General features: G+C 45.3%; 1 protein-coding gene across 1 annotated transcript; it reads right to left on the bottom strand.

Annotated features, from left to right (window-relative positions):
• Positions 1–1,054: 1,054 nt before the first annotated feature.
• sema6bb (sema domain, transmembrane domain (TM), and cytoplasmic domain, (semaphorin) 6Bb) lies at positions 1,055–68,577 on the bottom strand. Its single transcript, XM_088907747.1, has 17 exons — positions 68,425–68,577; positions 32,717–32,840; positions 32,140–32,254; positions 29,575–29,635; positions 29,419–29,481; positions 25,033–25,131; positions 23,791–23,881; positions 23,588–23,707; positions 23,014–23,102; positions 21,834–22,051; positions 17,109–17,240; positions 16,864–17,013; positions 16,602–16,781; positions 16,031–16,171; positions 14,727–14,804; positions 12,954–13,012; positions 1,055–7,833 (listed from the first exon to the last, which is right to left on the bottom strand). Exons 2-17 carry the CDS (start codon positions 32,820–32,822, stop codon positions 6,830–6,832), a joined length of 2,706 nt encoding a protein of 901 aa, XP_088763873.1. The 5' UTR covers positions 32,823–32,840; positions 68,425–68,577; the 3' UTR covers positions 1,055–6,829.
• Positions 68,578–121,896: the final 53,319 nt, after the last annotated feature.

The raw sequence follows: 121,896 nt of genomic DNA, 5'->3' as shown, positions 1-121,896 counted from the left end.
GTGCTTTGCAAATAGTTACTTTATTGCCTGCTTGATTGAATGTGCTATTGTGATAGTGGCCGGGTTACTGGGCAGCTATTGCAGATACCCAGAGCCCCTGCAGGACAAGGGTTGACTGTCTGCCCACAGACAGAGCACAGAATCCCTTTGTCCCAAAACACTGTGGCCCCAGTCTTGTCCCTTCTCTCTTCTCCCTGTCCTCCCCAATTCGCCTTTCTCCTGATTAAAGCGAATATCGAACTTTAGCTGATTCATCTCAGAGCAGGTCTGTCTAAACCTCCTCCACTTTAATCAGGTGAGAATCAATACCTGGGTAATAAAAATGCTTTGAATTCCAAGATCAGAGAAAAAATCAAGCGTCTTTGAACATGTGCAGAGGCTGTGCCGCCTGCTGACAGACAGATGTCTCTGGGTTCTCTATGCCTTTTGTAGCACTGAGCTCTAAGTGCCACAGATGCAATTAAGATACAACAGCAAATGTAATTACTTTTCTATCAAGCAAAACAACTGTTGCGCTTGGTATCTATTTTAATTCTGCCCAATTCCCACCAAAGCTCTACCTGTCACAACAGCCTGCGCCAGTTTATCCGAGTTGAAGTTAAACGCCGTGAATCAATAGCATCTAGCATCTAATTTCATTGCAATATCTTCTTATTTAAATTCTGTAAAAAGAGATGGAATACAGGTAACTTTACAGGTGAATAAGGCAGAAGAAGTCAACTTTCAATGTCAGACTCTGATGTAAGGACTCACTAAAGCCTGTTCTGTTCTATATCCAATATGTCATGGTTCAGCAAGCATAGTTTAACATACAGCACCTGCACTCTCCAGCCAGCACTCTGATCCAGTTTGATTCTCAGCACACAGCACTACCTGCAGGTCAGCTAATGTTACTGTCCTTTTTCTGAAAAACAGAAAGCTGACAATTGGCCTTCTTGCTACCAGAGCTGTTCTGCTAGTACTACTAATCCACATGCATGGCTTCTGTTTGTGCACCAAACCAGTGTCCATATCCATATGTCAGTATGTAAAAAAGACACACAAACGCAAGGGAAAAAGGAATAGTTTGGTGACTTTATTAGAATAAGAAAAGTGACAGCAAGCAAGAGAGAGTGACGCCCAGGGGTCAGGATTGGGGGTGAGGGGTCAGCAGGAGCCCCCCCTCTGCCTGGTGCCATTACTGGGGTGTCTGTTTACAGTGGAGGGCCTGCTGGGTGTACCCCTGAAAACAATGAGTCTCTAATTCACAGACTGCATCCCACTGTAGTCAGAGTTAAAACCTTCATCAGGTTTAACTGTGCGGCTCAGTGCTGCAGCTCAGTAGCTTTTAACCTCATTACTGTCTATGAACACCTACAGTATGTCGCTGCTTCTGTTCTGCAGCTTCCACTAATTCTCAGAATCTGGGAGAGCAGTGAAGGTGAAGGGGACAAGTCGATCTCTCTGCTACCAGAAGACACCCAGCCTGGGTGTGGGGAGAGCAGATTGGAGACTCTCCCTACTCCAGTCCAGTGGAATTACAGTCCAGTCCAGTTTTAAAATCTCCACGCTGTGCTGAACATGCTCATGTGTTCTGGGACTGAAATTCTCTGTCCTGAACTTTCTATTTTGCACCAGTGATACAGCATCATTGCTTTTACCCCAGAAATGCCTTCCAGCTTGTGTACCTGAGCAGTTTGTCTCACTGTGCACACTGACAAGAGTGGATCTTAAGAAACTGCTCTTGTACTGATGACAAAGTTGTATGTCGTACAGGTGGCAGGTGCCTACCTTGAGCCCAGTCACGCTGGAGAATCCTGAAACAGCTCTGGGATGCTGGAGGTTCTGCTTTGCTGATGTTGGTGTGAGAGGAGGCCAGTGCAGTGTGCCCAGTTAACTTGTCCACAGTACTCCTCTGTCCCTGTTAAACTCTCCACTGTACTCCTCTGACCCAGTTAAACTGTCCACACTATGTCCAGTTAAACTGTCCACACTACACCCCTGTCAAGTTAAACTGTCCACTGTACTCCTCTGACCCAGTTAAAATTTCCACTGTGCACCTCTGTCCAGTTAAACTGTCCACACTATGCCCCCGTCTCAGTTAAACTGTCCACTGTGCACCCCTGTCCAGTTAACCTGTTCAGGAGGTTTGAACTTGCTTATATCATACAGACAGGATTCTTCCTTTAAAACAAGGGAAAGTGTTATTTTCCTGTAGTGTTCTGGATTAAAAAGTCATCTACCCAGAGACAGAGGGCACTACTGCAGCAGTGTGATTGTAGCACTGCAGATGGACAAAGGCCTCCTGCCACTCCAGCAGGAGCTACCTCTTCGTAAGGAAGAGGCTCTGATGCACAGATGCCAGCCTGCAATGTCACTGTCCCCCCCAACAGAATGACCAAACCAAAACCAAGGGAAAGGGCAACTCTTAGTAGTGACCAAGAGGAAAAATACAGAGTCTGTTCACAGTATCGTCAATAAATCTCACACATCAAGGAGCAAAAAATAAATGTATTCAAATAAAGTTAACTCCCAACACAAAAATAACATTCAAATCAAAAATAGTGACAAGAATAACCAGTGCTGTCTAATGTACTTCTCTAAAACATTACAAAAATGCAAAATTTTGTGCTTGTCTTTAAAATCTATACAGTGGGAACAAAGTAATCTACAATCCATCCAAAATGGACAGATCCCTTGTTCTTCTTTCCTGATTTTCTGTTTTCTCTGGAAACTGCCCCGTTGTCTCTGAGTCTGACTGGGGGCACTGTGAATCTGGGCACTGCCAGCCTGCAGGGCAGCATGTGGCTTTTCTGAACACAGGGTTTAAAAAGTGGAGACAAGGAAAGGGAATTTCTTGTTTCTATAGAAACCAGCAAAAGCCAAACTACAGCATCAGCGATTCAGACAGGACTGGCTGGCTCATGCCTCTGCAGGAGTTCTGTCCAGACCAGCACATGTGAACTCAAGATTTTTATCATTGATGTCTTTAATGTTATTAGCCACTTCAGCAGCCATATTACCCTGCAGCTCCCAGCTGGCCACCCACTGTAGTCCAGCAGGTGTGAGACTGGTCAGTAACTGGATGGGAGACCTCATGGGAAAAACTAAGGTTGCTGCTGGAAGAGGTGTTAGTGGGGCCCTGTGGTCCATGTGGGTCCTAATGCCCCAGTATAGAGACGGGAACACTACACTGTAAACAGGCACCGTCCTTCGGATGAGATGTAAAACCGAGGTCCTGACTCTCTGTGATCATTAAAAATCCCAGGGCGTTTCTCCTAAAGAGTAGGGGTGGAAATTTTCCATTGGCCCTTACCAATCATGACCTCCTAATAATCCCCATCTATGAATTGGCTTCATTACTCTGCTCTCCTCCCCACTGATAGCTGATGTGTGGTGAGTGTTCTGGCGCACTATGGCTGCCGTTGCATCATCCAGGTGGGGCTGCACATTGGTGGTGTTGGAGGGGATCCCCCTTACCTGTAAAGCGCTTTGAGTGGAGTGTCCAGAAAAGCGCTATACAAGAGTAAGCAATTATTATTATTACTTCCTCCTGGTCAGGGGCTGGCACTGCTGCTCTGCATGGCTGCACTATCCAGTGCTGTGGCCTGGAGAGAACACGAGACTTCACCACAAGAACAGTGCTGGCATTACTGTCTCACAAGACAGCCTCCACTGTGGCATCGTCACTGCCCCCGCACTTCCAAGAGCTGTTACTGATGGAGAGGTACAGGTCTGACAGGTAATATCTATTGCAATGCAATATACAGAATAGCAGTGTTTCGAGATGCAGGATGCTAGTCTGCTGTCTGCCTCTGTATTTCACTGACTGGCGGTTGAGAGTGGTTTCGGGTCACCTGGCCAGGCGTCCCGGGCACCCCTGCCAGCAGCGCTCAGCTTTCAGACTCATCAGCTCGCTGGGAGCAGGACTGACACTGACGCGCTCTAATCAAGCGTGTCAGGAACCCAGCCAAGGAGCAGGACGAGAGGACTGATGGAGCAGACAGGACATAACTGATTTACTCCGTACCTAAGGGGGTGAGCAGGGAGGGCCGGTGGGGTGTGAGAGTCAGCCGGGGGGAGGGCTGGGGTGACTGGGGTAAATGCCCTGCCTTCAGACCTCCTCCTTAGTGCAACGCAGGACTTGCTGTGTTTCTTGTTGCCAGAAAAATCAGGGGTCATATCTGATACCTGATCTTTATTTCCCTCTTCCTCTGCTGGTCTAGGCCCGCAACTCTTAAGTCTCTAGAATGAGGTCTTGGCAGGGAGCCCTCAGCCCTGGGAGGTGCAGACTGAGCCCACGCGGGCAGGACTCACCCATGCGTTGACATTAATATCCTGCACATAATAATCTCACACTCGATTAGGCTCTCTGTACATTCTACTTCAGCAGCGCATTAAGACAAAACTTTCCCCAGACTTCCACAGCGGAGCTGGGCTGATAAAGACATGGGCTGCTTTTTCATCTGCGCTGAGCTTTCATGTAGAAACTGACCCTGGGCAACAACACACACGACCACCCTGCTGTCCATGGTCATCTAATCAGACTGTCCTCTCCAGGCCGCACCCCCCCTCTCGGAAAACTAGCCTCTCTGCTTCCCAGATGAAAACTTTTCCTCAAGTATTAGCTGAGAGGAGAACCCTGCAGTAACACTTAATTCCATCTGACACAGGACCTTTGCCACTGTCTCATTCCCACTGCTGACTAACAGCCAGCCAGCAATCTCAGTGGAGCCAGAAAGACTTCACTTTGTGTTTAAACATAAATCTGCAAAGTTTATTATTTCTCCCAGAAATAAACATTCATCCAGACTACATTTATTTATTTTATCCCAGGGATGTCCAGTGCAGTACTGATTATATTTCTAGTTCTGGGGGGGGGGGAGGAGAATGGTTGTTTTATTTTGATATCTTGCAAGAGTTTCATAACAAGTGACTGTCTAACCCACCACCTCCTGGCCTCTGCACTGCTGCCCACAAATGAAGAGTCCAGGAATAAACGGCCGTGTTACAGGTCATCTGGCTGCAGGTTATCGATCAGAGCCCTCCTGCCTTTTGCTGCTTCTCCCCCATGTGTTGAGGTCAGCAGTCCCATCGCTGAGTCTCTTCTCAAGTACTCTGCCACCTACTGTATGTGTATCTGTGACAGCATGGAAGGAAAGAGGCATTAACCCTTTCATGTGCTGATCTGTAAAACTGCTGCAAAAACAGGACTTTCAAGTTCAACCTTTTCGCTGATTTGGATATGTTTTCCAATTTGTTTTCTAATCCGAAATAAGTATGGTCTCCACATATACATATGCCAGTTAGGACAGGCAGGACATTATCTGAACCATCAGATGCAACAATTCCCCAGGCAGCAGGAGATTCTACCCAGACGAGACCACTGTCAGGACACAGACACAGGACACAGGCAGGTCCTCTCCTGACTCACAGTGCCGTCTGTGACCCGTGCTCAGAACAGCACAAGGGACTGGACCGCTTGGCCAGAACCCAGGAATCAAAGAGTGAAACAAACAGGGCAGTTACAGGACAGGGAGAAATGAAGCGCAGCAGAACAAACAGTACAGGATAATCAAACCGAAACAAACAGCGAACCAGCAGGCTTAAAAAGCACACCTGGGAATTTCCAGTGTGCCTGGAGAGGTGCTGAGCGCAAGCTGGTCAGCTGTGTGCAGGATGTCAGCCTGCCTCCTGCAGCCTGCTGACAGCAAAGTGCTTCATCAATACTCTGCTGCACCCAGCAAGTCTTCCTCGGGAGTGCCCCCAGCTGGCAACATTCAGCAGTACTTCCAGGTCCATTCACACTCATCGCAGAGGGGCTCCAGCTGGGTGGCAGGGGAGAGGGGGTCATCAGGTCAGGGTTCACGTGCCCTCCCCCCATCACACATGCCCCCGGGCTGGAGGGGGTGTTTCTTCCTCTGTTCCGATCTTCAGTAGATAAAAAAACGTTCTCACTCTGTATTTTTTTCAAAAATAAAACCTTCCCCGTCCTACCCTGCTGTCCCTCCAGCTCCCCCCTCAGCTCAGGTGGGGCTCTCAGACAGAGCAGATTCCTCACAGCTCACTCCCCGGGCCAGCCTGCACGACTGCACAAACCCGTGTGCGCGAGAAGAGGGGTGTGGTACCAGGGGTCGTGTTTAAAGATTCCCTTGTACACTTTATCGGCAAAGCCATTTTAGGAAATCATACATATTTATAGAGACATTGGGATTGTGCTGCTGTCCCATCAGTTTCTCTGAAACGCATGTGTTTCTGAATTGCTTTTCTGCCTCCCCACATTAAGACAGGGCTTTGAGTCGTTCCAGTACTGCAGATCTGCACAAATGACCTTTCTTTGAGTCTCGCCTTGTCCATTAATCAGACTCAAACACAGTCTGATCTTGCTCAATGATTGTAAAAACAGGTTGTACGTGTTGCTGAGTGTCTTTAATCTGCAGTCCACTGATGGCACGTACAGGGCAAACAGAATCCATGTCGTTTAACTCAACGTGCAAAAGCAACAAGATCTTTCCAGGCTGGAGGGCCACCCTGGACTGTCAGCACTGCTCTCGGGTCCTGAACAGAACAGCCCATCCTGGCTCCTGCCAGCATGGCGCCCAGGATTTCCTCTCATCGCAATGCCAGCCTCCCTGTCTGTGCAGTTTTTCCACAGAGATCCGAGTGGAGTCTCCTGCTGGCTCCCAGAGCCTCTCTGTGTGGTGCTGTCTTGTCCCTGCTGGTGCGGAAACTCTGGGACGACAGGAAAGACAGAGGGGCCAGGCAGGCTAGGGGTGGGAGTCCAAGCGATGGTTCTGGCAGCGGGGGCTGGGGGGCAGGGGCTTCCTCACACTGTGCATCTGGGCCTCCCTCACTGGCCGGATGGAGTCCTGTCGTTGGTGCTCTTGTGGAGAAGCTTGCTGAAGTCTGCCAGGCTTCCCAGGCCTTGAGTGGAGTGCAGGGCTGCCCTGCTCAGGGCTGGGGGGGCACGGGATGGGTAGTGGTGGCGGCTGGAGGATGAGGCATTGTTGCTGTTGAAATTGAGGGTCTCAGGGTTCCATCGAAGGGAGTCCCCAAAATCCAGCTCAGTGTTAGGAGCTGAGACCACCCTCCTCCTTTCAGGGCTGTCCTGGGGTGTCACAGGATAGGGGTACTCCCCGGCTGAATTGCGCAGCGGAGCTCCGGGCCGCGTGCCATGCTCCCGGGACTGCGGCAGCTGGGGAGGGGGCTCGCGCACCGCCAGGGCCAGGTAGTGCCGCTCGGCCAGCTGGGGTGGGTCACCCTGCTCCTCGGGGTGGCGCATGCCTCTGGCGGTGGGCAGGTGCTTGGAGCTCAGGTAGATGACGGAGGAGGGGGGAGGGCAGGGAGTGCCGGCGGAGTTCAGGTAGGTCTGGCTCTGATCCCAGCTGGGGTCGCCCGCGCTGAGCCGTAGCCCCGGGGGGGGGCGCTTCTGCTGGAGGGGCGTCTGCTCAGGAGTGGGCAGCAGCCCCGGGTCCAGGTCCGGCTGGCTGAGCCGCATCACCCCTCCAACAGGTTTGGGCCAGCCGTTCTGCACCATGAGTGGTGCTAGTAGCGTCTCAGACTGCCCTCGTGGCGGTGGCCTGTCCCCGCCCCCGCATGGCCGCGTCACACTCACTACCGAGCCCCCACCGCCCTGCGGAAGCATGCTCTGCTCCTTGTCCCCCTTGCGCCGACCGCTGCTGGAACCAGCACCCCCGCTGCAGGCACGGCGACGGTGCTGGTGCCTCATGAACCAGCAGACAGCCAGGCCGGACAGTGCTGCCCCAGTGGCGAAGGCAGACACTGCAGAGAGCACAAGCAAGTTCACGGACACCAGCCCCTCTGGCTCCTCTACAAAACTCTCCTGCAGGAGCCCTGCGTACAAAGAAAGAAGGAGAGTTAGGGAGGCACAGTGATGCTTTACCTCAATCATCTTGCTGTTTGGTTATTTGAGAATTCAGTGGTCATGTAGTGAGTTGAGCAGGTGGATGGTGTTACATTGTGGGCTTTGCCATCTCTTAACAACTCTGTGGCTGGACCCAACTCCCCCCCCCACAGGCTCTGCAGGGCACCCCCTACACAAAATGGTGCCAGAGTACACCTGTGGGGCAGCCCGCACACAAACTGGGGCCAGAGTCCCCCCGTGGGGCAGCCCGCACACAGACTGGGGCCAGAGTCCCCCCGTGGGGCAGCCCACACACAGACTAGGTCCAGAGTCCCCCTGCTGGGCAGGAAATCTTCTTGCCTCTTTTTCCCATCTGTCTGGCTGTTCTGGAAGGAGTTTGCAGAAATTCATTTTCCTCGGGAAGGGAAGAACTTCGGCTGGTAAACGCTGTGCTCCACACATTAACAGTGTGCAGCAAACTTAATTAAACTCCTACGTGTTTCTGCCTCACAGCCACCCATAAATACGTAGTGAAAGAGACAGCAGCAGCCCCCTGGCTATGTGGAGACTCCTCTGCAGCTGGGAAGGGTGGCAGGACGGCCTCTGCAGACACACTTTGTCACTCAGGTCCCGGAGGGCTTTCAAGCTGCCTAATAACAGTACATCAATACCAAAACCTCTAACCATCTCCTAACAGTGTAAAAATCAGGGCTTCTCTCGTGTGTTTTCTGCTGTCTCTGTTACCCTGGCTGCTTTCTGGGGAACTGTTCCTTGCAGAGAACATGCTGGCCAGTGAGGAAGAGGTGATATGTGATAAATCTGTATATTCTTTAGCGCTTTCATGCCACATCAGCTCACAGCGCATAACAATAAAAATATAAAAATTAAAATGCACAGATTAATACAGTAAACCAACTCATTAAGGAGTTTCTCGAAAAGAGAAGGGGTGTAACCCCGGCGTCCTGGCCAAATTTCCCATTGGCCCTTATCAATCATGGCCTCCTAATAATCTCCATCTCTGAACTGGCTTCATTACTCTGCTCTCCTCCCCACTGATAGCTGATGTGTGGTGAGCGTTCTGGCGCACTATGGCTGCCGTCGCATCATCCAGGTGGAGCTGCACATTGGTGATGGTGGAGGGGATCCCCATCCCCATATAAGTGTAAGCAATTATTATTCATTATTATTATTAAAAGCTAGAGTGTAACAGTGAGTTTTGAAAGACAGGACTTCATAGTGCTGATGGACTTGCAACAGCTCATACTGGGCTGGCAGCTCATCCCAAAGCCTTGCAGCAGCAGAGCAGAGAGCTTAGGCTCAGAAAGTCATGCTTAGGTGACAGCAATGGTGTTCAATATCTGAACTTTCTTTAGTCACCAATGCAATCTAAAAGCAGCTGCTTCAGAACTGCATACTTTCACTCGTCTCCTGCCTCTCCCAGGGTGCAGTGTCCTCCCGAGAGGCAGCTTGGCTCTCTTTGTACACCTCACCCTTCCTCTCCTCCTCTTATTCTCCCTCTGCGTCTTAATGGAGGCCTGTTAACTGTGTGAGAATTACTTCTAGTAGAAATATAGGATCCACCACAGTATTTGCATAATGCATTCTGGACAAAGTGACATGCTTGTTGGTGTGTCAAAAAACCATTTAACAAATGTCTCTCCTTCTGCATACTACGCAGATAAATGGAAGGAGCATTAACATTACAAAAGATGCAATTTAGAGAAAATCTTGTTCTCCCTGTGAGCCGAGGCTGGGCTGCTACTTGGATGGGCTTTGATTTGATGGATCTGTAGCTATTAACTCACCTGCTCAGGCACAGGCACTCAACACAAAAGCCCAGGCAGAAGCTGGTCTGTCTGCAGAACAGAGTTCACACTGAATGCAGTCCTGCCAGATACAGATCCATGCCTCTACAGCGGCCTGAGGGTCTGTGTTCATAAAGCATTTAATCTGTGCAAAGTTTCACACAGTAGGCAGATACTCCACTGCAATCAGAAGCCGGTGTCATCCCTCAGCTCCTCTCCCTCAGAGCTGAGCATGCTGAGCAGCAGCAGTCCCGTGTGGTGACTGTTCAAACAAGCCCAATCTATCTGCAGTTTGTGGAGCAGAAAATGCATTTTCTGTGTGAGCGCAGCAATGCTTTAATTGAAATGAAATTAAAATAATGAATTAGCCTTTCTCCTCACTCAAATAAAAAGTGGATTTTCATACCAGCTGGCAGTTAAATGTGAGATGTACCTTTTCCCATAAAACGAATATTGACTTTTATAGTGGAGACATTTCCTTTACAGTCTTAAGCAGTAAGAGTGTTTCACCTTTTGGGGACAAAGAGCGAAGGAATAAATGGTTGGAAATGGTAAAAAAGGACATATCTTCTTTAAAAAAAAAATCTTACCAGCAAGAGCTATGTATCTGTAGCAGGAGCAATTATGTGAGACTCGTTGTGCCCGCGGTGCCTGCCCGTGCTGCGCCAGCCTGCTTGTTAAATTTTATTGTAAGCTGCGCCGCCTGTCAGGCTGACAACAGCTAATGGTTCCTCAGCTTTCGGCTCCAGTTACAAGTGCAGAGCACTGTAGGAGGGGGAAGGGGGGGGGGGGGGCTGCTGGAGGGGGGGTTCAGAGCATCTCCTACCTCCAGGGCTGTCGGCTGTTCCCTCTCTCACTGTCGCTTTGTTCTGGCTCGCTCTCCCTTCCTTTTCACTCCCTTCACACTCTCTTCCTCTGACGTCTCTCACTCTCCCTGTCTGTCCAGCCCTGTCCAGTTTCCCTGCTGCCTTGTGCGTGTCCAGATGTACTGTGCTCTAGTGGCACCACAGTTGGAATCTGCGAATGCGGATTCAAGGCTGCAGCAGTGTGTGTGGAGTTTTTCCCCTGTAACTGTGCATAAACAAGCTGGCTGCTCAGCTGTGACACTATCGATTTTCAGATGTGAGCCAGTGTCAATGGGAAGGAATCTGTGCTTTTGCAGGAGAGCATGATAATGAAACACAGTGCAGTCAGACAGGGTGACCTGCAGACATGGAAGAAAGAAGATCCTGCAGACTTCCTCCTGCCACTTTCCTTGAACTTCTCAGCTCGACCTTGGCTGTGCCGTGAGATAAGGGCAACATGTCTCAGAAGTAAGACCCTATTCACCCAACATGCAGCAAAGTCAGCAGCGATGTCTGGGCTTTACATTTGGCAAAATGGAAAGCACACGCGAGGCTCAGAGGTCTATTCTGTATGGGGACACTCCCTGTGACCCAGAGAGAAAACAAATACAGCACAGCTCTGGCCTCTGTTTGCATTCGGCTGAGACATTGACTCGGGCAATGCCACGCTCCGCATTTTGAGATTTTGGGAATGTTAAGCCGGAAACTTGCAAAACCTGTCGGCTCTTCTAGTCTGATTTAGTGGTGAGAGACAGAAGAGTTAATTTTTTTCTTTTCTCTACTGTGCAGCACAACATCTCCCCTGAAGGAGGTGTTTGAGATGTGCAAGGAAGACCCAGCTGCCCCTGGAGTAGAAGAAGTCAGTGCTTCTCACTGTGCTGTCTACCACGCTGTGTCTAAGAGATCTCCTTCTTTACACACAGCCTGCAGACGGCGCCTGTGTACACCTCTTCCAAACACTGAGCTGTCATAACAGTACATCCGGTTTTAAACAAAAACGGCAATAAACCCTGCATCAGATCAGAAACCAAAATAAAAAATCTGTATGCATTTTGTGCTATAGAGATGCTTTTCACTTCAGTATAACCTTAATGAGTTCAACCACAGCGAGCGAGCAAAGACTTCTAAATAATTAAAAAACATTTATTATTATTCATTCCAGAATGTCAGTGCACTTAGACTTTTTCTGAAAAGCTTCTCTTCATTGGTTCACCTCAAGGAATTTGCAAAGTCACAACTTTTCCCTCGTGTGTGGGTGAGCGGGCAGCTGCAGACAGAAGCTCCCAGCCTCGTCAGAAGGGAGAGGGTGAAGGGGAACGGACAGTTGCTCTCTATCATAGATGGCGCTCCTGCCAAACTGCGTCTGCCGGAGAGCTGCAGCTGTGACAGCAGGGACTGGAGTGACGCTCACTCCATCCATCAGCCCCATCCCACAACGCCCCACTCCTGCTTATTGATTGGCTCCTGGTATTTATCTGACTGCTCTGGAGCTGCGTGGTTTGAAAATCAATTCTCTCCACTTCCCCCAGTCCTGCCGATCTACCAAAGAGAGCCAAAATGCTTTCTGTTACCAGCTCATTTCTCTCCCAGTTAATTGAGCCTCAGCTCTGGAAAAAGTCAGCGCTGACAGCCTGCTCTGGATTGGCGATGCCTGTGAGGCCACAGCTGTTTATTCCCAGTCTGGGTGATCAAAGAGCTGCAGGGAATAATATGTGAATCTGAACCTGTGCTCTACAGGTCTCTAAAAAGTCTAAACAGAAACGACCCAGTGTCTTCTGACAGTGCATTTAAGACTGAGAACAGGAGGCACTTTTTACAGGGTTATGGGAGTCTGGAATGAGATAACCAGCAATCTTATCTGTGGATCAATAAGCTGCTATCTACAAAATAAATGAGGACTGAACAGGATCTTCTCTTTAGTAACCTTTCTTATATTCAGGGCTCTTTGCTCAAGAGAGAAATTTGCTTCCACTTTGTGAAGACTACTGGGAACATTTAGAGGTATAAATCTAGTAAGAGGATAATCCGGGTCTGGACTTGTTTGAACTAAGAAAATAATAGTTTTATTAATGTAAAAGGAAGTTTTGCAAAATTAAAGGTGGTGAAACCTAGAGTTAGAGTTAAAAGAAAAAGACCAACATTTGTAAATGGAACACAAGAGCCTGGAAACTTGTCCTGTGAGAGCTTTTCTATTGGGAAACAAGACCCATCTGGAAGGTGGACAGGATCAATCCCATCACTTCCTGCAAACTGCACATGGAGAGCATGATCAGAGCCTGGGGAGTCAGGGCAGCTCAGCGGAGGCCTCCTCTTCACACACAGGGACAGGGGCTGGGGGGAACACTCTGCTCCCTCAGGTCAGGTGGGGGCATCGAGGGGAGTCATGGTGTGGGTCTGGGCTCCCTGAGCTCCACACAAGCCAAGGGTCTGTGCAAGGACCCGAGCAGACATGTCTCTTACCGTCACAGTCGCCCAGGTGGGATGTGTTTCCATGCTCAACGTCCTGCTCAAACGGCAGCCTGCAGTGTGAGAGGAGAGGAGTTACAGCACGTCTTCCCAACACACTCATTCATGTGACTGTATCAGGCTCAAGGCCCACAGCGCACAAGGCCCAGCTATAGCAGGGGTTAAAGTCACTGTGGATGTTGCAGTTGTATACTGTGAGTCAGTACTTCTCTTTGTCATACTGACTAGCTCAGTGAAGATATACTGACTGCTGCTAACAATTGGAATATTAAATGTCACTTTGACTAATTTACAGCATTGGAAAAAAAAACAATAGTAATGAGCTGCAGCCCATTACAACACACAGGACTGGGTTAACTCCAGCTTCTGTTCAGGACATGTTTATCATGTTCTGTGACCATGCTGCCTGCATTCCTGAAACTATCACTCGTCCATGGCAGAGTCTGGCAGGCCTGAGGACTCCTGCAGAAGCGCAGATGAGCAAGTGGACGTACAGACACTGCTGCTCTGCAAGCAGAACCAACCCGACACAAACAGGCCTGGAGGCCTACAACCCACTCTGCCAAAGAACCATCAGCATCACTGCTTGTAGCAGAAACAGCAGTGAATTCCAAACTTAAGCTTAGAGGCTCATCTGGCACAAGCTCCAGCCTGTTTCTTCAGACAGAAATTCTGGAGAAAGACAAATCCAATTGCACACACTTTCACCTCCCACGTATGAATATCACATCGACTGCCCACCCCTCCCTGCTGGCAGCAGCTTCCTGACTCATCCCTCATTAAAGGGTGGTCTCCAACAGCCCTGTCCTCATGGTAGGATTGTTGTTCTGCCCTTGGGTCTTGGTTCGAATCAGACTCTTCTGGGCAGAAAGGGTTACCTGCGGCTGAACTCATTTACACAGCTGGGCAGACTGGAGGTACTGTGTTTACACACCTTGACCAGGGCACATAGAAGTGTCTACAGCAAGGTCTCGAACCCACGACCTTCCTGTTGCAGAACCATAACGTGACTCTCCACTGCACTGCTGGCTAGGAGGCTAATAACTTCTTTTCAAGTCATGACATTTTCACATCAAGCTTCCATGTGGGATATTGTCATCCTGTGAACGCTCCTCACCCTCAGCACCTGAACGCTCCTCAACCTCAGCATGTGAACGCTCCTCACCCTCAGCACATCAACGCTCCTCACCCTCAGCACCTGAATGCTCCTCAACCTCAGCATGTGAACACTCCTCACCCTCAGCACCTGAATGCTCCTCAACCTCAGCATGTGAACGCTCCTCAACCTCAGCATGTGAACGCTCCTCACCCTCAGCACATCAACGCTCCTCGCCCTCATCACGTGAACACTCCTCACCCTCAGCATGTGAACACTACTCACCCTCAGCACATCAATGCTCCTCACCCTCAGCACATCAATGCTCCTCACCCTCAGCACGTGAACGCTCCTCTCCCTCAGCACATGAACGCTCCTCACCCTCAGTACATCAATGCTCCTCACCCTCAGCAAGTGAACACTCCTCACCCTCAGCACGTGAACGGTCCTCACCCTCATCACGTAAACGGTCCTCACCCTCATCACGTAAACGTTCCTCACCGTTAGCACGTCATAGTCACACATTCATCTGAACCTGCCTCTGAGGTCTGACAGCGCTGATGCTCACAGTCTGTCTACAGTGAAATGCTGAAAAGTCCCAGTACCCCAGAAACTACTTTCCATTGCATGACCTACAGTCCACCAGTCCACTCTGTAATGTCTTTGCTCACCTGGTCCCTGGTTCCAGGAAGGAGCAGGTACTGCCCCGGGTCCAGCCACAGTAGGGGTCCCTCAAGGCTATGCAGTTCCTGCAACACAGGAGAGAGGCCCTGAGCACAGTCTCTCGCTGCACACTGACATTGACTGCACACTGCATAACAACACTGCACACTCCACATACTGACATACTGACACACTTCACACTGATGTATTGACTGCACAGTGCACACTGACACACTACACAGTGCACACTGCATGCTGACACTGACTGTGCACTGCATGCTAACACTGCACACTCCACACTGACATACTGACACACTGCACACTGACACAACATACATTGACTGCACACCAACACTGCGCACTGATGCACACTGCATGCTGACACTGACTGTGCACTGCATGCTAACACTGCACACTCCACACTGACATACTGACACACTGCACACTGACACAATGTACACTGACTGCATACCAACACTGCACAGTGCACACTGACACTGACTGCACACTGCATATCAACACTGCACATTGCACACTGACACACTCCATACTGACATACTGACACACTGCACACTGACACAATGTACACTGACTGCATACCAACACTGCACAGTGCACACTGACACTGACTGCACACTGTATATCAACACTGCACATTGCACACTGACACACTGCACACTGACACTGACTGCACACTGCATACCAACACTGCACAGTGCACACTGACACACTGCACACTGACTGCACACTGCATACCAACACTGCACACTGACACACTGCACACTGACACTGACTGCACACTGCATACCAACACTGCACACTGACACTGACTGCACACTGCATACCAACACTGCACACTGACACACTGACATACTGACACACTGCATACTGTACCCTGACACCGACTTCACACTATGCACTGACTGCACACTACAGTGTCCTGCATTCGGCTCTGACACATTTGAGCTATATTGCATGCAAGTTATGTAAGTTACTGTGTAACATAATAACAATGTTTTTATTTATAAAATGTGTTTCTTTGCATATGTGAGAACATACTGTAAGGACATTTATAAATGAGAGGAGGCCATTTATTATTTATGCTTATTAGTAGCTAATTGATCTGAGCAGCCATTTAATATATACAAGTCACAAATGCATATCATACGCAAACTGCATGAATATAACATCCCATTGTGTGTGTTTTCCACGTCGAGCCCTGGGTAGAGTCTTAAAGCCAGAACCACTAGGAATGAGAATGGAGAGACGTGAGTGGGCAGGCTTGGCAGGGCTGGGCACAAGGGGCACTCACTTCATGCAGCGGGCATGCTGCTGGCAGCGGGCCAGAGGGACGCGCACCACGCAGGCTGGGAAGGCCAGGAGCAGGGAGCGGCTGGGGCGGTCCAGGCTCATTGCCAGCATCCTCCGTGCAGAGGGGGAGTCTGCGCCGCACCTGGACAGGTACATCAGCTCATTGCAGTAATCAAAACAGACAGCAAATATGGCGACAGCAACAATAATACTAGCAATTATACTGTCATGTAAATGAAACAGTGTTGTGCTAGCAGGGAGAGCTGGTGTGCACAGTCACAGTGGGCACCCACACCTGAAAAAGGCAAGGAAGAGAAACGCAGCAGGCCCACCACAATGCAATATTAAAACCAGGAGTGTGAGACTTTCCCACGGAAAATGTGTTATGTTTTCCTCTGGCTTCCTCATATCCATGTTTTGCATTTATTGTGTTTTGCAATGGATTCATGTGGTTTGTGTGCCGTTACTGTTACTATGGGGTTCTTACACTGATTTAATAACAAAGCTTTACAAGGAGATCCAGCTCTCCAAGGCTCGGGAGCCAGTCAGATAGAGTGAAGAGCAGGACTCACTTGTCAGGGTTAAAGCCTTCAAACTCCTCCAGGAAGACGCTGCTGTAGGCAGCCCTGTTGTCCTCCCGGGGGTGGACGAGGAATTTGAGGACGGTGCCTGTGTCAGAACCCAGGAACAGCAGTGTGTGGTTCCTGTAGGGGCCGGCGGCAGTGTCCACCACGATCTTGCTGAGCTGATATCTGAGAGAGAGCAGAGACGGTCAGACTATCGGACCGCGTCACACACGTGCAGGCAGGCGGGGTGCTGGCGGCGTGCTGTTACCTGACCATGGTCCTGACGATCCAGGGCCGCTGACCAATAGAGGGGACCGCCTCGTCCATCAGAGGGTGTGTCTTCACAAAGTTCAGCACTTCGTCTGGGAAAGCTGTGGAGGAGTTGAACCTGGAGCCCTGGACAGCACAGCCGCCTGGCCTGAGAGGGAGAGAAAGGAGGGGGAGAATGGGGGTAAAGAGAGATTCACTCGGTGGGAGACTCCCTCTCAGTGCTAGGGTAGATGCCCTGTGTACCTGGGTTTCGGGACCAGCTCATCAGGCACTGCAGTCCAGATAGACTCGGGGAATTTCTGCTCCTTGAAGCGCCCCTCAAACACACTGGCCAGCTGCTGCATGTCGAAGGCGCAGACCGCGGAGCCGGGGATACTGTCGAGACACACAGGCAGGGTGAGGATCACACCCCTCTCTCCCTCCTGCCTGAAAACCTCTAACGTCCCCTACTGTACACCCTGTCCACCTCCACGCTTCATCTAAACACCTAAAGGCAAAACCGGGCTGAATTTTAATTACCATCATTAAATCTGATTATATTGTGTTTGAATGCTAAAATTAAATTCACTCTTTTTATTAAATTTTCTATAACAATGTTAATCAGATCCACCATCTGGTTAATGCACGTGCACTTCTTGTTAGTACCACTTAACTCATAACACTGTCCCCTGGCTTAGGATACAGAGAGCTTTGTTGCCATGACTGATCAATTACAGTGGCCAAAGCAATAACAATGAACAGAATATTAACAGCAAATCAGATTAGTATTATTATTCGAGACTCTCAGTCTGTGTTCCTCAGGTTGACAGTGGATCATGTACTGAGCTGCGAGCACCTTTGAGTTTCCTCCCCAGTCTGTAGGATTGGGAGCTGTTCTGATTCTGGCAGGTGTGGCAAATCTGGGATTAGATTTTTTAGTTTGGGGAAGAAATGTTTTTTTAGTCCTAGAGTATTTCTCACAGTGCAGAAGAAATGACATCTGTGTCTGTTTCTCCCTGCTGGCAGTGGGAGCACACAGCCTGTCCTCTATGGGCAGCCAGGTTGTGCCCATTTAGCCCTCTAAACTCTATCCTCCCCCCCAAATCTAGACCAAAATGGTTTTAAGCACATGCCCTAGTTATAGAGATACTGCTGCATTTTCAGTTGGCTTATTGAGGGTCAGCTTCAATTTCATGGCTCATGTTATTGCTCATGTCACTGTGACAGCACATTTATTCACTGAAGTAATGAAAAAGTGCAGTTTGTTATTTTCATAACTAAAGTGCTGATTAAAAAACTCTTCTGCAACAGACAGTGGAAAGCACAGTAAGAGCACTGTGACCCATTTCTACTCTGAGGAGGCCTGTGGGTTTTTAAGAGAGATAAACCAATATAATCGATTCAGTGGTAGGACAGACTTACTCTTACTTTGCAGTAGATTGTGCAACAAAAATTTGTTCTTTCTTGGTTTTAAGGTAGGATTGAAATGGTGAAATGTGAATACAGTCCCCAGTAGAATCTGGGGAAAACATTTCTAATTGACCATCCTAATGTGTGTGAATAAATATTATCAGGTGTTGTTATGTTTGTCTCACTAACGTCCAAACCTCAGGCACCGGCATCACCAGACTGAACCGCTCCAATGAGATAAATTAACAGTTCAATTAACTAATTAAGAGCTCAAGCTGATCTGCAAACTACATTGCTACAGGTGGGGAGGTAAGGAAGACTAAATGACGTGAAATGAAAACCTGTCCTGTCCAGCTCCCTCTGGAGAAATGGTGCCAATTCTGAGAACACCAGCACTGCTCCAGCCGGCTCTGCCACTGGGCACTTTCATGTCCACACAGTCACCCAGAGCAGATTCCCCAGCCACACCTCTCCCTCCATTCTCTCAGCAGCTTCTCACACATTCTGATTCAGACACTTCGAACTGATTCCCCAAAAAGCCTCAAAATATTGGATCGAGAACTATGGGGTTTGGTGACCTTCCAAACACCTTCCCCTCCCACACACACCCACCCCCCTCTCTCAAGCTTGAGTTCAAATTCTTTTCTCCATAGCAAACTGAACAAGTCCTGGCAAGCATGCACAGCAATACCGCGCTGACGCAGAGAAGGCCTCCACAGCATCAGTGTGGTCTGGCTGCATCTACAGTGTGCAGGGTATTTACAGTGTGTCTCTGGACTGTGGAGGGTCTGTATCTGCAGCAGGAGACTGGACACTCTGAGGCTGTTACTAGAAACACTACCCTCTTTTTGCTATCTCTTTCATATTAGTCTTTCCCTACGTTCTGAATCAATCAGCTTCCATCAAGTTTCAGTTTCTGTTGAATGATCTCAGCTTGAAAAGTTTAACTCATTTCAAGGATTTCAGAACAGAATCTGGTGACGTTCATAAACTCTATTTCTGGAGGCCATGCTTCCTCTAATGAAGTTGGGTAATATAAATAAACACAGAAAATAAATCATTCCACCTCGTTCCTCTGCACTGGCAGATGTTACCAATTACTGTCATCTCTCCCTTATTAAAATTAATCTTCCCTTTCTCTAATCTCACAAGAACATGTTTTATTATTAGAAGTAGCTAGCAACACAGATTAAAGCAAGGCAAGATGTTAGAACTGCCTTCCTGGCCATTAAAGATGAAACAAATACAATAAGAAACACTAATTGTATCTAGATCCAACCTGACATAAGACCACAGGCCATTGCCATCAAAGTAAGAATAAAATAGAGTCTCCTGGCAGAGTGCAGAACACATTAACAAGTACTTGCGCCACTGATTTCTTGCACAGGGGCAGGGTGGCCGCCAGCGAGCGAGACAGCAGTGTGGCACCGTGCCTCTCTCAGGCAGCTGAAGGGCTGAATGCCCTCCTCTGCCAGGATACCACTGTGAAGCCCAGGCTGTGTCTGAGCTCTGGCTGAGCTCTGTCACTCCTGGACCGGGACCAGCATGGCCAGTTGACCGAGTGCTGCTGGGACTGGGCATGTCTGCGGCACACAGGCTGCCCACTCCTCTGCCTGTGGGCCTGGCAGTGCTATGAGCAGGAGCTGATTACCACCTGACAAGTGCAGTTGGGGTTATTAAAAGAAAAATATTGGACATTTTTTTTAAATAAAAAGCTTCTCAACTCAATGTAGAACAAAATGCATTGTTTTTCCTCAAAGGGTTGGAGGCATCTGGCGGACGCCACCCTGTTTGTTGTTGAAGCCGTTGGCCTGGGCTCTTCAGTTCAGTTAAATACCAGAGACTGAAACAGCGAGATGTGCTGAATGGCCTTCTTGCTTGTTCCTTTCCTGCACTCACTTCATTCAAACATCTCTAAGACTTTCCCTACCAAGGTCCTGAAAACAGGCGCTGTGCTCTTTACATATGTTTCCCTGCATGAAGAAAGTATCCAGGAGAGAGCAGAGTTCAGACTGAGTGGGCCACGATCTGAGAACATATTTCTACCTTGGTTATATTATGCATTTGTTTTTTGCAGAAGGAAAACTGAAGCTCTGAATGATAAGAGAAATTTCCTCCATGATTCTGTCGTCTAGGAAAGTCCTCCTGGAGCCTGTGGGCCTGAATCCCTTTTCCTCTTGAGTGAGAAGGGTGCAGACCTGAGTGTGGCCGTTGGCGTGCGGGGGGCTGGCTGGTTCCAGGGGCAGCTCTGAGCCCCGGGGCTGCTGTGCAGAAGCAGCTGCTCAGAGGCATCTCTGGGAGCTCAGAGCCTCCTGACTTCAGATCATTTTCATCTGCATCTGTTCGCTTCGCCAGCTCCCCCAGGCGAGCGGGAGGTACGGAGTGTGTGTGGGCTGAGTGTGTGTGCGGGCGTCTGAGCCTCGGTGTGTGTGCGATTGTGAGAAGGGAGCCCTTGCTCCTGCTGTGGACAGACAAGGGGCACCTTCGACCTGTGGACAAGGGAAATGTTCCCAGCAGCTGAGCAGCTCTGCCAATGTCGACACTAATAGTTCTTTCTCATGCCTGTGATCCTATTGCCCAAATACTGGCGGCCCAGCTCTCTGTTTTCATGTGTTAATGACGACTCAGAAACACCCTGCATTCTCTCTGTTTAGTCAGCAGCTCTACCACTTTCCACTCTCTGTTCTGCAGGCAATATCACTCCAGGCTGCTGAGCCACAAAGACTGTTCCCAGTCAGGGCTCAGAAACACACACAGCTGATAAAATAATTTAACTCTTCCAGTGGTGATGTGGGAAACAGATGTTGTCCATTAGCATCTTGCAGTTTCCTCCTGAAATTAATCCCCCCTTCGCTCTTCTCCCCCTGACAGCAGGCCCCCGTTAATAACGGCGAAGGAGGTTATTAGAGATGGCATTTACAGCACCCTGCTCTCTCCTGCCATGAATACCAATAACCTCATCTGCATGAGCGCCCACCTGGCCCTGCAGTGCATCTGAGACCTGTCACCCCATCACTCACGGCAGCCCACTGACACCCCGGCACCCCCACCCGTACCTGTTAGCAGACATTTAAAAGAATGGGCAAACCGCAATATACATTTCTGCCTGTAAGAAAACCTCAAATAGACTGGAAGACATAAACCCTCCAATAGTGATAATTTAAAAAGCAAACTGTACTGTGTAGCCAATTGGATTCCTACATCAATCTACAATTCATTAAGCTAAACTGGGCACACCATATTTGAAGTAGCTATTGTGGTTTCCTACAAAACACAATGTGGAGCTCTATGGATAAAAATAGATACAAATAAGGCTTAATTAGGGGATAAAATTAAATAAAAAAGTTTAATTTCAATGTTTGTTATATGCAATGATAATTTTATCAGATATATATCTGATGTAAAAATACACATTGAATTTTCAATTTGTTTTCATGGTGACTAATTAAGTGCTTACAGCTTCAATACAAATAATGCCTTTTGAATTTGTTGTAGCCTGACGACAGCTAGTGTGGCTGAACTGCTCGATCTCGAGTTCCCCAGCTGGGAGTCGCGCAGTGTGTGCCTGGCCAGCCCTACCTGTTGGCTGGAGTGGAGAAGACGCCCAGCACAGTGTCGCGGCCATGCAGCCGGATCACTGGGCTGGTGGAGTGCAACACATTGAAGTAGAAGTGGGCGTCGCCGGGGACAGAACAGTTGAGCCGCGCCTTCAGGAAGGACGTCCACTGCTTCTCCAGGACGCGCTGAGAGCCGCCCAGGTCCCCCTTACAGACCCGTGCCACCCGAGACACCACCACCTGTGGGCACAAGGCACTAATACACACTGACGCACACACCCAGATGCAGTGATACAGTATCTGACACACATTGACACACACACGCCCAGACACTGTGATACAGTATCTGACACACACTGACACACACACCTAGACGCTGTGATACAGTATCTGATACACACTGACACACACACCTAGACGCTGTGATACAGTATCTGACACACACTGACACACACACCTAGACGCTGTGATACAGTATCTGACACACACTGACACACACACCCAGACGCTGTGATACAGTATCTGATACACACTGACACACACACCTAGACGCTGTGATACTGTATCTGACTAACACTGACTGTGATACAGTGATACAGTATCTGACACACACTGACACACACACCCAGATGCAGTGATACAGTATCTGACACACATTGACACACACACGCCCAGACACTGTGATACAGTATCTGACACACACTGACACACACACCTAGACGCTGTGATACAGTATCTGATACACACTGACACACACACCTAGACGCTGTGATACAGTATCTGACACACACTGACACACACACCCAGACGCTGTGATACAGTATCTGATACACACTGACACACACACCTAGACGCTGTGATACTGTATCTGACTAACACTGACTGTGATACAGTGATACAGTATCTGATACACACTGACTCTGATGCAGTATCTGATACACACTAATGCACATACTCACACTGGGTTCCAAATGAACCTATTGACTGTGCGACACCAATAGAGATTAAATTTGAGTAATTACCCAATATTTAAAATTAGCTCTCAAAGTCAAGGACATTTTAAGTTGCAGAACTGCGAGAATTGCAACTTCTGCAATTGCCTTTCTGCCGATTCCATGAAACTGTTGGAGACGAAGGACATGAAACCGTTGCCTCCTTGGCCAGGTTCTTCAGGCAGTGGATTAGAAAGTGCTGAGTCTTACCTTCTCCAGGTAACTGAACTCCATGGCCATCTCTCGGAAAAAGAAGTAGATGTGCTGACCCCACTCCACTGCACTGACGAAATATGGCTCTGTAACACAGCACACGAGGCAGCTCTGTCAGCTCATCGGGACATTGCACACCTGACATATTTAAACAGCTTCTTCTCCCTGCGCCATCGTGCTGACATCAGTGTGTCCAGTTGCCCCGTGCCCTCAGCCGATCTCCCTAGACTTCTCTGTTAGTGCTGAGAGATACAGTAACTGAGCCAGACAGGCACAGTGCTCTTCTGGAAAACAACTTGTCTCTCAGAAGTGCTTTTCACACAGAAGAGCAAGGCTTGCACTGAGGGGAGGGTTTAGTGCTTTTTGAGCTCAGCAGTGAATGCAGGATGCAGGATCACAGATGGAGATTAAGAGCAGGTACACTGAGGACTAGAGCAGCCAGAGAGTGGTGTGGCTGTGGGACCAACCCCCGTGTTGCTGGCCTGCATCTCTCTGGGGCCAGAGCTGAGTGCCCCTCTGTCTTGGGGGCCCTGTGGAGCCCCACTGGCTGCGCTGCAGGACAGCGGCTTACCTCGGAACCACTTGGAGTCGTGCTTGACGGTGCGCAGGGCTGGGCCGTCCCCCAGGCTGCGGTAGATCACGGCGTCGATGGCCAGGAAGTCTGTGACTGTCGCTGTGAACAGGCTCCCATCTGAAACGACAGGCAGACGTCACTGGCTGGGCAGAGCAGAGGGGGGCGGGTCCCAACAGGGGCGCCAACTCCCCAAGCCTCACCTGCGAACAGGGCGACGTTGGCGTGTCTGGGGTCGTAGGGGCAGCGCGCCATCCCACTGATCGTCTCCCCCACCATCTCGAGCGTGTCGCCCTGAAACCCAGAAACACACACTGTACTTGGAGTCGGACACACACCCTGACCCTCCTTTACACCCCCAGCTTTTAATGAGTCACTTTTTAACTCCTCTTCACGCGCAACTGGGCAAAGCCTGAAAATGTCAGCATGGGATACCACAAGAATCGTTGGTTTCAAAATGGAAAAAAAGTCAATGTTACTGAGTTCTTTTACACAATCACGGAAGGTACACCTCCATTGTTCTTCCTACATCCAGCTGTCCCTTGCAGTGTACTGAGGGTATGAACACATCTGGAGACAGCTATGTGCCAGCTGTCGGCGGCTTTCCCTGAGCAAGGCTGTTAGCTGACACTTTGCCCACGTTCGCCCCTCACACTGACAGAGAGCCCTGCCGGTGGACCTGAAGCCACAGCCCTGCCTTGCCTGCTGCTGGAGGAAAGACCATCTCTACCTGCTTTGAAATGAAACAATTAAAGAACAGTTGTCATGCCAGCAAAAATATCCTATAAATAAACCTGCTGAATCCGATCCTCCCTTTCGCTCTGTCTCCCTCTCCAGGGACACGTACAGAACATCAAAGCCTTCGCAGGCGCGCTCTGCTGTAGCAAGTGTCTAATAAACAGCACGCGTGGAAACACACAGATCAGGACCCATTTCTAACCCTACGCAAATCCTTAAAACTGTATCCTGTATTCCATAGTTTTACCTACAGTATTTATTTTGTATAATTTTTTCCATATCGTGAGAATGCATTTTGAACTCCATTTATAGATCACACACAACCCCTGCAACTCCCTCTCGCTGCCTGCCACAGCCTTAATTAAAGCAACCGGAGGCCTGCTTTATTAATCTAGACGGCTACGCAGGATGGTAATTTAATACAGTGGCCTTAAAACCTCACTGACAGAGTAAGATTGAGCGACGTGTAGCTGGTGTTATGAACTTAGTAAATTAGGTGTGAGTTCATAGCTTGTCTAAATGCTGTTTTTACTGGGCTCCACCAGTTCTGGGCCAGCCACCGCTCAGGAGGGAGACACAGGGAGGAAACAGACCCCTCCAGTTGGCTCCCCTGGGTCGATCTGCATGGCCTGGCTGCAGGCTCACTGCCCATTTCTCCCTGATCCGCGCCAGGCTGAGTGCTGGCCAGCAGGGGGAGCAGTACTCACAGTGTAGTTGGCACACAGTGGGTTGAAGGCGTTCGTCCCACAGATGAATAGGCCCTCCTGCCGGCTCAGCAGTACCTTCATGAAGTTCCGACACTCGTCCTGCGAACAGAGAAAGAGGAGAGAGTCTGAGACCAGGGGGAGCTAAGCATGGTTTGAAGGATTCTGTCAACGAGATACTGTTTAACACCTAGGACAAACTGATGCTTCAGCTAACCAATTAACAATCAGGGTAATTAAGAAATTTAAGGAGATATAAAATCCAGAGGTAGTTATGATCACTACAGGATTGGGCTGCCTGTCTGTTGTTTAGTTTAATGCTTTTGACATTGCTACAGCACATCATGAGAATAAAACATCCTGTGCAGAGCAAGCACAAAGAAGTGACTCAATACAACCTTTAGTGCTCAGGAAACATCCTCAGCCAGGCCTAACAGCCTGTTAATCACCCCCCCCCCACGGCCCTGACTCTCCGTACATGGCTGGGAAAGGGGATCTCCCGCAGATCAGGTGACCAGACTGATGTAATCTGGGCGTTAAGGACTTTACCAGATGCTGCTGCTCAAGTCCCTCCTCCAGGGTGTGGGGGGGTAACTGTTTTTTAGGACTTGATATCCATACAAGGCACTAGTTTAATTGAGAGGGACCCTGTGTGTGTATGAGATTTGTGTATCTGCGTGTACACTCACTTCCTTACTATTTCTTTGCTTGGTGGACACCAGAGTGCCTTGCAGTGTTTGTGAAGTTTTAAAGTAAAAATTCAAGGGAAGTGATAAGTTTATTGCAGAGCATTATAAAGCTTACAGATTTACAAAAAAAAGGAGGCCATTCTGCTCTCCTTGTCTATTTGATAGAAGCTAACTGATCTCATCCAGTCATCTGAGACCAGGGAATCTTCTTCAACAACATGGCTGGGTAGCTTGTTCCAGTCTCCCACATGTCTTAGCATTAAGAAGTGCCTCCTGTTCTTGGTTTTAAATGCAATTCCAAATGTTCTCCAGTTGTGCCGCCTCGTTCATGTGTCACAGATGATTCTGAAGAAGACCACTGAGTCAGCTTTGCTAGGGCCTTTGAGGATGGTGAACACTTGTGTCAGGTCCCCCCTGAAGAGTCAGAGTTAGAGACAGAGTCTTCTGTGTTCAAGATGAAAACGTTCAATTTCTTTAGCCTGTCAGTACAGGACTTCCTTCAAGGCTCAGAATGTATCAGGCTGCTCCTCTCTGGACTGAGAGAACAGTAATAACTGCTGATGTGATTAAAATTGTACACAAAATTCGAAATTAGGTCTTACTAAAGCATCATACAATTTCATCATAGCATCTACATTTTTTACAGTATAACCTAAAATTGCATGTGCCTTTTTACTGGTTTCCCATATTGTCTAGAAGAAGTAAATATTGTGTAAAAATAAATACCACGATCTTTTTCAGACATTGCCTCTTCTACCCATTTTGCATTTGTAGTTTATGTTTGTAATACCTGCGTGTAAGATATTGCACTTGTCTATATTAAATGTCATCTGCATCTGCCTAATCTTGAAATTTATCAAAATAATTTTGAATTTCACTTGCTGCTTCAGTAGTTTATTACTAGGCTATCATCCTATTTTGGTATCGTCTACAAACTTGACTAATTAACTTCCTACACCAGAATCTAAATCACTGATAACAATTAGTAAGAGTAGTGGTCCTGGTACAGATCCTCTTGGTACGTCATTAGTTTAAATAACTCAAGCTGAGCACTCACTCTTATCTGTACTGTTTTCTATTTACTAACCAATTCTCAGTCCAAACACTTACTTTTCCCAAATGCCTACTGCCTGTTATTTGAGAGATAATCTTTAATGGGGATCTTCATTAAAGTCCATGTGAAAATATAAACAGGCCAAATTGTGTGTTTATGATCTGTGTTCTGGGGCCATTGTGTCACACTGAAAATAGGAACAACACAATAAGAGGCACACCAAGAGAATACATTGCAAAAACACTAAAAAGGTACAAAGCTTCAGTTCTTGTACTAAAAGAATTGTCAGGCACACATGATAGAAAACCCACAAAATGAAACAACCTGCACTTTCACCTAACTAACCCTACCCAGAATCCCTAGATCTAATCCCTATCTCCCATCAAACCCCAAATCTAATCCATAATCTCTAACCCCTAGTACCCTCTGAGAATGGCCTGCACCTCTCAGAAGATAGAAACTGATAACGAAGATCGGCACCGTCAAGAGTATCCAGGCTTTAAAAATCACTCCTTGCAGGTTCAACTGCAATAAAACAGCCACATCAGAAGACTGCCCAACTAAAGAAAACAGTACACTAACAACAGACCTGCACAACCTACTGAGTCTGAAACTTTCACGTTGAAACCAATTCTCTCCAATATAAATATTGCAACGTAGCTCTGAAGTTCTATAATCCCTTTATCTGAACTGGAACAAGTGCAGGAAGGGTTAAATCTACTGGGATATGACTGTGATATATTCATCTCTCAGTCACAGTTTCAGGTTTTAAAAATAAACCTGAAGCTTCAACCTAAAAAATCGATAATTTTATAACATCAAATAAAAATTGTTTCAACCTTACTGGTATAATATCAGAAAATCATTGTGAATAAATGTAATTAAAAAAGTGCTGTTAAAACAAACTCTTGAAACAAGATGCTTTCCATCCTATCACTCTTCCAGTTTCATGCCAGTCTCTCCCTAGTCTCTGCCCATATTAGCCCAGTCTGTCTCCAGCTCCAATGTGGTCTCAGCACAGAAAGGTGTTTTACAGAAAGCTCGAGAGTAACTCCAGTTCAGTCCCTGCTCCACTGTTTCATTACTCCTCAAACTGTCTTCCTGCAAGTGGAATTGAGCTCTGACCCTTTAGAGCCCAGAGAAATCACATTACACTGCCGAGCACTGTAGAAATGGTGTTTATTTTTGCAAGTGACCTGATATCAGCAGAGGGAGATGGAGCTGAGCCTGCGGTTCTCGTCCCTGCCAGATGTTTCCGTGAATAAGCGATGAGCTTCTCAGTGTTGCTGTAACCAGACAGCCTGCCGGCATCTCTCTGACACAAAGACCCAAAACCCAGCCCCTGTCACTCAATCACTGGCAACACAAACTACTGAGTGAGACCATCTCTCTCAGCTGCCATTGCCTGCTTTTCCAGCTCCCTCACTGTCTCCCACAGGCTTGGTGCGCAATTCCTACATCCCTGCTTTTCTCCCGCTGCCACCATCAGCAGCCATGCCTGTCCTCTCCTCTCCTCTCTCTAGTTCATTGTTCCTGTTAATCTGTTCTTCCCTCTCGTACAGAACATCCCTCCCCTCCCTTTGTCCCCTCTTGTCTTCCTCTCTCTCCATTCCTCTGTCTGTCTCTGGCCCCTCCCCCACTGAGCGGCACCATGTGCCTGCTGGGCAGGGCGGTCAGGATGGTGGACGCTGTGGCCTGTTTCTGCTGCTGCACTTGTCATTCTGCTCCTATATTGTTTTCCTGGAAAATCTTTTTATAGCAACATGGGTTCTAGCCAGTCCCAACGTCAATGCCGTAAAATACAAAGGCTGTAAAATCATAGGAATGCTTAGAAATACAAAAAACAAAAAAATGTGTGTGACTGTAAGGGTGCGCTGTGGAAAAGCGTCGCTCTTGCGCTGGACGGCTCTCCCCCTCCCTGCATGTGGCCAGTGTCTGTCCAGCCAGGTGCAGCGGGGCAGCACATTGGCATTCAGGTGGGCAGCAGGCAGACTGGCGCCCCTGCCTGAGCAGGAGGGACGCGAGAGGAGAGGTGTAATAGAATTAGGAAATTGAATTTTCTACTCGATTATGAGAATACGTCCGTTCTGATCAACCAACCAGAAATAATTAATTGCAAAACCAATTATGCGGACAGCTAATAAATCACATCTGACAAAATCATTTCAGGAGAAGAATTGGTTCACAGGTGGGGTGGTGCTTCTGGGGGTTGCTGGAAGGGGGGGGGGGTCGTTTAGGGTGCAGATAGCAGGACTGTGTGCTCTGTGCTCCCCTCCTCACACTGCTTAACAAACATGTTTATCCCTGCACTCAAAAGGCTGTTTACACACTATAACCCAACTCATCCACTCCTTTCTCTTGCCCTGAGCAGGGTAGGGGCCAGACTGCCTGAGCCTTCACAGCCCTGCTGACCAGCTGACCCGCTGACCCAGCTCAGAGCAGAGCTGCCTGTGTGGCACACCACTTCCTCTGCCCAATCCCCAGCTCCATGGCACACTCACCAACCGGGCAGGAGGATGTCTCTCCTAGATTAACACATGCCAGGACTGCACCAGGCAGGCAGTTTTGAGTGACTCAGGACTGAGAGGTGACAGCATAGCCTTTGCCCCTTTGGCCCTGTCTGTTTTCCAGGTGTTCCACACTCACCTCATGCTTGCCCTTCATCCGGCAGACCCTGATATCATTCTTATTGGGCTCCCAGGTCCGTTTCTGGAGAAGCAGAAGTACAGTGTGGGAGTAAGTGCAGAAGACACCTCAATCCACCTCACCCTAGTCCCCCAAACAGCACAGAGCAAAGCTTACCTTACTGTAAAACATCTCCTCGCCAGCCACACCATCCAGCTCCACCCGGAACAGGTCATCCCTGACAGACAGACAGATCGGAGGCACAGGACTGAGACACTGTCCTTGTCTTTGTTTTTGCTATGTTACAGGTAATTTGATTTTGAGAGGAGGTTTGTATATCATTGACGCACTTTCTACCAAAGACAGTTCTAAAGCATGCAACATTTTAGCCAAATCTCCTAGTATTTTAGAATATTGCATGAAAACACTTTGACATTGAGACCTACTGTATGATGCACTGACCAGGAAGAGATCATATAGATACTGTAAGTATTTCACTGCAGAAGAAAACCCCCAAAAATGTTAGATTGAGGGTCTCAGTTTGAATCAGGCATGAATAACCCATTTCTGTTTGAGTGTTTAGGCTCAGAAGGAACTCTGATGATATTATTTCTAGGAGGTGATCTGAAACAACTCTCCTGGAATTATAGGACAGGAAATACAGAGCTGGGAGAAAGGCTCCAGAGACCAGGGAATAAGATTCTGAGATAAACAGCAGCTTTCTGTATGAGCTGCACAGCGAGAGTCTGCCAGAGCCTGAAGTGGAAGTGTAATTAGCCATATGAGCTTGACACCTCACTAACACATTAACGACTGGAGAGAATTTGAAGGTTGTTTGGACATAGGGGCCCCCACTGCTCCTCAGTGTTGATTCTGTAGTCCCTCAGGTTGCTGGGGTGGCTTCACGAATCATTGGGTGTGCTTGAGCTACATGTAGTAAGAAGGACATTCAGTGAACGAAATATCTGCACTCTGGAAAACCTTCTCAGGAGTTTCTGAGTTCAGCCCTCTGTGTCCATCTCATTCATTCCCTTTGATTATGAAAGGAACACCTGATGGAGAGGAAACTGATTTTCTGAGATGGGTCAAACAGTTTCTACATTAACTCTCCTGGAAGAGACAGGAAGAGAAAGCAGACTAAATCGGGAGAGAAAATTAGTTAGGAAAAATAGAATGAGGGCATCGAGCAACACAGAGAGGAACAGGCAGTTACAGAAGGGCAGTGGAAACGAGTATTAGTGTTGAAAAAAGAAATACAGGAGCAGCTGGAGATCATGTTACTTGAAATGACAGGATAGAATTACGCGAAGCCTGATTATTGATTATCAAGCTGATCTCCTGTGAGGCGCCAGTGTGGGGCAAACAGAGCTTGTGCAGCCATGTGCCGTCTCTCAATCTGTTGGGTTGAGCCACATGATGTCACAAAGCATCTTTCGGGACCCTATGTGGACAGCACAATCTGGAAGGTAGTGAACGGGGAGGAGACGAGGAACTGGGCTAGTAGACGAACAGGGGGGCATGACGAATATGCTCGGGGGTCGTGGTCCAGGCAAACAAGTCCGAAGGGTGTTCGTAGGGAAATCCGTGGGGCGGCAAACGTCCAGAGCCGGGTGATCAATCCAAGACGAACAAGACAAAGTTAAAAGCTGGAGAGGGATCTGGCAAAGGGTCGGGGAGAAAAAAGGGGGAACAGGGCCAGGCGCGCCAAGTCCCGGACTCCGCTGGTTCAGGATGCCGATAGGAGGCCAATGCCTTCGAGCCGTGGACGTAGGGCGACTAGTTGGTAGACGGGCCTCCAGGCAGAGCCCGGAACAGAGTGAGCGTCTGGCTTTTAAAGGTGGGCTGGAACAGGGAGCAGGTGCAGAAATCAACTAAAATGTGAAAGAGCTGGAGCACCCTAAAGAAGGAGGGATTACAATCATGACAACAGGAGACAGCTAGGAACAGCTTAGGAAACTCTAACAACCAAACTAACGCTATAGACTTCAAGATGCATGTGTGCCCAGTCGCCAGGGACTGCTGGAGCCCTGTGTTCTGGTGTTAGGAGTCAAATAGATGTATCAAGAGATGCATCTTTGAATTGGCTTCATTACTCTGTTCTCCTCCCCACTGAGAGCCGATGTGTGGTGAGCGTTCTGGCGCACTATGGCTGCCGTCGCATCATCCAGGTGGGGCTGAACATTGGTGGTGGTGGAGGTGATCCCCATTACCTGTACTGTAAACAGGTGCCTTCCTTCGGATGAGATGTAAAACCGCGGTCCTGACTCTCTGTGGTCATTAAAAATCCCAGGGTGTTTCTCGAAAAGAGTAGGGATGTATTCCTGGGGTCCTGGCCAAATTTCCCATTGGCCCTTACCAATAATGGCCTCCTAATAATTTCCCTCTATGAATTGGCTTCATTACTCTGCTCTCCTCCTCACTGATAGCTGATGTTTGGTGAGTGTTCTGGCGCACTATGGCTGCCGTCGCATCATTCAGGTGGGGCTGCACATTGGTGGTGGTGGAGGGGAGTCCCCATTACCTGTAAAGCGCTTTGAGTGGAGTGTCCAGAAAAGCGCTATATAAGTGCAAGCAATTATTAATTATTATTTTTAATTATTAAATAGCTAAGGGATTAGGGTTTGGGCTAGACTGCTGGCAGGGCGCTGGCTCTGTGTTGGCAAGGGCACTGAGGGTTGGCTCTTGCTTCGGTGAGGGGTAAAGGCTGACTCTGTGCTGGCAGAGTTCAGACTGTAGTAGTACCTGGCTCCGATGTACAGGGTGCGGTTAACCTGCAGGATCCTCTGGATGAGTAGTGGCTCCTGCCTCACAGCAGACCGATGGGGCCGTCCCAGGAACACAGGGTATCTCCTGGCCGCTGAGGGAGAGACACACAGAGCCATGGATGGAGCGATGCAAGAGTGAGAGGAGGAGGGGAGAGATGGGTATGGGGAGGAAAGGTGTAGGGAGGGAGAGTGTGGTTCGGAGGCAGAGAGGAAACGATGGACATCAGAGAGGTCAAGCAGGCTTGGGAGAGGGTGAAGACTACACACCAGGTCCTTCACTGCCTTGTCTGAGCTGACTGAGGGGGTCTGTCTCTGTCCCCTCCCCTCCCTCTCTCTCCTTCTCATGCTTGTTTTAATAATTATCCACACCAAAGGGTACACCAAAGGGTACTGATGACTACATCTGTGTAGGTCTTCTCCTCTTTATACACAAGGAGACATGTTGATCACTCATGTCTGCTGTGTTTCCTAAACTAACTGACCAGGGCAGCTGACCACAGAGAACAGAAATCACAGTTTGTGTGCAGGCTGGAGCAGTGAAAGGCAACACTTACCCTCCACAGGGGCAGTACTCAGGGGCCCCATCTCCTCAGGGAATACTGCGCCAGCCAGTTGGAGGAGCAGGGGTAGCAGGATGAGGGGCTGGGCCAGCGTCGTCATGGCGGTGTGAGGGTGGTTCTGGGAAGACAGAGGTCAGAGGTCATTGTGAGCCATATTAAGCACATATCAATGAACAAAAAACAATGTAACAAACAGTGACACACAACACAACACACTCTGGCCATCCTGTGAGAGGCCTTTCTCAGAAATAATACAGAATGATGCTTGGAATGTGTTGTTTACAACATCCTGCAGTCAGACATGATAAAACAAAGAAATCTTTAAGTGTGTGCTTCCAGAGTGCTGGGGTGCTGGCAGACAGATATGCAGTCTGTTCACAGCAGAAGATTCAAGTCACTCATTTTCCAGAATTGAAAATAGCCATTTAAACTGTCTCCACAGGATTTTTCCCAGCTTCCTTGAGTTATTCTTTTTATTAGTAAGAAGAACACACTACTGTAAACATGATGAGATGGTAAACGTGCCCCTGACCTGCCCCCTGCCCACAGGTTCCCCGCCTGCTCGCACAGTGATGCCAGGGTGATGCCAGGGTCGTATAGCGGCTCCTTGCAGCCCTGTCCCAGGAGGCCTGCCTGACTTCCTCACTGCAATCCCTCCTCTCATCTTAATAACGACCATCAATTTTGCCTGCTCTCATGCTCTCCAAGTGTTAGAAGAGCTCTTCTGAAATTTACTGCCACTTCTTTGAGTGTAATTATTCTCTGTGCCTCAAGGCAGCCTGGCCCTATCTCTGTGATTTGTGACTGGGGTAGAGAGCGGAGTTAACCCTTTATGGGACGAGCACAGAGGGGCCTGAGAGTGAGAGAACTGAGGGAGAGAGACAAGCGAGGAGTGAGAGATGGGCAAGGAGTGAGAGATGAGAGAGTGAGAGATGAGAGAGTGAGAGTGGGGTGACAGAGACTCTGCTTTCTGACAGTGGGTCACTCGGGGGCGTCATACGGTAATTAAACCACACTGGAGCCTGAACAGATCAAAGACCCTGGCAGCTTAATTAGCATCAGCACTTCATTAATCAGCAGTGCAGAAACACACAGAGACAAAACTGAAATGAAAGGAGGTTCAATGAAGGTGAAAATTAAAAAAAACTATTCTTCAGCCTAAGTCAGACCACAGGAATATCTCTCGGATCAGCCACAAAACTTCCACAGCCCACTTTCCACAGGATGTCTACTATAATTGAACCACTAATTCATTCACATAGCAAGAAACACAATTGTTTCAAAACCCAGTCAAAGTAAATCAAATATTTTCATGATGAATTTCCCATGTTCATGGCAACCCTGCAACTCACAACTGGCAGCCCACTGGAGCCCAGCAGGTGTGAGCCTGGCCAGTACCTGGATGAAAGACCTCCTGGGAAAGCTAAGGCTTCTGCTGGAAGAGGTGTTAGTGGGGCCAGCAGGGGGCGCTCACCCTGCGGTCTGTGTGGGTCCTAATGTCCCAGTATAGTGACAGGGACACTATACTGTAAAAAGGCCCCGTTCTTCAGATGAGATGTAAAACTGAGGTCCTGACTCTCTATGGTCATTAAAAATCCCAGGGTGTTTCTGGAAGAGTAGAGGTGTTACCCCAGTGTCCTGGCCAAATTTCCCCCCGGCCTTTACCAATCATGGCCTCCTAATAATCCCCATCACTGAACTGGCTTCATCACTCTGCTCTCCTCCCCACTGAGAGCTGGGGTGTGGGGAGCGGACTGGCGCATCATCCAGGTGGGGCTACACACTGCTGGTGGAGGGGAGTCACTTTGAGTGGAGTGTCCAGAAAACTGCTGTATAAGTGTAAGGAATTATTATTATTATTATTACTATTATTATTAAGATACATGTGTGTGTTCCTGTGCCAGTGTCTGTGCCCACGTGTGTATGCCCAGAGTGTGTGCCTGTGTTGCCCATGTGAGCATGTTGCCCACACCAGTGCCTTTTTTGCTCTGTCCTGTCTCCTTCTGTGTGTCATATTATAAGACTTATTGTAGAATGAGTTGATACAGATCAGTTGTCAAGAACTGTTATGAACCTGCTGTACTAGATATCTTTAACTAATACCCTCACCATCACAGTGCCACTCTAGTACCACAGATGCTTGTTGTTACAAAAAGGAATATAAATTTAAAAACAACAGAAAATGCAAACCAATGATGCTGGGTGTTTTTTAATGGCAGCAGTCATTGCTATAGTATTAAATGATCACTGCTGAAGTAAAATGTAAAATGGGTATTTCCAAGCGGGATTGTATCACTGTTCCTGCAGGAGGACGGAGATGTGATAGAACAGATGCAACATTTTGGCTCCACTGAACACAACCAAAGAACCAAAAATCTCCAATTTCATTCCCAACCTGGAACACGATACAGGCAAATATCCCCTCAGATTGCTGGAGCTTGACCTTTCTTATTTAAATCGGCCTTGGTTGACCTAAGACCATTGTGGTGGCAAAGTCTGAAAGCATTCAAATAACACCAGCTCTCCCCTGCCTGCACACACACTTACACACACATAAACACACACACACACAGACAGCTTGCAGCCTATAGCTTCTCGCCCAAGTGCAGGAGAACAGAGAGGAGAGATATGAAAAGAAGGACAGAGGTCAAGGGCAGGAGAGAGAGAGGGGGAGGGAGACAGAGCGAGAAAGACAGGATGAGACTGAGAGAAAGAGGAAGGCTGCCACCACTATGTTATTAGCAGGAATCTATTGTTGCTGCTGTTAATAATTTATGACTGAATGTCAGGCTTCACGCATTATATTTGCATAATTAGAAACTGTAGGATACAGGATATCAAAACACAGACAGACAGGGAAGGATAGGGTAGGGAGAACAAGTCACAATCTGCGCCAGACAGGGGAGTAGCAAACAAAGAGACAGGAATGGCTGTGGAGAGAGAGAGGGACCTGACCCATTGCAGGTGACGGGTGCAATTCTCCACAGCATTTTAACGACAGTTAGGATTCCCCCTTCTCCCCCAACCCATTCATTCATTTATAAACCAGCTGCTTGAGAGGCTCGGGGTCCCCACAGATCAGAACACCAGAACAACTGAGGAGCACTCTCACTCCCATTGTCTGTACAATCTGTGTGATGATGGTGTAGCGGAGCTAGTTCGGACACGGTGTCGTCATTGCCCTTCCTGCGCGTAGCAGGGACCTCAGCTGCCTGGGCGGAGGGAGGTCTCCTTTAGCTCATGCGGCTGGCTCCTTGTTGCGTTACACCGAAGACCCGGGTTCGTGCCCCAGATGTTGCGGGACGAAACAGGCGGGGTGGAGTGGCAGAGGGCCGCGACGGTCACAATATCAGGTTCATGGTCTATACAGCCTAATTAATCAATTCCACCTGTAATCAATACAACATGTAATCCACAAGATCTGTAATATATTCCTTTCCCAAGATGAGCAATGGCTCTGACAGGCCAGAAAGGACGTACAGGGGTAAGACAGAACTGGGACTGGCTGTGTTAATCCTTTCTCCAGTTCTCATCTGAAGAGCTACTGTCCATCTCTGTGACTGCTGCTTCCATCTGGAATTCTGATCTTGTCACTCCTCCTCCCCTGTGTCAGCTCTTATGAGCTGTTAAAAATGTTTCCTTCTGTGCTCAATTAACACCAGCAGGCTGGCGCAGACAGTCCAGACACATATTCCCTCACAAAAACACACAGCAGCCACACACACACTTGTACAGGCCTATGAATGTTTTATCAGCTTCTCGGTAAACAAGGATTCTCCATTAAAAGGACACGGTTTCTCTTCCTTCCTCTTTTCCTGCTGTCACTGTGATTCTCTTCTCTTTAGTGAACTGCACAATGCTGACTAGCAGCCACACGAACACAGAAACATGGAGTAAAACACACACCTGCACACAGACATACAGTAACACAGACACATAATAAATCAAACATTCATGTCCAGTCCAGCTGCCCCCTCTTTCCAGCACCCAGCTGGCCACTTGCTCAGACACAATCACCATCCACAGCACACACCTGCCCCCAGGTCATAGGCCCCCAGGAGACAGCGAGTCTCCTGCTGGGAGAAGAAGACTAGACCCTGATTATTGCCCTGTAAAATAGACCCTTCAACTGCCTCCCTGTTTGCTCCAATTACCACTCCTGTTGAGGTAGACTACAGCCCAGCCAATCCTCTGCTGGCATCTGAAAGAGTCCTAATACTGACCACCCTCCTCTCATACCTCATACCCCTTCCCTATGGAAGTACAATTAAACCCAGAACAAGAGAGGCCTACAGGGGTATATAACAGGCCATGGTGTCGACACTCTTCTGGTCTTCTTCATTTAAAAACCTGCTTGAGCTCACTGGACCAGTTCTCTGGTGTTTTCTGGAGTAAGCTGCCAGTGAGAGCTGCTCTCGATAGCTGGAGCCTGTATTAGCCTGCTCATGGTGGGGAGATGTGTCAGATGGGGCAGAAAGGGTGTATGGATCCTGTGCAGGACTCAGGAGAGAGAGAAATCACCAATCCGGATCGCTAAGCAAAAACGAAACCAGGAAGCAAGCGAGTAGGTCTGTACACGGGAGAGACAGCGAGAGAGGAACAGTCCAAAACAAAAGACAAAGTCGAAAACGAGGAGCAGGCTAGAAGATCAAATACCGAGGTTTAGGCCTAGAAGAGAATAATGCGCACTTGGGAACTCTAGGAGTATCCGCAATAGTGAGGGGGGAAGTGAGGAAAGAGTAGTACTAAAATAGTGACGGGAGTAAAGGGTGATAGGTGTATTACTTGCAGCGTGAGCGTTTGATAAACACTGCGCACGTGGGAATGCAAGATGGGACAGAACTGCGAGTGGAATGCGTAAGAAGATGAGCAGGGCTGCTCAGATTGAGTTGGGTTGGATATTTCCTGAAGCTCTTGCTAAGGAGATAGGAGCTGTGGGACAGTTACAACCGAGACGTAGGCAGACAGCACAGCAGCCAGGCACAGAGCAGGACCGATAACCATCCAGAGAGGGAAGCTGGCTACGCAGGCAGAAGCAAAGAAAGGAAAGCTTCCTGCTATCACTGAAAGACACGGAGAGAGAGCAGCTGCATACTGCTGTACACACACAGAGCCACGACGCACACAGGGCACCCGGTGACAGAAAGATGGGAAACTGATAGAGTCGAGCAGCCCAGGGCAGTGAGCAGCACTTGCAGGTGTAGTGCTCTAATAATGACAAGGCTCCAAACACAGCACTAACGATTCCCAGAGACCTTCCTAATTAGACACAAATCTATAGTGTCAGTCACAATCCTGCTGCTTTCCTCCAGACATTTCTGCAAAACCGTTTTGTTTTCCCCTAATTAGTGAGCAATTGACAGACAACTGATCCAGGTAGGCCTGAGGCTGGTCCAGGAAAGTTGTAGTTTTCAGAGAGAGACACACAGAGTCCTGCACAGCTCTGGACACCGGGAACAGCTTCTTATCAGAAGGACACAGATTTGCCTCAGAGCTAAACTAATGCTAGGAGCTCACACCTAGCATCTCACTCACTCTCTCAGCCTCTACGAGTCTCTGTCAAAGTCTTTTCTCTCTTCTCCATCCACTTCCTGAGCTCCTGTGCTGTTCTGTTCAGCAGCTCTGCAGCTCTGTTCTTCAGAGTCAATTCTCAAAGTTAGGAGCGAGAAGAGATCGACAGAGCACGCAGCCACACAGAAGCGATATGGACTGAGAGAGAGGGAGACAGATTCCCGACCGGCCTCTGTGAACACGTCTCTCGTCTCCCAGACTGGACTGCTGCCGAGACTCTCTGGGTGAATTTTTGAACCCATCTGTCTGCCTCACAGACTCACCATGCGTCTTTCTTCTTCTTTCTCAGAGTCGGTCCGAAGACAAGATCATGCCACAGCATTTCAATGGGATTGAGGTCTAAAATATGGAATTTTTTCTGTTTGAGCCACTCTGTTGTTGATTTACTCCTGTGTTTTGGATCATTGTCATGTTGCATGACCCAACTTCTTTTGAGTTTTAGATCACAGACAGAACCCCTGACATTCTGCTGTAGAATTTCCTGATACAACTTAGAATTCATTGGTCCCTCAATGATTGCAAGCCGTCCAGGCCCTGAGGCAGCAAAGCAGCCTCACACAATTATACTCCTTTCACCATGCTGGGATGAGGTTTTGGTGTTGGTATGCAGTGTTTTGTTTTCTCCAAACAACGCTGTGTACATTTACCAAAAAGTTAAACTTTTGTCTCATCTGTCCACAGAACATTGTTCCAGTAGTGCTGTAGAACATCCAGGTGGTCTTTAGCAAACTTGAGACGGGCAGCAATATCTTTTTGGAGAGCAGTGGTTTCCACCGTCGTAACCTCCCATGATCACCACTCTTGTTCAGTGTCTTTCTTATGGTAGACTCATGAACACATACATTATCAAGTGCAAGAGATGCCTGCAGATCCTTAGTTGTCACCCTAGGGTCATTTGTCACCTGTTTAAGGACTGTACGGTGTGCCCATGCACTGATCTCTGTAGGATGCGCACTCCTAGGCGGAATAGCAACGGTGCTGAATTTCTTCCATTTGTAAACTATCTGCCTGACTCTGGACTGATGGAGGCCCAAGTCTTTAGAAATCCTTTTGTAACCCTTTCCAGTCTTACGAGCTTCAACAGCTCTTCTGAAGTCCTCTGAAATCTCTTTTGATCGGGCCATATTGCACTACAACAGAATTCTGTGTGAAGAACAGGTAACCAAAATTGTGTGATATGTTATACGGCAGTGAAGGTCAAACCCACACCTGAATTGATTGGAACACCTGACTCATTGATTGGAATACCTGACTCCAATTACCATTTTTTCAAGATGTCACTGTCCTAGAGGTTCACCTACTTTTTCCATCAATGACCTTGATTGTTTAAACCATTTGTTCAATAAAGATATGGCAGTGTAAAATGTTGTGTGTGTTGTTTGTTAAATACGACTGTCTTCGTTTATTATTATGAATTAGATGAAGATCAGATCGCATTTTAGGAGCCATTCATGCAGAAATCCAGATAATTCCAAAGGGTTCACAAACTTTTTCTCACAACTGTATTTGGTGTGTTTAGTTACTCAGTTCATTTTGTAAATATGGCTCCATTCAGCACAGGACCTTCACTTTCTGTGCTGCCCCCTCTGTTTGCTCTCTGTTACTGCCTCTCCAGCAGCGGTCCCTGGTGCCAGAGTCCTCAAAGTCCTCAGAGTTTGAAAATAAATCATCCCCATTATTAACTCTGACCTTTTCTTATATTTAGACAATCTTGACATGTGTTTAAATGAAGGAACAAATGCTACAACTGTGGAAAAGAGAAGCAAGCAAGACAACAGATGCCCTGGCAGCATTTCTATTTCCCTTGTTTTAAGAAAATGTCTCCCCAGTCTCTCCGATGGGCTGGCATTCTTGCTCTTGTCAGTAATGTGCTTCTGTTTGAACAGTACAGTCTCGATGGACAGCAGTTAGAAATCAGCCAGCCCCCACAGTATCTGCTGCTACAGAGCAAGGACCTATTTCCACAAACCAATGTGTTGGCAAGATGGACAAGCATGGCAAAAAACACAGTAAATGACAGAGTCCTCGTACAGCCCCAGGTGCCTCTGGTATGGATCGCAGCCACAGTGTGTCTCTGGTAGAAGGCCCCCATTTCTTCCCCCTCTCTCCTCTTTCTGTTACTGCCCCCTCTCTCTGTTACTGCCCCCTCTCTCCTCCCTCACTGTTACTGCACCCCTCTCCTCTCTCTCTGTTACTGCCCCCCTCTCTCCACTCTCTGTTATTGCTTCCTCTCTCCTCTCTCTGTCGTTGCCCCCACTCTCCTCTCTCTTTTGTGTCTGTAACTACCTCCTCTGTAACAGGTGCTGTAACAGCCATTCTCTGGGCTAACAGGGCTTTCATGAGGAAACACACTGCGCTCTGTATCTCTCTACTTATTGATCACACACTCAGGGAAGCAGGAGCAGGGTGGGGGGTGACCTGAACCAGAGACAAAGAGCAGCAGAGATCTTCGCCCAGAGCAAAGTTTGGCCATCGGTCACACCTCCACCACCAGGTAATCTGGGCTTGTTATTACATTGACAATGACTGGGAGTCAGAGAAGTGCACAAACATAAAAAATAGGAGCTTTGAAGCTCAGCAAATCAGAAGGCTGTGGATATAAGAAAGGGAGTGCTCCAGTCTGTTCTCCCACATAAATTGGATGCTCATCCTGCTCCATTCAAACTTCCCATCCAGCAACGTTTTAATCAATTTTATTTGAGTGTTCTCAAGATGGAATCACCACCCCCAGCAATTAGGCAATTTAATTAATTTAAGCAAACTGTTCAAACTCCCTTTACATTTTAATTACAATTGGTTCACTTTGACTTCGACAGGCATTTGAAAAGCAGTCTGCCCTGTGTGTAGTGCTGCAGCGAGAGGGCAGGGGGTCTGCATTAGTCAGACAGATTTGTGCTGCAGAACAGATGTGAGCAGTATGACCCCAAAGCTGCCCAGCTGTTCCACTGCAGCGCAGTAACACACTGTAACTGGGCTTGTGGAAGGTGGCACATTATGGCAGCATCAAAATCATCCTGGGGCCTAAGGGGAGAGCCCTCTCTCCATCCCTCCCCATGTTTCTTACTTCCTCTGATTCTATGGTTTTCCCCAACCCCCCTCTGACCCCCAGCAGCCTAACTGCTTGCCTCATTTCACCTCCCTGCCCCCCGGGACCTGTCCACCAGAGCAGCTCGGTGCAGAGAAACTGCTCTGCCTGACTGAGCCACGGACACAGACAAGGCCATTACGTCACAACAGCTCCTGATACCCAGTGCTACAGCAAAACTCTGCTCTTAGTCCTTCTGCTTTCGACTCTAACAACAGCAATAGAATGTGAACAAAGAGGCCCCAGGCTGCCTTGACCAGCTGTAGCTGTATTCCAGCTTTTATATCTTTCCCTTTGCAATGGTATGTTTAAAGTGACCAGCTGCACAGAGTGATATGTACTTGAAAGAGTTGTGTGAGCTTAAAGAGTGAGTGAGCTGGAGTGCTCAGGGCTCAGGAGTGATGCGTGCTGGAAGAGTGAGCTGCAGTGCTCAGAAGGCTCAGGAGTGACACATGCTGGAGGAGTGAGCTGAAGTGCTCAGGGCTCAGGAGGGGCGTGTGCAGGAAGAGTGAGCTGGAGTGCTCAGAGGCTCAGGAGGGATGCGTGCTGGAAGAGAGAGCTGGAGTGCTCAGAGGGCTCAGGAGGGAGATGTGCAGGAAGAGTGACCTGGAGTGCTCAGAGGCTCAAGAGGGATGCGTACTGGGAGAGTGAGCTGGAGTGCTCAGAGGGTTCAGGAGGGATGTGTGCTGGAAGAGTGAGCTGGAGTGCTCAGAGGGCTCAGGAAGGATGTGTGCTAGAAGAGTGAGCTGGAGTGCTCAGAGGGCCCAGGAGGGACGTGAGCTGGATGAGCTTCTGCTGCAGTGGAATGTGGGCAGAGAGCACGATGCCACAAACACAGGGAAGCACCTCGCTGGCACTCATCTCTAATTTTAATGGATTTCTATTGATCATCCCATTTCCTCTTTATCTTTAATCAAAAGCTCTGGTGCGTCTGATGCTTATTTAATGAGGAGCTCAGAGGCCCATTCACTGGCTGAGGGATGGAGCTTTAATTAATAATTAATGTGCAGCTGCTAATCATCTGTCCTGGAAATGAGGAGGAGATGGAATGGGGATTTAAAAAGAAAGCTCTTTTGCTCTCTGCCTTCATCTACAGTGTGACACTGATCGTTTTTAAGAACTTTTCTTCAGCTGGTTTTAAAGAAAGTCTCTCTGTAGTGCAGACCAAAATGTCCATATTCTGAAAAGTTGGAAAGCAAACAAAAAGAACAAAGATGAGACACATCTGCTTGGGTTGCAGCCAGGGCAAGCCACTCAGCTGAAGTAGAGGGACCCCAGGGTGCCAAGACTTCCTGGAGACCAACGGGCTCCTCTCTTGTCACCAGGCCTCATCTGCAAACCGACCTGCCTGCTGCATAGTACCAGCTGCCTGATGGACATGGAGATCAGTGGAGGAAACTGGGCCACCGAGGCCATTGCAAACTCTCCAGCACCAGGCAACGATCAGGAGGACAGGCTGAGGAATTCCTGCAGCAAGGTCCACAGCATCTGTGTCACTGCAGAGAACACACAGCTGCCTCCACCACTGGGGTAGGCATAGCCAGCCAGTGAGCGCAACTAGTCTGCTGCCAGAGATCGAAGACCACATTGGTGCTTGGCAATGTAGGTCAAACACCTGCCACTCCTCCACAGCTCACTGTCACAGGATCAGTGAATTCTCCTTCAGGGATGACAACTTCAGGCTGCAGGACCCTGGAGGAGTCTGAGATAGACCTCCTTCTCCTTTCTCTCACTCTTCATTCTCCCTCTCCTGTTCTCTTCTTCCCTTGTTCTTTCCATCCCTGATCTCCTTCATTTCCCTGGCAGCACTTGCTCTGCTTTCCTGTTAAAGTCTAAAACTAAAACACACTTTTTAAGGAAAAGCTCTCTGGCTCATGTGTCTGATCCTGTCTGGCTTCATGCCAGTGCAGAGGCAATGTGTTAGAGTAATCAGGAGATTTCCATCTCCTGCTGTCAGAGACACCCCTCTCCTTCCTGGTCATTAAGGCACTGAGGCGACGTCAGAGGACCAGGGTCCGACGCCAGGGCGCAATATCAATTTCACTACCTTCTGCAATTTACTAGTGTGGAGGAAAGTCCATCCTTAGATTACTGTCACTACTCACACAAAGCATACGTGAGTCCTGCTGTGTGGTGAGTATGCACTTACAGAAATGCTATATTCTGATTGAGATAATGTACTGTGATGGCATGTACTGGGGATGTTTAAGATCTTTAGCTTCAACAATTCCAGCTTGATCAGAACTGCAGGTCCCATCAGCCTGGCCTGATCAGAGCCGCTGCTCTCACAGGCTTGGCCTGATCAGAACCACCCAGCCCGACTTGAATTTAGCATTGCAGAGAAAGCTACTGGGCTTTGAGGAAGAGGAGCAAGGGGAATAGGGGAGACTTGAAGGTGCACAGGTGCAAAGTGAGCTCAAGGGTGCATTGTTTGAAGCTTAAATGAAAACTACACTTATTTAATTGTATTAATATTTCCAAATGCAATTACTATTTTTAAATCATGCATTAAAATACTGAGAAAAGCTTAACAGAAATTAAATCTTACATTTGAAGGAATGATTGGTTTCTGCTACTCTGGAGATGCAGCTCTCAGCACACAACCTGCTCACAGCATGTCCTGCAGCAGGAGGATCCCCTGAGGGCTGTTCTAATCCATCAGTCACACCAGCTCTGCCCCCCCACCGACGTCCTGATCCTCTCCTCACTCCCTGTGCATCACTCTCTATATATAGAGACACTGCCAAGCTGGCAGGCTCAGATTGTCCCCCATTATCTCCTGTGACCCTTGTATTCTTCCATGATGGCTGGGCTGCACCTGCCCCAGTACCACTCAGTCTGTCAGGTCACCCTAAATATAGACACCATCCCTCACTCCATCTCTCAGAGGTAGGCAGTGTGGTGGGTTACAGTTACAGTATCTGTTTTCTCAACCCTTTAATAGAATCACTATGACATTATAGTCTCCCAGAAATAATACTCATCTTGCTGCCAGTGAGCTCACAGCTCCACTACACAGACCTGTTCTGATCTCCCCTCTAACAGTCAGCAGAGCTAAGGGAAGCCCAGCAGGATCCCTTGTTGAACGGCCTGCTGCTTGTGTATCTGGAGTACATTGCTCCACACTGGATGTACTGCTCACTTTGTGTTTGAGGAACATTTCTTGTCCAGCAGTGTCCTGGCTGTGAGCAGGAGATGGCAGGGGGAAGGGAGAGACTGCAGGGGGCAGTAAAGATGGGGATGCAACAGGGATATTAATGCAAAAGGGGGCAGTTAGCCTTTGTCATGAAGCAAGACAGAACTGTGAATTTCATGGTTTCTCACTGTTTTAATGATGCTGCAAAAAAACTGCACTGATTTAATTTCATGGTTAATGTATACAGGTATGTAACCAAGGGCTGATTAAGGATTTAAAGGAATTAAAGGTATCATGTTTAAAATTGCAGGTGCTGAGAAAAGACCAAAACCATTTCCCATTCCTTGAACATCATTTGTTTCTGGTTCATTGAGTAGAACAGCTGATAGGACTGCACAGGATGCTGTATTATTTACAGATTATGAAAAAAACATAAAAAATAGAAAAACAGATTCTAGCAGAAATCAACAGAACATACGTGCTAATGTCACTCAATTAAAGGAGATGGCTCTGTTACAGTGCATCTTCAGCAGCCTGCTCTCCACTGCCTCCATCACCGTGGCAACAGTTAGGCAGTTATGAAAGGAGAGAACAGAGACAAAAGCAGGAGTTTCACTACTGGGAAACAGTCTGAGGAGAGACAGAAGGTCTTCAGAGCTGAGCTCCATTCCTTAGTTACACACACAGAGAAGAAGAGACACCAGAGCTCAGTCCTCAGAGCTGCTAGCCCCCAGGGCAGCTTTCAGGGTAGACAAGCCCCTGAATCAAGCCCAGCTCCCTTAACCCAGCACTCAGGACAGCGAGCTCTCAGAGTGGCCCAGCTCCCTTAACCCAGCACTCAGGACAGCGAGCTCTCAGAGTGGCCCAGCCCCCTGAACACAGCACTCAGGACAGCGAGCTCTCAGAGTGGCCCAGCCCCTTGACCCAGCACTCAGGACAGCGAGATCCCAAAAGGTTCAAACCCCTGAACCCAGCACTCAGGACAGCGAGGTCGCAGAGTGGCCCTGGCCCCTGAACACAGCACTCAGGACAGCGAGATCTCAAAGGGTTCAAACCCCTGAACCCAGCACTCAGGACAGCGAGCTCACAGAGTGGCCCAGGCCCCTGAACGCAGCACTCAGGACAGCGAGATATCAAAGGGTCCAAACCCCTGAACACAGCACTCAGGACAGCGAGCTCTCAGAGTGGCCCAGCCCCCTGAACCCAGCACTCAGGATCGAGCTCTCAGAGTGGCCCAGCCCCTGAACCCAGCACTCAGGACAGCGAGCTCTCAGAGTGGCCCAGCCCCCTTAACAAAGCACTCAGGATCGAGCTCTCAGAGTGGCCCAGCCCCCTGAACACAGCACTCAGGACAGCGAGCTCTCAGAGTGACCCAGACCCCTGAACCCAGCACTCAGGACAGCGAGCTCTCAGAGTGGCCCAAACCACTGAACCCAGCACTCAGGACAGTGAGATCTCAGAGTGGCCCAGCCCCCTGAACACAGCACTCAGGACAGCGAGATCTCAGAGTGGCCCAAACCACTGAACCCAGCACTCAGTGATGGAAGAGGTTTATTCTTGCCTTCTCTTTAGGAAATAATAAAAAAGACCAAAACTTTTGCATATTTGCATTTGAACAAAGTGAAACAATGGGATGCAATAAATTACAGCTTAGATATAGAACACACCTCACAAAAACACGAGGCAACATAGAATACTAGAGCAAGAACTGCCCTAATCAATGTGCCTAATTGCTTAATCAATGATTCATAAGAAAGCTCACAGATGAGAAAAGGCCCATCAAGGCTATGAGCATGGCAGGTAAAATCAAATCTCCCCTAGTCTTTAAAGCGACCAACTCAAGTACACATTTCTAATGTGTTCATTACAGTACTGTACATTGTAGTTTGTGTTTCGGTTTAAATAGATTCTTTCCAGCAATCAACAGGATCCCCCCACCGTTACCCCCAAGATCTGGCCTGGAGCCCTACACAATCCAGGCAGCACAGATACAGTATACATACTGGCCCTGAAGGCCTGTGCACAGGGACAGGGGTGGTCATTGCAGGCTCAGGCAGGGAAGGAAAACAAAGGCACTGCAATGAGATTGCATTTTGGCCCCGACTTTTTTACACCACACACAAAGAGATTAAGGCAAAGAAATGAAATGAACAGGCGACTTCCCTCCACAAGAAGAGATGACCTGGGTCACCCTCAACCAGCTGGCGAAACAACGCCTCCCCTGCCCGAGTTACACGTCGCAAAAACAAAGGTTCTAAGATGCCCAAATTTCAGCACACCAGAACAATACCTCCTTCTCTCTGATGTTGAGGGCGTATTGTGGAAAACTCAGAACTCAACTCGAATAATAACACAAACACATGCCCTTGATAGCCGAGAGACCCCAGTGTGTGAGAACGCTGAGCTCATAAATTCAGCTGTGCAAAGGAGACAGTGTGTGCTCCTGCTGGGATCTCAGAGGGTTGGGGCAAGGAGTCAGGGAGCACCTCTGGTCTCTACTCTCGACCCATTCCCAGGACCACACACCGAACAGAGTGACCAGTCAGGACAGGTCTTTACATAACCAAGGAGAGACATTATTATGTAATAATGCCCTCTTTTCGAGGGCTTGTTATTTAGAAAAAGGGTCCCAAAAGGGTAAAAAAGATTATTGCACTTTTTTAATATCTTAATGCATTTTTCAATTTTCAAGCAATTTATATGCTAATGTGCCAGTTATATCTCCATTAAATTTCCATGCAGACTCCAAGGTTATCGAGTGACAAGATTAGGGAAATATGCCCAGCCAGTGCATCGTTAATAATTAGAAGAGCTGTCCGCAGGTCTGTGGCTCGACGAACGGTGAGCTCCTACGTCCTCTATCTCCCTGGCCCCGCGCCCTGCAGAGGATATTAGGGAAGTGGATAATGTTGTGCATTAACGACCGTTGACACTCTTTATAGTCCCTCCTAATGGGGCTGCTCTCACAGCACACCTACTCTGTCTGAGAGCTCTGTGCCTGGGGTGTCAGGACATGGCTGTAGGGGCTGCATCTGTAAAGAGCCCTGCCTCTGCTCTATCCTGTGAAAAAGGAAGCTCTTACCATGCTAGCGACACTGCAGCCCCATTAAAACAACTTTGCAAATCCATTTATGAATAAGCACTGTGCTACTTCCCGTGACTACACTAGCTGTCACATGTGCACACAGATGCACTAATAATAATAATAATAGCTTACACTAATATAGCACTTTTCTGGACACTCCACTCAAAGTGCTTTACAGGTAATGGGGACTCCCCTCCACCACCACCAATGTACAGCCCCACCTGGATGATGCGACGGCAGCCATAGTGCACCACAACGCTCACCACACATCAGCTCTCAGTGTGGAGGAGAGCAGAGTGATGAAGCTAGTTCAGAGATGGGGATTATTAGGAGGCCATGATTGGTAAGGGCCAAGGGTGTTACTCTTTTCAAGAAACACCCTGGGATTTGTCCACAGAGAGTCAGGACCTCAGTTTTTACATCTCATCCAAAGGACAGCGCCTGTTTACAGTATAGTGTTCCTGTCACTATACTGGGGCATTAGGACCCACATGGACCACTAGGTGAGCGCCCCCTGCTGGCCCCATTAACACCGCTTCCAGCAGCAGCCTTAGTTTTTCCCAGGAGGTCTCCCATCCAGGTACTGACCAGGCTTACACCTGCTTAGCTTCAGTGGGCTGCCAGTTGTGAGTTGCAGGGTGATATGGCTGCTGGCAGCCATAGATCCACACTCAGCCTCTACAGATTGTGGATTTGCCGACATATCTCAGTCTAGTGGTTCATTACTGCAGCCTGAAGAAGCCAAGTGCACAAGGTCCACCGAGGAGCCCTCAGGCAACACGCACAGAGTGCGATGTGCCGCCATGCACCCTCTCTTCAAGCTCCTGCTGCTCCACCTGCAGGGCTGTGACCAGTGTGCTCTGGCAGCACCTCTATCACTGACACTCCTGTATCTTCTGCAAGGCTAAGAGCAGAAAGCCCTAAGACCACATGCAAAGAAAACATGCTCTTTAAGCAGAGAGCAGGAGAAGGAGAGGATCTGTACAGCGTAATGCATCTCGAGAATAGAGTCAACATTCTGCTACACTGTTTCATCTGCCTCTCACTCTGCCTGTCACATTTGCATTTGAATACATCTGTGTTTTAATATAACAAGGAACAAATGTATCGGGTTGCAGGAATTGAGCATGGTGCAATTTCCAGTACAGGTTTTCTGGCTCCAAATCCATTTGATTAAGAGATAACTGCCAGGCCTCAGGGAGCAGGCACCACTATCTGAAAGGTCTGCTCTCACTTTATTAGCATAACATTTAAATTCCTAATTGCTTTGTTATCACATTCTTAGTGTCAGTATTCATTGTGTATTACTGCACTTGCTCCTAGAGGTACAGTACATGTGAATTCTGAGGTCAGTGCTGAATTGTGATACTAGGCAGCTGGGTGTCATGTTTTTAGCTCTTTACAGGGTTTTGCTTTAAAATCCCCTGTTAAGACAATTCCAGACATTGATCTATCGCCGCCTCTGAGATTCTGTTCCCAAAGCACTTTCATTTGCGCTGCAAATTAGTGCTGCTTGTTGAATGGAGCCACACCTGGCAGGATGAGCCAGTGAAGACAGTTCAGCTGGAGAGCTCTCCACACCTCTTTAATTACAGCATGAGAACCCAGTGACTTTAGCTGGTGCTTCTCTCCATTTAAAACACTGGAGCAAATTAAATACCTTGGAGAAAAGCCTTCATCGCATTTCTCTCAGTATTAAATAGTTCTTTGCACAGGGTATTGACTAACACTACAGGCTAATCCACTCTCCTATTCTACAGCCTTGTGCAAATGAGGACTGTGTGCACTTGGTGTGTTTGAACAGCAAGCCCAAGAAAGGCCTGGACATCAAGGAGCCTGTGAAGGAATGAACTCTCTTCCTGCCAGGCTCCATTCAGAGATGGCCGGACACAGTCCCAAGGCTTGTGAAACAACAGGGTCGGACGTGAGCTGCCAGTCGGGAAGTGTTCCTTCTATCTTGTACAGCTCTAACCCCGCTGGTGCTCAATGTTATCGGAAGCAGCTCCTGTAGGTTTCCCAAGTATGACGGAAGTCAGAGAAAGAACTGAGGCAGCTGGAAGAAATTGGGAGCATTTCTCTGTCTTGTACAGTAAGTCTGGTGTTTTTCTGCCTGCTTATCTCTAAGAGAGCCTTAATGTAGGGTCACACACACTCACACAATAAGAATGCTTAATGAATTGAATGAAAGATGATTATTCTTCTTAACATCCAGCCTAATCTCTGCTAATGATTAAAATTCCAAATTGGTGGATGAAAACTCACACTTGGAATTCTTGGCCTGAAGCCATTTCCCCCTCTTTTTTCACTTGTTCTCGGAGCAATATCACTATCCCAGCACTTACTGTAAAAATAGGAGGAAGTGGGCGAGCTGCAATAGCATGGCCCTGGCCTGGTGTCACGGCAGGTTCACGCACAGCTGACACAGACGTGGACTGGAGCCTGAGGGGTCCTGGCAGCTCTACAATAGGTGGGGAATTCAGCAGGAACCCCTCATTCATCCTTGAGGCCTTTTGATCAAGATGGGAAAGCTTATTCCTCCTTCACGGGCATCCTGTGCAGCCTCCTGTGCCCTGTTACTGGTGCCCCAAACTGCCAAGGGACCTCTGTGCAGTGATGTCTGTCCCTTTGTTTGTCCAGTCAACGAATCTGACTAATTTGTTGGTAAATTAACTAACTGGAGCCCCTTGGGCCGGTCTGAGTGGGAAGTTAGTGCTGACCTCCATCAGACTACCGCACTGGGGGACAGTTCAGATCAGTGCTGTCTGACAGCAGCCTGACTGAGACTTTGATAAAGCTCCAGAGAGCTGTGGGCTCTGTGGACCCTGGCCCTCCCGTCTCCCTCTGGTCCATCACAATCAGTTTTACACAGCAGCGATGCACTCAAGCATGTCCTGGACAGCCCTGTACACAGCTGCCAGCTCCCCATTGCTTCAAACAGGTCATCACAATCCAGAGTCCTCCTCCCAACAATCCTCTGCTCGCTCTCTGTCCACAGCCTGGAACAGCTCAGCGAGGCTGAAATAAGGGTCATTTATTTATTTGTAGTCTGGAGAAATATTTAAGGAATGCCCTCTGAGCTATTTTTCCCCCTGTGCAGCTGTTACTGTAATTAAAATCATTTTGCTAAGGTACCGTTTCCCAAACTTTGGATTGGAAGAATGGAACCACGTGCTCGAACAAGAAAGCAGCACAGTGCCGGACCAACCAGAGTACGAGTAACCCAGCAGGGTTTCCAGTGAATACCAGTTCAATTGTACTGAGCTGATCCCTGAGGGCAGCCTTGATAGCTAAAGAAAACCAGGGCATATTAAAGACAGCCAGACTGTCCTTAGACAAAGAAGAGCTTTAAAGCAGAAGAAAGGTGACCAGCAAGTGAAGGCCACTGAGCCTATCCTCAGCTGGTTACCAGTAGTTCATGGTTCCAAGGCTGTAGAAGACCTGAAGCCTGGGCAGTGTGATGGCTGTAACTCTGGACTCCATGAACTGTGTCTATTCCTAGATCTTACTTGGAGCTCATCCTTCCCCAGAGTGGGACACATGCGACACTTTGCACTCTCACACCCTGCCTTATTTAAAGCCTGTTTCCCAGACTCTTGTGATAGAAGGCTTGGCTCGTATATTAAGTCTGCAGTCTCAGCGCGCAGGGCTGGGTTGAGCTCTATATTAAACTCATTCATTCATATATTCCTTGCGTGTGATACCGCTACGGGCGCAGGGCCATTTCCGCAAGCTATTCTGAGGTGGACTGACAAAGGGGTCCTTAAATAACTGTGTTTACTACCCCACGTGAAGCCCTTCCCACTCGCCCTGCAGGTAATGCGACACCTTTATTTTTTAAATCCAAAGAGCTTTATTGGTATTTACCACTTTATTTTGTCTCAGTTTTCACATGAAACATGACATCTTTGCCCAAAACCCTTTATCGTTTGTTTTTTCACTAACTAGAAACGTTGCATTGCTGATCTCTTTTTACTCTGTGTTCTTACAACTGCAGCCCATTAAAGAGTGAGACCAGGTGATGTCAGGCTAATTTGTTTTTTAGTGGCATCCTTATCTTTTTGGTGGGGAACTACAGTTCAGTGAGTGTTCATGTGTTGTTTACTGCTGAAATCAGTCCTTGACACATATTAATCTCTGAACAGAATGTCGCACTTCTTTCACCACTGTAGACGTTTGCACTGTGGTGGGAACAGAATTATCTCGCCCGTCACCACGCAGAACACAGCGTGCGACCGCCAGATGAACACAGGCAACGTGAATCCCAAGTCTATTAGTGGATCCTAATTTCATTTCCTGGATGTGCAAGCAGGGTTAGGTGACTCACTGTCCTACTACAGGCAGGGGAAGACTGAGATTTACTGGGGCCTGAAAATATTTTAGCACAAATCATCACTACTCAATTACAGACACGCCATTCATTGTTCACCCATTACGGCAACAATCCCAAGAACTCACTTTCGCCACACTAACACACAACTGGAACCTTCACAAACAGGTTATTGTACCACAACAAAAGCAAAAGATAAAACAGAGAATGATGAGCAAGTTAAATGGATACAGAAGACTCTTGGGAGCTGGTATAATAATCAGCTGTGGTTCTCCTGTAGTAGTGAAGAAATACCACACTGCATATTGGAGTTGACAGCAGGAATATACAAACCGCAAACCAGCTAGAAATAACACTTAATTTTGCAACAATTTAACATGATATCAATAACACACCCAACTTCGCACAATCATGGTTATTGTGGTTCTTCATTAGGGGTACGGCAATGCTGTTTTTATAATTTGGATTTAGAAAGAATCAGCATTCAGGAGTGTATTTCAAGCCACAATCAAAATAAAATGTACACAGTAACTTGTAACACCTTCAATTTACATCACAAAATTTCCACAGCACAGCACCATATTTTTTGCAATTCAGAAAAAGGCAACAAAACTTCTGGTGACGTGAAGCAGCTCTATCACATTGTAAACAAGCAGGCTTGTGAATACATCTCTTTTAATCCAATAGAGATATTGCTCTCCACTTTGAGACGGTTTTGCCCATAAATGGAACTTACTTGTTACCTCTGCATGCAGGTCACATTGGAACATTTCTATGGTGAAATGTCTAGTGCACGACCTGTACTTATTCACTTGTACATCACATTACATCTGCCATTACAGTGACTAGTGAGCAGGAAGGGCCACATCACGTCACAATTTGTGGGAACACGAGATCACGAGATTGCACTGATCAGGGGGTACTTTCACAAAGTTCACGATTTTGTGCTTAATTCAAAATTTGTATTTTTTTTCCTATACTGCCTTTCTATGATTTATTTTGTAACCGAGATTTAATAAGTGGTGTGAGAAACTGGGACTGCAGTTCCCCTTTAATAAAAACAAGGGCTACACACATGGTATGCTAATATGAGGGTTATATGTAAGTACCTTTAAATACTGTGGCATCTAAAATAAAATAAAGTAAATATAATGACAATGCACATCTTAAATTTAAATGAAGCGTTTCTTGTTTATTTTGTGTGAAGAAAAATAATGTATTTTTCATGTGTTGTAATCATCTGTCCAAAACCTTCAAGCTGTGCCAGTTCCAATTCGATTGCTAGAGACACAGCATAAATACACCGTTTTCACCCAGGAATGTTAGAAAACATAAACAAAAAATCTTAAATGCAAAAAACCCAGGGAATTAGGTGCTTGATCAGGTTGTGATTTGTCAGGCTATGTTCATCAAGAAAATTATGATCGACACCCTTGTGGCACAACTTCAGCAAAATCAGCAGCTGATGCACTAGAGTTTGTGGCCAACAAGTTCTGAATGCGAGTTTTAATTAGCAGTAGTTTACAGGCAAAGCGCTAGACATTTAAGGGATGATGACTAGTAAATATATTGGCCCCAGATGCAGATTCGCAGGTGTGGAAAAGACAGAACCGATCTTCAGACCACATGAGCAGGAGATGAGAATTTCATCATGTCTTTGTTTTGAAAAGGAACAGAACTGCTGGCAATCCAGAAACAGCTAAAACTTTTTAGATTTTTAACTAATCTGTTATAAATAATGGGTAAATATCACACGTACAGAACCAAATGGTCTAAACACCACTCTTCCTTTTGATGCTTTTAAGGTGGAAATGCAATACTTAAACTCTGAGTTTAAACCTGAAAAATAACAAAGAAAAAACAATGGATCTACAGAATGTAAAACTTTTAACTTGTGTTCAGATTTGTTATTAGCTCTGTATGCCTGTTGTTGTGTGATTTGTTTTTCAGTTGTCTTTTTTGGACATCCTTTTCTCCTTTGTATTATTTGATATTCAAAAAAAGTTTGAAAAAAAAACTAGAGAGGTAGCTTCCTTACCACAGCGACAGCCAGACATGATGTCGCCATCAACAGCACAGCTCGATCCTGTGCTGTAATTTTTGGCTGCTATGTCTCATTGAAATAAAGATTTATTTTTAGTATAGCAGGAGACATGTTCTCAGTGTTCTGGTGTCTTAGTGAAGATGACTCTCTTGCGTCTTGCAGCCACAAGACGCACATTTTCTGGTACTTTTACCAGACCAGGTGCTGAAACTGGGACACATACTTTTCGCATCACTGTATATATAAATATGTGTAATCTAGAATTGTATTTGTTTGGACACAAATCCCCACTAATCTGTTTCACTTTTGTATTTGTCATTACCATAAAACTGCAAGTGTACAGTATGTTCCATTAAACACTGAATTAGCAGTCTAACTTTAACTATGGATAGCACAGTCCTGTTCTGGGCCTCTTCTTTTCCAAGTTAGCTGATTGTCATTCACCCCCTCTCTGCTGGCCTTCAGAATGCCTGCCTTGGCCTTTTGCCCTTACTAATGACCGCATGGTTGTTGCCCATGGAAATTTACTACAGTGACATCATGCAGACAAGCACAGCCCCAGCTCTGATGCCAACGGGATTGCTCCAGCACAGCGGATCTCTGGGACGGACAAGCTGTTTCCAGGAAAGCCCATATGAAGTAGTGTGGCAAACAGAGCTCGTCACCGTGAAGGGTTGTTTTGTGTTAATGAGGCAGTTAAACCTATCCACTGATATAATAAATTTCAGCTTAAGAGTTGATATTTATAGATAGATTTGCCTTAACCATCAGGCAGGGTTGTGAAAGCTACTTTTTTTCTGCTGTAAAGCTGTCATTGTGAAACATAAATCACAGGACCTTATTTGCCCTGGCTGATAAATACTCAACTGTCTTTTATAGATACAGCATTTTAAACATGATGTGGTGGAATTGCTGTGCTACAGGGCTGGGCAGTGCTGTCCAGCCTGATTGTATAGCAGTGTGTTGGCACAGTACTGTAAAGGCGGCTGCACGCCACTGCACTCCCGGCGTTAACGGACTCTAAACTGGGTCAATAGGAAACCAATGCTTCCACACTGTTCTCCTAAGAAACAGTAGAATTCCACATAACTGATCACTGACTGTGCTTTAAAGAAGGGTGCACTGAGTCTGGCAGCGAGTTCTGTGAGCTCTGTGGTGTGTTGATCACCCTGTATAAATCATCTGTGAGCAATGCGGTGTCATGTTGCGTGCTCAGGTGCCACTGGCTAAGCTGAAGTGTGCGACTCATTCATAGGTGACTTAGAGAGTCAGAACAGTCTGCAAGACAATCCGATTCACATCTTCAAGCTGAGCAAAAGCTTTATCATAGTCACCCAATAAATTTCTTCAATCTTAACAATGATGCCGGAACCAGAGGATACAAGGGAGATTATGGAGAAGTGCTGACTACCAGACTAAAACATTTAACACTAAGAACAAGAGACACTTTTTTGGCTGTTTGGGTCAGGAACAACCTACTCAGCCATGTCTGGAAGCCGTTGCCCCAGCTTCCCTTAAGAAAAGCAAATGCTAGTTTCTTCAACATAGAAGTACATCTGGATCTGGGCAGGCTGGTAGGCTCTAATGTCAATTTGGAACAGGAAAAAGAAAAAAATATTAAAGATCTCTTCAGTTTGGTCTCCCTGGGAAGGCACAGAAAAATGCCATTTATTTCTTATTTGAACTGGAGATGTGAAAACAGCAGCATGTGGCCTTTCACTGCTGATCCTTGGAAGAAACCAACAGAATTGGTTTCAGTCACAACACAAAGCTTTTTTATTTTCCACAAACCAACAGTGCAAAACTAAATTATAAAAAAGAAAATCAAACTGAAAAAGCAACCCCTGTGAGCCTGCTATTAAAAAGAAGTGTGGCCATACTGATCAGAGTGAAGTACAGCCTGCCTGAACACTGGAGCACCATTATTCCATTAATGAAGGGCTCTACACAGCTGTCACACCTGACAGTCACCACAGGGATTTGCATGTCCTTGATTTCCAGAGCAAAGGCAAATCAAACAAGCAAATCACCTCACCTTCTCAGCAGAGACACCAGTGGGTTTTTGTGGGATAGTCCCCAAGCATCTGTGTCTGTGCACACATGTGTTTGCGTGTGTGGGGAATGTGTGTGTGTTTGTGTGTGAGCGCGTGTGTGTGCATGTTGCAGAGGAAGGTCCAGAGATGATCCAGCAGGCCTGCGAAGTCTAAATAGAGAGCGGGTGTGTGAGGTTTCAACAACTTCTAAGCCAAACCCGGAGAATTATAACTTGTGTGTGTGTTTTTTTTTAATTTAGAGAAATTAAGAAAAACATCAGAAGTAAGTGCTTTTTACAGTCCACTGAAAATTCAAAATCAGAAGAAATACACTGTAATGAGCTACAGGCACAGCTGAAAACGACATTACAATTACCAAGTGGTAGACAGAGAGGAATAAGTAATAGGTTTATTCCATGCTGAAAAGAGAAGAAAGAAAACACAACGTTTTAGTTGTGGACCCTTCTTCGGGTGAAAGAAGACAGAGAATATTACATTCGAGGCAAAAAGTAATTCAAACCATTTTTTGGTGCTACTACCTTAAAGAAACTGTTAGAGTGAGAGTAAATCATTTCTGAGATACTAGGGAATTAATAATAAAAGATTATAAAAATCTAGTAAAGGTGCAAAATGCATATTTTTCCAATGGAGTATGTCTATAACATGCCCTACGGCTCTATATTGCAGAAGGAACTCCAGACATATTTGGTAATTTAATCATAACTGAAACTGAAGTTCCACAGGGGCTTTCACAGTTAAAAATGAATAAATCCCTGGGCCTTGCTGGTACATACCCAATCACGCTGAAACGAAATGAGGAATGTCATACACAGATCCCTAGTTGGGATATTTTAACTCTTACTTAGAATACAGTGATTCACACAGATTAAAGAATCGTAAAAGTAAAAGAAAAAGGTTAAGAAAACATGAAGTAATTCTTGATTCTGGTAATGTATGGAAACACTAGAGGTAAATCAGATGAATATTGTACTTGGAAAACAATAACATTTGAAGAGATTTAAGCTATTATTAATTAAGAAATGTAACCGCTTAGACTTCTTTCAACAAATAGTAAGCACAGTAGATAGCACAGTATTGATATTGTAGCACTCTCAGGTTCACATGGGTACGCACCCCCACCGCTAGGGACTTGAACCCGGGCCTCTGGCGTCACTTAGTAGGGTCCCAGCTAGTTGAGCTAAAGGGAAATCTCCCGTCAGCCCGACCGCTTAGGTCCCTGCTATTCACAGGGAAGGGCAGTGGCAAATGAAATTCAACCTTTATAAGTGCAAAGTGGTCCAAAGTGGTAGTGGGAACATTCTCCTTGCATATTGCTTGGGTGATTCAGAGCTGCAGGACCTTACACCTGGTCTTTCACATGACAGGAATCTGGGTGCTTGAGTAGATTCTTGTACATCCTGCATGTATGACAGCAATAAAAAATACTCAAGATTTTAAAAACACCATGAAGACCTCATTTAGAATATGATGTTCAGTTTTAGTCACTGTAGCATTAAAACCATTGAACGCGCTCAAAGAATAGTAAGAAGAATGATTCCTGGTCTCGGGGGATTGTCAAATTCATGCAAGTTCAATAAGCTAAATCTGTGCAGCCTAGAAAAAGAAGATCAAGTGCATCCAAGTATATAACACCTTACGCAGAACAGACTGGGTCAATCGAGGGCAACATTTCACTCTAAGCAGTAAAAGAAAGATACAGGGTCACAACTGGAAACTAAGAAGGATTTCCTTTAGGATGTAGAGTAAGACGAGCTTCTTCACACAACGCATTGTGGGTAGCGCAACAGGCTTCACAGCCAGGTTTTCTAGACTTTATTATTGGAGATCCTAATTGAAACTATACTGAAACTATATGACCAGATGAGCTAGTGCAGTGGTTCTCAAACTGTGGTACGCGTACCGGCAGTGGTACGCCAAATGACCTTGGAACTGTGTCGTGTGCGCTGAAAAATCGGGACGGGTTTTCATATTTTGTATTTTAATACGTGTCGAATACGCAGCCTACGTACTACGAATCAGTACGCGCTAATACTTCAGTGGACACATGAGATACTCTAATTCTATACCACTCTATAGGACTGCGTGCTATGGATACAAGTGACCAATTGTATTTAAAAAAAACTACTGTATCTCCAGCAAATAGGGAGAAAGGCGAATGTGCGTGATTTTGGAACAATGCCAACGTTGTAAACACAGGAATGCATAGAAATACGTGCAACGAACGCGGGTAATCTTGTGAGCACAGGAAAGCGTGATAGATAACAGAAAAATATTTAAGAACTGTTCTAAGTTAATTTGAGAAAAATACACCGAGCGTCTCTGTGTTTCGCTCCCATGCGCATGAAATAAAAACTTTAAATAAATACGGAAATAAAAACGGAAACACGGAAAAATGCAAGCTTGCGGATTGCGAAAGCAGGTAAACTACACTATTTTTGAAGAACCTTATTTACCGTTGGCAAAAGAGCTAACACGTATTATGTGTAGAGAAAAAGCTGCTAAACAGCTCGACCTGCTGCCCCCCTCCCCCTGAAAGACACAGTCACTCATAGAATTATTGAAATGAAGGATTATATCAAAAGTACACTGATAGAGCGCGTTAAAATGAGCAGATGTTTTTCACTGCAATTAGATGAGTCTGTAGTCGATTTGGCCAATTTGCTCGTTTACGTTAGATACGAGTTTGAGGGCATGTCCCATGAAGACTTTCTGTTCTGTAAACCGCTACCAACAGGAACTACAGGAGAGCACATATTTCAGCTTCTGGATGAATTTCTCGAAGAGAATGGCATCAACTGGAAAAAATGTGTCGGAGTTTGTACAGACGGTGCTAGAGCAATGACAAGCCGACATAACGGTGTAGTTGCACGAATTAGATAGGTTGCTCCAAAAATTAATGTACTGTACGCATTACAACATCCACCGCGAGACCTTTGCCGTCAAGAAAATGCCTGACGATTTAATATCTGTTAGACTCTGTTGTGAATTGTATCAAGGCTCAAAGAATGAATTCACATCTGCTTTGCTCAACTAAACAGGCTCACCCCTCTCACTGAAATGGTGCTTTTTTATTAGTTGTTGTTGTTAATGTTTTTTTTCTGTAAAACACTTTGAGAAGCCACCTTTAAAGGTGCTATATCAAATACAGTTTATTATTATAATATTTATTATATGTATGTGTGAGTGTGTGTGTGTGCACGCGCGCTCATGTTGGTCATTGAGAATGTCTGGGGTTCCTATGAGAAGATGACTTGTAGGTGGTACTTGGATGCTTTGGTTGGATTAGGGGTGGTACTTGGTCCAAAAAGTTTGAGAACCACTGAGCTAGTGGGTTCGAATGGCCTCCTCTAGTTTGCAACCTTTCTGACGTTCTTAATTACTTGTTAAAGCAGAATGGTAGACAGAGAGACAGACGGGGCATACAGCCCGACCCTTGATGAGATAACATGCACATCAGAACTGGTGGCCCCAGCTCTCCCAGCCTGTTCCAGCTTCTCAGGGAGCTTGGCCACATTACTGAGGACAAACACAGGAACTCCCAGAGTGCGAGAACAAGACAAGGCACAAAGACTCCAGAGACTCCAGCATCCACCGATTCAAACACACTCAAGATTATTTTAAAAAATTAAAATCAGTCAATCAATCAAAGTTTATTTATCAAATGCACAACAATACAGCATGCAGCAATAGTTGCTGGCAATTAAATGTCTTTTCTACAAGCTCACCGGGTGGGGGGTTACAAATTAAGGTTACACAAAATAAGATTACATAATAATAGATAATAATGTAATAGAAATTGAAAAAAACAAACAGACAAAACTCAATATAAATAGAGCTGCTATGTGTCCATGGTGTATGCAATATATTATGTCCAAGTAGTGCAGTATGCACAGTACAGTGAAAACAATATGTCCACGTAGCCATTATGGGTGATTTGCTAAAGGAGTTGCAGGTTAGCTATTTAGCAGTCCTATTGCCTGGAGGTAGAAGCTGTTCCGTCATCTGCTGGACTTTGAATGCTTCGATACCGTTTACCGGACAGTAGGAGTGAAGACAGTTTGTGACTGAGATGACTGGGGTCCTTGAGAGGTGATCAGGTTCCTCAGTGTTGCTCAACTCATTGGAGTACTGTTCTGTGAAACAAAATCTGTAACAGAACACCTTTGAGCACTGTGTTTTGTTTAAAAAACAAGACCAAAAGCTTTCATTTAGGTAGCAAACCTCCTCATTTGAATAGTTGAAACTTTTAAACCTTGAGTTAGGGGAGCTTTAATGTATTTAACTGTGTTCAGCTATTCCAGCTTGTGTAAATCGTGTTTGCCTTGTCTGCTGATCGAGAGAGAAAACTGGGATGGAGAGAAACAGAAGAAGACAGGCTTCCTGTTTGTGTGAAGCACGCAGTTAATTGTTTAAAGGTTACTCCACAGGAGCCGGAGGCAAGGAATAAACACCTTGCAATGAAAGCAGAAGGACTGTGAGTCAGCGCTGATTCCGCATGAAGAAAAAGGGGATGTTCACCACCATGTCAGTACTAAGAGGATTGCTTTTCTGTGTTGGGGGGGGTCTCTCAGTGTGGTTTCAGGCCCTGTCTTTTCCTAATTTCAGGGCAGAGTGACCCAGCATGTGGGAATGCTGTTTCTCCCTAAGCAGTACAGAGCAATCTGTCCCTTGGGATCTCTGTCAGGGACTTAAATGTCTCAATGGTCTCATGGTCAAAAGTCAACATGCTGAGTTTCGCTCTTGGAGAGATCAGAGGCTGGGGGCGGCTCTGGGAACTCTGTCTTCTGCAGACAGGAACAAAGTTTCAGAGGGACAGAACACCATTTGAGAGGAAGTTACAGCATAAAAATAAAAGGTCTTGGGTTATTTAGAGATGCAGAAATCCACTCCTCTGCAGCTCCACTTTCTCTGACCCTTGACAGCATCAGTTAGGGAGTTTTGCAAAACTGGATGCCATTAGGGTGTGTCCATTCTTCTATTAGCGCTCACTATGCTTTGCCCCCCGTACCCATCTATCTGCACTGTCTGTGCAGCTCTGCTTCTTTTGAGATTTCAACAGGGCTCTTTTCTCAGGTTCCTTGCCCTGATGGCCACAGGTCAGCCCTACCGATATTTGTCGTCTGATAGAGAATTACATTCGCTCAGATGGTCTTCAGTTTTGAAAGCTCTGGTAAATGAAACATGTGTTTTTCTTTTGCTATAGAAACAAAAAACATTGATAAAAAAACATCTGAGCTCTTATCGTTAAAGCAAAAACACTTGCCCTGAGAACTGGCAGCTTCCCCAGTAGGTGGAGAAACAGGGAAACTGCATTGAAGTGAAGCCTCCGGCTCCACGCTCATGCAGCCGACTAAAGGAACTGATTAAGATGTGAGGAGAGCAACTGGAAAACCTCAGATCTGTCTTCCTTGCTGGCACTGGTGGATTATCTAATGAACTAGCAGGAAATAATGACCGAATGAGTTCAGGTTTAGATAACGCCAAGCAAAAAGATTTGTAGTGATTTAAAATAAGCCGAGCTCTTCAGTGGATAGGATTTTTCAAATCAGAATGAGTGGATTGGAGAGTCTCGGGCAAATATAATGAAGATAAGTTTAACTTGCTGGATTTAATAATCACACAGACATTGACTGAAGCAATGCTCACCATCAACAAAACATAATACTTAATACTTAATAAGAGGATGGGCATAGATATTCACATTGAATTACTCAAAAAGACCAATCAACTACAATAAAGCCAGGACAACAACAAGCCTTCTAAAGAGGTAGTACCCATGCAAGGAACAGGCACTCATGGAGCAAATTAACAAAATTGCTGGCAATGGACCTTCACAGATAATAATAATAATAAACTTTATTTTATATAGCGCCTTTAAAGGTGGTTTCTCAAAGCGCTTTACAGGATGACAATAACAATAAATAAGAAGACTACAACAATAGATAAGAAGATTTCACAAGATAGGACACAATTATAATTACAACAATACAACAATAACAATAGAGGAGACCGTGGAAGGTGGTATTAAGAAGAGCAGAGGGGTGAAGAATGGAACCAGTTAAGTAAAGGCTTTTCTAAAGAAGAAGGTTTTGAGTCTGGATTTGAAGGAGTTTAGAGAAGGTGACTCTCTAATATCCTTGGGCAAAGAGTTCCAGAGCTTGGGGGCATAGCAGGAGAAGGCCCTGTCGCCCATACAATGTAGACGGGCTTGGGGGACAGTAAGGAGGGCAGAATTTGAAGAGTGGAGGTTGCGAGGTGGGGAGTAGGGCGATAAAAGTTCAGACAGGTATTGAGGTGCCAAGCCATGTAAAGCCTTATAGGTGAGCATGAGGATTTTAAAGTCTACGCGGAATTTGACCGGAAGCCAGTGCAAGGACTCCAGGATAGGAGTAATGTGAACACTTGCACTAGACCTGGTCAGGATTCTGGCTGCTGAATTTTGGACATACTGCAGCTTGTTCAGAGTAGATTTAGATACCCCAGGGAGTAGAGCATTGCAGTAGTCAATTCGAGAGAATACAAATATGTTGATCAGCTTCTCAGCCACAGTTAATGATAGCATAGGGCGTAGTCTTGCGATATTTCTAAGGTGAAAAAAAGATGTTTTGACAGTATGCTGTACATGTGGGTTGAATGTTAAGCCAGAATCGAATATAACCCCAAGGTTTTTCAATTTTGATTGAAGCTCAAGTACAGAGCCATCTACAGACAGGGTTACAGGACTGGCTTCACGAAGTTGATGGGGGGTACCAATAAGCATGACTTCAGTCTTGTCACAGTTAAGATGAAGGAAGTTTTGAGTCATCCAAATTTTTAATGTCAGAGATGCAATTAGATAGAATAGAGACAGCCACATCAGTGTCGGGTTTGGTATGGATGTATATTTGAGTATCGTCAGCGTAAAAATGAAAGCTGAGGCCATGTGATCTTAAAAGCTGACCAAGTGGGAACATGTAAATGCTGAAGAGCAAGGGGCCCAGTATTGAGCCCTGGGGGACACCAGACTTGACAAGACCAATTTCAGACCTGTAACCATTGAGAGAGACAAAGTGACAGCGATCAGTGAGGTAAGACTTAAACCATTTGAGGGCAGTGTCAGAGACTCCAAACACAGTCTCGAGACGAGAAAGTAAGATGTTATGGTCAACAGTGTCAAAGGCAGCACTGAGATCAAGAAGGATGAGTAAGGAAAGAGAACCAGAATCAGAAGCTATTAGGAGATCGTTGGTGACTTTGACTAGGGCGGCTTCTGTGCTGTGAAGTTGACGGAAGCCAGATTGGAGGGGTTCGAAAAGGTTGTTTGTCATGAGGTGGTTATGTAACTGAAGTGTGACAGCACATTCTAGAATTTTAGAGAGAAAGGGTAAGTTGGAGATGGGGCGAAAGTTGTTAAGATAATTGTTGTTAAGAAAGAAAGTTGTTAAGATAGTTGTTAAGATAATTGCTAAAGGATGTTTTATGGTGTATGTAGTGGTGATTGTTTTGAAGTATTGTGAAAAACATCTAGATGTGCTCCAGTCACGATCTTGTCACAGGATGGAGAGACTCTAAGTCACTGATCAAATTATCAGAGCTGCACCTCTCTCTGAAAAAACCTCCTCCCACTGTTGTCTCTATGAAGAAAGGCCCCATCTAGCCTGTTGGTGCTCTTGCAGACAGTTTGTAAAATAAGCCAACATGACTGATGTTTTAACAACATGGCTGGGCAGTTTGTTCCACACTCTTACAACCCTTTGAGTAAACGCGTGCCTACTGTTCTCAGGACTGTGAGATGACAGCTCCCACCACTGCATCTCCTGTGCTGTGTCTTAAACCACAAATAAAACACTATCTTATACTGTACCTCTATACCTCACAAAAGTAAAGTCAATCCTTCACTTCTAGAAAGTATGTGTTGCCCTCATGCTTATTTACATATGAACTGGACAGATGCACTGCACTGTACAATGTTTATCCTGCTATATATATCTGCCTACTGACATTTAATCATTTTAAAGAACAAAACAAATTAATTCCAAAATAGCATCCTGAGTCATTATAGTCACAAATACTAGCTGTGAGAACAGGACCCCTGGGATGGGGCCCCCAGGTCTCTCTCTGCCTCACACCCCCGTTCCCTTCTGCTCTCCCAAGACGACAGGAGCCCCTCATTAAACACCTGCTCACATACAGCATGGCCCTGAGGCATGACTAATTCTCTTCTCACCCCAGAACTCTGAAGAGGCTCTCCATTGCTTTCCAGCGGCTGACCAGCTCCCCTGGGTGTTGAAGCACGGAGCCCAGCATGAGCAAACCAAGGCCTTAATGAGAAAGTAAACCTGAAGTGGCTGGGCTTTCCTGCACAAGAAGACCCACAATGAGGTTCTCCACATGAGGAACCTGCTCCCTAACAAAGCAGACAGCTCTCCGAGGGGCCTGTTAGACCCCTTGAAGTCCAGCCAAAGCAGACTCCAGGCTGCTAGAACTTTAGGGGATCAGTTCACTGATGACAATAAGCTAGACGGCCTCCCCTCATTTCTCACCCTTCTGCTGGCTCACTGTCTCTCGCAGCAGCAGGACAGCACGTCCTCTGTCCTTCACTGTCCCTCTGGCTCAGCGTTCCTCCCCACTTCTGAGTCTTCACAAAGCTGTGAGAGCAGCACCACCAGCTGACACTCACTTCACCAGAACCACGTTTCAACAGACGAAATTCCTCCTGAGCAGGTCACAATGACAAGGAAACATGCTGTGAAGAACCCACTGCACACTCTGCTAGTGTCACCTGTTTTTTTATTGATGATAAGTGAATATTTTATCATGTCTGGTGTATTTTCTGTCTGTATTTCCGCTGTAGCTGCACCATGTCTGCACGCTTCTTTGGGTGTCTTAATGAAAATACAAGCTTGGGGAGCTGCCTGTTTATTGTTACAAAATATACTTTTAATCTCAAGATCTCTTGGTTATTTATTACTATTCATTGGACTCCTCTGTCTATAACTAATCCCTCTCCCCCTGTTTCTGACACCTGTGCTTTATTGTTGTTCAGATCTGCTATAACTGAAGCTTCTCGTGTTCAGAACAATTAATCTGTGAGGATGTTGTTTAACAGCAATAACAATAAATAAAAAAGAATAAAACAGCTGCCTCTGCACATGAGGAGCTGTAGACAAGTCAAACATCAGAAAGGCAGAAAGATTGCATCCATACATCTTTATTAGCACTTCAAAAATATTCTGCTAACTATTCTGCTTGTTTAAGCAGCCTTGATTTACTTTCATTGTCGAGAGGAAAAGCAGTGGAGTGGAAAAAGAGGAAAGAGACAAGGGGAACGAAAGAGCGGGGGAAATGGAGAGGGAAAAAGCAAGTGAGATTAAATGACAGGCTGCATCCCTGGGGGGAGAAACTTTATTGCATTTTAATGTGAGAGATGGTGAGCTCTTCCAACTGTGACAGCCTCCCAGAGACCCCCAGCTGACTGACAGCTCGACCACTTAATCGTGGGTTGGGGGGCCATTAACCCCTGCATTGCTGCACAGCACCATGGGAATGCTGACCCGACTGCTGGGCTGACTCTGACCCCTGGCCCCTGACCCCTGAGTCCTCAGAGACCCAAAGTGCAGCAGTGTAGACACAGGCAAACACATGGACTTGTTAGACAGACAGAGCGTGTGCTGTCTCGTGCTGCAATCTGCAACACTGAGTTAGTTAAAGACTTTTCCTTTCCTCTTCTTCTCTGAAGCACAGCATGACTGGGAACATTGTTCCGCTCAATTTATCCCATTCAGAGCCTCTGTGGGCCCTGTCCTTTCCCAATAGGCTGTGGACATCACATGAAGATGGGCTGAGCCCCACAGCTGAGTGAAGGTCACTGTTCAGGACTGCAGAGGTTCAAGAGCATCTGAGTATCCACATGGGACAGAGGAGGTACGCACACACCTCCCTGACTTAAATTCAAACCACACAATACAACATACTTCTGCACGTATGAATACGCATTATATACATGCCAAAGAAGCAGAATTCTCAAAATGCCTAAAGAATAGATGAAACTCCTGTGCTGCTCGAGGATTAGCTCAGCTCCAAGGATTTTTTAAGATGTAAAGTGCACTGGAGAATAATACACCTTAGCTAACCACAGAATTTCCTGAATACAGTAGAGTTTGTATACTTCTAATTCCTGTGAACAGGAGAAATAAGAAGTAAAGAACACTCATTAAAGTACTTAATAGTGTAAAAGTGAAAAGTGTTTTTTTCCCACATGTTCTCATTAGCTGTCTCCTACTGTTCATCATTTGCTCGAAAATGTAACCAGTAAATGACAAAGCCTGGTGCTGAGGAAGTCTGTCACATGAATATACTGACTGCCTTGAAAGAGGAGCCCCCCATTCTGAAATGTGCTGTGGAATGTTTTGTAGGGAGACCTCTTCCTACACCATTAGCAATGTAGAGAATAAGGAATTAGAATTTGAATACACTTTCAGCATCTGTCCTACAGGGGGATAAAACAGACCATTGAAATGTTAGCAAAGCAAGGAGGTCAGAGTCTCTGTTAAGATTTTTAGGGCTTCATGTCCTTTAAGCTTGACAGACACAAATACAGAGGGGCGTTATTCCCTCAGCATGGTCTCAGCTTTCCCGAGCCAAAGGAAATTGTCTACATTCCCAGCCCCCTTTTTTTTCCTGGTCCCCCTCTCCCTCTCACATTCTCTATTGGAATGCTCTGACCCTTTGGGACTTCACTTACTTTTTCTGCTTCTCCAGTCAAAAAACTCCAGAGTTAAACAAAAGGCAGCTCGATGGGCCATTTGAATTTGAAACAGGACTACAACAAAAGATGGAGTTTCAGAGTGAGAAACTTGAGGAGCTCGGAGACATTTACTGCCACCATCACAAACAGCGAGCTCAATACAGACGCTAAGAGTGGGAATGAGCAGGGCCAGCAAGCTCATTACACTGTAGAGATCCAGCTGCTGCAGACAGGACACACAGAGGCTATGCTGTGGTGTTGGAGACCTGAGAACTACAGGTGCCTGCAGACTTCTCTGAGAAATCATGATAGGCCAAGGCAAACAGCCTCATAACAAACTGGAACTCAAAGCCATCACACAGAGCAGAGAAGCTCCAGAGAAGCGTTTAAATTCTGCCTAGAAGAAAGAATCGCCCTTCAGGTTGCTCTTATAATGAGCAGAGAGGGAGGAGCTAAGTGAGGCAAAAGAGGAATTGCTTCTATCCTCTCTTTCCACTCCTCATCTCAGAATCCTTACCTGCCTGACAGCAGAGTTTTGCAAGAAATTCATCAGTCATGCAAAGGCTGTGACCCAGCGAATTGGATTTAGAATTACATTCTGTACACAATTATATATTGCAATGCGCACACACTGTAACGCTTTCCTAATTTTGAGAGAAGACAAGCCAGGGGATGAGTAGGACCCAGACCTTGCAATTGCCCACTCACCAACAAGAATATGAAAAATGAAGGTCTGTAAAACAGCTGGTCTGCACTGTTCTCCCATGTGGCCCATGAATTCAAGGGAACCAGACGGGAGAGCTTGTGCAGGACAGGGGACAGCGGAAGGGCAGTCTAGATGTTCCTGCGTTTATTTCAGGTGCCTCATATGTGTGCGTGTGCACATGTTCACATACACAAGACCCAGCTGCACAAACCGCCCGCAGTTCTCTCGGCCAGCCGGTTCTTACAGACGCTGCGTTATTTATCGGAACCTGACAGCGACACGTGTCATGATCCGAATGCAAATCAGCCGAAGTGTGAAGCTGAAAAGCTGAAAGGACGGTAATGACGCTTTAATCACAGGAGTGTTAATAGGATTTTTCAGATCTGACATTTGGACTGAGATCATGCTATTGACAGCAGAACCACTGAAACCTCCAACACCCAGAAAATTCATTTAGCATAGGAAATGAATATTAACAACCATAATGACATTGTTGCTACAAATCAGGAAAAAATATTTAATTTTAAACCTCAAGCGAATACGATAAATCAATTTATAATCTCCAAGACGATAATGATAAGATTATCCAAGAAAATGGTGTTATGCAATACAATGGATTGGTCGTTATAAAGAATATTCGGGACAGCGAACCAATCACATCAAATTTGCCTCCTGACACCTCGTCAGAAAAAAGCAGCATACTAAAAGGTGAAGAACCCCTGCCAAGACACACACAAGGGTACTGCACAGTTTGAAGTGCGATTCCTCATAAATCAAAGACATTTCTACAAACCTGAAATTTACTAATACCAGAACTACAGCTCGTCCATTCACATGGCAGAGATCGGCCGCCCAGCCCAGTCTCTGTGGCTGCGAGCAGAGCCCCAGACCCCTGCACAGCTCTCTCACACATCGCAGAGCCGAGAACATCCTCCCGGACCCCGAGCCGACCGGTCTCGCTCACTCACCGGGTAGCCGGAGATCAGCCCTGTGCTCGGCGCTTCGAGCTGTCCGCGTTTCCACACAGCCCTTCTTCTCCCGAAGCGAAAACCAGAATGCTGGGGAGGGAGGGGGGGTCTGAGGATGTCGACGGTGCCAATTCCTCGGTCCCCCCTGCCGTCCCTCCCCCTCCTGGCTTCTGGAAACTATTCCTCCTCCCGGTCGCACCTGTCTCTGTCCAGAACAGTGGCCGTCCTCCGCCGTGACATCCTTAAGACAACTGGTTTGTCGGCTTGTGTCCCCCCACCCCGCGGGGCTTCCTCTGAACACACACGACAATGCTCCTCTATGCCCGATCAACACCTGGCATTCCGCTATCGCGGCGCGGCGGCGCTCCTGCCGGGCAGCGCTGCGCAATCCTTAGGCAGTCTGGAATCTCTGCAAGCGGAGCCTGAGCAATGAGCCCAAGGAACGCGGACAGCAGCGCTCAAGTCCCAGACCAGCTGTGTCGAAAAGGGCATCTGTGTTTTTCTTCTTTCAATAACACTTGTGTTCCTAACCCATTCTCACAAGAGTTCAGCTGCCTTCCGTATGCTGGTTTGTGTCCATCAAAATAACGTCGCCGGTCGCTTAATATTTTTTTGTACTTCAGTTCGAAGAAAATGCTGCTCTATTGTTTACAATATTGTCTTTCACTGTGCTCGCACAGCCCCGTTTTGGAGAGTGTTTCTTCGGTCTTTGGTTTACATACCATGTTCCTCCCCCGTTCGTTTCTTGTACATTGTCAAGGCAGGAAGAACAGGAGCTCGGCGTCTCTCTAGCGGTGAAACACATTGCCAGCATCTCCAACACCCCTCTCTTGCGCGGCCGCTCTCTCTCTCACGGTCGCGCAGCGGCTCAACGGACCCGGAGTGGAAACCAGATCGCGAATCAGAGCGAGGCAGCGCGAACTGAACGGGGAAGGGGGATTTAATTAATAAACAGCAATAATTAATAATAATATGAATTAGTTAATTAATAAACAGACCTCTCTCCTCGTTTGTAGCATTCAGGAATTGACATTCATTCATGTTTGTCGAAGAATGTAATGTACTGAACACCTGACCTGTGCAAATGATTAGCAACTGAAGACGATTTACATATACGGTCTGTGTTGGCAGAGCAGAAGACTCCTTGCTCATGCTGTCTGGGCAGCTGCCCGGCGTGTCCGAGCAGGAGTCTGACCACCTCTTAGCCCCACAGGCCCCCAGCAAAGCGCTGAGGTCAAACCGAGAGGTTTGGGGGCAGTGCCCCAAGTACTCACTGTTAAAGATGTTGGGTTCAAGGCCGACATGTGGGGGGTTTTAAAGTGCCTTGAGAGCAGCTCAGTCGTGGAAGCGCTCCAGCAAGCTCAGTCATGTGCTAAGGAAAACAGAGACAGGGCCCTGGGCCGCTCAGCCAGGGAACCTCCAGTACCAGCCAAGGTTGAAGGGTATTCATGATTAATGACGATCAACGACATGATTTAGATGTTACAATAATGGATTTTTAAACAAAAAAATGACTTCATTTATCATTATTACATTGTAATAAATAGTGGCATGTTAGTAGTTAGTATTTAGAAGTTGAAGAGCTTAGATTATTAAATATATACAATTCAATTCAATTTATTTTTATATAGCGCCTTTCACAACAAGGTTGCCCCAAGGCCCTTAGCAAAGCTGTGTGACAGTACATGACATTACAATACAGAAAGAGAAAAAGCCAGAAGACAACGGAGAAGAGGAACCAAAAACTCCTCAGTAAGGAGAAAAAAAACCTCTAGGGGTCCAAGGTCAACTGGCTGCCTAACCCCTCTGGGCGTGCTAACATTATACAATTCTAAAAAAGTACTAAATGTAGAGTATTAGGTCTTAGCAGTTCTCTGTAGACCAGCAAATCCTCCAAAACGATAGCTGCATTCACTATGGCTCTCTTGGATCCATGGCAGTGATGCAGCATCCAACTCAGATGGTGCCCAGAACAGATCTATCTACCTGGTGGACCAACATAGAGACACACAATGGCATGTACAGCAGCACCAGCAGCCATGGTTACAGCAGGCTATGATGTAAGGTGTGAGTAGGCTAGACTGAAGTAATTGGTTTTCAGTCTGGATTTAAATCCTGAGATTGACTCGGCATCCCGTATGTATGCTGGCAGACTGTTCCATAAACTAGGGACCCTGTAGCTAAAGGCTTTACCTCCAGTTGTTTTTTTATTAATATGTGAAATAAGAAGAAGACCTGTGTTCTGTGATTTAAGTTGGTGACTTGGATTGCATACATTAATCAGCTTCATTAAATAGACAGGTGCCTGACCTCTGAGAGCCTTGTTAGTAAGTAAAGTCTGCCCTGTACCTAACAGAAACCAATGGAGAGAGCTAAGTACTATATAGGCGTTCTGTGGTCGTACTTTCTTCTCCTGGGAAAATAAGTATCTACATCTACCAGTGCTTTTTCTGAAAATAAAACTGAAATGTTTTCAAAAGACAAAAAAATACTTTTTCAATATATGTTGTATAGTTATATAGTATATAACTATAGTATTTATATAGTATATAACTAATATATAGTTACATTCTAATATATAAGTTAAGTATGTAGGTCCCCTTTTCAGGGCATAAAGGCCCATGGGGGACAAGGGCCACCATTTTTCTTGACCATCCAACACTGGAAGTAAAGTGATGTGGTCAGCACCACACTCCAGCCAGCCTGTTACCCCCAGTACTCATTCGGAAAGCAGGCTGAGTGGACCTGGGAGCTGTCTGGAAGGAATTAAAGCAAGCTACATCACTTACTCCTACCTGGGATTGAACCTGGGGCCTTCCAGTCAGGAGATAGACACCCCTGTCGTCTGAGCTACCACAGCTCCTAGAAGTTAGGCAGTTACATTAAATGTTATTGGTCAACCCCATGGTCTATTCTCTCCTATCCCATCATGTTTAACAGTTGTCATTTAACTCATAAATATCCTAAGCTAAGACATAAAACAATTTTTGATCATCTAAACATATTTTTTAATTAACACAGTATTGAGAATATTTAGGACAAAGGTATAAAGACCCATCAGTGCTCAAGGATCATAAATATCTTTATTGAACCATTTGCTTAACTGATCTGATCCATGATTTCTAGGTGCTACCAGTCTTGTTAAGTATCTGGTGATTCAAGCTGGCCTGCTGTCAATGACCAAGGGATGGCGCTCTCCAAGACCAGGGGGAGAGAACAGACAGTGACATTTATCCTTTTCTTTGCTCTTTGGAGAAAAGTACAGTGTGGACGTTGTGCTTTGCTTTAAACACAAGGTGAGGGATCACAGGAAATGCAATCTGGATGAATGTATGTCTTAGTTTCCATAACAACACATACCATAATATCTGCCTGACCAATGATTTTTACTGTAAGGAATCTCCCAGGAATGCATCTTGGAGACAAACAATGGGAGACACTGAGAGACAAATGTGTGTGAGAGGAAGAATTTCTCCTGCTGAAATGATTTTCTATGCATATTCCCATTTCATACACAGCTTCTCATTTGATATACTTACTGCTTAATAGCAACAGCACAAGGTTTAAAATGCGAGTGAGAGGGAAATAAGAGTCAGTCAGAGAGAGGGAGAGGATAGAGAGGGAGAGAGAAGAGAGGAGAGTGAGAGGGAGTGACAGAGAGAGCAGGGTAAATGTTATCTCCTTTGGGAGATCTGCAGTGATTAGAGACAGAACATAAACATTTTGACTCCTTCTGCTGCATCGTCTTAAGCTTTCCACAAGTGTTTTCAAAGAGCACAAGAATTAACCATTCCGGGCCAGGAGTAGATCCTGAGTCTGGATGTGAAAAAGACATGAATTCAGACACCCTCTCCTGGCAAAGCATTGTAGCATGTGCTCGGTCACTCCAGGGAGCACAGAATGCACATCATGACTCCTCTGAGGGAAACAGGGGTCCTGAGCTGAAGGGGGTTAATTACTGACCTGTGCAGTAGATGTCTCCATTGACAAAGATCACAAAGAATCCCTATTGCTTTCCCTATTGCCAAAGTGCGCCAGAACGCTCACCACACATCAGCTATCAGTGGGGAGAACAGCAGAGTAATGAAGCCAATTCATAGACGGGGATTATTAGGAGGCCATGATTAGTGAGAACCAATGGGAAATTTGGCCAGGACGCAAGGGTTACACCCCTACTCTTTTCGAGAAACGCCCTGGGATTTTTAATGACCACAGAGAGTCATGACCTCGGTTTTACGTCTCATCCGAAGGACGGCGCCTCTTTACAGTATAGTTCCTCCGTCGCTATACTGGGGCATTAGGACCCACACAGACCACAGGGTGAGCGCCCCCTGCTGGCCCCACTAACACCGCTTCCAGCAGCAGCCTTAGTTTTTCCCAGGAGGTCTTTCATCCAGGTACTGACCAGGCTCACACCTGCTTAGCTTCAGTGGGTTGCCAGTTGTGAGTTGCAGAGTGATATGGCTAGCTGGCCATTTTAGTCCTAGCCTCCTTTTTTCTTACTTTCGGAGAAATGGATTCTTGATTCCAGTCATTTATCAGTTTTTATTGTAAGTGAAAGAACTCAAAGCAAGGATCTTAGTATGCTTCCTCACCCATACAAATAACATGTAAATGACTCTGACATTTCTAGAAGACATGATGTATTAATTTCAGGACCCCCGATAATTCTCATCTGCCCCAAGCCTGTTCGGAATACAAGAGGAAGACACATGTGTACCAGAGGAAAACCTGATTAATCTGCACTAGCTTTGCCCTTCTTCTCTGATATACATCTCTAATCTTTCATCCTCATGGCACCCTGTCCTGCCCGACCTTTCTCTCTGCTCCAGGTCAAATTGCAGCCCAAAGTAATATAGGATCGCAGAGTGCATGCACGCCATTATTCAGTGTGCCCTTCCCTTGACTGCTTGTAACATCATTTCACTCTTATTAAACTTTTCAATTAGTAGTTTACAGTTATACAGTAGTGACAGTACATTCTAAAATTCTTCTAATGTTTCCTTTGTGCATCAGATGCCGTGTCTTCTCCAGGCAATTTCCCTTTTTTGACAAATCCAATATTATTGTCGCTCTCTACCCATCTTCTGCACGGATCTGGGCCTGGCCTGGTCTGTGTGAGCTGTGAGCTGCGGGCTGTGGGTGGTGGGGGTGTGCGTGCTGGGGTCTTGTTGTTTACAGTTCACTGTCAAAATGCTAGAACTGGGGTCAGCTGAGAGATTGTAGACCCTGTCACCCATCTCAGAAAGAATGAGTTAACTATTTCCCACTTAGGGGATGGGGAGCAGAGTGCAGAGCATGGTGAGCTCATACTGACAGAGGGCAAACAGCTGAGCAGGATGAGAGGCTATTGGGAGTAAAAGAGCAGAGATCTTTGGCCTCTGACTGGTTTGACCCTTGACCTGCAATGCACCTGTTGCTAATGGTGTTAGGAAAGCAGTAAGTGGAACAGGATTTTGTGTTAGGGGTTGCCTGCTGGGATGTGCTGTATATAAAGTATAGGTTTCTTAGTGAGTAGGTTGTGTATAGTTGGAAAAAATGTTGTGCTGTGTAGGAAGCCAATAATTTTAGCAAAATGCATATATTCATTTGAGCCTTTCTCTCTAATTTAACTAAATCAGTAGCCCAAATCAGACAATCCAAAATCATATCAAAACTAACTTTGCCGTCGACAAGAGTTTTACTTCCTAACTATGTCAAAAGAAAGTTTGTTTCGCTGTCTCTTGTCCAGTGAAAAGTGGAAAGAAGATCTGTTTTCTTTAAAAATCCTTCTAAATAACATTCCCAGAATGTGTGATGCAGCTCCAGAGGAAGTTGGGGGGAATCCAAAAATTGTGTCTTGCCGTAATCTGTCTGTAATATGTCTGTGACAGGAAGTCTCAGTGTGACATATAACACACAAACAGCGAAGAAAGAAAACAGGACTAACCTTGCCAAAGAAATTTCCCCAAAGAACCAGGAAAACTACAAAGAAGATGAGAAAAATGAATCCCTTTGTAAAGAAGCAGCACTGGAATGAAACTTTTCGCTGGCTCTGGAGTGAGGTGTGCTAATACAAGTCACCTGCAGGCCTCATGTCGTTAGCAAGGAGCAGCAGGGCTTTCTCACTCTCTGCTCTGGGCCACAATCCCAGAATGAAACTGTCTTGTCTCTTTTAATTAGAGCTGCTCCAGCCACATACAGTGCTCTGATCACGGCTGGGCCTTTGGATTTGCTGAATGCTTTGAGCTTCCAATTGTATTTCCAAGCAATTCCTGTGGCCATTTTGTCTCCACAGTACTAGTGCAGCTTTATTTTGCCACCCTGTTGATTTTCTTATTTTCCATTTACTTTCCATTTACTGCGCTCTGGGTAGTGTTGCTGTTCAGTGTTGCCGTAACCCTCCCAGTTACTCAGCCGGAGCTGTGTGGAGTCAGAAAGGACACAGGTAGTGTCTGCAGCACTGTTAGGGACTCCAGTGTCTGCCTGTCTGCTATGTGCTGAACAGTTGTAAAAGTGACAGGAGCCAGTCAAACCTGATTTATCTGAAACTAGATTGTGATAAGTAACCACCAGCAACCAGAAACAATAAGACACATTTCAGGACTCACAAGGATTAATAAACTGCATATTTAATTCCTGCTGTGTGTATGGGACTCTGTTCAGGGTCCCCTGCTTGTTCCTCTCTCTCTCCTCTTGCTGTGTGTTTCTCTGCAGGTGAATCCTGGCTCAGCTTCACAGCCACCCCCACCTTCCTCCCCTCTCCTTCGCTCGCTGTCTCTAGGCAGGTTACTATGGAAACTGGGTTAGAGTTGAGGTAACAGGAAAATTAAACTGCGGATCTATTAGAGCTCCACAAAAATGTTTTCTCATTTCTCAGGAACCCCCACCAACAGACTGGGCAGCCAGGCCCCTCAATGCCCCTTCCTGCGAGGACAGGATCCCAGCGCTGTCCATTTCCAGCCCAGAGCATGGGGGATGCTCAGTCTGTGTGGCAGTTCCCTGGAACCAACGCTTCTTATGCTAAACACTTGCTTTGCGGTTTATATAACTCATTTTAATTGTTGTTGCTAGTCTGCTAAATGAAGGATTGTTACAGAAGGACAGACTGCAAGCCACACTCCCCCTCACTGCTTGGCCATTGTACAAGCTCACAGAATCAGATGCAGTCTCTCAACACCAGCCTATTATGAAAGGCTGTACAGATAACCAGGCAAACACACAGTAAGGCTGTTTTAAAAAGCTAAAAAGGCAGCAATATTGCGAGCGGAAGGAGCTTCACTGCTTCAGCAGCATGCTGGGCTGTGCCTGAAGAAGGCTGTGTCAGACCCCAGTGTGTAATGATTTGTCTCCGTCTTAGGATGGGCTTTCTCAGTGAGATATCAGCACTGCACATGAAAGCAACTGCAGAGCGTGCACACCAATTACAGGAACTGGCACTGTTTGTTGACTTGGATGAGGCTAATTGTTCAAAAGAAACTTCCATCTCTGGAAACTGTGGTGTGTTCGTATGCTGCATGTATAAGTCTATAGGCACATAGTATATACTGTACACACACATAAGTATGGAGAAATAAATGGGGGACACCAGTGGGCGGTGCATCCCTCACATGGTGTGGAATAGTTGTACAAGGCCATTTCCTCTGTCAGGCTCTGTCAGGGTCTTATTATTTCTAGTCACTCATCTAACAGCACTATTCTGGTCCTTGGTCTATAGCCCTCACCTCCATGGCTGCACCACTGCTTCATTAGAGACTTCAGAGACTTGTGTTTTCTTCCTCCACTCTCTGCAGTGGTGTGTGTACAGGCTGCTCTCTCTGATCACACAGCCCTGTCCAGACAACCCCATTTCCAGTGTACAGCATTCCATTACATTCTTAATCAAACTCATTCGATTAGACTTGTGCTAATCAAATAAAAAGCTAATCAAATTTTGTATGACAAATAACACAAAATGAGCAAGGTAACAAAATAATGATTTAAGTCTTTGTTAATTAGTCTGAGGCATTCCAGCTTCTCTGTGTATTTGCACATGCCCTTCCCCCAGTTCAAGCCAGTAACGACCACACACACTGCGCTCATTCAGCCACAGCACTAGGGCCATCGACACCAATCATCATGCCATGCACTGCCCTAATCTCAGAAAGCACAAGGCTGTAATGGTGCACAGACAGTGTGCTGTCCTGACTTGATAGTCTGAGAACGGTATCAGCTAGTCCACCGTGCAGAATCGCAGTGTGATGGAGGTAGACCCAGCCTGGACAGCCCGGGAGAAAGGGGATTCAGGCTCTGATTGAAGGCAGGTGTGCCCAGGTTTGTCTGTCTTGTCCATGAGCCGCTGTGTCACAATCACAGGTGATCAGCTGCCGCTAATTGGCTGTGTATCACTTATAATTATCTGATGTGCTCTGCTGGGGAATATCCCTACCTAATTAAAAAATAAAAGCAATTTAGTAGGGTTCTTGCTTATTACTTTGCTGCTAATAAAAGGGTAATGAAAGATGCACTAATGAAAACATTGCAATATGGAGAACTGGATTTCTTATGGTCTCAGTGTATAAGATATTTTGGAAGTGCCTCTCATAATCTTAAAACTTCACTACTAAACTAAAACTAAAACACCATTGTCCTCTGATCTCTGTAACAACATTATACTCTATTAGAAAAGGCCATGTGCTTGAGGAGTTTTTTCTCTGGGATTAATGTATTAGGATTAGATCGAAAACCAGCCCCCAGGGGTGGTATCCTGCAGGTGTTATGGGATTCCTTAAAGTCACTGTTTACTAAAGATGCAGAAAGGATGGTAATTATGACTGATTAAGTAAACAATTACCTTAATTAGACAATTAAGAATTTAAATGGACAAAATCCAAAATTTAAATTTAAAATCCAAAAAGTCCAGATGGACAGAATTTCCCCAGCCAGAAGTCACTCTGACCTGTTCTTGGCTGAAAGGGTCTTGAGAGTAATGAGTCTTTCAGTGTTTGCAGCTCTGGTCTTTTAGGAGGTTCTGAAATTTAGTGAAGATTTAGGTACCTGAATGTCTCTTTCCCACACTTGGCCTTAACAACCAAGGGATATTCTTTGTGTCTGTCTCCGTCTAAGCTTGTATGAAAAGGGTTAATATTTCCCATGGCCTTTCAAGGTCAACATTGTTTTGATGGTTCCCCCGACTCCATGTAATTATTATTGGAGATCCTGTAAACTTTATCAACTGTGTAGCATGATTTTCCTCAATGGTGACCCTGCTGTGGCTGCGTGGACCCCAGGTTCAGTGCTGAATGTGGAGCTGAGCTGTTCTCCAGGGAAGGACTGTCTTTTCCCAGTGAGAGTAGAGTCTGCACTGCTTCTCCGCTCCTGGCCTGCCTCAGGCTGTATCCACTGCACGCCTCTATCTCAGAGCTATACAGCCAATTAGGAGCTGACAGATTGAATTGAGCGGAGCTCCTAATGGCTGTGTGTGTGCAGGGGCATTGCCAGGGTTAATCTGTCTGTAATGGCTGGAAGCTCATGGGCTGCACGTATTTACTTGTTATCAGAAAACAGTCAAATTACTTACTCTCCTTCCTGCTTGTGGTGCAGTGATAGAAGGTGATTCAGCCCAAGAGGATAATTCTCCTAACCCAGGTAAACTCTAGGACTCTAGGAGAGTGTGGCAGACACCTGAGTATCCACTCAGCACACTCTTAGCAGACTTTTGTCTCAAGACATTTTGACTGGAAACAGTATTAATTTTCTTTCACTTTCAATTTAATACCTTTTACTATATATGCAGCAGTGTAGAGCTGGGTTTCGGACTCATAACTGGATGGCTATAGGATCAAGTCCATGGTGGTTTGCATCAAACCACCATGGACTTGATTCCACAACCATCCAGTTCTGAATCCAGAACCCTTGAGCAAAGAAATTTGTTCAGGTTGTTTTAGCACAATGTCCTACTGTATAAATGATACAAATGTAAGTAACTTTGGATAAAATATCCAGTTTATCCTTACATGCTTTACAGTTGTTAACAGAAAATAGATAACACTTCTTCTCCAGCACAGAAATCTTTAAAACTCCCCCTGTGAAGTAATGAGCGTCCCAGGATAGACAACACACTCCCCATGCCTGTCCTCATTGCCTAAGAAGAAGAGATGTTATTGGCTTTGGATAAGTATGAATGAAAGCTAAAGAGTGAATCCATATCAATCATTTTCTTTGCAATCTGTCATTTTTGGACTCCCCCTTCTCTCTTTTTCTGTCCTTTCGTCCTCTCTTCCACCCTCTGTCCTTTCTCACTCCATCTTCTCCTCTCTTTCACAATCATGTTCTGTCATTACTTTCCTCCCCCCTCTCTTCTGCTTTATTTTACTCCTTCTTCTATCCATGCTTCATTGCCTCTTGTTGTTTTGAGGGTCAGTAATAGCCTGGCGGCTCAGAGCTGGAAAACCCCATTATACTGTGACAACACTATCAAGCTATTAACAAAATAGGAGTTACTTTCTGCTTGACATGCTGGGTGCTCATGATAGCCAAACACTATGAAAACGCATAAGCTGAAACAACACTGCTGGCTGGAAGAAACACAACACATATGGGCAATGCATACAAACAGATCTTTGCCCGTCTTACTGAGATCATATCACTCTTGTGCAAAAAAATCTCCCATTGCTGGCTTTCACAAAACACTAATGAACTCCACCCCCAACTCCAACACCCTTGCAAGGATACCAATTAAATCTAAGCTCAGTTCAACTTCAACCGTGCTTAATGTAAATAAGTAAATAAGTAAGCAGCACATGTTGAATGACAGTGTTACAGTTGTCTCCCCTCTGTGCCGAATAGCTGATTGGGCACTAAGGCTCAGCCCACAACAAAAAAATCACCTTCATTTTTCCATTTAAATATTAAATAGTAGTGACTTATCACGTGGAATACCACGGGGATCTGTATTACGACCCATAAAAAGCAAACAGAATGTTCTGATATATAGTTAAATAGTGTGAAATTTACAAGTTTGGGAAATATGGGAAAATGCATTAACAACTGAAAACAGGAGGCATTCTTCATATATTTATTCTTAATACAAAGGATTGTAGGGGGTCTGGAACAAACAGCCCAGTCATGTTGTTGAAACAGATACACTGGCTTCTCTCAAGAAGTTGCTGAATGTCCTTTAGGTTGACTTTGTCAATGTAACACCTAAATCAGGTCTCCGCATCTCTGTTCAACACTAAACAGATTCAGTTCCCTAGATCTTCGCTGTAGCCATGTACCAGCTCTTAATCCAAATACATGGTTTATATTTCATGCCTACTGCTTACAGTTTAAAAATGTATCTTTTATGACAAACTTTAATACAGGCCTACCATGTAATCTATCATGTTTTGTGCCGTGTGTGTCCATTACTATTGTTGCTGGTTCACAGAATTTTAGCCAATTATGCAAGACTATGCCAACTATCCTATAGACTCGCATTATCATTTAAACAATCCTTTTATTTAGTTCAAATTATTGTTTCCAAAACCCTACATGTGATAGAAGTAAAACAAGACTCACCCACACTAAAAATGACCAGCCTGAGAACAGAACTGCTCAAGCAATCAAAATAAGATTCAAACAAATTCTAGAACAGGTCTGTGACAATGGAACACACCTCCCACTGCACTTCCCACTCCACGGCACGTGGGAATGTGCTGCTCCCACACCTGACGCAAATCATGGCTGCGCTTTAAGATCCCCACACGCCCGCTGACGGCGTTCAAGGCAGAACCGAATGTGTTCCCCTCACCGGTGACACAAACTAATCTCTCCGATCAGAGAAAGATTTCTCTCCTGTACCAGAGAACCGAAACTTCTGCAGACGACTACACACCGGCACACTGCAGGGAAGACAATACACGCTCTGCCGGTGTTAAGGTCGCCTCCTAACACTACCGACACTATCATACTTGGCGCCCAGTGTGAGGCTGCCTGCTTTTGGAGTCGTCATGGCTGATCGCCTGACCCTGATAGAAGAGGCAATCCGAGCCCTCACTGCCTCTGTAACGGTGCAACAGAAAACCAATGAGTACAGCGACAAGCCCAGGGCACCCTCCAGGCTCAGATCTCCACCGTCCAGGAGTCAGCTTCTGCTCAGACCAGATATTTACAGGACCAAGTAACTGCTTTACAGGGTCTGTACTGACAGATGGGAGAGAGAATTCAGATTTCACCCACCTCACCCACGCCCGCATCACCGGCACCGGCTCAGGTCCAGCCCAGTCAAGTCATACAGAAGATGACGCCTGAAGACAATGTGGAGGCTTACTTGAGAGCCTTCGAGCGGACGGCGGAGTGCCTACAATGGGACTGCAACCTATGGGCCAGCATCGTGGCTCCTTTTCTTTGTGGCGAGGCCCAGAAGGCATATTACGATCTGGACAACGCATCTGCCTCAGACTATACCGACCTGAAGGCAGAAATCCTTGCCAGGAAAGGGGTCACGACTCGCGTCAGAGCCCAGTGGCTCCATCAGTGGCGCTATGACCCCCGGGTCTCCGCCTGCTCTCAGATGTATGACTTGATATATCTGGCCAAAAAATGGCTCTAGCCAGACACCCTGTCTCCAGGTCAAATAGTCAAGCGGGTTGTCCTAGACGTGTACCTGCAGCAATTGCCCCCCGAGCTGTGACGTTCAGTGGCCCAGCATGACCCACAGACAGTGGACGATTTCATGGTCACCCTGGAGAAACACCTGGCCGCAGTCGACCTTGCAGGGCGGGACGAGGACGCCACCAGCACAGGTACACAGCAGGAGGGGAAGACATCAGAAACCTACCAGGGGGTCCACCTCAAATTCAAGGTGCATTCAACCATTCAAGGTGCATTCAATTATACTCCGAGTATAATTACTCTCTCTCCAAACCTCTCCCCCCCACAGATCAAGGAAGCTCAGACGCTCCTGCACCGGAACCGTCACCTCTTTTCAGATCTGTCAGGGCGGACACAGTTGGTACAGCATCACGTGGAGATGCCCCCTGGAGTAGTTGTACAGGTGCCCCCTTACCAGGTACCCGAAGCAAAGTGTGAGGAGATCTGAAAGGAAGTCCAGAGGATGTTGGAACTGGATGTCATCGAGGAAAGTCACAGCCCCTGTCCAGCCTCATTGTGCTCATCCCGAAGCCTAACGGTTCCTGGCGCTTCTGCAATGACTTCAGGAAACTCAATGACGTCTCCTGTTTTGAAGCCTACCCACTGCCCCGGATAGATGAGCTCCTGGAGAAACTGGGCAAGGCCAAATTTATTACCGCCTTAGACCTTACAAAGGTTATTGGCAAATCCCCCTGTCGAGCCCGACAAAGCTGAAGACCGCTTTTTCGACTCCTTTGGGACTTTACCAGTACAAAGTGCTGCCCTTCGGACCCCATGGAGCCCCCGCCACCTTTCAACGCCTGATGGACCGACTTCTGAGACCCCATCTCCACTACACGGCCGCCTACCTGGACGACTTGGTAATTTTCAGTGAATCTTTGCCAGCACATTTGGAACATTGCCAGGCTGTCCTCTCTTCACTGCAGGAGGCGGGTCTGCATATTAACCCAAAGAAAAGCCGGTTCGGGTTCGCATCCACCAAATACTTCGGGTACATTGTGGGAGAGGGAAAAATCCGGCCTCAGTTAGACAAAATAGAGGCCATCCGGGACTGGCCGATACCAAAAACAAAGACCCAAATCAAGGCTTTCTTGGGGCTTTTAAATTATTATGGATGGTTTATTCCCTACCTTGCTGGGAGGGCTGCACCCCTGACCGATTTCACGCGCGCAGCAGCTCCCCAGACCGTACGCTGGACCCAGGAAGCGGCTAAAGCCTTTAGTGACCTCAAGGTCGCTTTATGCCAGGATCCAGTCTTAAGTGTCCCGAACATTCAACAGAGGTTCATCCTTCAAACGGATGCCTCCAAAAAGGGCATAGGGGCAGTCCTATCTCAGGAATTTAATAGCGAAGAACATCCCATCATATACTTGAGCAGAAAGCTACTGCCCTGGGAGCAAAAATATGCTGTCGTGGAGAAGGAGTGTCTGGCAGTCAAGTGGGCAATCGAAACGCGGAGGTATTACCTGTTAGGCAGGGAATTTACCCTCGTTACGGATCATGCACTGCTCACCTGGATTAAGTCTAATAAAGAGAAAAATGGCTGAGTGACCAGGTGGTTCCTTGCCCTACAACCTTATCATTTCGTGGTACAACACCGGGCGGGGATTGCCCACCTAAACGTGGATGCCCTCTCCCGACAACATCAATTGGACGCTTAGGAGATCCCCTCCAAGCTGAGGGGGAGGGTATGTGACAGTGGAACACACCTCCCACTGCACTTCCCACTCTGTGGCTCGTGGGAATGTGCAGCTTCCACACCTGACGCTAATCAGGGCTGCGCTTTAAGATCCACACGCGCCCGCGGACGGGGTTCACGGCAGAACCAAAGTGTTCCCCTCACCAGCGACACAAACTACTTTCTTCGATTAGAGAAAGATTTCTCTCCTGTACCAGAGAACCGAAACCTCTGTAGATGACTGCACACCGGCACACCGCACGGAAGACAACACGTGCTCTGCCGGTGCTCAGGCAGCCTCGTAACTCTACCGACACTATCACAGGACAAACTCTCCTAATTAAACATTGGCATACACTAAACATAAACTACTCCCTGGCAGAAGACACAAGTTAGAGGCAGATCCCGACCAGTGACCACAGTCCGGCCATTATGATGGTTTGACACAGACAGACCTGACTTGCAGGAAGAGCAGGTTATACTCCCCTTGTGAGACAGGGGACAGAAACACTTCCTATTGCACTGTCCTAAATGTAAAACACAAAGGACTACTTCTAATGAGTTCTCTAACAGTTCCTTCTTTTATGTGAGGACAGAGACTTATTTTGACTACCGGTCACTACTGGACTTGCTTTCTTTATTACTTAATAGGTCTCAGTGGCGTATGGTCTATAGTGACATGTGACAGGGATAACCAGTGTGTTTTAATTCATGCAAGCTGAAAACATAAAAATGTAATATTACATTAATTGTAGATGAAATCCTTATGTGCATCTTTCTTGTGTAAAAATGTTGTGCTGCAGGATGATATTTTAGATCTGACTTATCTGACTTATCTACTGCATGACTTGAATTCCCTGAATGAACACTTTTAATAGATGTGTTTTCCTTTTTACTGCAGTTATTAATTATCTGTTGCAATTGTAGTTAATTGTTGTTGTCTGTCGTGCTTTGGCTATACTGTAATGGATCAGTCGGGCCAATAAATCCCTTTGAATTGAACTGAGAGAATATGGGAGTGGGAGAAAGGAGAGAAGATGTGGAGAGAGAGGGAGGCTGAGAGGGTTAGAGGGAGAAAGAGAGGAAGCAGGCAATGGATTCAGAGATACCGAAGTGGGATTGAGCCTGAAAAAAGTGAAACAGGAGAGATGGAGTGAACAGAGTACAGTGCCGTGAAAAAGTATTTGCCCCCTTACTGATTTTCTCTATTATTGCAAATAATGTTTGCAACATTGAATGTTTTCAGGTCTTCAACCAAAATCTAATATTAGATAAAAGGGAACCCGAGTGAACAAATGACAAATTTTTTCAACTTATTTCATGTATTTAATGAACAAAGTTATCCAACACCAACTGGCACTGTGTGAAAAAGTAGTTAAATCAACCCAATTAAAGGGATAATTTAGAGTCAGCTGATTGAATACAGCCAGACTTGATTACACCCCACTCGCTTATTTTGAACCTTAACATCAGAGTCAAGTTGCCAGCACAAAGATTCAACAAGCACATTATACCATAAACAAAGAAAATTCCTGAAGAGATCAGAAAAAAATTGTTCATATCTATCAGTGTGTAAAGGGTTACAAAGCCATTTCTAAGACTCTGGGACTCCACCCAACCACAGTGAGAGCCATAATCTCCAAATGGAGAACACTTGGAACAGTAGCGAATCTTCCCAGGAGTGGCCGGCCTGCCAAACTTTCTCCAAAGGCGCAGCGTAAAATCATCCAGGAAGTCACGAAGGATCCTAAAAAAACATCCAAAGAACTGCAAGCTTCTCTTGCCTCAGCTAAGGTCAGTATTCATGACTCCACAATCAGAAAGTGACTGGGCAAAAATGGGCTTCATGGGAGAGTAGCAAGGCGGAAAACACTGCTAACCAAGAAGAACAAAAATGCTTGTCTCTCATTTGCCAAGAAGTAGCTGGATGATCCCCAAGCCTTTTGGGAGAATGTTCTATGGATTGTTTTGGATGACATGGGTCCCATTATGTCTAGCATAAAGCAAACACAGTATTCCACAGCAAGAACATCATACCAACAGTCAACCATGGTGGTGGTACAGTGATGGAGTGGGGATGCTTTGCTGCCTCAGGACCTGGACGACTTGCCATAATTGAAGGAACCATGAGTTCTGCTCTGTATCAGAAAATTCTTAAGGAGAATGTCCGGTCATCCGTCTGTGAGCTGAAGCTGAAGCATAGCTGGGTCATGCAGCAAGACAATGATCCAAAACACAAAAGCAAGTCCACATCAAAATGGCTGAAAAGAAGCAAAATTAAAGTTTTGGAGTGGCCTAGTCAAAGTCCAGAACTAAACCCAATAGAGAGGCTGTGGCAGGACCTGAAACAAGCAGTTCATGTTACGAGCACCGCCGGCACCAATTAGCTCCAAATGATTCAATCTTCATTCCACACCTTTTCCCCGCAGCTATTTAAACCCTCTGCTCACTTCTACCAGCCCTTGGTATTAGGATTTCATCCACCTCCTGAGTTCGCCTCGCCCTCCTTTCCTGAAACCCTTTCTCACTCATCTGGATCCCCTCATCTTTGACTCTTTGGCTTTGGATTTCTTGCTACCTCTCTCTCGTCTCGCCCCTCTCAGGTTTGTTTGCCTGACTGTGTTCTGACAACCTGGATTTGACCTCGCTTGGTAATACCAACCACTCTTCTTCGTCGACCGTCTTGGATTAGATTTCGGACCCCATCTCGAGACCTGCACAGGGGTTGTTAATAACTCGTCGTTAACAGTGCATGCTCGAAGACCTACCAATGTTTCTGAATTAAAGCAGTTCTGTGAGGAAGAGCAGGCTAAAATTCCTCCTCAAAGATGTGAAAGAATTATAGGAAGCGTTAGGTTGCAGTTATTGCAACCAGTTATTAAGTGTAAGGGGGGAATTACTTTTTCACATAGGGGATATGGGTGTTGGATAACTTTGTTTATTAAATAAATGAAATAATAATAATAAAAAAGAGTTATTTTTTCCCTCAGGTTCCCTTTATCTAATACTAGATTTTGTCTAAAGATTTGAAAACATCCAGTGTGATAAATATGCAATAACAGAGGAAATCAGGAAATACTTTTTCATGGCACTGTAAATAAATTGAAATTACAGTAGAAATGGGATATGAGGATGGGAGGATGAAGAACAGGAAGATCAGAGGAGAGGAATGAAGTGAGCAAGGGAAAGAAGGACAGATGGATACAGAGAGCGCAAGAGAACTGAGGGGTGAATGGCAGTTCAGTTTGAAAGGAGGAACTAAAAATGTCACTTAAAATGAAATGAGTATAGATCGAATGCCTGCATGTTTTCAAAATAGTGGTTATTACATTGTCACTAAAATGCATTGACATTTCCAGAGGAATTTAATTAATTTTGATTCCACTGGCAACGCAGATGAACAGACAGCGAGTGAGTATGGAAAGTGTAAGAGAGGGAATCTGAGAAGGAGAGACGGAGAAACAACAGTAGGTGAACATGTGTAATCAAATTTAAGACTCTTAAGATGGATAAATGCTGTAAAACAATCTTCCGTAGACTGGGCTCTATTTAGGCAGATTACAAAGGCTGAATTCCTTGAAACTCACAGTGCTGGAAAAGACAGTGAGGATTGGGGTGATTTGAAGGTGTTGTAACATAAAGCTGTGAACCAGTTGGCTAATGAAATGACTGTTCATATCTTCTCAGACATCACATTTTGCAGGTATTATATCGATAATACAGGGCATGAAAAAATGTCACTTAGAAATAAGTGGCGTCTACTCATTAAAAAGGTTTCTGATAATTCCATACAAGAACATAGGCTGAATAGCTTCAGTAAATTGTAAAGGTATCAAGAAAGTAATGTACATTTCTATAATTGCTTATAGAAAGTCTACATTGCCCTTTGATGTTTTCACATTTTATTGTGTTACAGCATGGAACCATGATGTATTTAACAGAGAAATCTTGCCACTCATCAACACAAAGTACTCTATGATGTCAAAATGAAAACAAATCCAGACATTTTACTAAATTTATTAAAAATAAAAAAACAGAAAATAATTAAATGAGTAAGTATCCACCCCCCAAGAGTTAATACTTGGTAAGACTACATTTGACAGCAATTACAGCTGTGATTCTCTTTGGGTAAATATTTATCAGCATTGCACATCTTGACACTGGAATTTTTGCCCATTCTTCTTGGCAAAACTGCTCAAGCTCAATTAAGTTGGATGGGGACCGTTTGTGAACAGAAATGTTTAAGTCATTGCACAAATGCTCAATTGGATTGAGATCTGGGCTTTGACTGAGCCACTCCAGGATATTAACCTTTTTGGTTTTAAGCCACTGTGTCGCTTTTGCTGTATGTTTCGGGTCATTGTCCTGTTGGAAGATTAATCGTCTTCCAAGTCCCTGTGCTCTTGTGGATTACAGAATGTTTTCCTCCAGGATTTTTCTGTACTTAGCTCCATCCATTTTTCCTTCTATCTTTAAGAGTTTTCCAGTCCCTGCCGCAGAGAAGCATCCCCAAAGCATGATGCCACCACCACCATGCTTCACTCTAGGGATGGTATTCTCAGGGTGATGTGCTGTGTTAGGTTTGTACCAAATATAAAGTTCAATTTTGGTCTCATTGAACCATAGAATCTTCCTCCAAATTGTTGAGTCTCTTACAAGGCCTCTTGGTGGCCTCCCATACTATGGCTCTTTTTGCCTGGACACTCACTTTTGGAAGATGGACAGTTCTGGGCAGATTCATAGTTGTTCCATTTTTTCTCACCTTTTTAATGATGGACTTCACTGTACTTCGAGGTATATTCAATGCCTTGGAAATTTTCCTATCTCCTTGCCCTGACTGGTATTTTTCAAGAACCTTGTCTCAGATCTGCTTGGAATGTTCCTTGGTCTTCATGGTGTAGTGTGTCCTTGGAAATGCACTAACTAAGTGGGGAAGCTCCCAGACACAGGTGTATGTATTCTGAAATCATATGAAACACCTCAACTGCACACATCTGGACTCCAGTCAAGTAATTATGTGACTTGGAGAAGAGAGCTGGTTACTTCAGAGGTAATTTAGGTGTGTCAAAGCAAGGGGGTGAATACTTATGTATTCAATTGTTTTCTGTTTTTTTATTTTTATTAATTTAGTAAAATGTCTGGATTTTTCTTTTACTTTGACATTATAGGGTACTTTGTGTTGATGAGTGGCAAACATTCTCAGTTAAATACAACAGGGTTCCATGCTGTAACACAATAAAACGTGAAAACGTCCAAGGGGGGTATAGAATTTCTATAGGCACTGTAACAACCTAGTAAAAGCAAAAACATACAGAGCTGCTTTTCAGGTTGATGAAATATCCGTTTGGAACGAACAGGACTCCATGCAGAGAAGACTAGATAACACTTTAAAATTTGCCTTTATCTCACACTATGTCTTTTGAGCAAAGTGCATGGGCACAAGAGCAGGACATACTAGCAGATGGGTTCTATTCTGCAGTATGAACAATATTTAGGAATTATTTATTTCAAAATAGTTCATCTCCTGCTCTCACACTGCACATGTGACAATTTGTTTCATGATTAACGTGTAGATCATGTGTAGATCAAACCGAGTGTAAAGATGCTCTGCACAAAGTTTCCACCAAGCTCAGACTTAGGCTGCATATCAACTCTACAAGTTACCTGGTCTCTGATTCATGTGTGAAGAATGCTGGAAACTCACAGTGGGGATTAAAATATGTTTCAGTTAGTAGCAAAAGTATGGTGTTTTAGGTACCATCACACTCCTTCAGGAAAAGATGTTAAATTGTCAACTGCCAACTTCCTTCATGAGGAGAGGGAAGAGTAACATGGTGATTGAAGAGAATCTTTTCCTTACTTCATACCCCACAAGCCTTAGGGTGATAACCTATCATGACCTAACCCCTGCCATCACCTTACCAGTCTGGTGATAGCGATTGGTCAGGTGGCTATGTAACATAAAGCTGAGGACCTCCTGAGAGAGTTCCAACTATTTGTGTCTGCATTGGGGGCAGATTCTTCTCAGTGTGCTGCACAAAAGGGGAAGAGAACGATGGAGGTGGAGAGACAGGAAGAACCTGAGTTACTGAGGAATGTTACACAGGGAAAAGCTGAGAGTCTGCAGGGTTTCAGTGTTCTTGATTTAAAATCAATGAGGTAAAATGTGAGTTTACATGTCCGTAATCTTCTGACCAAATATTTAACCTATAAAATCATTCATTTTCATGTATTCCAGCAATATATTTCTTTTAAAAAAATTTTCTGAAGTAACCATTTCAACAAAGCAATATAGATTTCTAGGCAGACTGAATGGAGTCTGAGAAGCCTGAGAATTCTGATGGAGGCACCTTGACAGCAGATATGTCTGTTTGGATGGGATCACAGCAGGATACTGGGGCTGAACCTGCCTCTGCTTTAAAATTACTACAATTTCAAGTGTCATGTATCTTAAGTAAAGAAAATTGGCATGAATCATGTTTTGTCACTGCACACTGGATGAAAGGGTTCGCATTGCTGGGTTGTCATTGTTTAACTGTCTCTTCCTTTCTGGTCTCCATTTCAGCTTCTTCCATCTGGCAGACACTTTAGATCAAAGCAAAAACTGGTCATTGCAGCTAAAGTTTTATCCTACACTAGACACACTTTGTCATCCTAAATGTAATTTAATTCTGCCCATAATAATGTGTATTCTTGACATTTTGTTTCATGCATTAGTATGTGGTCATTTACAATTATCTGGCTTGAATGGGAAGAATCTGGCATGATATGCTTGGTCTTCCCTGACTATAGAGGGTATATTTACTGATTATGTTTATAATTTGCCGGCATACCACGTTGATGTCAGACACCTGCTATTTATATTGATTTATATTTCTTATGCTTTAATGATCCACAAACACCATATTTGTAACAGTTTACTATAACATTCATGTACAAATTCAAACTAAAGTTGACTCTTTAGTTTCAACACCAAGCAAATTCCTCCATAAAAGTATGAATCAAACCAGAGTCCCAGGCTTTCCTCAGCACCTGTGAGTGCTATGCTTTGACAGGGAGATCAGGGACACTTGGAGACAGAAGGGTCTCTCACAGCTGTCCAGGGGGGGATTCTGTAGGAGCTACAGGCTGTTGATGGCACAGCAGCAACCAGCAACAGCTGGGGATTTTGGACTAAATCTGGAGGAGTTCTTGGAGAGTTGTGGTCCCAGCTGGTGTGTGAAGCAGCAGAGAAAGCTCCCGGTGCAGCTGTCAGAGGATTTGGAAGATAATAGTGCACTAGGAGCACTAGTGTTACAAAAGAGCTTTGGAGAAAGAAAACAAATTTATACCTGAGCCAAGGATGAACTTTGGAAATAACATGTGTTTTGAACCATATAGTGTTGCTTTGAACTACGGGAAAGCAGTATCTTCAGAGGTGGCCTGAGCATGGAATTCCCAAGCAGACAATCGCTGGGGAATTGAGAGATTCAATTACCACAAAGTTTCAGAAGCTTCTCCATATGAAAAAAAAAAGGTTATTCACTATCTAACCTTGTGTTCTAGTCATGTTCACAATGAAATTATCGGTAATTAATCCACTAATTCCTATCAATCTAAGGAGTCACAGTGCTCCATTTCCAATTAACTAAAATCTGCAAATTTCCTGTCCCTGGGGATTAAACTAACGCGGGGTGCCCCTTCAAAAATAATAACTTATGCTTCTTCAGGCACTGCAGTAAAGAGCCCTGACGAATACCCTTTATTAACATTTTTATTCTGTCAATTGTAGGGCAGAATTATTATAAAGTGCTTTTCACAGTGCAAGGAAATGATATCTGAGGAAGTTTTCATCTGATCACAGCAATGAAGCCTAATTCTGTGTGGAAGAGTCTGTGTTGCTAGTAAGTGAGCAGATGGGAGGTCTTCACCTGGCTGGACATAGTACAAACTGGCCTGCTCTCAAATACACTGATACACTCCTGTTAGACTCACACAGTCACTGATGCTGCCTCATGCAGTCACCTCACAGATGTACTTATTTATTTTAGAGCCTTGGGAAACAAACTTTTTTTTTTGATTGAAGGAATTAAAAAAAGATAAAGCGGACACCACATGTACCTACTCCCTATGCACATACCTGTGAATGTGAAGTTTTGAGTTATCTAATTGTTCCACGAAAAACATATAGCTGTTTTGTGAAAGAAATCAGGGTATTGGCTTCAAAATGTTCCAGACTCCCAAAAGCCTTTGTAAAAAGAAGTGCCTGCTGTTTCAGTGTAGTTTCCATTTGTGTTCTCTGGATTCTATTTCACTGTCTATCCTGAAGAAGTCTACGGGGTTGTCTTTGTTGGTGCCTTTGAGGATTTTGAATATCTGAATCAAGTCCCTTTGTGGTCCTCTCTGTTAAAGATGAAAAAGATTAACTTTTTTTTGTTGTGAAATACAGTACATCTTTCCTAGCTGATGTGAAATCCTGAACTTCATCACAAATGGTTCCAGCCTGTCTTGCAGGGCTGGCTGGCACTGAACAGATTAATCAAATTTAGTGCAAATCAGTGTCACACAATGGTTAAATTACCAATTTGCCCTGATTGAGATTTTTTCACTTGTTTGTACTGTTTGCACTATTTGTGCTGTAGCATTTATTGGCTTTCATGGCTGAATCCTAACACCTGAAAGGAAGAACATATCTGTAGTGCTTTCACACCCACCCCCTCCCATCCTTCACTTCATCACACAGCAGAAAGCTGAGAGACACACAGTCATTATTTACATTCCTGGAGGTGTACAGAAAGAACAACAAACAAAACACAGTTAATTCAAATTCTATCAAGGAAACGTTCTTTCCTAGATTTTCACAACTTGGATACAGAAAATTAAATATTACTGCACCACAATGAATGCCATCAAAAGTTAATGGTTTTACTAGAACAATAGTTCAAGAACATCTTCCAGGCAAGGGTCAAACTGCAAACTGCAGCCTATCTTGGAAATATATGGAAGCCTTTTCTCTGCCCCTGTGTCATTCTGTTTCTCTGTTTCTATCAATCTTTCCCTCCTCTCTTGCATTGCCACAGCCTATCTCTCCCTCTTGACAAAATAACAATCACTGAAAAATAATTAATACAATCAAATTAAAATATATTGGTGTTTTCTAATCAGTCCAAAGGAGAGCAGGCAGGTACACTCCCAGGCTCAAAGGAAAGGCTAATGGTACTGATGATTTTTAGGCTTGAACAGAAAAGGCTATAAAGGATTCTGGTACAAAAAGTCCTGAAGTATTTACACTCACTCTCACACATGCTCTTTTACATACACACAGTCACACGGGCACTCTTACTCTCACACACACTCACTCTCACACACACACTCACTCTTATACACATAAACTCACTCTCACTCTCACACTCACTCTCACTCTCACTCTTATTTACACTCACTCTCAAACACACACTCACTTTCACACTCTCACAAACACTCTCACCTTTACCACATATAGACTCACTCTCACACTCACACACACTCTCACTCTCACACACACTCACTCTCAAACACATACTCACTCTTATACATATAAACTCACTCTCACTCTTACACACTCTCACACACACTCTCACTCTTTCATGCACTCTCACACTTACACCCACTCACACACACACACTCTCACTCTTACACACTCTCACACTTACACCCACTCACTCACACACACACTCTCACACACACTCTCACTCTTAAGCACATAAACTCACTCTCACTCTCACACACACTCTCACTCTTACACACTCTCACTCTTACACACACTCACTCTCACTCTCGCACATTTTGCAATTTTATCTCTCTCCATCTCCCTTTTTTCTGCTCACTAGGTCATGTTTCAGTGATGAAGCTGAGCAGTCTTAGAAAATGAAATGACTTTGCCTGTAGGCAAGATAATGATGTTGACAAAAAAATCTCAATTTAATTTCCTTTTAAGAGGAAGGGAGTGCTGAGAGGTGAGTGATTTATTTTTCCTTTCTGGCTCCATCTACAGCTTTATGTCTGGAATTTCAGCATTATTTTTAAAGACATCAGTGTTGCACCCTTTTCTCTTTTGTTCTTTCAGTTTTTCTCAATTGCCTAAATGCAATCCCTGAAACAGTACTGACAATGTCAAAACAGTGAGCACACATCTTCAAACTCTATTTCAGTTTTCAAAATAACACATTACCAGTGCAAAATGCCCTAAAACATTTACTAAAATGAAACCTATACACATATATAAACTGAAACAATGTCATATTATAAATGTGTTACAGTAAATAGAAAACAGATGGATCAATAAAATGAAACCAAACAAAAGTATAAAAGAAAGAGATACAAATGATCAATTCAATACGTCTCACTGGCCATTGAGTCTCTCCTAACAGCCAGGCTATGGATTCTCTTCCACTTTGCACCTTATGGATTTTTCAAGATTAAACGATCTTGCATACTACAGCCATGGAACGGGAGGAATTCCATGGCCATGTGTTGGTGGCAGCAAACCACATCCTGACTGAGACAGAGTGGTGAAAGCTGACATAGTCCCACACCACTACTACACTGATCAACACATTTGTCTTCTCTTGAATTGACTACTGTAGCACACTACTCACTGGGGTTTCTAAATCCACAATGAACAAACTCCAGTGTGCCAAAAATTTTGCAGCCAGAATCCTGACAAGGTCTAGTGCAAGTGATCGCATTACTCCTATCCCGGAGTCCTCGCACCGGCCTCCTGTCAGGTTTCGTGTCAACTTCAAAATGCTCATGCCCACCTGTAAGGCTCTGCATGGCTTGGCACCTCAATACCTGTCTGAGCTATTACCGTCCTACACCCCACCTCGCAACCTTCGCTCTTCTAATTCTGGTCTCCTATCTGTCCCCAAAACCCATCTACACACTTTGGGTGACAGGACCTTCTCTTGCTGTGCCCCAGAGCTCTGGAACTCTATCCCTAATGATATCAGAGAGTCACCCTCTCTAAACTCCTTCAAATCCAGACTCAAAACCTTCTTCTTTAGAAGAGCCTTTACAGTACTTAACTGGTTCTGTTATATACCCCTCTGCTCCTACCATATTCAGTACTCCCATCTAGTGTCTACTCTCATGGTGTATTTTCATTCTGCATATCTTGGGTATTTTTATTTGTTGTTTTCATTCTGTAAAGCACTTTGAGAAGGTACCTTTAAAGGCATTACATAACTAAAGATTATTATTACATAGGCACAAGTGATAATTCCCAAAGAAGACTCCACAGCCCAAACGTTGTGTTTCCTTTCTTATTTTTTCTGTATGGAATAAACCTATTATTTGTTCCTTTGCAGCCTACGCATTCCCCTTTTATATACTGGACATACTCCTTTAATAACCCTCTCATACCCCTGGACATACCCCTTTAATATATCTCTCATATCCCTGGACATTCCCCTTTAATAACCCTCTCATACCCCAGACATACCCCTTTCATCCCTTTTCCATGAAGCTGTGATGTAAAGCTGGCAGTGATCCAGCTAAATGTTCAAGTTCAAGTTCAAGTTTATTGTCATTATACTCATATACAGGTATATAGTATAACGAAATGCTATTTAGCTAGCTCTCAGACGATAAGTAGTACAAAAAAACAACAATACAATTGTATAATAAAAGAAAGACATAGACAACAGGCAGTGTGCAAAGACAACAACAGGCAGTGTGCAAAACAACAACAGGCAATGTGCAAAACAACAAAAAGGTAACAGGTAATGTGCAAAACAACATCAGATGTGCAAAAACATGCATCAACAGAATGAACTGAAGGCACTGTGAGGTTCAGATCATAGGTGAGAGGTGAGGTGAGAGTGAGAGAGGCTGGGAGTTTAATAGTTTGATAGTGCGGGGGTAAAAACTGTCTCTGAGTCTTGTAGTCCGGGCCCGAATGCTCTGGTACCGTTTTTCCAGATGGTAGAGGGTCATACAGTCTGTAGCCGGGGTGTGTGGGGTCTTTTATGATGCTTAGAGCTTTCCTCAAGCACCGTCTGTCATAAATGTCCTGTATAGATGGGAGGGCAACCCCAGTGATGGACTGGGAGGTTTTCACCACCCGCTGTAGGGCTTTGCAGTCAGCATGTGCCCTTGGCTCAAGGCATCCTTCCTTCAAAACAACACAGACCTGGAGGTATGAATGGAAATTAGATTTTTAAGAGGAAACAGCAGAAATATTTTTCTTATTGAGGATTGTTGGAGTCTGGAACCAGATTCAAACTCAGGTGATTAAATCAGACTCTGTGGGATCCATTAAGAATAGACATCAATAAGCTAGAAGCAACCAAATGAACAAGATGGACTAAATGGCAGCCACTCTTTATAATGTTTCTTATTATTCCTAACTTCAGGACAAGGAGTGAAAGGCAACTTCAGCTTTATATGTTACTTTCTGGCATCTCTCATAGTCCCACGTGTGCCTGTCCTGTGATGGATGCATGCTGCCTTATACCCTGTTGTCTCATGGTTTAGGCATCAGATCACTGTGCCTGTGGATTGGATATCACAGTACCCTCTGCCGTGACCCATACCAGTGCAAGAGTATTGATGGATTAATATAACTCTTTTTTTACACAAGACATCATGCAATAAATCTTGCATTTTTAAATAAAGCTTGTCATCCTTTGCAAGCTGCACAAAAAAAAATATTCTTGAATATTTTCTTAAAAGACTTAAATCTTCACAGAGACAAGGAATTGAGAGTAAGAAATCCTTTTAATCTTTCATTTTTTTTCTTTTGCTTTTCATTGTCACCCTGGAGCCAGGAGGGCTAGACATCTGTGTGTGTATGTGTGGTGCTGTGTCTTGTGGTAAGAGTGAAAAGAGTAAAAGATAGAACATGCAGTGTAAATGACGCAGACACAGTTGTCCTGCTATGGGTGTGAGGAATATTAACACTAACTTTTACAGCACATACTAAGACCATTACAGAAGCTCCTGTACACCTAATTGTCTGCACCAATGCAATCAGCTGGCCCACGCAATTAACTTTATCAGCTGCTTATTTATTAATACATAAGATGTATATATAATTTATGTAATAATAACAGAAATACTTCATGAGACCTTTCTTTTTCAACGGCAGCCAAGCAGTGCTTTTTTAGTTTGTCCTTCTCTCCTGAGAGAAAATTGAATTCTCAGTGGAGGCCAATGCATTTATTGGCCATTACACCATAGCTGATAGAAAAATGGGACAAATTAATGGAACACATTGGCTTTCATTTGGACACTCCAGCCACAGCGGCAACAATATCACACAGACATTCCAGCACTAATAGCACTGACAGGCCTGTATGGCCCCTTCTTCTCTGACACAGAGCTTAGGACCATCTCTCACCTCCTAATGTGCAATACTCACCCACTCAGAACACTTTACAGGCCTTATGAGAAGCTCCAGGATGTACTGAACAGGAAACTGTGATGACCTCTCCTGTGTTTATTTTAATTGATACTTTATGTGTTCTAACAAGACTGTTTAATAACAATAAAAATCCATGAATGAGGTGGCATTATTCCTGATAACTGGAATATTAGAGTCAGTCATTCTTCATGTATGTACTAGAAGCACTCAGGATAAACAAATCTCTAGGGTCTGATTGTATTCTACCATTTGGCTTGCATACTCTCTCAAGTCAGGGGGAATACCCACTGACCAATAAAAATAGCTAATATTCATGAACAAATATGACAAAACTAAACAAACTTGACAATTACATGAACATTCTAAATAAATTTATAAACATGCATGTGTATACAAATAAAATTCTGAAGATTAGCAGTACAGTATGTGTTTAGAAAGGGGAGGTTTTGAAAAATTTGACCAAGCATTAAGAATTGAGTGATGTAATAAGTGGAGTATTACAAGTGTCTGTATTAGGACCACTACTCCCTCTAATTTCTATCAAGGAGTAGATTATTTATATTTACTAAAATAGTCAAGTCCACAGATGACACCAAAATAGGAGAGTCTGAGCAAACACTACAGATGCTGAAAAGAAAAATTTAAAAGATTTACATAGAATTATAGATGTCATATAGATGGCATTTAAGTAGATAAGTACAGAGTGTTACGGATAGCAGAAATATAAACTTTTAAAGTAAGATGGGAAACAGAGTGTCCCCATCTTATATTTATATATTTATATTCACAAAAAGACTTATCTGCTTATGTTAACACATTATTTACATTTTCAATATGGGGAAATATGCTACAATATGGAGAAAAAACAAAAGGCATATATAATAAAATATAGGATGTATTTTTTAAGTGTAGCATTTTTTCACTTTAAGTGGCGCTGCTCGAGGGGTGGAGAATGAAGAGAAAGCTGCTTGAGAAGGAAGTGAAAGAAGTCCCATGATTCACTGAGAGTCGCTCTAAGGTGTTGCCTCACAACTGGGATAAACCCTCAGGGGACTGAGAGAACGAGAAGTAGTTAGAGTTCCTGAGAATAATATGGCCGGGGGTCCCCTCTGGCTCACACTTGAGAACCTCCCCAGAAAGGGCCAAGGTGGCGCTGCCATCCTGAGGTGGGGGAAGTGAGCTTCACTTACCCCCCAAAGATGGACCCCGGACCAACACTTTCTCTCCCAACACCTGTGAGGGCAAACAAAGTGTGTACCAATGCATAATTAAAACAAACAAAAGAAAAGAACAGGAGAGGAAGGTGAAGAGGCTATGTGTGAGCCTGACTGCACAGTGGAGAGGAAAAAACCCTACATGCCAATTCAGGGGGAAACCTCTGGTGGCCCCGGCGGAACAGATGCCCCCACTCTGTGTATACTAGCAATAGATAATGAGTAGCTGAAATGCTGAGAGTGTGGTGTTGATGTAAAGGTGGACTGCAGAGGCGGACGACTGGCCTGTTGTTTAAATATGTTCAATATCCAATATAGCTTGGGCAGTGGAGATGGCAGCTACAATTATGAAAAAAAGAGACTAAACTGAGGGTTGAGACAGCGTTGGAGATTGAAACATGTATCTGGGTACAGAAGTATCCACATCGAAGTGGATCAAGCTAAAAGATCATAGAAAAATGAGACACTGAGGTATAAGTCAGGTCACTCAATTCTGGAAAACCGGAATACAGACAAATTAGTGAATTGCGGCTCTTAGAATCTACGGCAGTCAAACACATTGCATCCATAAGAGCATCCTGGAAAGGATAAATTGGCCTTGTCTTGGAAAAGAAGCAGAGGATGTTGGAGGAGATAGGCTTCCTGGAAGGAACTCTTGGAGTTGCTGTCTCTGGATTTCATAAAGTGAAAGATGGAATGCTGGAATAGAAAGCAGTGAGGACATTAAAGGGACTGAAACGTGAGGCAGAACTGAATCCCAGAGGTAAGATCCTGTTACACTTGGAAAGCAGCAAGAAAAGCGAGGTTAAAATGGAAATAAAGGCAGCGTTTATTGGAATGGGGGAAAGATAGAGCATGCAGTCCTGGCAGAAGAGTAGGCTGTGTGGGCAGATGGGGCTAAAGCATGTAGTAATGTGTCCATTGAAGCTGGGTGGAGATTTGATTCTAGACAAAAGAATTCGGAACTTGGAACTTGTAGGGGAAAAGAGCTGAGATGGGCATGAGGATGCGGGATCTGGGTAACTGAATGGTAAAAAACGTTGGTTGTAGCATTGGTAAGGCCAGGGAGGTGATCCTCGCTAGATCTGAAGGAAATCCAGGTGAGATGGCAAAAGAAACTTGAAATTAGGGGAAGAGGATCTTATTTTTTTGGGAAATGGAAGTATTGGATTTGATATCAGAAATAAGATTGATCACTTGTCGATCACTTGTCCTGAGGTGACAAAGAAATGGATGGCATCAACAATAGGGTAGAGCTCTAGGAGGGCTGACGATTATACAAGGAGAGAGAGAAAACCAGGGAGCATTGAATATTACTGAAAGACCGACAGAAGCATTAGAGAAAAGGGGGAGGTCATGCAGAGTAGAACACCAATTCTTGTAGAAGAGAGAGGCAGGTCTGAAGACGGAGTAGAGATCCATAGTCTGATAACCTTCCGAGAGTCAGCTGATGGAGTAATGTCGGCATTGAGAGTTGATGGCTGTAGAAAGTGAGAAGATGGGAAAAAAATTTGGCTTGAGGTATAATGCGGTTTTCATAATTTTATTGCGCCGACTAGGATAGCAAGTCACAGCAGTGAAAATTTTAAAATCTGAAACGAAAATAGAGACAGCTGTCAGGAGGAAGGTGAGCTGCAAATTTAACCGCATCTAAAGTGATAGGGCTTTTCTGCTGGAAAGCTTATGAAAAGCAATACCGAATGGGGTGATCCAGAATGACGAAGAGGAGACTCTAAGAAGGAGCCAACAAGAAAACCTTTTGGAGCTCAGCTGGAATCAAGGCGGCAATCATCTCAGGCTCAGGAGTAGAGAAAGGAAAATTGGGACAAGAATAAGATGGAATTGAAAACGGGCCAGTAGAAGAATTTTGAAGAACATCTAGAAAGTAGTTAACAAGAAGGGATGGAAGATCCTGAAGGGCACCTTCCAGGGTGGGAATACAAATGGGTGTATAAACTTAGAAGAAAGAAAAGAATCATTTTGGAGCAGCAGGACGGATCAATCTAGAGAGGGCAAGACTGCTAGGTTATGAATATTCAAATTGGGGCGTGCCTTAGAACAGGAAGAGTGGAGAAACTACAAATCTGTTCAAACTGAAAATTTAATTGGACAAAATAAAGAACCACCTTAACAAACAAAGATAAGCAGTGGTAGTCCACTCCTGGCATCGCGGAGGCTGGACAGAACAGATGGCATCCCTGAAAATAGAGAAATTCAGAATAAATTTGTCGAGAGTGAAATTGAAGACGTGGATCCAGCGATTTAGAGCAACTGGAGATCTCCAGATTGCACTACTCAGTAATTGCGATCAGAGCCGTCTAATATGAGAGAAACGGAATTGACATCTTTACCTTCAAGGACCTGGAGGCGAAAATGAGGGTAGCCTGAGAGCAGCATAGTGTCTGAGGCTTTAGCTGTACTGAGGGTGGGGATACAAAAAAGACTGGAGATGGGCGGGACTGAGGAAGGCGGAGCTGAATGAATGGGATTTTCAAGCTTGAGCAGACGGGAGTTAATACCGGCTACAGAGCGAGAAAGTGGTTCGACAGTTTGAGAAAGCTGCTGGGAATCTGCTAAAGAGCTGGGTAGCTGTGGAGGAGGAGTAGGTGGAACGCAGTGGAAAACGAATGACATAGAGCATCTTCAAGGAGCTGGAGGAGAGAAAGGCGGTCTGGAGATTCCTGCGAGCCATTATAGGTCTAGCACTCAGAATTCAAGTAAGTTGAATTAAAAAAACTCTAGATGTGTGTGTTAGCAGTGTTAGGGTTTAAATAGGAAAGAGATAATTGAATGATAGAGGAAGGGGTGGAGCACCCCTAGCTTCTCCCCTAGAACTCCACCTATCGGTTTCCATTTCAATCAAGAGATGTTATACTACAATTGTGAAATACACTAGTTAAATGTCATTTAGAATTACAGTATGTGCACAATTTTGATCACCATATTATAAAAATGCTACTCTGGAGTATCTGTACTCATCCAGGAAAAGCATCTAGGTGTGCTGAATCTTTTGAATCTGAAGGGACTAAACCAGAGGACTGATTCAAAGTATTCACTCTAATCAAAATCACTGAACCCCCCCCGGACATCTGCAATATCAGCAGTGAAACACAAACCAGAGGAAAGAAGAAACTAAGGGGGATTACATTTGAAAATAAGGACAGGTGGAACTTCTGGACACACGAAGTGGTGGGAGTCAGGAACAAGTTGCCCAGCCAAGTTCTTCAAAATGATTTGAACATAGAACAAACAGGCTACATGGCTAAATAGTCTTCTCTAATTTATAGGTTTTATGTGCTTATGTTCCAAAGGTGGCTTTTAAAATTACATCTGACAACTGCATTTGAAACTGGTCAAAATACATTTAAGAAACTCTTGATACTTCACTTCCTACAATAAAACACTGTCAAAACACAATAATAAAGCCATGGCCAATGTACTTTGCTTTGTGAGAAATATAGAATCGGTGTTACAGAAACTGTGCAGCTGTTAGCCCAAAGTCTAAACAGCCTACTTTAATAAGCAGTTTAATGGCAGCTGTTTTTCTCAAGCACTCTTTTCAGTCATTAGTGAAATAATCTTGGCACTGTAACGCATGCAGAGCTGTAATTAAAATCAATCAGATCTGAATCTTCCAAATCTTACTGATGCATACTGAAGATTAACTGTTTTTTAATGACATTTCCTAATGCATCCCGCAAGAATGTCTTAAAATCTGGTTTTATTTCTCATGTTAAAGCTTTTTTGTTCCAGAAACCTTTTATGTGTACTTCATGGTGTGCATAGTAATTAGGTAAGTGATTTCCATGTTCTGTTTGTTCCCCACAACTGGCCTCATAGAAGCTATCTTGAGCTCCCAGCTCCAGACTCTGTGGAGTTTAGAACAGAAGACTGGGAGGAATGTTACATCTACACCCCTGCAGCAGCTCCCTGGCTCATTCCTCTCAACTGCGAGGGGGTTTGAGCAGCCTATGTTCTTGCATAAGCTGCCATTCCCTCAGCTAGCTGAGTTGTTGCATTCATTAGATCTAAATACTGCAAGTCATGCCTGATGAAATTCTCCCATAACCACTACAGCAAACTAGGGCACAAGACTAAATTGACATTTTTGTCACGATCGCTAATCCTCCTCTTAAGAGCGCTCCAGCCCTTCCTTGTTCTACCTCATTCCCCACACCTGTTCCTTATTCCAGCCCCTCTTTAGTTCCACCTTAAAAGCCAGATGCAGACGTCACTTGAGGCTCTTCATTGAATCCCGTTTCGTGAGAGCCTGGGTCCTGCTGCCTCTGGCTCAGTTATGATTTTAACCTTCTGTTCCTGATCCCCCCTGCCGGTTCCGACCCAGTTCCCGTGTTTTAATCCTGGATGGATCGCCTGGCTATGGACTCTCGCTTCTGTCTTGGATTACCCGTTTGGACTTTTACATGGATTGTTCGCCCCGGAACCACTACCCCTGGACACCTGCACGCCCCCTGTCTCCATACCCTCTCCTGCATGGCTTTTTCCCCAGTGTTTCCTCACTAATCCGGATTGTGTCGTTTGCATAGGGCCCGGAAAGAACTGTTTCGTGACCATTTTCTCTTAGATTTCCTTGTTTCCACCCAAAGGGCATCACAGTGATGTTAGATTTCAAGACAAAATCATAAACTTTGGCTTCAATTAACTGAACCTGATGTAGGCTGTCCTGTAGCCCACAAACTGCCAGTCAGTAGACTGAACTCTACTGAAACCAGTCAAACCTTATGACCTGTCTGTACAGGGAAGGATATCCACAGGGTTAGGGTTCTTGCATGGATCAAGTCATTTGTCTAGGTTCTCCCAGCCACTGTGGGTCAAATGCTTAATGTCCTCTTGTGCATATTCTACACATTACACCTTCCACTTCAAGGTTCTTACCCTTCAATGTTCAACTGTGCTCCTTTCCTATCACATGTAATCCTTAATTAACACACAGTAACAAGCCCTGCTTTTATTTGAGATCTGTGGAGCAACCTGTGGAAACTGCTCAGACTCTCTATAGCTGGCTGTGGTGTTTGGGGGGAGAGAAGGCTGGTCATGTTTCAACTCCACACCTTTGCTGTGAAGACTGGGTGGTAGGTGGCTGCTATCCCAGTCATCTCTCAACTCCCCTGCCCCTCAATAACGTCATTGCAGGAACAGATGCAGAGAGACCCTGCTGCTCAAGGACTGAACAGGTGCTGGGTGCCAGTGCGTGGCTCTTTGGCTGGAGATCATGCTGGTAGCTGTAGGCAGGGGGTTGATATTCTGGGAACAGGTGGACCTAGGAGGAACCTAAAAGTGGTACAACAGTTTCAGGACAAATGTGCTGACTGTAGTAAGGAAACACAGTGATGGGCAGATTAATGAAGCAGAGAGAAGATAAACAATAAAACTCTGTTTCTGTAGCATGTATGTTAAGAGGCTGCGTGAATTGTTGTGAAGTGTTTACTGTTAAGCACATTGCCACACTCTGCAGCTCTGAGCAGCCACCCTCTGTCAGCCTCAGCTCTTTCGCTATCATGTGATGAAGCCAAAGGAAAAGAAAGGGAAGCAAAATTCCAGCAGGGCTGAGCAGTGCTGTTTGAAAATCAATCTTAAGGTGTAGATGAGTGTTGTGATTCATTGTCTTGTATAGTTGCCAGACTTCCCCCCATTATTCTGTCCCTATAGAATGAGATAAGAAAAACAGAACAGCACTAGAAACCGGAGTGCAGCAGCTCTGCTGCAGCTGGAGCTGTGCTGATAGTCTCTAGCAGCCTGACCCTCTGCTCTGGGGACTACGTTGCACATGGTAGCTTCCATATAATCATCGAAGATTTGGATTTGAATATATAAAGACGGAAATTTCAGGAGTAAAACTCATTCACTGTTGTAAGCCCAGTGGCCAGGCCCAGAATAAAATCCCAGCAGCCCCTGTGTAAGCAGGAAGTGAAGACAGGATGGAGCATGAGGAACACATCCTGGCCCTCCTCTCTTCAGGACAGAGCAGGGCTGTAGCAATGATGGTGTCTAGGGGAGAGCTCTTAAACACTGCTGTCCACCTCATTCCCTCCAAGGCAGAGCGTGAGGGAGGCAGTAAGCAGTCAACAGGGATTGAGGCCGTAAATGTCACAAAGCATTTTTCAGGACACTATGCTGATGATAGAATCCGGAAGGGAGTGCAACAAACACGGGGAAAGAAGACTAGGAATGGGGCTGGTAGATGAACAGGGGGGCGTGTCGATGAGGCACTGGTGCTTGGGGGGGGGGCGTGGTCCAGGCAAACAGTCCAAGGGGAATACGAAGGGAAATCCAGTGGAGGCAAAAGTCCAGAGCCGAGTAATCCAATCCAAGACAGACAAGAAGGGAGTTAAAAGCCGGAGCGGGTTCCAGCGAATGGTCGGGGGAATAAAAAGGGGTAACGGTGCCAGGAGCACAAAGCCTGGACCCAGATGGTCAGGATGCCGTGGTGAAGCCTGTGCCATCGAGCCTCTCCTGGACTCGCGGGTAGGCGGGCTACCGGGCATCCGTCTTTCAAAGCTGGGCCTGGAATGGTGGGAGCGTCTGGCTTTTGAAGGGAGGGGCTGGAACAGAAGGCAGGTGCAAAAACTCAGGACAAACGAGGAAGAGCTGGAGCGTCCTTAAGAGGAGGGGCTTACAATCGTGACACTAAAGAGCTGCTGCTTACAACGTGTCTATAGGAGCCAGACCAGCTGATCCATGGCCTCAGCGATACACACAGAATGAAAATATTGAAAGATAAAACTGAATGGAGATGCTGTGTGGGTTGAAAGAGAGTTTCCTCTCTGTAGCAGCACAGTGCTGACAACTCACTGCCTTTCATCCACACATTCACAGTTTCTTCTGTTTCAATTGTTCGTTGTCTTTGTTTTAATATTCAGTGCTCTGTTTCTCTGCAGCTACAGTACAAGAGTACTGTATTGAAATCAAAAGTGTATTAAAATACACTTTATTAAAAAGCATTAAATTCTTCTAAAAGTCATTATTCACCTAAATACGAACTTTGGGTTTGTCACATTTGTGCTAGCAGCATGACCGGGAAAATTAATGATTACATTCAATTAATGATACATTCAAATGCAAATAGAAAGCATTGCAAAGACTCTCTAGGCCTTGGAACAAAGTGGAGGCCGCAAGTTGAGGCTGATAGCAATGGGAGGGTTAGATAACCAGTTCTGTCAGCTACAGGAAGACTGATTAATTCAACTTTAATTAGTTTTCTCCTTTCATCACTCATAGCTTTGTAGTACAGAAATAAACAGAAAAAAAATGCTTTAAATTGTGAATTCGTGACTGGGCAAACACTTGGCATTTAATGTAGGCAAGTGCAGAGTGTTATATGCAGGTACCAAAAACCTATAACAAACTGCATATTTAAAATGAAAGCACTGAGAAAGTATGGAGCCGTGATGTTAAGACTGTACAATGTTGCTGTGGTGTTGTGGTTAGTGCTACTGATTTGCAGCTCTCAGGTCCTGGATTTGATTTTGGATTTTGGCTCCTTCTGTGCAGAGTTTCCTCCCACTTCCCAAAGTCATGCTGCCTGAGTTAACTTTTGTTTCCACTTTCCATTGTCTCTGTGCGTGTGCACGTATGTGTATGTATTTATGTGCATGTGTGTGTGTCTGTTCATGTGCCTCTGTGTCTGTGTGTGTCTGTGTTTATACTGTACATGTGCTTGTGTGTGTCTGTGTGTGCGAGTGTCTGTGTGTATTTGTGCATGTCTGTGCATGTGTACCTGTACATGTGTGCTCGTGTGTGTCTGTATGTGAGTGTGTCTGTGTCCGTCTGTCTGTATGTGTCTGTGTTTACATGTATGTGTATGTCAGAAACATGTGCTTGTGTGTGTCTGTGGGTGCATGTGTCTATGTGTGTGTCTGTGTCTGCACATGTACTTGTGTGTGTCTGTGATGGACTGCTGTCCTGTTGAGGGTGTATTCCTGCCTTGGGCCTTGTACTTCCAAGACAGGCTCTGGATAGCCACATTTTATACTGGGAATGATCAGCTTTATGAAAATGCATGGATGGGCTACTATGGGATAGAAAGAAAAAAGAGAATAATCAAGCTAATCATGTAAATTTAAGAACAATTGTCCAAACTGATACAAGGTTTGCACAAGTCTAAAGTCATATGGCCTCTCTTCAGAAGAACAATTGGCACAAAAAGAAGAAGCGAAGGTTTCAAAGCCTCCCATTTGATTTGTTTGGCTATTCCAGTCATGCAGAGGAGAAAGCCACAGTTCTTGTTAATTAACAGAAAACAGAGAATCATTGAGCAGGAGCAGTTTGAGAATCTTTGGCACAAACATCCTGCTTAGTACATCTAAGAGCACACAAACCCAAAAGTGCCCGATTACAGAATATTCTTAAAATGTCAGCCACACTAAGCAAATCTGTAACAGAGAGGATCAGAAACAGTCCTCTTCTGAAATAGCTGAAATGCAGCTGCCTACATTCTTTATGCTCATTTATGATGACCTCACAGGTGAGCTTTGTTTTTTGAATAAGGTAAAATATTGTCCCCAACAGGATCTCACATCTCACTTTGTTAGTTCTCTATCCTGGACAATGGAGGCGCACAGATTTTAAATGAGCCAAAAAGGATAAAGATGGCAGCAGAGTTTTTGTGGTGGCTATAGAGAAAAGTTGATCAGTCAGTTGGTGAGAACTGACCCTGTGGGCTCCAAGGACTGGAGGAAAAGAGAGGACCTGTGAGTGAGTAAGACTTCCTCAGACCTTATCTTTTCATGGTGACTGAAGTCTGCTTGGGCTCACTAGAGCTTGATTTGTATGGAAAGTAAGTAAAATACATTTGAAAGAAAGCAGAAAATCATTTTTTTATACAGAGTCCACTGGAAAACTATGTAAGAATTTGTAAGGTGAAAATGTGAGGAGGCCCTTGCATCTATTTTGCTCATATAGCATTTTACGAGCTAAGCTAATGTAAAATTTAACCCACTCATTTCTTAAAAGAAAACAATGTTCTTTTAAGAAGAGTTACTAGAGATAGAAAGATGTATCTCTATGTGTTTCACAGAGGCAGTGCTGGGTCTCAGTGTATATGGTCCTGAGTCGGTGCCTGTGTGGGCCAGTAGTATAGCTGAAGATTTTTACTGTTTCCTAGAGATGTGAGCTGCCCTGGGCCCATGCCACATGTGCTGCAGCTCTTCCTTTTGAGCTGCTCCTCTGACAGTGTCATGAAATTGGTGCTGTTATTGGAAGGGAGCTGCATGACTAATTGGGATGTTACATAAGTGCTTTTTTCACCCTGTATTTCACTATTTTTCTATTCCTTCTATGTTTCCAACTTATAAGATGAACAGTGTTGTTTGCTTTAGACATCTTTTCTATATCTGTCTTGCAGTACTCAAACAAATGTGAAAAAAAATTCACATTTTTTTGATTCACAAATCAAAGGAGGCCTTTATTTCCATGTGGAAGTGTTGTTACTTTTTACTGTGTTATTCTGATCTAACTGAATAAGAATACTGAAACAGAGGAAAGGGCAAGGACAAGAGGAACCCTTGAAGCTATTCAGAGCTCCTCAAACTCACTGTTGTCTTCCTCATCCAGTTTTCTGAACATAAATCCTCCCAATGGACACTGATCGTTCCTCAGGTCAGACCTCCTTCAAGATTTAAAACCTCAGTCTCATCCTCACAGTGACTTTCCAATGCTTAGAAAAAACTCTGTTGTCCAAGACTGATATTTACAAACTTTGGTTCAGATGCTGTTTTCTGATTTCTCAAGCCTCTGCCTTAATGCTTCCTGAATTAGTTTCACAGAGGATGCCTTCACTGTTTACAGCATTCTAACATACGAATCATGCATTGCTCTGAATTCATAGAGAAGTGAAAACATCTGTTTAATCTTCAATCCTTCTTAGTAGTTCAACTTGTGATGGAGGATTTGGAGACCTCAAAACTGATAGATATAGAAAACTCTCCTCACATCATGACACAAAAAATCACAGAGTTTGTCAATAAGACCTGTAGACAGCATTTATTTGATGACAATCCGATGTCTGGCGCAAAGTAAAATAAAATTCCAACAGGTGACCCTGATGCCCCTCTTAACATCACAAAGCCAAACGTGTTTGTTCCACTCCAGGACCTGCAATCAGACATCCAGGATTTCGAAGCTCAAGGCAGCAGGAGACCACTTTCCCAGATACTGAAGTTCAGACACCAGTCACAACTTCAATTTGTGCCAGAGAAACCAAACGTAGGACAAGAAGAAGTGGTGGATGATGGGTTCTCACACAAAATGCAAGTGAAAACTGCATGAAGCACAATGGTGCCAAGGTGGCAGACATTGTCTAAAGAGTGGGGAGTAAACTAAGGAAGTGCACTTAAAACTGAGAACAGGGGGGAAGTTTTTACTAATAGGGTTGTGGGAGTCTTGATGGCTGTGGGGGATGACAATAACCTGAGTTATTTCAAGACCTCTTGTTGTGCTGTTAGTTATTAATTAGCCACCAATATCCTAAGGAGATCGAATGTTGATACATTTAATCTTCTGATGTTTTCAGAACTTCTAAGGTGTTTGTTTCTGATTCCCTACCCTGCGATACTGAGAAATGGGTTCAGGCTGTCAGCTGTGTGATGTGCTGAGAGTTCAGAACAGGCAGCTGCTCTGCAGACCTCACACCTTCAGATTCCGTTTCAAGACTGTGTCTGAAGCAGCTTAAGCCTTTTGTTATCTTCAAAACAACTACCAGAGGATATGCACTAATAATTTAAAAGCTTTCTGTCTCTTCTCTCAAAGAGCCATTGTTTTGTTAAGGTGGGGTTCTGCTCTGGCTCATGCCTCTTGTTCTCCCTTCCTTTCATAAAAACACAAAATCAAATAATTGTAAAATGTCTTTAATGTATTTTCTTAGCCCAGCTTCATTCAGTGCATGTAAAGGGTTTATCTTAGTCGGAGTAATTATGGCAATGGGGAGCTGAGCTGTTACGAAAATAAATTACATGCAGTACAGCATGAGCAATCAGGGTCTGACTCTACACTATTAAAGATTTGGAGCTGCAATTATAATAAGCAGAAGAACACAACAGCACAGTCTTTGAAGAACAGAGAAAAGGCCATGAGCCCCAGGCAGCCTGCTTTCATCACAAACCTGCAGCTCCAGTCGACTAGTTGGAAACTCATTAGGTGGTAATGGCAGTGCTGTTCTTAAAATACAATTCTCCAAGCTCTGCAATCATCTCCAACAGAGTGCCATTGTGTATCTAAACATCAAGCAGTGGCTTATTGAAAGAATGATGGAAGGACATGTGGATTTTGGAAAGAGTAAGTGCAGTTTGGAGCAAAAGAGAAAGAGTGATGGACCCAGTAACAGTCTCAGCTCAGTGGTTGCCTTGGCCTTTTCACAACTCTTCTCAATGTGTAGACAGCACTTCTGGAAAGACCTTTCTCTCTTTCACCCTCTTGTTTATTCTCTCTCTCCACTCACTTTGCCTTTATTTGGAAGACATTATTCAGTGATTTGCTATCACTTATTAGCAGCCTTATAGTGAGGTTTATCCAGATGAGCTCTGAGGTCATGGTTCTGATCTGTTTTATTTATTATATATAAAAAGGAAAAGGAAAAGCCGGCTCCTAAAGGTGATTTTTGTCCAATCTCACTGTCAGTGTCTGCTCAGCAGGTGCTCAGCTCCAGAATGGAACAAGTTTTTGCTGCATTAAGATTTTTCTCCATTGTCTTCCCACCAGGGAACAGGAGATGAAAAATCATAGGTACAAGGCTAATATTAATCCTGATAGCATGTTGTAATAGCATCCTTGAAGCACTGCCACTATCATCTCTATTAATCCTCTATTTCTCCATCTTGAATGCTGCACAAAGCAGTTTGTGAGATTATGTGGGTATGTTTCTGTGAAAATGTGTAGGAGTTTCATGTGGGTGTGTATGTTTGTGTAAGGAGATGTTCTTGAAAATATAGAAATACAATAAATTGTTTACAACAGTGTTTTGTTTTTACCCAGACTTGAGTTTAAAACACCTGTGCTGAGCCTTTCCTCCTGGGTCGACACAGGGTTGTATGTGAGATGGTTTGTGCCCTCAGTATCTGGAACTCAAGGAGGGAGGTCTTTGTTCACATGCATAAAGCACCTTTAGCTGAATTTCCCCTTTGAGTTTAAGATTGTTAAGGTGGAGGGGATACAGAGTGGGCAGAATTTCTGAATATGACATTTTTCCTACATGATCCTGAAGGAAATATATGAGTCTTCTCTTTACTTAAAACCACACAAATTTCAGCTGCTGTATGAGTGAACTAGTTTTAGCATGCTCCCCTACACTTAAGACACTTAAATACTTTTGTCATGTTTCAGATGTGGTGAACCCCTAGACTAGCACATTTTCTCAGGCCCATAGGTCTCATTGTAGGCCACAGGATGACCAGCCGAAGAAGACAGTGTGGACCTGGAGCCATACAGAGTAGGTGGCAGAGGATCCCAAAGTTAAGCCTTTGGGTACTGTATAAAAGAAAGCAATTCAAACAGCTTTCCATTGAAATACTATTATATGAACTTTATATTTTATTTAACATAATTAGGATCCTGATGTGACATAGCAGTTGGTTTATAGTAGGGCCTTGTGTATTACACACTGCATGTGCCTGTATTGTGATGTCCCTGCAAATATATATTATCACCTAATCTTTGTTTTGTCATGTGCAGTAAAATAGAATATACCATTCTGAACACCAGTATAATTAATGCCACTTCACACAGAGTGGTATCACACTCTCTGACACAGACTCCTGTTGTTTCTATTTACAGTACTTACAGATGAAAGAAGAAGGGTATCACTTTCAGTATTAAACATGGGACATACTGTACATAAACAAAAGACTGCCCAGTTTTTCACCTTTGTTATATAATCTCTCAACTGGCAGATGAATTTAACAAAAAATTACTGATTCTCTTGCACTGAGAGCATGGAGGAATTCCCTGCTTCAGTCCTTGGCTTTTATAATCTGTATCATGAGCCACGAGCCATTACACAGGAGACTGGGCACTGGCCTGACAATGTCACCTGCCTTTCAGCACACCTGTGACTGAGTAAAGGACCTGGTGAGACATAGGTGTGCTGCTGCCGCCAAGAGCTCTACCTTACAGTGAAGAGAGATACTGAACTATGAAAAGAAAAATAGAAGGAAAAGGCAATGAAAGAGGGAAAGAGAGGAAAATGGAACTGGAAAACTATCAGCAGCCATAGAAGAGAGAGATACTGGCCAATGCCACAGAAGAAAGAGAAGAGACAGTGCTGAGTGAGGTAATGGGAGTGGAAGCAGTCTGTGTGGAACATTTGTGTTTGGGTGGTGCCCCAGCACCAGCAGGGATTAAAGTGAGATCTGAGACCACAGAGGTACTTATCAAACAGCTCTAGTTTATAGTAAGGAACTCGGTACAATCCTAGAATGAAAAATAATAAAATCCCCTTCTGAAAATTGATTGTGGATTTTTGGGAAGAAAAATAAACTCCATATTTTAATATGCATTCCCCTACCACACAGGGCTGTAGATGGTTGAAATGCATTGCAATGCAAAAGAACACTTTATTATGTTCAATTATGTTTCATCTCCTAGCGATTTACTATATTACTTTAAACCACAATTAAATTTCCTCTCCTGGAATGAATCTGTTTTGTAGATTGATTCATTAACCTAGGGATTGTGGATAATTCGTTTACTGCTGAAGCTGGCTTTTATGGAGGCATTAAGACAGAAGCTGGTCGTGGGTTTAAAGCACTCCTCTGCAAGCGATACATCTCAGACTCGGTCAGTGTCCCTTCTGTCCACATCCCTCTCCCAGCCTTTAACATTGAAGGTCTCATTTCAGGTGCTGGGGGCTGAGCACGGCCTGAAACAAGTGCCAATTTTCTCAATTACTGTGTGCTAGCTCTGTTACAGGAAACCTGTCCTGCTGCTGTCTTCAAAGATTTTCATTCTCTCCCAGGGTTAACCTCAAACATTGCTTTTTGGGCTTTCATTAAAATCTAAACAATCGTGACTTTATTCATGTCTTGAAAAGGTTGCTTTTATACATTTTTTAATGTAATGCATTTTTAACATTTCCTTCACAATTCTCCATTATTCTTTGAAATCAAAAGTTATTTCTCTTGACAAAGAGTACATTAAGAGCACAAAGGAACATCATAAGATTTCTCTCTCCCCCAGTGTAGAACACAGAGTTTTTGTTGGTTCATGCTATTTACATGTACACCCACACACGCTGCACCCACAAACACGGACTGCCTGTGTGGACCCCAGCTCCACTTTCAGTCTTTCTTTTTGGCCTTCCATAACACAGAAAAAAGCTTTAAATCACCATTTAATCTGGAGAGAGATAAATGTTGTAATGCTGTTGCTGGGAATCTTTATACTATATTCACTCTCCCATGTGCAGTAGTTTCTGTTGAGAATGCTATGTTGCAGAAGTGCTACTTTCACTGTTTGGATGACATTGATTTAAAAATTGTTCAATTACTTTCTTGGAACAGGGGATATTTCTTCATTCTCCAGGGAACTGCTGTCTGATTGAGCTAAAATGGGAACAGAGTGTGTTTCATAAGAGGGTACAGCCCAGCTTCATTTCACTGTCAATACATATTGTCGACTCAGTGAAAATAATAACCGTTTTCTGCCATGAAGCTGAGTGTTGGGACTAGTGATGTTACGTGTGCTCAATACAAGCAATAAAAAAACAAATTGAATAACAAAAGGAAAAATAAAATAGCTCTGAAATCCAGCTAGGTGTGGAGACTCCTGGCTATATATCAGCATGCAGATTTGGGTTTAGGCCTGTCAGGGGGCTGCAGACTTGTAAGCAGCTGTTCCATTTGGAGTCCAGCTGCCAGTATCTGGCACTTTTGGGGTTAACACTGCCCTTCTTTTGCTTTAATATTGTCTTTCATGTTTCTTATCAGTGATCAGGTTGACATTAAGCTTCAGGCTCCTATTAATCATTCTCACTGTGCCCCTCATCCCCCACAGTGTCTGGTGTCAGTGGAGAGGGCAGCTGTGGGAGAGGGGGAACAACATTGTCCTCTGTCACGCAGAGGTGTCACCTCTCCCATTTGCCCAGCAGCAAGGAGCTGCTCTCTAAAAGCTTGGAAACAGAAGGGTGGGAACTAGCTGACAATAGAAATTGTATCACAGAAAAAATCCTAGTTAGTCATGAACATTACAGCAAAGACATACTGTAGAAATCAAACCCCTTTACCATTGTGCCTGTGGCTCGTTGCCATCATACGGAAGTTTGGCCTTTGGGTGTCAGATGTATGACACTGACCCCTCCCTCACTCTATTGTGTTTGCCCATCCCTGTAGCCCACTGAGTGACTGGCTTTATTATTCACTCAGGTGTTTATCACTCCTGCAACACTCCCAACATTTCTGGTTTGTACCCTTGCTCTTGATGGAATTTACAATAAAAATATTTCAAATACATTCACCAAACCTGATGAAATAATTTATATATAAATAGTTTATATATATATGTCATGTAAAGTGGCAGTCTACTAGTAACTCCAGTATTTGAAAAAATATAATGTGTACATGATAATAAAAGTGAATCCTTCATGATATTTCCACTCATTTGTAGGTTTAAAAATTAAACTGATCCTAAAACAATACCATGGATTCTTGTCAGTGTGGCTTTAATCATGGGCTCTCAGCTCTCCGCTTACTACAGCAGCCCATTCACACTTCTTTTATTCTTTTACTAAGAGGACTAATTTTCCCTAATTACCTTTCATCCTTTCTATGATGGGTTTTCATTGTGAATGTTATCACTTCAAAGCTTTCGTGAGAATCATTTTACTTTATAAATGACTCCAGTGTTTCTAAGGATTCTGCTTCACAGCAATGAGAACCGCTGGCCACCTCCTCCAGCCTTTCCCAGGATTCCCTGCACACGAGCTGCCACCTCACAGACACTGGCATAGGTGACAGGTTTCCGAATATGTTAAGTTACTAGGTAAAGGGTTTGTTCAGTTTTGTCTACTCAGGAAATGTTTTTTCCCCCCAATGTTGAATTAATTGGTTGATTTGCTTTTCTTTGAAATTTTCTTGAACATAAGCTGTTGTTCCCTGTGAATGTTTGGTGGCTTAGTATGAATGATATTTGGCTGTTGTCATAATTAGTTTTACTAGAGGTCATTTGGGCCTCAATCACTTGTACAAAGATTCACGTGGGGTGAATTAGGTAATTAATTATTAATTATATAATTAATATTTGGTAAATGGTGATTCTTGGGTTTCACTTATAATTCGCCTTCTAAGATCACAGAATGCAGGTCTTCTTCATATTCCACGCATTAATAAGAAAACAGTTGGTGGTAAACCCTTTTGTAACAGGGCCCCTAGCTTATGGAACAGTCTCCCACCCCATGTTCGGGATGCCGAGTCAATCTCAGTATTCAAATCCAGACTGAAGACCAATTACTTCAGCCTAGCCTACTCACACCTTACATCATAGCCTGCTGCAACCATGGCTGCTGGTGCTGCTGTACATGGCATTGTGTATCTCTGTGTTGGCCCACGAGGTATATATATAATAATAATAATATAATAATAATAATAATAAACTTTATTTTATATAGCGCCTTTAAAGGTGGCTTCTCAAAGCGCTTTACAGGATGACAATAACAATAAATAAGAAGAATACACAAGATAAGACACAATTACAATTACAACAATACAACAATAACAATAGAGTACTCTTCTTAGTACCACCTTCCAATAGTGGAAGGTGGTACTAAGAAGAGCAGAGGGGTGAAGAATGGAACCAGTTAAGTAAAGGCTTTTCTGAAGAAGAAGGTTTTGAGTCTGGATTTGAAGGAGTTTAGAGAAGGTGACTCTCTGATATCCTTGGGCAAAGAGTTCCAGAGCTTGGGGGCATAACAGGAGAAGGCCCTGTCACCCATACAATGTAGACGGGCTTGGAGGACAGTAAGGAGGGCAGAATTTGAAGAGCGGAGGTTGCGAGTTGGGGAGTAGGGCGATAATAGTTCAGACAGGTATTGAGGTGCCAAGCCATGCAGAGCCTTATAGGTGAGCATGATGATTTTAAAGTCTACGCGGAATTTGACCGGAAGCCAGTGCAAGGACTCCAGGATAGGAGTAATGTGAACACTTGCACTAGACCTGGTCAGGATTCTGGCTGCTGAATTTTGGACATACTGCAGTTTGTTCAGAATAGATTTAGATACCCCAGCGAGTAGAACATTGCAGTAGTCAATTCGAGAGAATACAAATATGTTGATCAGCTTTTCAGCCACAGTTAATGATAGCATAGGGCGTAGTCTTGCGATATTTCTAAGGTGAAAAAAAGATGTTTTGACAGTATGCTGCACATGTGGGTCGAATGTTAAGCCAGAATCGAATATAACCCCAAGGTTTTTCAATTTTGATTGAAACTCAAGTACAGAGCCATCTACAGATAGGGTTACAGGGCTGGCTTTACGAAGTTGATGGGGGGTACCAATAAGCATGACTTCAGTCTTGTCGCAGTTAAGATGAAGGAAGTTTTGAGTTGTAGTGTTTCATAGCCGTTCAGGGACGCCAAATATGTAATCATAGTGGCTCTCTGAAGGCACCAGTTCTGTAGGGTTTGGGCATTTACTGAGACAATTATTAATTGTAGCAGTAAATCACAAAGTTGATTCTTTTGATGGCTTTAGAATCCAACCACGCGACATAACTCAAACAACGCGCACACACAGGTACTAATACACGAGGATAAATTTATTAATACATAGAATATGCATGTAAACCTAACAGATCTTATCGAGAGGGTTATCAGAATACAAAAGGTATATATTCAATCAGTTACGAAGTGTTACACATCAAGAGGACATACGTTCAGTATATCATTCATTTAGACCGTTTCATAAATGAACTTGGTTACAACTTCTACATTAGATACTCAAAACAAGTACATAACTCTTAGGAATTAAACTGATATCAACTGGTTTGGATAACAATTGAATTCTCGAGCTGTAATGCATTGAAGTTGAATACTCATCCAATTTCTGGGGATTCAGATCTCCTGCAGGCACAAACAATCAGCTGCAGGCTTGTTGCTGTCCAATCCGCGCTCTCTGGCTCCGTGCCAGGCTGTGCTGTGCGGCTTGCGACGGTGCGCTGCAGATGCTCACTGACCGGCTAGTTAGTGTTGGCTTTAACTAGCAAAGTTTGTGCACAGGAGAAAAGATGACTGTGGATCCCAGCAAGTCAGGAAGAGGACCGGTTCGTTCCTGATGAAGAGCTAGTTCTGAATAGTGATTCAGCTGTCCACAGTTCTGACCTGTCCACGAGGCCTGCTGCTGGTTACTCTCTGGCAACCTCCACTCTAGACTCTTAGAACAAAGGAAAGTTCTGGCACTCGGACACACTGGCCGTTCCGTGGTTGTCCGGGCTGAGTCTCGGGATGGTCAGGAGGCGCGCTGCGAGAATGTCCTGCCCTTGGGAGCCTTCTGCTCCTGGGCCGTCCTGCCCTGGAATTCTCCTTTGAATTCCCTTTAGAACAGTCCACAGAATCCTCTCCAGAATCTTACTGAATCTCCCGAATCTGAATCTTGTTGAATCTCTATCTTGTTGAATCTCAATCTTGTTGAATCTCTGAATCTTGTTGAATCTGAATCTTGTTGAATCTCTCAGGCTCTCTGTGTTGCCTGTTTTTACCTGGAGGAACTTCAGCTCGTTGATTGGCTGAAAGTTCCATGGGCATCAGAGTCCCACGTGGGTTACTCAGCCCTACCAGTCCCTGATTGGTTGATCAAGGTGAGATATGAGTCACTTACTTCTGACACTTAGTAATGCAGTCCAGATGTCCAACTGGCACTCCCTAGACATAAAGGCGCCAATGGACGACCATTGATCATGATAGCCAGGCTTAGCTAAGTGCACCCCCCTTTGGGAGCTGTCCTAGGAAACCTTAAATCACCCTAATGGTCTCTCTGTGGCTGCACCACAGAGATGAACAGAGAAATGGGGCCTCATTTGGGAAGCTCAGAAACACTTAATTCTGCCTTATTATTAAGCCTCGCCGCTACATATCCCCCCTTTTTGAAGGTCACGAGGTCCTGAGGCGTTGTTGCCTTCAAAACAAAAACAGAGTTAAGTGATGTCCCTTGCCATTAGAACATTAATCTTAAATGTCCACATTACTCCTCGAGAATTCATACCGGAACCAGCATTGGATACAAACAGGATGAATAACATCTGGAGTATGTATAAACACGGTAGGAGACATTATCTAAGTCTAGGAATTACACATCAGGAAGTTCACTGTCAATATCTGATACCTCTGTGGTAGATATTTGGGGAGAAGTCACTTCCTTTCTTTTGGCATGCTACCTTTGACTCATTCATGCTACCCGGAGTACATCTTGATGTAAGAGTACATCATTCAGAGTACACTGTCAGTCATGATCCAGCTACCCGGCAGCAGTGTTACAATAACACCAGTTCCTGTTCCCAGCCCCCCGATAAACCACAACACCTGTGTTGGGTATCTGCTAGGGTGGTTTGGAGGTTTGTTCCATTAAAGCAAACTAACTACCTGTACCTCTTCAGGGCTTACTGTTTCTTGGATTTCTATCCAATTCCTTAGTGTGGCACCTGAAGGCATCCATGACCTCAAGTTTGGTCTTATGTTGTCTGGTTCTAGACCGTACAGTGTTAAGTTACCATGCTGTACTATGGCCTCCTCAGGAACTTAAAGGAACTGTTTTATTAGGTAGCTGCATCATGCCTGTCACAAGTCACAGTGTCAGTTAAACGTGGTGTGCTGACCAGCCACTTACTTCCCACCTGCTCTTCATGGGGTTCATTAACCTTCCTCTGCTCGTTAGTAGCTTTACACCCTTCATTGGTGAATCGTTTAGACACAGCCAATGGATAGCTTTGGTAGCCATACCCATCTCAAGATTTGGAACCGAATTCAATCTTGGATTGCCTTCTGGGTGAGCTATGAGCGATGGGGTTAATGTCACATACTCCTCTACTGAGAAGAGTGGAATCAAGTGGGTTGGGAATTGTGCCGTGGTTAGACTGGCTACAGTGGCACTAAGCTCCCTTAACAGGTCTTGTGTCAACATTCTGGCCTGTTGCACACAAGCATAAACCCACTGTATAACACCAACAATCATGTCCACTGGTTGGGGAATAAGGTTTAACCCTGTTGCATAGGAAATTGCCTGTAGGGTTTTCCCTAAGCTTTCCAACTTTTGCTGCTGTCGATACAGTCTGTCACTACCCTCTGGTATCTCTGACACCTGCCTTCTTGGGGCAGTCAGGGTGAGAGTGCCAGTAGCACACAAACCTACCAGAAAAAGCAAACGTGCAACAGTGGCGGCAGCGATCAGTCCTCCCAAAAGTCTTTTCGGGTGGCTGATCCCAGTCATCTCCTTCTGAGTGACTGTCGCCTTTCTAAGCTGGCGCAGCGTGTACATGGTGTCTTTCTCAGTATGCCATGTGGCATCTTGGGCACCAACATCCTGGAAATCTGAGGAGATCTGACGCAGCTGCTGATGCTGCTCCTCCTTTTCCAGGGCATCTGCTTTTTCGATTTGTTCATGCCTGTGCTCTAGGAACCCTGCAGGGGGCGGTGCAGCGGTGGACCATGCCTGACCCTCGGCTGAGTGGTCATCTGGAGCACCTGAGTGATCTGAGATTGTTACCCCATTCTCACTGTTCCGGTCCACCCTGCACACTTCCTGATTGAGGAATCCCTCTATCGGCATGTTCACAATCGTTCGCTGGGCGTGGGTGTAGGACACCTGCTCGCTCCCCCCTTCCCTCGCTAGGGGTTCAGGGAGCTGCCCCAGCACTGGGATAGCTAGTTCATTGTCTTCGAACTCGCTATCACCCACCAGGCCCATGTCAGTGCAGGCGGGGATTCTGACACCCCTCTTTGCGATGTCCTGCACTGGCAGGCGGGTGACTTGACCATCCAGCTCCAGTCTGGCTGAACCACTGTTGGTCAGACTCAGACTGACAGACTGAGCTGGTGGCTGTAAGAAAACCGGCTCGGCTTTCATTCCCTGTCCCTTCTGGGGGACTGGGTGTGTTGGCAACCCTGCCGTTGAGGCAGGAACAATCAGGTCAGTCTCACTCACTACCTGGTAGTTGTGAGAAATAATGTTACCTGACTGCAGGTTCCCTGGGTCACAGCAGAGGGAATCGGCATCTGGGATCAGGTGTGTCCACAGCGCAGTAGTCTCAGCGTCCAGCTGGACCTCCTGTCTAACCTGTGAATGTTGCACCAGGGGCACCTGGCGGTGGCCCCGTGACAGCTGCTCAAGCAGATCCTCACTAATAGAGGACCTCTCAGGGCTAAGGGTGAGGGCTACATCACCAACCTGCTCTCCTGCCATCTGGATCCCTTCCACCACTGCAGGGTGGTGGTCCTGACCCCTCTTGGGTGCCAGGGTGCACAGGGAAAGCTCCTTTTCATCGCCAGGTGGGGAGATCTGCTCCTCTTTAGGGATGTAAAAGGGGTGTGCTTTACCTGGTGGATCAGGCGGCTGCTTGGAGCACCGCTCCTGTGGCAGGGAGGCTGTTGTGACCACAGCCGGGACACGACTTCCCTGTATATCCGGGGAACAAGAAAATATTTTTATTTCTTGTCCAGAGGGAACAGAAGGAATCTCCACATAGGCTTCTGTGTTCGGTGGGCACTGTGTGAGCACAGTCTGCCTCTTGGCCCCCCTTTCCTTCTGTACAGAAGGCTTAGGAGCCTTGACCTGTTTCCACACTTTGCCTTTCTGGTGATCCACCAAAGGTTCCACTCTGAGTCGCATGCCCTTTTCTTTTTCTACCCGTTTGAGCTTGCCGTGTGACATCAAACACCTTTCAACCTCAGTGTCAATCAGTGTCTCACTGGGTAAGACATCTCCCATGGCAGCCTTGAGGTAAAAGCTTCGTGCTTTTCCTCTGTGTTTTACTGCCTGCTCTGTGACTTCAGGGGTGGAGTCAGCACTCGCTTGGGAGTGGCTGACCTCATCCAGGCAGGAACCCTTCCGCTCAATCAGATAGACTGAGGGAGGGAGAGGGGGCGGGTCTCCGCCTCCTCCAGTGGAGAGTATCAGCTCATTCACGCTTCCGGCAGCCTTGGGGAGCGGTTGTCCCTGTCCTAATAAAGCTTGTTCAAGCCTGGCCAGGCGGGCGGCTACTGAATCCTTTTGTTCAGCCTTTTCTAGCCCTTTCCCTTCCCCGGTGTTCTCATGGCACTTAGGACGCTGGGTGCGGTCCTGTGTGAGTGCTTTGGAACGGGGCTTAGCCAGCTCAGGAGCCTGTGCTCCTTCGAGCAGGGGGGAATTAACCCTGCTGGCTCTGACGGCGAACACAGTCGCTTTAGCAGCTTTTTGCTCAGAGCGACTTTGGACATCATACTCCCAGGCTTTCTGCGCGAATCTCTTAATATCAGTCATTTTCATGGTCTGTGCATCTGTATGCATTAAGATCATCTTTCTGACTGACGGGTGGAGATTCGCAATGAATAAACCCTTGAAATGTGTGTTCTCTTCGCAACCCTCATAATTTCGCCCTGCAAAATAAGTTCGTCTAAGTCTCTCGTAATATTCGCGAGGGGACTCTGCTCTCTCGTGCTTAATGTTAAGAGCGGCGGCTATCGCGGCAGTCGGGTCAATAAGCGCACTGTATTCTTCGATAAGTGCTTGACATAGCTGCTCAAAGTCATTACAGACTTCTTTCATCTGCCTAGCCATCCACTCATGTACAGCTCTGCTGGTAGTTTTCCTGACCAGAAACACTTTCTCCTGTTCTGTGGCGTTTGGCAGGAACTGCAGGTTATACCTGAGGTCTTGAATATAACTCTCGATATTATTCTCTGACACTGCGGGGTCAAATCTCTCTATGTCCTTCGCTAGCTCTCTCAGAGAATGGAGATTTATTCTTCTAGCTTCTCCGCTGACGGAGATATGGAAGAGATCGTGGTCAGACTTGTCGCTGCTAGAGAGAGTGCTTAATAGCGACTCGAATTCAGACCTTTTAGCAACCATCGTTAAACTTAAAGAGTATTACTTTTAAGTACGAAATCACAGTTTTACCACAGAAAACCACAAGATCAAGTATGCAATCAACCCGGTAGATTGCAAAAGATCACAAAACAATCAAGCACTGCTTAAAGAGCAAGGGGAACTTTTTTCCTTTCGGCTTTCAGCACACTGTATTGTCGTGTATGAAACCCGCGGCGTTTTATATGAATTATTCCGCTTGGTTGATTCATTTCAGTCTTGCCACGCCGGTCCAGGGACGCCATAAATGTAGTGTTTCATAGCCGTTCAGGGACGCCAAATATGTAATCATAGTGGCTCTCTGAAGGCACCAGTTCTGTAGGGTTTGGGCATTTACTGAGACAATTATTAATTGTAGCAGTAAATCACAAAGTTGATTCTTTTGATGGCTTTAGAATCCAACCACGCGACATAACTCAAACAACGCGCACACACAGGTACTAATACACGAGGATAAATTTATTAATACATAGAATATGCATGTAAACCTAACAGATCTTATCGAGAGGGTTATCAGAATACAAAAGGTATATATTCAATCAGTTACGAAGTGTTACACATCAAGAGGACATACGTTCAGTATATCATTCATTTAGACCGTTTCATAAATGAACTTGGTTACAACTTCTACATTAGATACTCAAAACAAGTACATAACTCTTAGGAATTAAACTGATATCAACTGGTTTGGATAACAATTGAATTCTCGAGCTGTAATGCATTGAAGTTGAATACTCATCCAATTTCTGGGGATTCAGATCTCCTGCAGGCACAAACAATCAGCTGCAGGCTTGTTGCTGTCCAATCCGCGCTCTCTGGCTCCGTGCCAGGCTGTGCTGTGCGGCTTGCGACGGTGCGCTGCAGATGCTCACTGACCGGCTAGTTAGTGTTGGCTTTAACTAGCAAAGTTTGTGCACAGGAGAAAAGATGACTGTGGATCCCAGCAAGTCAGGAAGAGGACCGGTTCGTTCCTGATGAAGAGCTAGTTCTGAATAGTGATTCAGCTGTCCACAGTTCTGACCTGTCCACGAGGCCTGCTGCTGGTTACTCTCTGGCAACCTCCACTCTAGACTCTTAGAACAAAGGAAAGTTCTGGCACTCGGACACACTGGCCGTTCCGTGGTTGTCCGGGCTGAGTCTCGGGATGGTCAGGAGGCGCGCTGCGAGAATGTCCTGCCCTTGGGAGCCTTCTGCTCCTGGGCCGTCCTGCCCTGGAATTCTCCTTTGAATTCCCTTTAGAACAGTCCACAGAATCCTCTCCAGAATCTTACTGAATCTCCCGAATCTGAATCTTGTTGAATCTCTATCTTGTTGAATCTCAATCTTGTTGAATCTCTGAATCTTGTTGAATCTGAATCTTGTTGAATCTCTCAGGCTCTCTGTGTTGCCTGTTTTTACCTGGAGGAACTTCAGCTCGTTGATTGGCTGAAAGTTCCATGGGCATCAGAGTCCCACGTGGGTTACTCAGCCCTACCAGTCCCTGATTGGTTGATCAAGGTGAGATATGAGTCACTTACTTCTGACACTTAGTAATGCAGTCCAGATGTCC

The sequence above is a fragment of the Atractosteus spatula genome, chromosome 28, assembly GCF_055471065.1.
Source record: "Atractosteus spatula isolate fAtrSpa1 chromosome 28, fAtrSpa1.hap1, whole genome shotgun sequence".
NCBI classification, from domain to species: Eukaryota; Metazoa; Chordata; class Actinopteri; order Semionotiformes; family Lepisosteidae; genus Atractosteus; species Atractosteus spatula.
This window is presented reverse-complemented; position numbering and strand designations above follow the sequence as displayed.

What these genes read in the sequence shown, in the direction of transcription:
- sema6bb (XM_088907747.1), bottom strand. Translation starts at nt 32,822, where the DNA reads ATGACGACGCTGGCCCAGCCCCTCATCCTGCTACCCCTGCTCCTCCAA. An exon ending in ACCCTGTACATCGGAGCCAG is followed by an intron (nt 29,636 to 32,139) that starts GTACTACTACAG and finishes TCTGTCTGTCAG; the next exon opens with GGATGACCTGTTCCGGGTGG. An exon ending in CGACTCCAAGTGGTTCCGAG is followed by an intron (nt 23,103 to 23,587) that starts GTAAGCCGCTGT and finishes GCTGTGTTACAG; the next exon opens with AGCCATATTTCGTCAGTGCA.